The following is a 130,768-nucleotide window of genomic DNA, read 5'->3' as shown; positions in this document are numbered from 1 at the left end:
GGAAGCAGTGTACTCTATACTAAATCATCTTGTCAGATATTTAACTCCCAGAGTTCATACAAAATCCTCCTGAGAGAAAATACTTCTAACACTTACTGAAAATGTGACCACAGTTCCTGTCAATTAACATTTTTTAAAATTTTCATTGGAACAGAAATGGATTCTAGCAAGCTGGTGGACATCTATTCAAATGCACCACTAAAAACCCACTGTCAACTATTGTAAATGCCCATCACAGTGATGGAGGAGGAAGGAAAGGCAGTAGACTCCACTTGCTATTTAAAGCAAAGTAAGAAATGTACCAGAGGCTTATCACTTACCATATATGTCATTTTGCAGGATACCTCTTTAGGGTAGCCTCAATTTCAGGACCCTAAGGCAGACACATTTATTGCCTACAGTGGACACTTCCCTCTCTTGTGTTGGTGAAATCTGAATTTTGCTATGAGGCTCAGGTACATGTTGATTGATCTGGGTTGAACATGGCCATCCTTTATTAGGAATTGGCTAGGCATGACCAAAGAGAGCCTGTAGGGGAAGTTCACTGCAGAGCCTCTTGGAAAGGGTTTCCTCAACTCAGTCTCATAAAAGACCACAAAGGAAAGCTACTCCCGTCCCCAGACAGACCTTGTAGTGTCTGGATGCAATGGTGCTTGTTCTCTTTAAGCGATGCAGGGAAGAAGCAGCCCTGTGGGATGAAGTCCAGCCTGACAGTAGCACATTGAGCAGATAGAGATACCTGGTACCTAATAAAATTAAGGAGCCACTGCTGGGCCTTGCCCATTTTCTGGACTTCCAGGGATTTTGACACTCTGTGTCCAATGACTTAAGTCCATAGATTCGGGATTATTTAGATCTCAATTCATCTTACTCGGTAACAACTACTCTTACCAGAATTCCTTAATTATGATCCTGGGTGAGCTTCATAATAAAATGTGATGATGGCAGGAGAGTTATGCTGCATTCAAACCTAGATCTGCCATCACTCCAACCTCTTCACTTCCATATTCCCTTCTTTGTTCCTCTATTAAATAATAGTGATTTGTTTATTATAAATAAGTTATTTGTCCAATGCTTCCATTCTGTTATGATTCTTTGCTACTTTGAATCCATTCTCAATGGATTTAAAAGAAAGCTAGTAATAAAATTATTTTCAGAAAGAGATACAGGGAAAGACCCAAGCTAGGTCTATAAGAAATCACACAAGCTGTAGTGCATGTATTTATACTGCACCAAATCCCTAGGCTTTTAACCACATCAAACTGAAAAGGTCACTACTATTTAGATAGTCGGACACATTTTATTGGGAAAACACTGAATTTTTCCCCTTGTCTTAATGCTTCCACATTAGTAACACATGTGAGACTTTCTGTTTAGGAAAAAAAGACACTGATTTCTAAAAGTCACATTTTTTAACCAACTCAGCTTCTTATTCCCCATAATGCTTTCCATGGTAACTTGCATATAGTAGGTGAATAAACGTATGAATAAATAAATGAATGAAACCACAAGCTCTCTGACATAGAGCATTGACAGTGGAAATACAAAGCTTTCTAGCTGCATCATCCATTTTTAGGGGCTCAGTTCAGGCTTATATCCCAGCTTTGACAGTTAATAACAGATATCAGGGATGTTATTGACTGTCCTCAGCAAGCTCCCATTTCTCATCTACACAATTAGTATAACAGCACACACCTTTGCAGAGGTCACTGTGATTGAACGAGCTGATGTCCTGGGTGGGCATGTCCATCCCGGGGGGATCAGGTTCTTCATAGACAACAGGGATGGAAATCTTATCTCTTTTGGCTCATGGTCCGTCCCAACCTGTTCCTATCACTACCAAGAGAGACAGTTCCTTTCTGGCGAAGGAGCCAACACCAGTAGGAACCACCAACACTTGCTCCTGGAGAGCACACATTCTGGTTATGCTAGCCTGGTTCACAAGAGCAACATGGCAGCATCAAACTAATGAGATATGATAACCTGAGAATTCCCAAGTGAGCACCTATCTAATGTGACATTGAAATATTTCCACCTGAGAAGCCAATGTGAATAATTTAAAGATATTTAGAGACTGTCAATTTAATAACCTACAAATTATTAACATAATCCTTCAGTCAAGCCAGAAGATCAAACATCATCTACTTTCTGCTGATCTTTCTTCTCTATGAAATTATAAAACATGTTTTCCAGAGTGTCTACGTTAAAAGATTCCAGATGAGGCTTGTGGGTTGGGAGTGCATGGTGACTCTCAAAGTGGGGTCCCTGGACCCAAGTGTCACTTGGGAACTCGTTAGAAATGCAAATTATCAAGACTGACCTCAGATTATGAAATCAGACACTCTGGGGTTGTGCAGGGGATGCAGACATTTGTTTTTACAAACTCTCCAGGGACATCCTGATCCTCATTCATATTTAAGAACCTCTGAGTTGGTGGACAGGCTGTGACTCAAGGAGGGAATGTGGTCAGAAATAGCTGACCAGACAGTTCCTAAAAAAATAAAACCGTAAGCAAGACAGCTCCAAGCCAATCTATAAGCACTCAAACTCTCTGCCAGGTAAAAGGAGTAAAATTACCTTTCCCTCCACACAAACCTGCTGAGGAGAAATACTTCAGGATTCCCTAAGCATTTGGGTCAATTGATAATCAAACTAACACAGAGCTCATTGAATCCTCCCGACAAACTAGGATGTCAGAATTAGTAATATTTTCATCTTACAGAGGTAGCATCTTAAAATCACACACCGAGCACAGAATAGTGCTGGTGACTTAGTCATGTTCTGTGGCTATAATAGAATGTATCCAAGGCTAGGTCTTTTTAAAGAGGTCTACTTAACTCACAGTTTGGAAGACTGCAAGCCCAACATCACGTGACCCCATCTGTTCAATCTCTGGTGAGGGGCCCCCTGGCTATATCACCACATGGCAGAAAAGTAGAAAGAAAAACTATCTGCATGCAGAAGGGACTAAGAGCATGAGCTGGATTCGCTTAATTACAGTGCATGCCCACGAGAACTAAGCGGGGTCCCACGAGAACTTTCAAGGGTATGCCGCCAATGACCTAACCAGCTTCCGCTGGGCCCCGCCTCTTAAAAATTGCACCACCTCTCACATTGCCACACAGGAAACTAAGTTTCCAGCAGGTAAACTATATCTAAACCCATAGCAACTGGTTTCCAGACGTTGGAAGTTTGAGTCAGATCTCAGTTCTCTTAACCACAATACTCTACAACCTCCCAGATCCAGCAAATATGTATTAAGCACCTCTGTCTTACAAAGCAATGCCCAGATGAAGGGAGAAGGGGAGAACAGGAACAAGAGGTGCCACCCTTCCCAAGGGAGAACACCCTGACAGGAAGGTTGATAGTATCAGCAGCTTCAGTGCCCTTCTAGCAGTGTGAGCACAGTATGGTGCAGACAGAGGGAGGACAACTAACTGCAGCAGAGGACAGAGAGAACTTGTGGGGCACTGCAGTGAGGGGGAGGGAGGAAGGGAAGCCAGTGGGGGGAGAGAAGAGAGTATAAGTGATGGGGGGTGGTGATAGTCAATAGGCTCCATCTGGAGCCCATCTAGCAGAGGGAGCAGTACATGCATGGAGTGGAAAATGTGGTTGGAAAGTAGAAAGGCCCCATTCCAAAGGCTTGTGGACCTCGAATTCCTCGGCAGACAATTTGAATTTCTATTTATGGCCCACAATAAGTCATTTAAAAATCTTGATACTTGGAGCACCATGATTTGTTCCCTCTTCTCCTAGGAGAAGTCCTAGGAGAAGAAGGAAATTTAAAAGGGGCGGAGGGAAAGGACTGGAGAATGAGAAAAAAGTAAACTTAGGAAAACCTGTATTTAGGAGTTTAGCAAAAGAGAAGCTATAGAGATTTTTAAAAATAATAATAAGGACCATTTGTCTGAATTACTAGGCTTTCAAAACTGGGCTTGGTGGCCTGTAATCCTGGCACTTGGGAGCCTGGGGCAGGAGGATAGAGTTTGAGGCCAACCTGGGCTACATAGTGAGCCCTGTCTCAAAGAAAAAGAAAAAGAAAAAAGAAAAGCTTTCAAGGATAGCATATGGAGAAATGATGAATAAATGAATAAATGAAAACAAACAGCTGACATGACCAAGAGTTACACAAAGGTCAAGAGCATGAAAACTCAATGCAGAGTTTGGATTTGGAGGTGGAAAAAGCAGTGTGACTTGTCCCAGACCCCACCCACTTCTTGGACTAGGCTTGCATTGCTGAATTTTATATGCACTAATTACTAGTACTTACAAAATAGAGAAGTACGTTTTGAAAAACCAAACACATTCTCTTGACACTTCAAACCCAAGAAACTAATTCTCAGTGTGACAGTTCTTCCAGCCCTTTAGGACATCTTTGTAATAAAAAGGTGTTTGTCTTATAAAATAGTCTCATGCCACTATCCTAAAATTTACTGTTTTCAAGTTCAGAATATATAGCTTGATTAGAAAAGAGAGGACAGGTGCCCCTAGCACCCTAAATTGCCTTCATAGAGGCTTTTTTGGTTTTAAAAAAAATGAAGCCATCCAAAGTAGCTGAAGCAAGATCTTGGTAACCTATAGAAGAATAGCATCTTCCAGAGTCCAGCAGCAGGACAAACAGCTGGACCTTGGGAAGAAGAAGAGCCAGGAGCAGGAAAGTGAGGGCCCAGGACATTTTCTTCATTTCTGCAGGGTCATGTAGGGACCAGTCCTGGCTGTTTATTCAAGGTCTTCTTCCTTCTCACTCACTCAAAGCTGCTGTTTCTCCTTCAGTATAGACTCTTCTTAAGATGGCTCAGGGCTTGTTTATTTCCATTTCAAGTACCTAATAGAGAATGTCTAAGGTAGCTCAGGCTGCTCTAACAGAAAATCATAGGCTGAGAAATGCTGAAAGTCCAAGATCAAGGTGCCAGAAGATGAGGTGTCTGCTGGGGTCCATAGATGGCTATTACCTGGCTCACTGGCAATAGTCTTCTTTCTGTGTCCTCATGGCAGAAGGGAGAAGGGAGATGTCTGGGATCTTTTTGTTTGTTTGTAGTACTGGGGTTTGAATTCAGGGCATCTTGCTTGCTAGACAGTTGCTCTACTGCTTGGGCCATGTCTCTAGCCCTTTTCTCCCTGGTTATTTTGAGATAATGTCTCACCTTGTACCCAGGCTGGCCTGGATCACGATCCTCTTATTTTACACTTCCCAACCCAGCTGAGAAGACAGGTGTACTCCACCACCTCCAACTTTTCTCTGTTGAGATGGGGTCTTGTGAACTCGTTGCCTGGGCTGGCCTCAAACCATGATCCTCACAATCTCAGCCTCCCAAGTAGCTAGGATTATAGTGTAAGGCACCGGCTTGGGGGCTTTTTTTTTTTTTTAATTAGAACAGAATCATGAGGGTTCCACATTCATGATGTAATAATTCCCCTCACCTCCTAATAACATCTCCTTGGAGAGAAGGTTTCAACACATGAATTTTAGGGATGTAAACAGGCAGTCTATAGTAGCAACTAACTAGGATTCCTGTAACTCAGTCTCAAATTGGAGAGAGAAAATCTCTGAGTAACCCAGTTTGAATAAGACAATCAAGCAAGTATGCCCAGAAAGGGCTGGCTCAAGGGTTAACTCAGCAAATCTAGCTGCAGTGGGTTGGGCTCTGCTCAAGGCACAAGCTGAGAGATATGTCTATTGTTTATCAGAGGTGTGTTCCTTTAAAGCTGTGTGAATACCACATTTTAGTACATTGAATCCTATTTAAAATGCACTATAGTTAACTAACATTTGTACAGCAATGCAAAAGTTACAAAACAATTTTCATACATTGTTCTGATTAATGCCCATATTAACCTCTGTGAAGCAGGTGGGATAATCCCTGTTATGCAAATGAGAAAACTGAAGCTCTCAGAGGCTGGATGAATGAAGGACATATGGTGACATGTGTGTGACATGAGTGATTCTCTCCATCAACAGTAAGAAAGAGCATATGCACATAACTTTTACTATGTGCATTGTTATAATTGTTCCACTTTATTATTTATTGTAGTAATCTCTTACTGTGCCTAATTGATAAATCAAACTTCATTGTCAGCATGTAGGTAGAAGAAAAAATGTAGCAATTATAAGGCTTGGTACTATCCCCAGTTTTGGCATCCACTGGCTGTGTTGGGCTATACTTCCATGGATAAGGGAACTATTGTATGTATATTTAGCATATATATCTTAAATACACACACATATGACTGTTTATGTTCATATATACACAAATACATGCAACAAATGTGAAAGGAGAGAAAGCATGGAAGCCATTTAATCAAGTTCTTAGTGAATGTGTTTTTCCATATAAGTGAATTTTTCAGCCAACTGCAGCTTAAGTGCCAAAATATTTTTAGTTAAAATCATTTTGGATGGAAATATTTCTAAAGTGAGATAATCCCTATAAAGCATGGAGCACATATCCTGGCACACAGCACTCAATAAATACTAGTTATTTCTAGCATTTAGTAAAATGTGTTATGTAAGACCCTTCCTTAGGAATCACAGTAAAAAGAGTATAATTTAACTTGTCTTGATAGTTCGAGGTCATCATAAACATTAATTATTGAATGAAGCTCTGAGCACTGGGACATCTTGAGAGTGACCAGGGACTGTGGGGTTGTTTGTACGTGCATGAAACAGCTCTGAATGGGAGGCCAGTCTTGGGACTGGTAGTCAGCTTGGCTATTCCTCCCTTGCTGTCAAGCTGCTGCTCTCATGGCTGTCAACATACCTGCGTTGACCACCCCACAACTCTCTATAACTCCCTACCATTAATTGTCTATAAGCTGAGACACGGAGCACTTTGAATCTTAGAACCAATGCATTCAGCCTCCCTCAGCTCATTTCCTGTTCATCCAGAAGATCTTACAGTTTCCAGCTCTTAGTATGAGTGTATTAAAACAGTTCAGGAACACTCAGTGCCTGTTGCCATAGAGTCAGGGCCTCCAGCAATTTTGGGCTTTGGGTTGCATTTTGTTTATTTATTTCTGTTAGGATTCTAGGGAATAAAACATTGGCCAACTTTTAGGCAATCAAAACCTAGTCTTATTTGATTAGATTTGCAAAGCAAAGGAAAATGGTGGCAAAAATTAGAGAACTGTAGAGGCATATTATAATGATAGCATATTATAATGCTATATAACAGATGTAAGACTATTTACAATCAAATATGACTTAGGGACATTCTTCCTCTACATTGGGCCTGAACCTTCCCCATGAGAAGACAGACTGGGGCAGTGGAGGGAGAGGGGCACCTGATTGGGAAAAAACAAAAATGCTCAGGTGAAGAGGATTTAGAGCCACAAGTTGATCAACTGTGTGATCTGAAGCTGGTTGCAGCACCTCTCCAATGCAAATTCCTCTATTTGTATATCTGGGATTGCTTCATAGGATTGTCATAAGGAGTAAACAAAAGAATATCTGCATTAATATGCTAGAACACTTATTGTGTGACTAATCAATGAAATTCTCCAGATGAATCAGATCCTTCAACAGCTGAAGCCTGAGTGTGCAGTAGACAGTCCCTACAGCATTTCATCTCAGCCTCAGCACTCTAGTTGTACTTTCTCTTATACTTGGCAGCGCAGCCACATTTGCCACAAGTCAACTTCTGGAGGTGGTAGCCTCAGAGCCACAATGGTGATATAATGTGTGCATTTTGTTAGACTGTTTTCCAAAGGATGACATTTCCTTCTTCATCTCACTTCTACCACCGAGATCCTTTAATTTTTAAAAATTCAATTTGAATGCCATCTCCTGAGGAAAGGCTTCTGATCCTTCCAGATTGGTCCCTGGTCTCAAATGGCTCAAGATGACCTCCTCCCTCCATCATTCAAGTGTCTCATTCCTACTGATCAATTTCCCCTTGTGAAGGTTTTGTACTCTTTCCTGTTGAACCTGTCCGATAAGATGTGACATTCCTGCACAGGTTTTTTTACTCTGGGATCATCCACTGTGCTCACAATACACTAACTAACACACAACTGGAAGACAATACTGATGCCAGTCCCTGTGTCGTCTCTGATTGCTCATCAAAGTGCTACGTTGTTTGAACATGATTAAAGAGAACTAAGTGGCCTTCCTAACATCGTAAGATCCCAATAGTTTGTCTTTTTTCAAATGCAGCTCTCACTGTTTAGTTTAAAGTAAAATTATTTCTAGTTGAGCCAGCATTCAGAGCACATTTTGGTTGCCCATTCTGATCATTGTTGGAACCTTGGCTAAAGGAGAAAAAGCAGGATATTATGCAAACCTGCTTGACCAAGCATACTTTATAAGGTAGTTCTCCCACTTGAAGAGAAATATATAATACTGGTTTGCAATTAGACACTGATTAAAGCAGCTAGATAATGGACTGCCTTTTCCAAACAGCCACAGAGCCTTCTTTCCATCTTGAATTAGTTTTACATCTCTTCCTAGGAAAGGAAGAAGAATGTGCCAAAGATGGGCTAGTGACACTTTTTCTGCAAGTGTTTTAAGTTTTTGTTCTTAAGATTGTCTGGCACTATGTAGCTGTGTAATTAAAGTGTTTAATAATTGATTGCACTTCTTTATAATGAGCAGATTTATATTAGATCAAGGTGACTAAAAGACAAGAGGTCTGCACCTAAAATTGATAATAATGATTTTCAAAAGCAGACTTTGTGAATCATGCTTGTGTGCATCTGGCAGCTGCTTTTTCTTCACTGATGGGAAGTTAATTACTCAACACACCCCAGAGAAATCCCTCTTTTTAATGGCTAATGCAAACTTCACAAAATAACAATTGAAACAGTGATTTGCCTGTATAATGCACTTCCCTGACATCAGATGGTCTCTAAGTATTTATTGAACAGCCACAATGACAGATGGCACACTGATTAAGGACCAGAATTTATTACCAGCTCATCAAAACCTCACTCTACCGGAAAGACAATGTTATCAGACAGACAAATGATAGCTCGCACTTTTCATGATGCAAAAGAACACAAAAGGGAAAACTTTAAGGAAAAATGCAGCTGTTTTAATTTCCTCTGCTCCTCACAACCAGATACAGTCAGTTATTCAGTACACAGGTTTTTGTATGCCCCTCTTACAAAAAAAATCTTGGAATTAAACTCTTCATAAATTACTAGTCACAGAAGAGTGATCTTCTATATTTGTTTTAGCCTCTTGCCAGTGAAATCCTCTGGTCTGATGCTCTGAGGAATGCCAGCAAGATGGGCAGGGAAAAACTGTCCTGAGGTTTGCCGTAGCCTTGATAGTCCTTGGCTCCAACCTAGCTCCTTGCTAGTGGCTGTTTTTACAGGGAAAGCCTGTAAAAACAGCCACTAGCAAGAACTAGAGGCCAGCTAGAACTTTCTCATCCTCATAAGACACATTCACAGTGTTGGCCTTCTCTGGCCAGGGTCACTGGCTCTGTCACCATCATCTCCATTTATCCTCCCTGTGGGAGTCCTTGTGTGGTTTGTGGAACTCTCAGCTGTGCTGTAGGCTCCAGGCCCACCCACTCTTTTGGTCATCAGATGCCTCTCCATTGTCTTGAGTGAAACATTTTGCTTCACAACCAATATCCAGCCCCAGCTCTACTCTGTTTCCACGGTAATGAACTTACGGTATCAGTGGGAAATAGAGGCATAGCTGTGTCCCTGAGTGGACTCCTCAATATTGTCACTTCTCCAACAATTTTCCAAGAATTATACAGTCAGCCTATATCTCCAGGGTCCACATCCATGGATTCTACCAACCACAGATAGAAAATATTTGGAAGAAAAAAAGACATCTGTACTGAACATGTATAGACTTTGTTTTCCTTGTCATGATTTCCCAAATAACATAGTATAACAACTCTTTGCATAGCATTGACATCGATTTAGATATTGTAATCTAGAGTTAAAGTCTACAAAGCACTGTATGGTTCTATGCATTTTCTATAAGAGTGCTGAGTACCCATGGATTTTGGTATCTATTGGGATCCTAGAGCTGCCCCCATGATGCCAAAGGAGACTGTGTGCTGATTATTAACTCTTACCCATGCCAGTTGTCAAGGCCACAATAAGAAGATGCTGGTGGAAGATTTATGAACACCAGGCCCACTTGTCTGGTCCCTGTATGGTCAGATAGAGAGGGTCAAAAAGAATCAAAGAGCGTTCCACCTGGGCTCCTGACCTTAGGTCCTGGCTAGTCCTTTGCTCTGAGGGAAGCTGCCCAAAGGAAAAAATAAAGGCAGAAATTCAGAGGTGAAAAACTCATTCTTTGATCTCTCTGTTTTCCTCCAGTCCTTCCCGCAGACACCTGCTGGGAAGCCATATGCTGGTGGTACGGGAAGCACCGGCATCTAACTTGTATGCTTATTTTACAAACCTGACTACCTCCTTCCCCTCTGTGGTCAGTAACTCACCATTACTCAGAGGCACCAGAGTATTGTCAGAGGGCAACCACAGGCAGGAGGCAGATGCCCAGTTCTTCTCTATTTTCAAAGGCCAGGGTGTCTATGGTCTGATGAAGCAAGATTTCTACTCAAAGTAAGAAAACATTTGCTGCCACCTGCTGAGAACAAGATCCTGTGCTCAAAGCTTTCAGTAACTGCCCAGGACTGCAATTTGAATGTGTCCCTCAAACGTTCATATGTCGGACACTTAATCTGAAAATTCATAACTTAATGATATTTGGAGGTAAGACCTTTGGGAAGTAATTAGGATTAGATGATATCGTGAGGTGGCACCTCCATGATGATACTAGTGACTTCATGAGCAGAAGAGAAATATGTGTACTAGTACACTTGCTCTGCCTTGCTATGTGATGCCCTCTGACAGGATACCATGTAGCAAGGACCTCACCAGATGTTTTTAAACTTTCCAGCCTCCAGAACCATAACCAAACAAACTTCTCTTCTTTAGAGATTACCTAGTCTTGGGTATTTTGTTATAGCAGTAGAAAATGGGCTAAGATATTCAGTATCTTTTGTTTTGCTTTTTAGACAGCATTGAGAATAGAAATTTTTAGGGATATAAATGTAGATTTGATCAAATGTCCACTTGTAATTTTTAATTTATTAATTTAGCTACAACACATGTTACAAAATGTATACAATAACATACATTTAGAAATATTAATTTTCCACATTTCGTATTAACTCTTCATGTGATTATTTGATGTTTCCTTGTCATTTTGAGAGCCAGTTTTGAGCCTCTGATATGATTTTCTACAGTATACCACTTTCAGTTCTGAATTAAAGTGACATGTAATACTTTTCATATCAGTCTGTTATGCTGGCAATGGAAAAATGAGCTCAAATCACAATCATCCAACTCATAATTAATGAGAATAGTTGATTTTTGTCATTCATCGTATACAAGATCTTCCTCATTTGAATAATCCTTTCTTAATTGATCTTTAAAACATCTGTGTACAATAATTTTCAACAGTTGTAACTTCAGGCAATACCTTTATGGTAATTATTAAACCTTTGCCAAATGTCTTTCCACTTTTTATTAATGACCGATTTCTCAGGTGACCTTTATAAACATCCCAAACTGGCATTCTTGTAGGCCCTTTCTGGGTTAAATGTTGTTCAAATGATATAACTAGTGTCACATTCCATGTTATGACTCTTTGTAATGATGTTAACATACGGAGACTCTTCTAAAATGTACACTTCAGGGGAGGAAAAACCCTCTTGCCTCTTTTAGGGATATATAACATAGCAACTTGTTTAACCATTGCAATGACAATAAGATTATTAAGTTTATATAAATTAAATTTCATAACAGTATAGAACAAACCTAGTTAGGCATTTGATGGCTATCTTCATACCAAAGAATTGGAATAACATCCAATATTGCTGAGAATTTATAATGGATTAGGTACTTTTCTAAGTATGTTACATGTGTTGACTGATTTAACCCATAAAATAATCCTGTGTGACAAATATTATTACTGATTCCATTTAAAATAAGAGGGAACTGGAGAACTAGATCACTTGTCCTGACCTGAACCAAAAGAGACCAGACTCTATATCTCTTACTCACACTGACTAGACAATCCATGAGAATAAGTATTTTATTTCTCCTAAAATTCCTCTAAATTTCTGCCTTTAAAACCCAATCATGGACCTTTGTAGAGGATGAGAGCAGTGGCTTTGAAATGAGATGTGTTGGATGGGAGCATTTATTTTTATCTGCTGCCTGACATCTGCTTATCTATAAAATTGGGAGTACTTATACTATGCTCATAGAATTGAAGCAAGAATTAACTAAAGTCATGTGTAAATCACAGCTCAGTTCTAAAACCTAGCAGCTGAATAAATAATTCTAAAGAAAATCTTAACAAACCATCATGGCCTCCATCACTGTTAGGAGCACCAACAGCAGTCTTCAGCAAGCAGCACAGGATCAGACGATGGGGAAGCCTCCAGAACGGGAGAGACAGGAGACAAACGGGAGCCAGAGCCATTGGTTTTAGGAGTGGAAAGGGCCACCGCCTCCCTTGTGATATAATTAGGGTGTCTTCTTGATGAGTCCACCTTATAGCCCCAATTGGCTCTTTCTTTTGACTTATGGGGTCATTTTAGCCTATAGTGAAAGCTCTGCTTCTTATCTGCATTGATTTATACCCCCCAAAAACGTTCACTAACTGCCCACCATGACCAAAGCATGGGAAATAGAAAAATGAGAAAGATGAACCCTCAAGAAGCTCAGTCTATTAGGGGAGAGAGCATATGGACACAATGATTGCTAGCAATCTTCTCTGTATAAGCACCATAGAAACTAAGTGCTAAGAGGATTCAAAGAAGAAAGGGATGACTTCTAGCCAGAGGGTCAGGAACACTTCAGGAAGAAGTGGCAGTTGAGCTGGACATGGTGAATAAAGAGGGATTTCTCAGGATGAAGAAAAGACACAGAGAATTAAACACAAAGAATCAAGAGTCTATGCTGAGAAGAACTCCTGAGAACAGTGGTTTCATTTGATTGGAGTTAAGTTAAAGAGAGAAGTAGAAGGAGGAAAAACACATAAAGTGCCAAGGGGGGTCACTCTTGGCTACTTAGCTCTTAGATCCACATCTCATTATCACCCTGCTCTGTTCAGGAGCACAAAGGGGCCCCTCCCCATCTGGCTGCATCTCCCAGCTCCCAGGAGACCCAACAGGAGACAGAGGCAATAGGAAGAGAGAAGCTGGTTATGTCTACAGCTTCATCTCTACCTGTCCAAGCTCCAGAAGTAGCTGTCTCCTCCATGTATCCAGCTCCCAGCAGACAGGTTCATGCTGCTGTCAGCATTTGCCAGTGACCTTGACCCCGACCCCTGAATTCTGGTTAGCAATGACTCTCATCTTTGTTTCTCCAGACAAGGGGCTGCCATGACTTTCTGCTCTTATCAAACATTGGGTGTTCACCATTCCAGCCATCAGCAGCATAACAAATTCCCTGTATCATAGTTCCTGGTGTTCTCTGGATTTTAAGTATTTTTAATAGTTTCTGATTTTTATGGTTGGATGCTTTGGTAAACAATAAATAAATAAGATATAAAGTATATATGTATAAATTATAAGTAAATACCCTAAAACCTTTAAGAACAAGAGAACTATGGTATGGGCCTTAACTTGGAAACTAAGTCTGACAGTGTTGACCAAATGGTCAAATCCAAAACTCTCTTCATGTCCTTCTTAATTCCTATTAGGAGTTAGATCTGTTATTGCTTATTTTTAAGTATAGAATCTAGACTAACCAATCTCTTAGTGCTTTAAAGTCGTCCCATTATCTTCTGGATTCTGTATTTCATGGTGGATATGTTTACTTTCAATCTAATTTTTACTATTTTAAAGTTGCTGTGGTCTTTCCCTTTGATAGCTCTAGGAGTTTCTCTTTGAATTTGATGGCATATAATTTTGCTAGTAGGAGTAGGTTGGTATGTGCTTTGTTTGTTTGTTTATATACGAGACTCATAATTTATTTCCATTCCAAAGAATTATGAGACATACTTTCATTGACCATTGTTTCTACTCACTTCTCTCCTTTTGGAACTCTTTGATTCATGTGTTGGATCTTCTCATTCTTTATTCCATGTGTTTTATCTTCCATTTCTTATTTTCCATACATCTGTGCTATAATATTTATACTCCCAACTATAGCTCTCATCAACTCCAAAAGGAATTGTTTTTTCAATCAGAATATCTATATATTATTCCTAAAATCTATGTTGGGAAGAGAGGGTTGTCATGACAATGACATTACTTATAATGAGGTTCTGATCTTCCTTTCTGTGCTTTTTTAAACTCATATACCTTTTCAGACTTCCCAGCAGCAATGCTCTGTAATTCTTCTGGAGAGCTTCTCCTCTCTCCAGTCATGCATTTGGTGATTGCCCAATCTAGTATCTCACCCCAGGCTGCAGGCACTGGCCTGTGGTCCCAGCCAATCCAATCATGGCTCCCAACCCTGGTGGTCATAGTAACTGGATTATGGATACATCAATTATTCACTTGACCAAAGCTTGTTCAATTCTTCACTTTTCTAAGTGGAATGAGTGGCAAAATTTCCTTTCTTCTTGGGGAAGGGTTGGAAAACTTTTTCTTCAAGGAACCAGATAGTAAATACTTAGGCTTTGCAGGCCAGGGGGAGAAATTGAAGCTGTGATACAGGTGCATAAAAAAGAGAAAACACATAGCTATAAAACTTTATTGAAAATTCATAATGCAATAAGAGTCAAACTTTTTTTGTAGGACATGTTTGATAGTAAGAATAAGGATTTTTTGTGGGCTATTTTGCTTATTCTGTGGCCTAATCATCAAAATCAATTGCAAATGTTCATTTGTGAATGCTGATCTGTAATGATAGGGTATGTATTTCATCACTAAAATGTCTTTTGACACAGGCACTGAAAAATATGGACATAAATCCATAAACACATGATTTTACTGAGAAGATACAGAATTCCTACTCATTCTGCTCTTGATATGTGCTGTTTAACATGACATTACCTTTCAGATTAATCACTTCCAACCAAGGATTAGGTGGAAGTTCCTCAGCTACCCAGTTAAAAGCATTTTGAAATATGGAAATTGCCTTTTCAATTGTGTCCAGGTCTGATAAACACTTCCAGAACTGGAGTTTGAGTTAAAAAAAAAAAAGAAAAGGAAAACAACAACAAAAATGACATATTTGCTGCAAATAAAGGTATCTTTTCTTATTTTAAATGTGATGATACGTATATAAAACAGTTTGACATTACCATGATTTAAACATTAGTTATTAGATGGCTTTACTACAATTTAAGTTTTACATGTCAGTGTTGTTTTACCTTGTAATTTTAGAATGAATTCATCAAGAAACCTTATCAAGTCTGAAGGAGAAGTTAATTTCCAAAGCTATTTGATGTTTGATAATGGGCTTAAGTGCCGTTCTTTTTGTTCAGAAATATAATAGCTCTGAGCTCAAAAAACTGCAGTAAAACAACCACTGGTAAGCCACTGACTTAACGTGTAGTATGGGCAAGTCAGGATATCGTAGGGGTGAGTAGAAATTTTCTCTCTACCCTCTGAACATTCATTGGAATAAACTGACAGAGGCAGATTAAATGGGAAAAAAGGTACATAAATTTATTAGCATGCAAAAGGAGAAAATTCCCAGGATTGTGATTACCCATAGCCTAACATGATTCAGATGCTCATATACCCCATTTTATATAGGGGAGGAAAAGAATAGGAAATATCAGGGGAAGAGTAAGAATTTTTAGGGAAACTCAATGGGCTTGGAGAACATACAAAGGTTTAGGACAAAGTGCACTTGGCCTATAGAACAGACAATAGTTTGTAAACTAGTCTCTAGTGACCAAATCAAGGACACTGGTGTGTTGACAATGGTGTGTGGCAAATCTTTAGCAGCGTCACAGCTGAGGGCTCCAGGACACTAATCTGAGGAAAGCCCGCCAAAGTCTGAGGACAGTCTGTGTGATATTTCTCTTGGTGACTTACTGGAACTGGGATTTGAACTTAAGGCCTTGTTCTTGCTCTACCACTTGAGCCACACTTCTAGCCCATGGACTGTCCTCTCACACTTACTGCTAAATGAGAATTTGTATTTTTCCAGCATCTATTATTTGTGACAGTCTTTATCAAGTGATGTAGTACATTTTAAAATAGGTATTCCTTCTTTGCTCAAAAAAGCAGTTGTCAGCATGCCTTATAATTGCATTTTCTATATGATATTTCTGTTTCTGAAAACACAAAAAAACTGGGAGAAAATTTAGTTAACAAGCTCAGCTGGGAAGGATGTTATTGAATCAACTGATAATACCAATTGCTTGAGTTATCACTGCTCTCAATCCAGCAGTAACCTCAAAGGTTTGAAGGCATGCACTTTTTGCCAGGGCATATTTATAGTTGTAGGAGAATGATATTTGAGTAAAGCTCTGATAAAGCCAGTGCTAGCTACTGTAATGTTGCAGGCCAGTGGTGAAGGTCCTTGCCTTCACTAGCCAAAGAATTGGCCAGTAAGGCAGCAAACTGACTTCATGAGAAGACAAGGTCAGCACTCAAGTAAGATTTATTAGAGAAAGGAAAGGCTACAGCTAGAGCAGTGCAGCAGAGCCTGGAAATGGTGGCTCACTGTTGTTACATACAGGGTTTTTTTATTTGGTCCTTTTTGTTGGGGAGAGGAATTCAGGGGTGGAGTGGTCTTTTGACATATCAGTGTGAACACTCTGTTGGAGAGGAGAGTCAGGAGTCAGGAGTGGAGTGGTCTCAATATATCTCTGCAGGAACATATACTCAGTTTTGTGAAAGCCTCCTGCTTATCAGCCTTGTGGCATTTTGAGGCATCCCCAGGGGACCATAACTTGTGAAGCCACATGTCCCTTTACAAGATGCAGGGCTCACAGTGCTCTCATGGGGGATGGGGGCACTGGCTTATTTTGTCTTCTGATCCCCCGGACCCAACAGTAATAAGGACTAATGCTTATTGAGTATCCAGTAGGTAACAGAGCCTACACTGTTTTACATATGCTATCCCTAATTGTCATAGCAATCCTGAAAGGATGTGTTCCTGAACCTATTTTATAGAGGAAGGCTCCACGTGGCTAAGTAACACATTAGTTTTTGTGCTCAGAAATGGAATCTAGAGTCATTTGATATCATATATAAAGCATCAAATACCATTTTCTGTGTAACCCGCTCTGTGAGGCCAACCATTCTTTGGTGTGTGGGCGGGGGGGGGCAGTAATAGATAAATCTTTGTTATATAAGACATTGTTGTAAATGACTAAAGAAGCCTTACACATATTTTCTCATGCTAACGTGAATGTATAAATATCTCCTAATCCTAGCTACTGAAGAGGCAGAGATCAGGAGGAACATGGTTCAAAACCAGCCGGGCAAACTGTTCACAAGACCCTATCTTGAAAAAACCCATCACAAAAATAAAAGGGCTGATGGAATGGCTCAAGGTGTAGGCCCTGAGTTCAAGTCCCGGTACCATTAAAAAAAAATCTCTCTTCATGACAAAAGAAGACACAAAATTCTTGGAGTTGCAGGCTGTTACCAGTGTACTCAAGTTTCATACCTGCAACTCATTTAATTTTAAGACCAACATGCCTAAGTCACATGTCCTGTTTCCTTTTTCCAAAAAAAAGGATGTTTAATAAGATTAAAGGGAGAACTTCTCATAAAAGTGTTTACAAATAATCAATATAATCAGATATGCATACCTTTGCATTCTACAAAGCTTTATAAAAGTTATAAGACAATTTAATTGCAAGTAGGTTGCTGCATAGTTCCACACAGGCTCGTATTTCTCTACATTAGGTCCTTCTTTCACATCAGGAAACCCCAAAGTCAATGATCACTTCCAATAGACAAAATCATTCAGAGTTTTTTTTTGAGATTTTTGACTTTGGTGGATATTTTAGTGTTACTTTATTTTTTTTAAATATCCATTTAATACAGCAGGAGAGAAGCCTAAGTAAAGGTACATAATTACAGCTTTAGGGGAGCTCAGCCTCCATCTTTTTGTAGTGAGTATAAACAACAAAAATGACTTTTGTTTTTATTATTGTACTATATATATTTATATAAAAATATAAAGTGAAGTTTACTGTTTTATCATTTTTAAGTGTACACCTCAGAGGCATTAACTATATCCACAGTGTGGTATGATCTTCACCACCATCCATCACCAGAAGTTTTTCATCATTCCAAATTCTGTACCCTTTATTCACTAACTGTCCATTTCTTCTTCCCCTCTCCCCCGCCTCCATCATTCTACTTTCTGTTGCTATGAATTGATGTCTCCAGGTTTCTCATGCAACTAGAATCATACAGTGTTTGTCCTCTGGTATAACATCCTTCAGGCATCTGTGCTATAGTATGTGCCAGAATGTTTAAGCTCTATGTTTAGACCACATTTTGTTCATTCATTTGATTGTTGATGGACACCTGGGTAATTTTAGTTTTAGTTATTAATTCACCTGGAAACATCTCTTTGGAGATACCTCTTTCCTAGTGCAAATTTCCCTAAGCAAACAGCATTCTAGAGCAGCTATAGTGTGTGAAGGGAGAGAGGCCTTAAACTTTCTTGAGTTGCTATGTCCTCAATAAGACCCCAGTGGGTCTTGCTTCCCTCAATATTAAACTGGGCTCATCAGGCTTTAAAACAAATAAACTGATACCCACTTTTCCTGAATCTTCTCTCCTGTTCTCTTTTCCTGTTGTTTTATTTTGCTAAAACACTTTAGATCTGTCCCACTTACATTAACAACCTCCCATCTTGGCCTTCAGTTAGGCACATCACCTTGCAATGGAGGTTTGCCTTCACATGATCTCTGCTCTTACCTTGCATTGGCAATTTAAAAGCAATTGTCAGGCTGAATTTTGCTCATGAGTCCAAATGAACATTGTCTTTCAAAATCATCACCTTCTCAAGATGTCTGTTGGGACTGTTTTCCCATCTATTTTATGAGTTCCATTCTATCCATAGCAATTTCTTCCCTCCCTTTTGACTCAATTCAGTCATATCCCACCCTCCTTTGACTCTGTCCTTGACTGTGTGTTTTTGACAGTGAAATGTAAGTGGAGGACAAGAGGAAGCAGACTGTTTCATGTAGGTTTTTTTCAGGCATCAGCTGCTTGTCTGCTCAGAAGTGCCTTAGTAAGTGATAATTGGTTGTGCTCCAGAAAACTCAATCAGAGCAAATCTAATTGCTGTATCTCCATAGCCACCAATAAACACAGAGAAGTCATTGTCTTCCTGTCTTCTCTTTTACTGAGTGCTACATTCTACTCCCACTCCTGGCCACATATACACATACAGCTGTATAGGTGATGTATTGATCAAAGGCACAATATCATAGAAAACGTATTTATATATTTACTGTGATAATTTTATGATGGATAAAATAAAGTGTATTAATAAGGGAAGCCTTTTTTCTACCTCCTACCAAAATATCACATGGAGCCAGGCATTGGTGTCTCATGCCTGCAATCCAAGCTACTTGGGAGTCTGAGATCTGGAGAATCATAGTTCCAGGCTAGCCTAGGCAAAAAAAGTTTGGGAGACTCATCAGTGAAAAAAAAGCTGGGTGTGGTGGCTCTGTTATCCTAGCTATGTCAGGAAGCATAAATTAGGAGGGTCACAGTCGAGGCTGGCCTAGACCCTATCTCCAGAATAACCAGAGCAAAAAGGGCTGGAGGCATGGCTGGAGGCATGGCTGAAGAAGTAGCAAGTACGAAGCCCTGAGTTTAAACCCCAGTGTCACAAAAAAAAAAAAAAAAGAAGAAAGAAGAAAAGAAAAATGTCACATGAACTGGCAGAAGCTCTGCTTCTAAAGATCCCGTATGTGTGCATGCATTTGTGCCCATCCTAAAGTGACATAAGATCTGAAATGTATGGCTTACTAGTGGCAGATACTTAATTCACAATCAATTGATTAATTTAGAACAGCCTATCACACAGTGCTCTGAGCAAAGCCCTAGCCTGTTTTTAAGGAACTCATTATCACTGTACCCTAACCCAGCTCCTCATCACTTTAGTCCATCACACAGGACTGGCCTTAGACCAGATGAGGAAAGATGATTGGATATGGAGGCTTTTGCTCAAAATTATTTCTTGCAGTGGTGGTTTTTAGTACTTAAAAATTTTATAAAACTCCTGAATTGGAGAGAATTTGTAGATAGAATCATGAAAACCTGAAAGAGAGAGTCATAGTCCTCTGGTCTTGCCACCTGCTTTAGCCATGCAGGTGTCCCCAACATCACAACACTTTGTCATTGTCTGGGTGCTGGAGCCCTTCCTACTTGAGACCCAGGCAGACCCCATGTTTCTACATGATGGAAAAACTTCTGGATTAAGGAAGAAGGTTCAGGAGTCTGCAGAAGGGTGTGTAACTACAAAGGTTTGGTAAGCAAGCACACAAAGCAGAAAGTCTGCTTGGGTTTTATCCCTGATGCAATACTGCCCCCTTCTCCTATTGGTAGGAGTTAGGGTTCACAGTCTTCTCAATTAACCATAGATGAGGGCAAGGTTAACATTTAACATTTAACAAATTAAGCAAGCATAATGAGCTGCTGCTTTAAAGTGGATTTACCTGGGTTGCTATTCACTCTTTTCCTCAAATTTGGTTAACATTAGCTGACTTTCTCATTCAATGATATCCAGAAGGAGGAGGTTATTCTGTTGGCAAGATACTGGGGTCTGTTTAGTTAGGGCTGTTTCAATTAACCTTTAGAGTAGGCCCCAGACACAAGGAATTATATAACATCCAACAGTAGTTAGGATCCCTAACACAATAATTAATGAAGTGAGGACTGAGGTCATAACTCTTTTCCATTTCCTAAACCATTTTCCCATCCATCCTGTGAGCAGGTCATTAACCCCTGAATTCACAGCTTGTAAAGCCCTATTAATGGTTCCATCTGGGGCAGTGTTATTTGGAATAAAAGTACAACACTGTACCCCAGTCATGATACATATTCTGCCTTTTTCTGCTGCTAGTAACATCTAACTGCTTTGCAAGTCCCTTGCTGTCATCAAAGGACCCATCTGATGTCTCTCTTTTAGATCAGGCATTTGTTGACTGCCTTAGTAGGTGGAGTTATGAAATGCTAGGGTAAAAGGAACAACCAATTGCATGAGCATGCAAATTCCGTTCCACTTAGGAGGGTCACCAGTAACGTTCCTTCTCCACAATACCACCATACATGGCTTGGGATAGGCTTAATGCAGGGTGACTAGTTTCCACAGACATATGGCCTTGTATACATCCATACAGATGTCACAAAATGTTAGCCCTCCCCCCTCACCCCACCCAATTGTGAGAGATAAGAGGTGTAGTTGACACCAGAACTTGGGACTCTGATTTTTGCCTCTGGAAAGACTTGGACAAGTTTGATTCCCTCAGGCCATCTCATCTTGGAACACAGCAATCATGCATTGTACCCCTGAGCTGTCTGAGTTCTGTCCTAGTTAGAAAAGGGATCACTTGGGCAAGCTTAATGTTGTTTTAATGGAGTGTGCTAGATGTCTCTATAATTTTGTTCAGATGACTGCAGAACCTGGAAAAGCTGTTGCTGCTATTGATGCATAACATACTGCTATTATTGGTCTTTTTATATAAATATAAATATATATATATACATATATATATATAATTTGAATATAATTTTTGGAAACTTTAGCTGTGCTGTCAACTTTGGAAAAAAGTATCCCAGTTTACTGTGTTGAGTTGGCATTGTACAGAAATTAATAGCCATATTGGTCTAGAAACATTAAACTTAATTTTTTTTTCCATTTGTACAGGGGTAACGCACTGTATTAAATATGTAAGGTCTTATCTACGTGGGTTTGATTACAGAAACTAATAAAGTATTCTCTAAATAAAAAAAAAGTAACTCTTGTTTAATGTGCATACCAAATATTTTATTCATTCTACCCAAACATTAGTTTCTCCATATCCTGTCTCAACTTCTAGGGTTTGTCTTAAATCTGTAATTTTAACTACCTGACCCTTGGTCGGGTCATTAGCTGGATGTGAAGTTTGGCCAGAAGGCTTTTGCTCAGTTCCTGGGGATGGAATCCCTATGTCTTTATTTACTTCAGGGATTATGGATTATGTTAATTAGAAACTTTCCACTTTCCAGTGGGGTCCCTCCCTGGAGCATTTATCCCTATCCCATATACCCTACCTGTCCCATTGGCCTGAATCTGTGTTTTCAACTAAACCAAACCATGGCATTATTTGTTCTAAAATGATCTTGGTTATATTTCTGGCAGTTGCACTAGGAAGCAGAACAGCCTCCATCCAATTTGTTAGATGATCCACTATTACTAATACTTGAGTAGGCTTATTTTAGGCATTTCAGTGTAATTCACCTGTATGCTTTGGAATGTTCTAAATCCTGGAGGCCTTCTAACAGTTGTTTTCTAAGGGCTTGTTAACCTTTTACAAATAATACAGCTTCCACAGACCTGTTTAGCAACTATGTATATATATATATATATATATATATATATATATATATATATATATATATCCCTAAATATCCATAAGTTCTTAAGACAATGTCACACATGGATTGTGGTCCCCAGTGACTCCCCTTATGAAGAGAGTCATAATTTCTGTCATTATAGGCTTAGTAATCATTTCCCTCCCATCTGGTAGTTTCCATTTTCTTTCCCTATCTTTTATTGCTCCTAATTTGTTGAGTCGTTTTTCCTCCTCAACACTGAACCTTGGACTGGTTGGAAGAGGAGGCAAGACTAAAGTTAGGTTAACAATAATTACCTCCATGTGTAAGGCGGCTTCCTTAGCTGCCTCATCAGCCATTCAGGCCCCTCTAGCTTCTAGGTTCCCTGCTTTGGGTGTCCAGTTACATGTACAATTGCAATCTCTTCTGGCAACATTAAGTTATATAATGTTTGGACTATTAATACTCTATGGATGAGGTCCTTCTCTCTACTGTTAATTAGCCCTTTTCCACCCCAATTTTTCCAAATGTATGTACTACTCCAGAGGCATATTTGGAATCCACGTAGACGGTTCCTTTTTTATCTTTTAATAACTTTAAAGCCTGGTTGAGAGCATATAATTCACAGGTCTGGGCTGACCAAACAGGCAACCTTCCAACTTCTAGCACATATAATTGATTGCCCTCCACCACAGAATAACCATTATGTCATACTCCTTGTATCACTCTAGGTGACCTATCTATAAATAGCTTGACCTCTGTCTGGAATGGGGTCTCCTATAAATCTGACCTAACCTTGTCTTGATAGTCTATTATGTTAAGTCAATCATGTTCAAGTTGGGGCTGGTCTTGTCCTCCCATCAGGAAACCTGCAGGGTTAAGGCAATTATCTGTGGTAAGAATTAGATCATCTTTTTCTAATAAAATTTTCTAATAAAATTTTTATAATATTTTAAGATCCAGGAGTTGGTTAGCCATCAGCTTACCTTTTAATTTACGATATTTCCAACTTGATGGGGAGTTCTTACAATTAGAGCTCCCAGGAAGGTTAATTTTCTACTTTCCTCAACTAGAGTTGCAGTCGCAGTTACAGACTGGATGCATTCTGGCCATCCTTGAGATACAAGATTTAGTAGCTTTGATATGAAAATCACTGGCTGTCTCTGCCCTCTGTGTTCTTGAGTTAATACTCCTAAGACTGTTCTTGATCCACAGCAACAAATAAATCGAAGGGTTTTTCCAAGGAGGGAAGAGACAACACAGGAGAAGTGTGTTGTTTTAAAGTATCTAGTAGTTCTACTCCCTTTGGTTTCCAAAGGTGGGGGTCAGGTTCTCCCTCCCTCCAGGAATTGAGAATACAAATCCTTTGTTTTGGGGGCATATGAGACAATCCATAACCTACAATATAGTCCTAGAAATTTTCTAAGATCCCACTTGGTTTTTGGTAATGGCATGTTTATTATGCCAGATATCCTCTCTGAGTTAAGTCTTCTTTTTCCCTCACTGATTACATGTCCTAAGTATTTAACCTCCTTTTCCACAAATTGTAGTTTATTTTTGGATACTCTTAATCCTTGTTGTCCCAGAAAATTTAGGAGCTCAATAGTAACCTCAGTGACCTCATCTTTCTTAGTTCCTGATATTAGCAAATCATCCACATATTGGAGTAATTTAACCTGGGGTGGTACCTTGAACTTTTCTAGGATCTGTTCCAGGACTTGTCCCAGTAAGTTTGGTGACTTGGTAAATCCCTGTGGGAGCACTACACTGTTGCTTCCTACCTGTTTCTGGGTTCTCCCATTCAAAAGCAAGTAGCTCCTTGCTACTTTCAGCTAAGGGGCAGGTCCAAAAGACATGCTTTAAGTCTACTAATCTAAACCACCAGTGTTCATGAGGTATTTTGCTTAGTAGGATATGTGGGTTGGGGACAACTGGGTGCCTCCTCCAGACAATTTGGTTAATTACTCTTAAGTCTTATACTAGTCTTTAAGTTCCATCTGGTTTCTTAACAGGGAGGACAGGGGTATTGCAAAGGGATATGCAGGCTTCAAGCAGGCCATCCTGTCTATCTACACTGCTACAGCCACCTCCTATGCCAGGTGCTTCCTCTGCTACGGCCTCCACTGTGGTTGATGCTGCTGGATAACCTGCTTGCTGGCAGTGGGAGCCAGACCACCATTGACAGTCATACCCTACAGTCATGCTCCTTTCCTAATAAAGCTTAAAATGGTATTTTAAAGGCCTCTGTTCAATGCATGAGTCGGAATCTAATACATCCTTTCAAATCCAGCTTATGTGGCTCCTACTCTATAAAACTTTCTCCCACTCACTGTTCTCATTGGAAGAAGATGTGTGCTGGTGGGGAAAAAAAAGCCCTATTTGCAGCCACTGCCCATATCTATGGTATAAATACTTCCAAGGAAAGTTGCTAACAGTGAGTGCTGTGAGCCTGTCAGCTGGTCTTTGCAAGCCATCCACATGTTCACTGATACATGAATGGATAAAGAAAATGTAGTATATACATACAATGGAATACTATTTCAGTTTTTTTTTATTCTGCCAACATGGGACAAGATTAGGGACAATGTGATGAACCTGGAGGGCATTGTACTAAGAGAAATAAAGCTGGCACAGAAAGATAAACAGATTATGGTGGTTAGGGGTTAGGGGTGGGGTGGGTGATAGATGGGAATTGGGAAGATGCTGTCAAAGAACACAAAATTTCACTAAGACACTAGGAGTGTTTGAGAGATCCATTCCACCATGCCATAATGATAATTAACAACAATATACTATAAGCTTGAAATTTGTTCAGAGTAAGTCTGGCATGGTGTGCATGTCTGTAATCCTAGCACTTGGGAGGCAGAAGCAGGAAAGTTGTGAGTTCAAGGGCAGGCTGGCCTACATAGTGAGTTTGAAACAGTCTGGGCTACATGTGAGATCCTGTCTCAAAAGGTATCCCCCCCCAAAAAAAGAGAAAGAATGAAAATTCCTTAGAGTATATTTTAAAACATTTTCACCATTAAAAAGAGCATGTGAGGTAATGGATATGTTAATTAGCTTATTTTAGCCATTCTATAATCTATACATATATCAAAACACATAAACATATAGGATTTTTATTTATTAATTTAAAAATTAATTAATTTTTAAATGGCAGTTTTAAATTTCTCTTTCTTTTTTTTGTTTTTAAAGATAGCAGCAGAGGGGGTGGGGGCAGTGGGGAGAAATGAACCAATCCTTGTATGCACATATGAATAATAAAAGAAAAATGAAAGAAAAAAAATAAAAAAATAAATAAAGATAGCAGCAACAATAGCAGCCCTATCTCATAGGACTGTAACAAGAATTAAAGGAGATAATTCATGAAGCTCCCAGACTGTTTCAGTCTTGGCACATTGTTGAAGTTTAATGTGAGTTTTCTCCCCTCTTTAGACTTTTAACACTCTAGGAGAGGAGTCATATTATGATTCATTTTTAAATTAGCTTAAGTGTCAAGAACACTGCCTTGTAATTAGTATTGCTTAAAAACATTGTTAACAAATCCATTGGAAGAATGAAGGGCTTGAGAGCAAGGGCAAGGTGGGGGTGGGGACAAGAGCCTAGAAAGTGTTGGGGCATGGGTGGGCTGGGTAATGGAGAAGGTGCCAGGAAGCCCACAGCTTTCCAAAAGAGTCCACAGGGCCTCTTCAACATACTGGGTATACGCTTACTATTGCTAACTCCTCAACTGTGGCTGAGGGTGAGCAGAAATCAGGGTCTTGGAACACCAGCAGCCTTCTGGGTGGCAGTAATGACAGCAGTAGCTACTAATGGTATTTCCATAAATTTCATCCAAGGTGAGCAGGAGAATTTGGCAATAATGTCTGGCAACAGGAAGATCACTCAGCCAGGAAACCTGGCTTTAAGGAGTTTCACACAGAAATGATAACTACCCCACTGTCGTGAGCCTAATTCAATGGATACATACCTATCACATATTTATCAACAAAACCCCATTCAGCCCAAGCTTGAAAGTTGTCTAGCAGTTCCAGCCTGATTTTGCTGGCACATGTCAACAAATTTTTTTTCTCCTAGCTCTGCTCTTCATCTTTAATCTAAAACCCATGGGATCACAGACTGAGAGTCGCTCAGAGCTGGATCTGCTCTAGTTATTCCTTTTTAAAAAAAATCATAGATCTAGCCCAAAACCTAAATGTCAATGATGAGGAGAAGACTCATAGACACAGACAAAAATTGATTTGTTTCAAGAAAAAGGACTGCTTTGAGGCCTGGTCCATCTGGGAATCCAGGAATCTGCTTCCCATGTTAGGTGTTTTGTCACCAGGCAGCCTCCTTGCGCACCTCAGAAACAGAGGTGGGCTTCTTGCAAGTAGGCAGGTGGATAATAGCAGCGTGACACTGCCTTGGGGAACAGCTCCCTTTCTTTCCTCTACTCAATAGTTCTCAATGTGCTTATGGGAAGGTATGCTACAGGGGAAGGGTATATCAGAATCATAGAGTCACAGTATTTGTGCACAGAAGTTTGAATAATGGGACACATTACTGATTTGATTCATTGCTAGTTGGAGTATTTGTTTTTCTTGGAGATTTCTAATAAAACCAAAGGAGAGCATTCAATGGTTGAGTTTAGCAAGATGGCCCCAGGTTGAAAGGGGCCTGAGACTGCTCACAGTGGCTGATCAGTTTCAGACCTTTCAGTCCTTACATAGATCTGGGTGTACCTGCTTTTTCCCCTCTACAGTCCAGCTATCTGTGGATCCCAGGATGAGCTTCTGATACCAGTGGACCCTTTGGCACACCTTGCTTGTGGGGGGCATTCAATAAATAATTATCAAAGAAATAAACTCAGGTACCTCATATGCCATTAGTACAGCACCACAATTCACCCCGTAGCTGTGCCAAAATAGACACACTCAGCAGAAAGATTGGAATGAAACACGGATTTTTCTTTAGGCGGACAAAGCACGATTTCACCTCCTCCTTTCCTTTTCCTGGTTTATCCTAAATTTATGATTAGCATTACTTTTTGTTGTTGTTGTTATTGGGGCTTGAACTCAGAGCCTTCACCCTGAGCCACTCTACCAGCCCTTTTGTTATGGGTATTTTCGAGACAAAGTCTTGTGAACTGTTTGCCCAGCCTGGCTTCAAACCGCGAGGATCTGATCTGTGCCCCGAGTAGCTAGGCTCACGGGTGTGAATCACCGGCGCCCGGCTTAGAACTACTTATAATAATAAAACCCTTTATCTTTAAAAGAAAGAAATCCCAGTTGATCACAGCAAAGTGTTGCCTGTTTTGAGAGAGGCAGTGCTTGGGGGATTTATCATTTTTGCTACCGTTGCAGCAACCCAAGAAGCCAAAAGAACAGTCTCAAAACCCAGGTAACTTTTCTGAGGGAGACATTCAAAGAACTCCAAAGTCAGGCCAAATTTCGCATAAATAACAGTTCCGTTTCATGGCAACCCTGCAGTGCCACCCACTAGGTTGGGTTCAGGAACTCGGCGGCCGCAGTCTGCTCTCCTGGGTTGGAGGCGCACTTTTGTCCCAGCGAACCATGGCGCGGAAAAAAAAAAAAAAACACTGCGGCACGCGCATGCGCGCCCGCTCTCGCAGCTACTGGGTTGGAAAACACAGGCGCTGTGGCCACTGCGCCTGCGGATAGAGAAGTAGAAGGCGGGGCGAGGCGGGGGGCGGAGCCAGCGACAGGGGCGGAGCTACGCGTGCGCAGTGGTCCTACCAGCAGGAAGCCCGGCGCGCGGGGTGAGGGGCGGGGCTCTCCCCGGCATTGTGCTGCAGGCGGGCCCCGCGCGGCAGGGCCCTGGACCAGTGCGGCTCCTGGGCATGGTGAGCAAGGTTCTGCTGCGCCTCGTGTCTGCAGTCAACCGCAGGAGGATGAAGCTGCTGCTGGGCATCGCCCTGCTCGCCTACGTCGCCTGTGAGTGCGCGCCCGCGGTGGGCTGGAGAGCCCCATTCATTCTCCTCGTGGCGGCGGGGACAGGGTACTGTGAGCCCGGCGGCAGGTTTTGCGGGACCTGGGGCGGTCCTAGAGCTGGTGTCCCTCCCTGCCCCGGCGGTACCTGCAGTTCCTGCTTCCACTCCTTTCCACTCTTGCAACGAAGCCGCTGCCAACAGGGGCGCAGACTCGCTACTGCTTAGGCCCCGGCGCGGGTCCGGACCCAGTGGCGGTGCTCTGGGGCCTTTGCCGGGGTTGCTGTTATGCGGACCCCGCGCGACACAGACGCAGCTGTCCTCGGCGGTCCCTGTGGTCCTTCACCTCGTAGCATGGGACTCGGCGGCTACATTGCTGTCCACGTCGCCCCGGGTCCCAACTGGCGATTCCAGAGAGTGCCGCGCGGGGACACCCGGAGCCGCGCCGCCTTGTTGGTAAAGTAGGATAAAAATACTGTTGCCATTGGCAGAGTCCGCGTTCCGACTGTTTGCTCCGTAGGAAAATTACTCAGCACTTAACTCTGGGGGAACGAAAGTATTGCCAGTGCCCATTGCTGCGCTCGCATATCCAGGCGCACCGGCACCCCAGTTCCAGGTGTCCCCCCAGGAGCGGCCACGGTGACTGGGGCCTGGCCCAGCAGGGAGCACAGCACCGGGGACCAGGCGGGGCGTGCCCGCGGCTTTGTGTAGGTGCTCTCAGCCTCCTGCCTGGGAAGAGGACAGGAGAGCCACGGTGCAGGCAGGTAGGCAGGTGGGAGGCCCTCCCCTTGTTAGGGGGAGCAGAAGCTGCCCTTTTTAAAAAGATCTATTGGATGGGAATATAATTACTTCTATTAATACTTTGCTGAGTACCAAGATTGGACTAAAAATAGCTCCCGGCGTGAGCTTCTTAAATCCTGGCCACTCAGACAAACGGAACCGCCCACTAACTGGCTGAGTTACCTAGGTCTGATTCCCAGGTGAGTAAGTACTGAAAGTGACTTAAGCTGATAGGAAGGGAAGGCGAGCTTGAATAGGACCAGTACAGCCCAGCTGTTCCCGGAGGTGGAGCCAGGAAGCTCAAGCTGGACCCTTGGTTGTTTGGAGAAGTTTTGGGCCCAGGAGGGATGGGTGTTAGATGTGAGTATTTTGGCAAGGAAGTAAAAGCTGTCCTGAAGAGTGTGGTCAGTATTGAGAAAGAATGTGGAGACTCAAGAAAAAGACCCCTTACAGATGAATCATAATATTATTATAATAATTATAATATTTATTCTTGTCACAAGAAATTAATACCAAATTTGTTGAGGACTTAACTTCAGGTATGATTCTTGGTACTAATGACTCATTTAACTATTTCAGCAATCCTAGGAAATGGTTACTGTGATTATTATCATTTTCAGGGTGAAAAAATTACTAGCAAGAGAGATTAGGAAACATGGAGTGTTTTGTTTTTTTTTTTTCTTTTTCATATGTGCATACAAGGCTTGGGTCATTTCTCCCCCCTACCCCCACCCCCTCCCTTACTCCCCACTCTGCCCACTCCCTTTCCCCCCGACCCCCTCAATACCCAGCGGAAACTATTTTGCCCTTATTTCTAATTTTGTTGTAGAGAGAGTATAAGCAATAATAGGAAGGAACAAGGGTTTTTGCTGGTTGAGATAAGGATAGCTATACAGGGAGTTGACTTACATTAATTTTATGTGCGTGTGTGTTACATTCTAGGTTAATTCTTTTTGATCTAACCTTTTCTCTAGTTCCTGGTCCCCTGGAAACATGGAGTGTTAACACAGATAATAAACTATGGAGAGAAAAGAGTTGAGCCCTGAAACACCAGGGAGCTGGGGCTAGAAACCAGGTCATTGGGCAGGAGAGTCCCTGCTGAGTTGGGGGGAGGCTTCTGAAGTTAGTCATAGGGGTTTAGAATTAATAAGGTGGGGGATTTATGTAGTCATAGAAGGATTCTCACCATTTATCCATTTACCGGGAAGTCTTACCCAGCCCTTGCTGTTTGTTGCTGAATTGGGCACCAGGGAACACCATGGAATGCAAAAACATGCAATTCTTTCCCAGGATGGCTCAGGACAAACAAACAAACAAAAAAACCAGATTGCTTCCCATTTCAGATTTCTGATTCAGAAGGTCTTTTACATAGCCTGAAAAATTTGCATTTCGAATAGATTCTTCTGTGATGCTCTTGCTGTGGTTTGGGGACCCCATTTTGAGAATCACTGGCCAAGAAAGAGGTGGGCATGAATTGGATAATTATCCGAATGAAGGTAAAATTACAAATGTGAAGGAAAGGAATGCATGAGAACTGATGACAGGGACTCTTGAGTGAGAATAGTCAGGATGTTTCTTTCCCTGCGGAATCAAGTTGTGAGCTGAAAATAGAGGATATGTAGAAGTTAATTGAGGAGGCATAGGAGGGAATGCGTTCCAGAAGGAACAGCATGTGCGAGTCCTGCAGCAGCCAAGAGCATGGAGTATTCTAAGAACATAAAGAAAGGGTAGTGTCCTTGGAGTGTGGAATCATAGGACAGCCATGAAGCTGCTCAGGTGGACAGGCCAGAGCAGGGAGGTCTCCATCCAGATCAGGAAATGGGTGATTACTTTAGCCATGAGGATTTTAAGAGTGGTGGAGGCAGTGTTAATGAATGGCAATGAATGGTGGTGTGAGCTGCTTTGCAGGGCTTCTGATTGAAAGTGTCTGGGGATGCTGAAGATGTAGGCCATCAGCAGTGACATCCGTGATTTCTAATCTCTGCTTCTTTTTATTAACAATCTTGCCAGTCTGTGATGAATAAATCTCATCTCTGTTGAAAATAAACCTGTTGATGCTCCCAATTATCCTTGCCTTCACTGTCAGTCTGCCTTCTAGAAACCCTCTCTGTTCTAAAAGCAGAGCACAAGTTCCAGGACTTTTCTCACAGCATTTACTTCTCCCAGTCTTTGCTGCCTCCAGAGGCAGAGACCCCCTCCTTGCTGTCCATGAACATGCTGTATCTGTGAAATTCCCTGTCCTTACAGGGATGGAGTCTTCTATCATTCAGTCTGTGTAGCACTTAAGACAGTGCCTTAGCACTTGGAAAGAGCTCAGTAACTACTCAAGGGACCAAATTGAAGTTCATGCCAGCCTACTGGGTAGTTCTGAGGTGGAGATCCAGCTTGAGTTCCCTTACGTGCATATAGTTTGAGAAGTCAGATGAGCCCTCTGATGGCCCTGCTGCATGGGTTGTTAGGTGTAGCAGCCTCTCTACCACCTTTTCCCCCACACAGAAGCAAGCACTTTACTTGTAACTTGTTATTTTGATTATGTTGGTATTTATCGTTCTGCTGAATCACCGGCTTCTTGGTTTTTCAGTCATAAATATACCATATGTAGTGACTTTGTTCTTCTGAAGATGACTGCTTTCTTTCTTTCTCTTCTCAGTCATGCTCACTGCCCCCTGCCTATGTGGTGTAGTTTTGAGGTGGTTCAGTGTTTACATGCATGACTGATGTGAATGTGCCTCAGAGTGAACTTACACTGTATTGCTTTTTGTTCTTGAGCTAATAAGTGGCCGTTCTTTTTTGTTTTTGGTTTTTAACTTGCTTTGCTTTCCCAGTTGTCCGCATCTTTGCCCAGACTGTGTGTAATCATCAGGACATTCCTCTGCTGGCACACCTTTCAGCAGGTGTGCCAGGAAAGGTGTGCTTGTGGACCCTGTGTCTAGGGACCTGCCTCTAGGATCTGCCCACCGCAGGATCCTTATTTCTTTTTCTTATTTCAGTTCCTGCTTTAGATTAGGACAGGAGGTGAAATGTGAAGCTTTATCTGTAGTATTTTTTTTCCTTCATACTTAAAGAATTGAACATGTAGAATTCCAGGAAAAAAATCCCTTCAGGATTTTTAAGGTATTGTTCCATTCTTGGCTTCTAGTATTGTTGAGGAGTTTTGAGCCAGTTCTTGTCTTTCTGGAAGATGGCAGGCTCTTCTTTGTGTCCCTGGTAGTCACTGATCATCACCTATTTCTATCCCACTGGCCCTGCTCCTGCAGAGCTGTCCTCCTTCCATGCTTCGTGGCCTCTTGCAGTCTCTGTGTCCAGGGCCACGCCCACAGCCTGTCAGGAGCTGAGCAGGCCTGCTGCACTTTACCCCTGGTTCCTGCGTTCTGCTATGAATACAAGTTGGCCACTTCATTTTTCTTTCCCTCTAGCTTGGTAACTAGCCACGTTCAAGGTGATGGTTCTTGGTGTGCAGAGCACCCTCCCCTCTGCCCTTGGAAGAATGAATCTGTTCATCAGTTCTGGGAACCTTCTTAAATTTTTCCTCTGCTCCTATTTTCTCTCTCTCTGGAAATACACTTACTGTGATGTAGACTTGCCTGGACCAGTCCTTTCATTTCCTACTTTACAACATTTTAAAGTTTATCTCTATCTTCTAGAATCACCTCATCTTTGTAGTTTCATTCTTCTCATATTTTAAAAATTTTATTTTTGCTGTCATTTTTTCATTTGTAATAGTTTTTACCTGTTTTCTGAATTAAAAAAAAGTGATCTTCACTTCATTGTGGTCTTTTAATGATAGTCTTGCTGCTCACCTTTCTTTTTACTGAATATTCTCTTTCTTCCAGACTTCTGTCTCCTGTCTGAGGTCTCCTCAGATTGTGTGCTCATATTCAAGACTGGGGCCTGGGGCCAATGGAGAGTGCCAGCTGACTGTGTGCTGCACCATTTCCTCAGTCCTGTAGGTCTGTCCTTCTGAGCTGTAATGGCAAGAGTCTCTCTGGCCCTTGCTGGATAGGAGGCCTGGCTGCTTGCATCCTGTTGCTGGATGAGGAGAAGGCTGAACGTAATTGTCCCAGTTGGACCAGTCCTCCCCAATCTGGAGATAGAGCTGCTCTTGTCGCAGTGTGGGATGTGGACCTGGAAGTTGTCCTGCTTCCTTGACATGTTTGAAAGTTGAAGTCTGCCTCAGCTGCCTGCTTTTCCCATGCAGACATGCAGGCCAGCCCAAGTCTTCGCCCTTTCTAGGTGTAATCAGCTGTTTCCATTGCTGGCCTCTTCCTGTCTTCTCTCCATCCCTGCCTCTGTTGCTTTTCCATCTTCCAGCAGTGTTTTGTTGCTGATTCTCTTTCTTCCTTTTCCCTGTCCTTATACATTTATTCCTTAAACAACAACAACAACAAAAAACCCAAGAAATATCTGACATTTAGTGAGGTTTAGGAACAGCTAGAGCTGTGACATCCAATAATTATCTTTGGTGTATCCTGGGATTTTGTTGTGATGACATCTTGGTTGGGTGCTTTTTCTTCATGTCACTGTTTTTCTGCTGAGAAGTAAAGACATAAAACCTGAAGCCACATAAAGGGATGTTTTATGTGCATTAGCTTTGCACTTATGATCACAAACTTCAAACTTCTCTGAAGTTGGAACTTTTATTACTTTTGCCCTTAATGTAATCCACGAACCTGTGATTGGTGACCTCCCTTGCAAATCAGCTCAGGAAACATTTCTTGGCCACTTGTCATGGAAGATAGGCAGCATCTTTAGGCATAGCCTTGATGCCAGTGGACTCCAGGGAGAAAAGATAGCTAAAAACAAACTACATTAGTGGTGTGTCCAGACTTAGCTGAGTGTGAGAATCAGCCTGGGGTCATGCCTTGCAGGTTTCTAGGATCCTCCAGACTTACTCCATAGCAGTCTGGACATTGTAAGCCAAACGTAGAAATTGTTTTAAACCTCCCACATTTTATTTTGAAAATTTCCATGCAATTTTCCTCCTTTTCTTTTAAAGCAAAAATTTAGCAGGTTCCTGGATACCGCTGCCTAGATTCATCAGTTGCTTACAATTTGCCATGTTTCTCTCTCACTGATTTTATATGAACTTTTTATGTTGAAATATTTGAAAGTTGCAATCATAATACTTTCCTTTACATTTATATGTATAATATATATAAATACATATATATGTATAGGATAAAACATTCTTTTATATAGCCCTTACCATTATCATACCCTGAGAAGTCAACATAAGTAGTATCATCTAAGATACAGTCCATATTTAAATTTCCCCCAATTATAAGTGTCTTTTGCAACCATTCTATTTTTTTTTTTAATCTAGCACCTAGTCAAGATTTGCACGTTGCATTTAATTTGGTTGCTATGTCTGTATGTTTCTTGAGCTATTAAGGATATATGTTTTCTTATAATATTTAACTTTTTTTTAAATATGCATACCAGTTATCCTGTGAAACATCCAGATTCTGAATTTATCTGATTAACTTTTTTTTTTTATAAAGGTTAAGGTATGGCTAGAGTGATTGCCTAGCATGAATGAGGAACTGTGTTCTATCCCCAGCACCAAAATGGAAAACAGTTTTTAATAATGATGCTTGTTAATTGGCATCACACCAGGACACCTGTAATGGACACCATATCAGTGGTGTCTGGACTTACCTGAGCATGAGACTTAGCCTGGGTTCTGTGTTACTGTTCTTTCCTGTGTAATTGGAGTACTGTGATCAGGACTAACTTTGATGCCCCAAAAGGGGTAGCCTCCATCTTTCTTCATTTTCAAAGTGCATTTCCCACTACACAGCCTGTGGAGTGATTCTTGAGACTATTCCTTATTCTCCAGGCAGTGATTAGCATTCATTCACAATCCTTGCCTGGACCAGTTTTTATATTGGGGTTTAGTGGTACTTTTCTAGCTCTGTAAATCCTTTGCTTTTATTGGTTGTTGTTCCTCTGAGAAGAATTTTCCCTCCCTCTTTCTCTCTTTCTCTCTTTCTCTATTAGTTTCCTGAGTCTATTGTGATGAATTACCCCAAAGTAGGTGATTTTAAAACAGGAGAAATTTATTCTCAGAGTTTTCAGAGGCCTGATATCAGAAGGTTGGCCAGTCTGAGTTCCTTTGAGGTTCCTGGTGTCCTGCATTGTGTCGGCATCACTCCAGCCTCCACCTCTGTAGTCACAGGGCCTCCTTATCTCTGTCTGCTGAATCTGTCATGGGTGTTTCTTGGGAGAATATTTGTCACTGGATTTAGGTCCTACCTGGATAATTAATCCAGAATGATCTTTTTGTCTCAAGATCCTTAATTACTTCTGCAAATACCCATTTTCCAGGGAAGATCACATTCACAAGTTCTAAGTCCTGTTCTTCCCTGCCTGAAACCTGAAATGAACTGTTTCTCCAAGGAGCTCTGGTTCTGTACAGTGGAGAATATTGTTTAGAAACCAGGCTTTGAGCCCTAGTTGTACCCATTGCTGACCGGGTGTCATTGCTTCCAGCCCTGTCAGTGGCCATAGCTAGGAAGTACACATAGTCTTTCTAGTCATGGTTTTTGCTAATTTCCCCCAATTTAAATTTAACATGGTAGGTTTCTTCCTTACCTCCCCCCATTTTATATTATCATCTCCTTTTGCCTGCAGTCAAGATCTTATTGCCAACATCAGTGTATTTATCCTTTGTTCTATACAGCCATACAGATTCAATACAAATGATGGTTCAAATTATAACTTTTCAAGTATATAATGTTGCTAAAGCTGTTCAAATCCGGTAGAAACCAGACTTCAAATCTTGAACTTGGATCTTTCCCAGGCTAGCGATGTGCAGTGTGATCACTCCTGAGATACTGAGCAGCAACAAAGAGTGTAGTACCCAGTCAGCCCCCTGGTCACAGGGACACAACCCTAGTCTACAGCTTGCTGTGCCTCTGAGCCATAGTGCAGGGGGTTAGGTGAGTTGCATTTTCTGCTTATGATATTTCAACTTGCAGTGAGCCTATCACCATGCAGCCCCTCTGTGACTGGAGGAGCACCTGTAGTTCAGAGTTGCTACATTAATCTCACTACCAGCAAACCCAGGAAAATTTAGGATTTCTTTGTAATTCTTTTTGTCCTTAAACTGTATTGCATTAAGAATGTTTAGTTGGAGTATTGTGTTTGAAAGTCACATAACCCCAACATGATGGTGCACACCTGTAATCCCAGCACTTGAGAGACTGAGGCAGGAGATTGTGAGTTTGAGATCGAATTTTTTTTTAATGCCAGATTCAAGTTAGGTTCTTTTTTTTTTTTTTTCTTTTTGTTTAGGCTTAGGGTTTTCTGTTTTGTGTGTTGGGGGAGCTGTTGGGGGAAGTCTGGGGTTTGATCTCAGGGCCTTATGCTTGGAAAGCAGGTACTCTACCACTTGAGCCACACTTTCAGTCTAGTCCTCTTTTTCTTTTTAGATACATAAATCATTTACACAGTTCAAAAGCCAAAGCAGCAAAAGTTACACTCAGAAGTCTGTCACTGCCATTTCTATACTTCCTGCTTAGGTTCATTCTTTTTTTTAGCTTGGTTATCCAGTCTGAGATTCATTTTCCAAATGCAGGCACGAGTGTGTTTGTATGTGCTCATACTGTCTTTTACTCACAAGATAGTGTATTATATAGACTATTTTGCATTTCTTTTTTCTGCTCAGTAGTTCAGTATTTCCTGGATAGAACTGTGTATCAGGTTATAGAGTATACTTTTTTTAACAGCTGTGCAGTAATCCTGTGTGTGCTATAGTTTCTTTGATCAGTGTCCTTAGGAAGGGCATTTAAGTCATCCCAGTTATTTTGCCATCCCCAATACTACTGCACTGGCCTCTGCACAGGCTCCCACCAGCTGTGTATGAAAGCTGCTGGTTCCTCTTCCTAACCATGTATTGACCAATGTTTGCATTTTCACCAGTGAGAAAAATGGTACTTCTTGTAGCTTTCATTTGCATTTCTCTTATGAGTGAACTGAAGCATCATTTCAAATGTTTGAGAGCTATTAATGTCTTTTTCTATGAAGTGCTCATATTTTTGCCCATTTTTCTATTGAGTTTTTGGTATATATTCCCCCTCATATTTAAGAACTCTTTATATTTGGATGTTAACTGTCCTTTGTGATGTAAATTGCAACCAGTTTCTCAAGCCTGGTGTGAAAGAACACTAAAATACATTTGGTCTTTGTTCCTGGTTCCTGGCAAGAGCTCCTTCACACTTGGAGCTTCCCAAGTGACAAGAGTATCTTCTGTTACTCATAATGAGATGAGCCTTCTGATCCTGAGCTCGTGAGTTAGCCTGGGGCCCAGAAAGCCTTAGGATGGGGCTGGTCCTGAGAAAGATCCAGTGGGTTGGAAGTTTCAACTCCACTCACTTACCTCCAGGAAGGGGACAATGGTGCTGCACAGACTTTCAGCTTGGGTAAACTCTCTAATAGTAGGATTTGAGGAGGCTCCATGTTGGATTGTGAACCTGCTAGGAGGGTGACACCCTGAAGGCATGGAAGCCTACTGTCCTACCCTACCTTGTCCCATGCAGCACTTCCCTTTGGCTCTTCCCAAGTTCTATCCTTTATATAAACTAGTAATAGTAAGTAAAGTGTTTTCCTGAGTTCTGTGAACCATTCTAGCAAATTCTTGACCCTACAGAAGAGTTGTGGGAACTCCTGATTGCAGCTGGCTGACTGTGTACAGGACTTGCAGTGCGGCAGTCATGGGATGAGCTTGTCTGTGAGATCTACACTGACTCTAGTCAGTCGTTGGGGCTACAAGTGCATCTAATTGTTGTGCACCCAAGTTGGTGTCTAGAGTGTTAGAGAATGGGTTGTTGGTGTGGACTTAGGACGTGGGAATCTTCATTTTCAACAGTTTTCCTTTTTCTCCTTTTCTTTCTTGTGGTACATGCTAGGCAAGTGCTCTACCACTGAAGTAAACCTCCAACTCCATGTAGTTCTTAAGAAACTGGTCAAGGTAAAGTGCCAATTAACTTGTGGAAGAGAAACTTTGAAGAAAGAGGGCTGGCTGTCTTTGAGGTGGGAATGTTGAATGGGCCATTTAGTGGATGACTAGGGCTTGAAGAGTGGAATTGAAGGTGAAGGGGAGGCATAAGAGGAAGCTGACAGAGGCAGAGCACAAGAAACAGTGTCCATGGGGCCCACAAGACAAAACATGGAAGGCTGACCCTTTGTAAACTTGATTCAGTGGGATGAGTAAACGTTTTGTGAGAATTCATGCATCCTGGAAAAGGAGATTTTGATGACCATGCTCTTAAGTAACCATTAGGGCATGGAATCAGTTTTGCATTTGAGGGGCAACCTGTCTAGCCTGAATATTGTGCTTTGCTCTGGGCATCTCTCTGCTGGTGGATTTTAGCCTTGATATACAGAACTGGCCAATGCTATAGACTAACTGTGGTTCCCTGCAAATTCATTTAGAATCCTCATCCCAAGGTATAGGGGCCTTGGGAGGTGACTGAGTCCTAGGGTTGGAGCCATCTTGAATGGGGTCAATGCCGCAGGGAGCTGTGTTAACAGCTTCCACCATGTGAGGATGCAGCAAGAAGATGGCATCATATGCCAGCAAGTGGGCCTTCACCAGACACCAATTTGCTGGCCTTGTTCTTGGACTTGCCTGCCTCAGAACTGGGAGCTATAAAGTCTTGTTATTTTAAACCATGTAGTCTATGGTATGTTGTCGCAGCAGCCTGAGCAGATTCAGATAGACAGGAAGTGAGGAGGGGTCTGTTTGGGAGGTTGAGGGCTTTCACAAATAGGTGTGAATCGATGAGACCAGGTAGCAGATTCTCCATGTGCATCAAACCTATGTTCACATCGCCTTCACCTTGCTTTTCTTCCCATATGTGGTACAAATGGGATGGGTCTTAGGAATTACTAGAGGGGTAAATGTGGGGAGGAGAGAATCGAGATTGGCTCTTTCCTGGAAAGGGCAGTTTTACTTGTCCTGATTTGAGCTATCCTGTAACTTGGGGCAAGTCACCTACCTTCTGTTTCCTCTTATAAAATGGGACTTCTGTGTGCACTTATGCCTTGTAGGTAAGAATACTTTTTTTAAAGAAGATTATGTGGAATTGAAAAGGTATGTGTAGAGAGATGACGGCTTAATTGATGAGCCACATGGAAAACAAGGACTTTCCAAGGACAGGTGTTATAAATCCCCTTTGATATGAAGGGACTTCCCAGGCAGGAAGGGCAGTGACAGCTGCCAAGTGGGAGCTCCTCAGAAGAGTGAATTTCACTCTTTGTGAATTTAAATCTTTGTCAGATTTTTTTTGGACTTCCTGGTTAAGCTTTTTAGAGTTGCTCCAATGAAAATAAATAAGCAAACTAAAGCAACAACAGAAAACATTTGGATTTCTTCAAAGTAGTCTTTCAGAGGGAGTCCAAATGTGCTAGAAAATGCCAACAGTTTTGTCAGGGTGGTGAAATCTTAGAGTGTTCTTTGTAGTGTCTTTTCATAGTATTTCAGAAATCAAAGACAGCACACTGGTTCTAATTAATGTAAATACTGCAGGTGTCTGGCTTTCATTTATGTATGTGTTTTAAAGGCGTGAGCAGGCAGCTGGGTTGTATCAGTACTAGAAGACTGGAGGTATAGGACAGCTCAGCTGTAATCAAGTGAAAGAAGTAGATTAATCTGGTGCCCTTTGGGGAGCCACTGACAAGTAGTTCTTGTGGAAATGGTCATGAGCTGTGCATAAGGGGTCTTCAGAAATGGGGCTTTCAGCAAAACGTGCTTGTAGCCATGTCACGATCAATTCAGTAGATCAAGTCAGAACTATATGCACAGCATTTACACTGCATTAGTTACTGTAAGTCATGTAGAGATGATTTAGAGTAAAGTATGTGGGTAGGCTATACACAAATACTATGCCTTTTCATTTAAGAGACTTAGGGATTTTGTCATCTACTGGCGGCCCTGGACCAGTCCCCATAGATATCATGTGAGAACTGTTTGGTAGATTGGATTTGGAGATATTTCCCATCTTGTTGGTGAGTGGTAGAGTAGCTTTTTGTCTTTCTGTTTGGCCCTCTAGTGGGAGCCCTATCCCACTTCTTTGCCAACAGCCTGGTGGGGAGCCCTAGGATTGGCCTGCCTCTGGAGAAGGTGCTCTTCCTGTGCCCACCGATGGGGAGCCAAGGTAGGGGGCACTGAACACCCTCAGGAAGGAGAGAGCAAACACCAGTGATGGTGTAGGGCTTTGCTTTGCAGTCATTGGTACCCATTGAGCCCCAGTACCACCTGCTTTCCATTTAGAGAGATCATTTGTGATGATGCCAGTTATTTCATCTTGGAAGTACAAATGTGATACTGGAGACAGAAGACACTGGCCTGGGAAGACCCCACCTCTTAATGCTCCTGTAATGACAGTTGTTTTCACGAGTTTCAGAAGCACATTCCAACCATAGCAGTAGGATGTTATTAGGTAAGACTGGGAAGGTATGAGTCACTCATAAGTTTTTTATAGCTGGAATTCAGAACCCACCCGGGCTGTAGGAGTTGTGGTCTTGCAGGGTAGGGAAGAAGAACACCCAGGATCAAGGCTAGGACCACAGGGAGGTCTGACAAGTTTGTTCCTTCACCTAAGGCACACAGATCATACCAGTTACTAAACTCTGCTTTCAGTCCTGTGTGACCGCTTAGTATGTACACTGGCCTGGAAGGCTGCTGGTGGGGAGAAGTTTAGCCTGGTACCTGGCTGGTTTTGAGGTCTATCAGAGCATTCTAGAGCATTCTTAGGCTAAACAGGAGACAGATCTGGTTCTGTTTCGGTCCTGGTTGTTTAATAGCTTAACCAACAGTCTCAAAACTTAGTGGTAGAAAACAACTGCCATTGTATTTTATCCATGAACTTTCTCATTGAGAATTTGAAAGGGAGATGACTTTTCTGCGATTTGTAACATCTGGGACCTCAGTCAGGTTGAATCAACTGGCTGGAGGTTTTACCTATAGGTGACTTCCTCTCTGGCCCTTGAGGGATAGACTGGGCTGGCACTGGATGTTAGAGTGCCTGGCTGTCCAGCTGTGGTGGCCCAGGACTCCCAGATTGAGTGTCCCACCAGATGCTGCCATCTGTTCCCAGTGTCAGAAGTCACTCAGTGTAATCTCTGCTCTTTTCTGTCAAAACAGCAAAGCTTGCCAGATTCAAAGAGAACCTAAAGCCATCCACTCTCAAGAAAGGTGTATCAACAGTATTTTGGGCAGGTTTTATTTTTTAATTTAAATTTTATTTATTTTTTGTGATACTGGGCATTGAACTCAGGTGCTTGCAAGATGAGTGCTCTACCACGTGAGCCATTCCCCAGTCATTTTGCTTTTAGGTTGTTTTTCAGGTAGAGCTAATTTTGCCCAGTTAGCCTAGAATGGAAATATTCCTACCTCCACCTCCCAAGTAGTGTGGACCACAGGCGTGCACCACCATAGCTGGCCCCTGGGCAGTTTTAAAAGAGTCATGTTGGAGACCTCTTTGTGTAAAAACGCAGTGACACTGTAGAGCTTTGCAGAGAGCACTTGACAGACAGAATCATAGGTCAGGTGAGGTGTTTTGGTGAACTTAACATGCTCAGGAGAGCTTGAGGGTGGCAGTAAACCACTGTGCAGCATGGATGCAACAATCATCATTCTGGAAGTTTCTCTTCCAATCATACTTTAAATGTGCCCTCATTCTGATGACTCTTTGCTGTGTTGGCCCCTAATGGGTCCCCAGTTTTCCTCTCTGGCTGATACTGGTCTTCCAGGTTCCAGGCCTCAGTTTCTATTTCAGTTTGGCATCTTCATGAGGATCATTGTAGAATACCCTCAGCTGAGTTCATGCTTGTCGCAGACTGTGATCTCCTGAGATCATGAGACCTGTCATTTTGTCTCATGACCTCACTACCCTCCAACCTCTGTGTTGCTCCCTTGCTGCTCACCTTCTCCCTGGCCTGTCTGCCCCTCATCCTGTTTCTTTTTTTTTTCTTTTATTATTCATATGTGCATACAAGACTTGGGTCATTTCTCCCCCCTGCCCCCACACCCTCCCTCTCCCCCCCCCCACCCCCTCAATACCCAGCAGAAACTATTTTGCCCTTATTTCTAATTTTGTTGAAGAGAGAGTATAAGCAATAATAGGAAGGAACAAGGGTTTTTGCTGGTTGAGATAAGGATAGCTATAAAGGGCATTGACTCACATTGATTTCCTGTGCGTGTGTGTTACCTTCTAGGTTAATTCTTTTTGATCTCACCTTTTCTCTAGTTCCTGGTCCCCTTTTGCTATTGGCCTCAGTTGCTTTTAAGGTATCTGCTTTAGTTTCTCTGCGTTAAGGGCAACAAATGCTAGCTTATTTTTTAGGTGTCTTACCTATCCTCACCCCTCCCTTGTGTGCTGTCGCTTTTATCATGTGCTCAAAGTCCAATCCCATTGTTGTGTTTGCCCTTGATCTAATGTCCACATATGAGGGAGAACATACGATTTTTGGTCTTTTGGGCCAGGCTAACCTCACTCAGAATGATGTTCTCCATTTCCATCCATTTACCAGCAAATGATAACATTTCATTCTTCTTCATGGCTGCATAAAATTCCATTGTGTATAGATACCACATTTTCTTAATCCATTCGTCAGTGGTGGGGCATCTTGGCTGTTTCCATAACTTGGCTATTGTGAACCCAAAAGACTGTGACACAGGTTACTCCAGAGGCACCTGCACACCCATGTTTATTGCGGCACTATTCACAATAGCCAAGTTATAGAAACAGCCAAGATGCCCCAACACTGTTTCTTCCAGCTAGGCTCAGACACAGGCTGGAGCATCTTGCTGGCCTTTATCACACTCTGAACAGTTACCCTTTGCTTACTAACCAGAGTGCAGCTTTCTTGGAATATAACATAAAAGGAAAAAGATGTGTGTATATTTGGTTCATTGACAGAGTCTCTGAGGAACCTGAGTAAGAAAACAACTACCCTGGCCCATGTTGGCCTTATACTTTCTTGCTTCCCCTGGGCCTCTGTCAGCACTGTTCTTCTTTTCTCTTTCTCTGGGACCTACTTCTTCAAGTGCAGTAGTCATTCTCCTGTGCTGTCATAGTTCAGTGACTTGCCTCCTCTTTGCTCCCCAGGATGCTGCTGACTATATACCTCTCTGACAGGTATTTTATGCAGCTAGCTATTGGCTGTTGTCTTCTCAAGAACAGGAAATCCCTTGGCTGGAATGGCCCTAGCCCTCTGGTATCCTTAGAGCAGGAGTCAGCAAACTGTGGCCCATGGACCAAATTCAGCTGTCTTCTAATTTTTGTAGGACCCAGGGGCAAAGAAAGTTCCAACAATTTTTAAATGGTTAAGAAACAAAGTTAAGAGAATACTATTTCATGATAACTGGGAAGTATATGAAATTGGTATTTCTGTGTCTTCAAAGTCATAGAACATATCGTGCTCTTATGAGTTTCCTGTGTCTGTGCTTGCCCTATATTGCGCAGTTGAGTCGTTGCAGCAGAGGTCATGCCCACAAAGTTCAGATAAATATTTATAGAAATAGAAATTTCGATACATTTAGAGAAAAAGTTTCCCCACTTGAGGCACCAATTCTCAATGATTTGAGGGAGTTATTTGTTCATCATTCACTCATTCAGCAAATATTTAGTGAGCACGTATATGCAGCTATCTGTGCCCCTAGATAACAGCATTGTGCAAAAATAGAAAATCTTTGCTACTTTGGAGCTTGCATTTTATTGAGGGAGAAATAGACAATAAACTTGGGCTCATAGAGCAACCCAAATATGAAAATGTGAAATCCTAAATGCTCCAAAGTCAGAAACTTTTTTGACACTGACATGATGCTTAGTCATGCTGAACACATCATTTCTTCACTGTATTTATGGTGTACCATGTATTTTACTGTTAAGTACTGTGTGTGAATACGGGTAGGAAAATGATTATTGCTAGAAGCATGTGAATTCAGATTCAGGGATGGTGGTGATGTCAAACATCCACACTCTGCTCACCTGGGCAGCCGAGATAGTGACACCTTTGCTTTATGATGGTTTGTTGTACGAAAACTTTGTTTATGCACAAAATTATTAAAAATACTGTATAAAGTTTCCTTTAGGCTATGTGTAGAAGGTGTACGTGATAAAATGAATTTCGTTTTTGGACTTGGATCTCAACTCCAGGATATTTCATTATGTGTATACACATACTCCAAAATCCTAAACATGTATGGTCCCAAGTATTTCAGTTAAGGGATTCTCAGTCTGTGCAGGTATATTGGCTGGTGACAAGTGTGATAAACAGAAAAAAATTAGACTGAGTGAGGATGGCAAGAGTGGGAGTGAGGCTGCAAGTGGGGGTGTTCTGACAGGTAGATTGGCTTAGAAGATCTCCTTGAGAATGGAACTTTTGGGAGGAGACCTGTAAAAACTGAGGGAGGGAGGCAGTGAAGAGTCTGGTGTGAGAAGAGTAAGTGCAAAGTCTCTGGTGCAGGAGCAAACTTGGCAAGTTTGAGAAACTACTCTGTGCAGAGTTGCTTGAGCCTAAAGGGGCAACAAGTGAGGTAAGTAGTTTTATCAAACAAGAGCGTACTGTCCGACAAAGGGGGTCAGGAGCTAGAAGTTGAAGTCTACTTCTCTGATCTGTTGGTAGTGGGGAGAGGGGTGATGTTTATAGGAAGGTAAAGGACAGCAGTCACTTGCTATTTCTATGACAAGAAAGGGTGTGTGTTTCTCTTGTGTGGGAATGATGCTCTTCATGGGGAGCTTTGAGCTTGTGACATCATTGAGCAGACCACCCGCGTGTTTTTGCTTGTGTCCATTCTTGAAAAGCAGACTCTGGACCATAAGGATCATTTGAGAAAGGCCTGGAGGCTTTTCCTGGTAGACAGTTTAAAAACTTTGTCTTGTAAACATGTGTGTCCCAACCTCAGCCTGTTTCAGTGGTGTCAGGTCCCCAGATCACCAGGGCCTAGAGTTACCTGGGTCCTGGGAGAGAGACTCTCTGATTCTGCAGTTATGAAGTTCAGATTGGGTAGGGCCTGGAAAGCACTGACTTCAGTGATTGAGACTGAAGAATGGATCCCTACTCCAGTGATTGTTGGATCAATGCTTAAGGGTGCAGCTATCAGACCTCACACATTGCTTGGCTTCTAGCGAGCTCAATAAATAAACGTTCAAATTTTAGAGTCCTATATTTATGCTGAGGGGCTGTAGCTCTGTTCCTGCTGTTTGTAGGTATGCCTCTTCTCCCTCTGTGTTCGTCTGTCACCGAGGCCTGGGCTGGATCATCTGGTAAATTCTGTAGTTTCCAGCTGGTGGTGGGTGCTGCTTTCACTGCAGGAATGGGGTCTTGCCATTTACTTCTAGTTGTCCTAGGACTCATCATGCTAATAATGCCAACCAGCTCTGCCTTTGGGAGGCTGTTCCAGACCCTGCTTCTGGGGAGTCCTCCCATATGTCATGCTACATACTTGTCATAGTTGCCACTCTGCCCACCGGATGCTAAAGGAGTTGTGTGCAGGGTCTTCCTCCTGCATCCACAGGCACCATGTTTGTTGAATGCTGGTGATGAGGGAGGAAAGTTTAGGAACATCTGAAAAAAAAGGCAAAGTCTACATGGGATCCCTGTGTGATCTGCATTGCTTAAACACCACCCACTTGAGTTAGCATCTGGCATGCTGGTTTGCAGGATTCCTTGTACACGATGTATTTCTCACAGTGTTGCACAGGCGTGGGTCCATGTGAGGCGCGGAGAGCAGTTTCCTTAAGTCCTACTTCTTCCTATAACCTTGGATGTACAGAAGTACACATACTTTCAGACTGAAGGCAGCGTGATCAGAATGCCTAGTGAAAGCATGCTAAGGCATGTTGAAGCCATTTCAAGTGGGCAGGTGTGAAATGGAAATGGTTATTTGTCTGACTCAACATTGATGCATTGCTTCAGGAAGGACATTGAGGTAGCCGTCCCTGACCTGAGGTCCTGGAGAAGAGTCTGCCCATCCTGGGGCCTGGCAGTCAGGGACTCAGAATCCATGCCTATTGTAAAGCGAATGTACCTCTTAATGTTCCAAGCCTTCATGGCTTCTGGATTGGTGGTGTTTCCAGTATACTGTAGGAGCTACAGGAGCAAGGGCTCCATAGCTGTTGCAAACCTCAGAGCAACTGTGCTGCTCTGCAGGCTCTGTTCTGTCTCCATGTGTGTCAGTCAGTTCTTGGGCCTGCGCTGGATGCTGAGTTCCTTTCTGCTCTCCAGAGTGGAGCAGGTAGAGCTTTTGGTCATTTGAAAGGAGGCCAGATACGCATGATACAAAAGTGTGAAGATTAATTGGTTATAACCAAATAAAATAAAAAGTAATAAGCAGAAGATAAATATTTTGAGAAGAGGTATGAAATTCCTTGACATCCTTGATATTCCTTACATTTTAGTGCTTGGATGGCATGTGCCTGGTGTTGCAAATGTGAATGGAGAGATTCCCTGTAAGGCACCAATTAGAGTAAAACACGAAGTGGGCTCCAGTATCCCAGAGCAGAAAGGGAAGATGCTTTCTTGAGAATGCATTCTCAGGTGAGCTTCGCAGTACTTGAAAGTGGTGCACTCTGGCTCAGACACCCACCTGTAGATGAGCTAGAGGGTTAGGGAGGTACATGGGAGGCATGCTGTGGAGGTCTGTTAGGGAGGACTAGGAGGAGATGTTCAAGTGCAAGGGACAGTCTAATAGATCTGAGCCACAGAAATAGATCCAGATGTAATCCATTTATGTCTACTCTCATCCATTTATAAGGGAGGAGGTAAAAGCTGTGATTTGAACACCACCCCTTGGGGCTACCCAGAGAGGACTCAGGAAGGAGAAGGGGTCTAGGAGATAGGAGGCCTTAAATGCTCTGAAATAGACTAAGTGAAGATAAAAGGACTGAGAGATGTCTCTGAAACAGACATTTTAAACTGGCTCCAGCAAAGGTCGAAGGGAAAATAACTGAATTAACTAGTAACTATGGAAAGACTTGACAAGGTGCTACTCCCCCAAAGGCACACTGGGGAACAGATTGTTCTTTTGTACATGCTCCTTAGCAGAGAGAGATGGGCTGTTTTTAGTCAGTCTAAATGAGCAGCTAATCCTGAAGCCAGAGTGAGACCAGGCATTTATTTGAACTAGCACAGTGAAGAAAAGTGTCCATGGGTTGATGACAGGTGGCTCACTGGCAATTCCTGTGGGCTATGAGCTGATGACTCAACTCAGATGAGCACAGGTATCTCATAGGAGACTGAGAGCAGGATAACTGGGGCTTGGGATTTGCAAACCTTTCAAAATCTCTTCCCTTTTTGTTTAGAAGGAAGGACAAATAAACAGTGTCTCACATCAACATTTAAATCCAGGACTTTGGCAATTTCAGTCTTTTTCTTTCAAACATTTTTGTTGGTGTGTTTTTGAGACAAGACCTCACTGTGTAGCTTACTGTGGCCTGGGACCTGCCGTGTAGCACAGGCTGGACTCAAACTCACAGGCCTCCTGCCTCAGCCTCCGGAGTCCTGGGATTATACGTGTACACCCCCCATGCCTGGCTTTCACAGTCTTTTTTTTTTCAATGTGTTTCTTAGCAGACGTTATAGTGTACATGTGTATTTTCATCTGGTGTTGCCATAACTGCCTTCTCAGGTGTTGAGGCCTAGAAGTTGGTACCCCAAAGTGTGGGGATGCTGAATACTTTGAACTGAGGACATCGAAAACCTCAGAAACAGCCTTAGAACCAAGGTCTCTCTGTTGCCTGTCTTTTACCCCTCAACCTCCTCCAAAGCCAGTCATAAAAACCAGAACTCCTCTTCCCCAAGGCAGGTCATAGAAACTGGAGTCCTTTTTCCCAAAGCAAGCTGGAATGCCTAAGAATACTACTCTAAACTTCCCCCTCGTTTCTGTCTCAGAGATGGCCGTTAAGATATTCTCTCACCTACCTTGTCTGAGAGTAGATCCTAAGACCTCCATTCCTTGGAGGACAGAAGGCTACAGAGGGACCAGGAAGAATCTTGACAGATGGGCCTGGCTGGGTTCCCTCTTGGTCCGTTAGCTTAGACCTTTTTGTCCATTCACATTTCTGTGTGGCTGTCCTTGCTTCATCGAACTTATGCATAAAATAATTGTTTTGGGGGTCTTCATCTTGAAGACTCCCATGTCATGTAACACTACGATTAAGCTTTTTTTCTTAACCCAGCTCTGTTGTAGGGTTGTCAGCCGTGACCCTTGTGATGGGAAGGCGACGGAGCACCCTTCCCCTTGCACAGGTTACAGCATCACTTCATATATTCTTAATTGCTTTCAGATTTTGTCACATGGCTGTACCATAATTCTACAGCAACTCCCCATTTGTGAGGCATTTGGGTTATTCCTTTATGTGTGTGAGAGCGATTATAAATAAGGCCATGGTATTTTCGAGGGTGATGTCCCTATATCTATATTGATTTCCTGAGGATAATAATAATAATAAAGTCATGATTTACAGGTAGCATTCAAAGGTATAAGCATTCATTATGTTTTTAAATGACTCATGACTCTGGTATAGCTTTGTTTTAATTTCTCCCATTTCTTGCCTTTTTTTTTTTTTTAACCACTTTGGCTCAGCTCTTTATTGCTGCCCTTTCCATCAGTGGTGTCCTCCTGTTTGAAGAGCCATTTCTTTTATGGAGTCAACAACATTCCCCTAGTTTCTTTATATATATATGTATATATAAATTTTTTATTAGCATATATTCATTAAACGGGGGGGATTCTTAGTGACAATTCCAATTAGACTTAATATTGTACATTAATGACATTGCCCCACTGTCTCTCCCTCTCAGCCCACTACCCGCCCCACTTAAAGCAATTGCAGGGGTTTCCTAGTTCTGTTTCATGCGGGTATTTAAAGTCCATCAACCATATACCATCAGGCAGTGGAAGTTTCTTGTGGGAGATGATTTTGACACTGAATCCTTACTCAGTAAGCATTTATAACACCTCTGCTCTGTCCCTGAGAGTGGCAATGAGAAGATGCCTGGTTTTATTAGATACTAACCTCACAAAATCACCAGCCTAGAGTCAGGGGCATTTGTGTCTACTCTGTGCCCATCACCTGCTTGTAAGAGTGCTAGGTCTTATGAGAGGCAAAATAGGAATGTGGACAAAATATTAAGAACACTCAAAGCAAAGGTGTCTTTATGAAATAATCCTCTGCTCTGTAATTTTAAGTGATTTCTCATGGTCTAGTACTGCTTCCATATCCTTTACCTGAAATAATTGGGACTAGAAGTGTTTCAGATTTTGGATTTGGGGAATCATTTTTGGATTTTGGAATATTTGCCTGTACATAATGAGAGATCTTGAGAGGAGTCTAAACTCAAAATGTATTTACTTTTTAAACAGGTAGCCTGAAGGCAATGTTTATATACAATGTTTTAAAATAATTTTGTGCATGAAACTAAGTTTCATAGCATGGAATTTTCCATTTGTGATGTCCTGAGAAGGGGCAAAAGTTTCAGATTTGGGGTCTTGAAAGATATCCAATTTTTGGATCAGGGACGTTCAGCCTGTATTATGTTTTAAAGTCAGCTATGGGGAGATTTTAGTGTTGGGTCAGAGCTAATTACTGCTCCTTTGCTGAAAGCAGCTGTACTCCAGTGTGTACTCAGGCCAGGTTCCCCAGCCAGCCAGGGAAAACAGCAGGCAGGAAGAGTTCCAGAAGGGATGTGGGTAAGTGCCCAGAAAGGATGGGCTTCTAGTTGGGGGGGCCACAACTTCAGGCCTTTGTTAAGCTTTCATTAACATTTGAAGGGAGAGGTTGGACTGAACCCTTGGCTCTCTCAGGCTGGCTATGGTTTGATTTTTGTGACAGATAGTGTTGAAGAGTGACTGTTGAAGACAGTCAAAACACGGGCACAATTGAAGCCTACTACAGGACACATAGACTCAGTTTTCACTTTTTAGTATGGCTTTTCTATTGGAAATAGTGTGCATTTTGTTGTCTTCATGAAGGACAATTTAGATTTCTTAGTGAACTTTATAATATTGGTTAAAAATTAAAATTTTATCAGTTGGAATCCCTGAATGTTGTAGATCTATTGACCTTTTTCTTCTTTCTCTTACAGCTGTTTGGGGCAACTTCGTTAATATGAGGTAATAGGTTTTAATTACTTGAGTATTGTGTGGGTTTATAGACACATTTCAGTTGTTGCCTATGCACTGTTGGTGTTGTGAGCTAATTGACAAATATTTTTAATGAGACTTTTGCTGTTCACACATCTGGGCTATTTCTTTTTTCCTATGGATGTTCCTAAAGGATACAGCTGATTTTGACATTCACTCAGTAAAGCCCAAATGTAAACAGTTGTCACTCTTTGTTGCTGACCTTCCCCTCTTTGTGTAGATAAAAGAGGAGTGTCCCTAGCTTTCACACTACTAAATTGTAGAATGTGTCTCTGGGTGGCCTGAGCTAAAACCCTTGGGGCTTTTGCAAAGTCCTTTGAGAGGAAGCTGTCCTAGGGAGCCAGTCCATAGCTGGCCTTTTGGCACCTAGGAGCTGGCTACAGTTTGTGTTTCCATCAGAAATGCTTGGAACTAGTGCTTTAGATTTTGGATTTTTTTTTCAGATTTTCGAATATTTGCAAATGCAAAGTGAAATATTTTGGGGATGGGACCCAAGTCTAAACATTGAATTCATTTATGCTTCTTACAACATAGCCTGAAGGTAATTTTATAAGCATTTTTGGTGCACCTGTGTTTTGACAGTGTTCTTTCACAAGAGGTGAGGCGTGGAATTCTCATGTTGGTGCTCAAAGTATTTTGGATTGTGGGCTAGGCCTGCTCAGCCTGTACTGTATGTGGCAGTTGAGACTACCTCCCTGTCCTGCCTCAGCCTCCTGACTGCTGGGATTACATGTGTGAACCACTATGCCTTACAAATATGCATATATATATATATATATATACATATATATATATATATTTTTTTTTTTTTTTTTTTTTTTGGGCAGTACTGGGGTCTGAACTCGGGCCCTCATGCTTGCTAGGCAAGCGCTCTACCACTTGAGCCACTCTGCCAGCTGTGTTTCTTAATGGGCAGGAGGAATGCTTATAAAAGCAAAATCCTCATCTGAATTCTATTAAATTAAGAAATATCCCTTAAAATAAGCTAAAAGGTAATAAGCATTCATTGTAAAAGAAAATTTGGCCCTGTTTATGCAGTTTGTCATTTAAGGGAAAGTCTACCCCCTTTTGTTACTTTGTGGTGTTATGAAATGAAAGCGTGCCACTCACATTTGTGCTGTGAAGTTGGCAGTGGAGTTTTCATGCTGCTGCATGAGGCTGCTGAGCCCCACCAGGCTTTTCATGTGGAGTTGGTTTGAAAGGTGGATGGGGCAGTGTTGATCTGTTTTTTACCACCAGGCTTCCTGTCTCATGACAAAGGCTGCTATGTGTGGGTAGGTGGGATGCTCAGATCTCATTTAAAGGAGCTCTGTGTTTTTACTTGGAAAAATTCCATTTTGTGTTAAATCCCCAGGAAAGCTCAGCAGAGAATCATATACTCCCTATAGACATGCTTCCTGATTCTAATTTAAAATCCCATGTTGGGTGTAACACTGAAGTGAGATTATTTTGGTTTCATAGAAACAATCAGTTGGGTAAAATGGAGCATGTTTGTAGATGAAGTGAAGGAAATTTCCTCCCAGTTGTCCTACTTTGCTCTGGTGCACCCCCTGCTGGAAGTAATTGGCACTCAGGCCGGACAGTGAGGCAGGACAAGGAGATAGATGCAGATAGTCTGCAGCCTTTGGTTTGTGTTGTGGTAATTTGTTTAGAAACAAATCTTGACGTTACAAACCCTTTCAATTGATGCAGCTTTCTACTCAACAGGTCTATCCAGGAAAACGGTGAACTAAAAATTGAAAGCAAGATTGAAGAGGTTAGTGTCTTTTCCATATTCTGCTTCCTTTTGCCATGTATTTGTTACTTTCACTCCTTTTGCTGTGGCAGCTTGATGCTGTTCCATGATTTTGAAACCATCTTCAAAAAATCATTCCCTTCTTTAAGAGAAGACTTTCTATTTGTTTTCCTGTAAGCAGTTTCTCTCTGTCACCATTTTTCAATTTTTATAAAAGTGTAACATATTACCACAGATTCTACCTTAAAGGCAGAATGCATTTGGGACTTTTATAGCATTTTCCAGGTGACCCTTTCTTACAGAAAGGGAAATGATTACTTTAAGACATGGAAGCAAGCCCTAGCACCCACACTGAGCAGATGCTGAAAGGAAAATGACCTCCAGACAAATGCAAGAATTTGAGGAACAGAGCATCTGTGTGCAGACATCAGGAGTCACCGAATTGCCAAATGAGAGCTAGAAGCCTCTGGTTTTAAAATAATTGCCTGTAGATAGAGATTTAGGTAGACTGTTGTACTGTGGGCTATGAGGGGATAGGGCAAATGCTGGAGTCCTAGGGAAGCCCTTCTATTGTTTGTCTTCTCCCTGAGCCCATGGTGGGTGGTGACATACATGGATTGGGTGACTCACAACCTGCAGTTTTTATGTCCTGCAGCTGATAACATATATATAATTGCAGAACAAGATGTTGAGATTTTGTAGGCTACAGTTAGTGGCTCCTTTAATTCCTGAAGAGATGAGTAATATCTGTTCTTATGAACTTGAGACACATTTTACATTCTTCCTAGTAAGGTGGATGAATAAAAAGGTATTTTCTCAAACACTGAGGCATCTATGAAGTAAGAATTCCATCATGGAGTTTATCTGCTGGTGTCTAGCATTGGGTTCAACTGGTTTAATGTCAGAGTAGAACGGAATTTGTAAAAGAAATTAAAATGTTTTGCATTATGTCACTCTGACCTGAAATATCAGAATAGGGTGGAAATGGCAGAAGATTGGTTTTGCTTTAAAACTGATTTGGTTATTATTGTTCTAGATTGTTGAACCACTAAGAGAGAAAATCAGAGATTTGGAGAAAAGGTATGTCCACTTGTCCACTTTTTGTTTTGAATTTAGGAAATGCTTCTATCTTAGCTATATGACAGGAAAGATCATTATCAAATATTAGTTCCTCTGATTTGAATGTATGAATGAAAGATACGTACAAGCTTATGTAATATGAAAAATATAAGGCATTTGCAAGACAGAGCTTTTCCATTACAAGATAAGTTTTTACTTTCAAGTTTGCAGTATTTTCAATCTTTTTTGGTTTTTTTAAACTCCTTTTTGTCATTGACTATTCTCAATGAGATCTATAGATTCCCTCCGGGAAAAAAAATTATTTCTATTTATTTTAAATTTATTTTCCCAGAGATATTGCTGTAGTTTAACCACAGATCCTAAGTTTAAAATTCTTCTAAAATCAGTTTGATTCTGTAAACCACAATAATCTAAGTAAATGTGCATATAAGTATTTCCTCGCATTTGAATGTGATACACCAGTAGTCAGAAAATTGGAAAAAGAAGGATTTAGGTGTGTTAATGTCTTCCTTGTTCAAACCTTGCGAATTCCTTCAAATTCATTGCAGAGAAATTGAGACTAAGCCTTCTCTTCTTCATGCTTCTGCAAGGTGGTGGGTGTTTGGTGGTAAATATTGAATCTTCTCATAATTCCAGAGCTAGAGGGCCATCTGGAGGGCATAAAACAAAGTGCCATGTGTAAGCACTGAAAAACTGGGTGTGGAGCCAGTGGATAGTCAGTCATTTATTTGCCCTTGTCACCACAATACGGCAGCACATTTCCATGATATAGTTCAGGAAAAGTGGTCTGAGGAGAAGAATTGGGTAAGAGGAGAGGAGTTTCCATTTGAATCAGATTGTAGTAACATATCCTCCTCATCTCCTTGAACTGGGGTTCCCCTGCTGAGCATGGGGGTCTGTCATAGAAGTGTTCTTTCTCTATCACTTACACTGCTAAATCAATTGATTCTCTGGCACTGGAACACTTCCCAGTGAAAACTGTGTGTCGAGAGTGAAGTGACAGTTGAGTTCTTAAAAATTTTAAAAAGAAAAATGAAACATCCATTAAATTTCTGTATTTTTTTCTTTTCTTGGAATGACTTGGTGGTTTATGTCAGCATTCTGTGAGCCCTTTATAAAATCCAGACCAAAAAGGAAGAAGTGAAGAGTAGTTTTTCTTTGATTTTCATTAAATGACAGAAGGGAAATGGGGGTGGAGATTTATCAAACATGTTTATTCATTAACCATTTACACAACTCACCCTATTTCCCAAATCCATAGTTTATAATTCCTGGGTCCTTTATTGGAATTGTAATAAAATAATGAAGTACTATAATTAAAAAAATCCCTACCCCCCAAACCCAAACATGTTCATTTACTTTGTTCTTATTCTTGACTGAGCATTCATGCAAACTATTACTTTCAACTTTTATTAGATTGGAAGTTGTTGGTTATTTTCAATAGTAGAAGCAGAATGAAGTATGAGATGAATAATGGGTCCTTTCTTACAACCCCCTCATTAATACTTCATTGATTATTGTTCTTTCTGCTTTAAGTTTCCTTACTACGATTATGTGCAAAATTCTCCTGGTAACATTTTATTGGATGGGAGTAAGAAATCCTGCCTTTATGAAGACTGTATAATTTAAGAGACTTTACTTGAATGTTAAAAAAAAATTGTTCATGGAAAGAAATAACCCACCATAGTTTTGTAAGTTGGTCAAAAAGAAAAAGTGTACCCACTTTTGATCATTTTCTTTAGACGAGAATACTGATTTATGAAAAAATCAACTAGCTAACTTCCCCAAGGCAATGGCTTACAGATAAGAACTCTCAAACTTTGGGAATCATGTGATGCCGCTTGATACTTTTGAGATGTTGTGTGCCTCTTTGCTTATGCGCAAGTAAGAATTTAATCTTAAAGATTCACTAGTAATGCATTCTTTTCAAACCAGGACAGTTGCCCTAAACATGTGGGCAGAGGGTAAACATTTGCCTGTTTGGGTCTGCTTACTGATTTCTAAACTAGTTCTGTCTTTCAGGCTGGTGAGCAAATCAAGTGAACAGGAGCCCAAGTTAATGTTTCAGTTAGAAAGTCAAGTTCAGATGTGGTGAAAAAGGCTTTGTGCTGGGTATTGGCGCGGTTCTATCTGGTTTTGTTTTCCTGACTGTGGTGATAAGGATCAAACAGCCATTTTTGACACCGGCGCTATGAGAATGTCACTGGAAAAAATGTTTTCTTGATGTGCTTGTCACTTTGAGGAAGGTGGTCTGCAGGAAATAAGGACATTTTGAAGTTAAAATTCATGTGGCAAACCACAAGACAGTGCATTGCCCAGGCCTGAGCAAGTGGACCATATGTGGGCCTTTCCTTGGCACATCCTGTTTCTTAATATTTTGATTTTCCATGCCACTTTGTGTCCATGGGAGACTGAATTTAGGACCTCCCCATCATACTAAAATCCACAGATGCTCAAGTTCCTTCTGTAAAATGGTTTTGAATTTGTATAGAACCTGAATACATCTCCCTTATACTTTAAGTTATCTCTAGGTGACTTTAAATATCTAATTTAATGTAAATATTGTATAAGTCATTGCTATACTGTGTTGTTTAGGGAATGACAACAAAGCATGTTCAGTACTAATGCAATTTTTAAGAAACATTTTCAACCCACAGCTGGTTGAATTCACGGATGAGGAACCCACAGATACTCGGCCTATAGTGTGCCACCTGTGTAATTTCATCTTTGTATCTTCAAATGTTCTTTGAGTACATAGCAAGTAATGATGATAATTTAAATTCCAAGTAGGAGTACTACTTATGGGCTCTCCTACTAAATAGTAAGGTTAAAGTTTGGAATGACATGGAAATAACTGGGGGGTGGTAGAAGAAAATGTCCATTACTTCTTCAGATTTCATTCTGCCTCTGCTTGCCTGTTTGTCTCTCACACTCAGGAGTGCAGGTATTATGAGGCACTGCTGTATCCCTGAACTGAGCATGGAGTAGGTATCCAGTTAAGAGTTCTTGAATAAACAGATAAGCCACTACACTGGGATGATTTTCACTCCCTTTAGGCCTTAAAAGAAGCCTGTGCCTTTGTTGTCCACTGCCTCTCACTAGTTGCTCAGCTGAGGGCACTGACCAGCCACCTGCCCCCTGCATTGTACCCTTATTACTGCACACTGTCATCCGCAGCTACTAGAAGGCAAACAGTGTGAATGCAGAATGCGGAGGACCTGGCCGGCACTCCTTACAGTGCTGTGTGCCTGACTTCTCCAAGGGAACAATGAGGATATAGATAGTTTGAAAAAGCTTGATGACTTGAGCCTACGTGTGAAATCCAAAACTTGGTTGCTACATATTGAAGAAAAACAAAGCAGGGGTGGTGCAAGTTTGCAATCCCAGTCCTTGGGAGGCTGAGACGGGAGGATCACGAGTGCCAGTCCAGCCTGGGCTGTATAGCAAGACCCTGTCTCAAAACAAAACAAAACAAAACAAAACAAAAACACGCAACCCATTTTTCATTTTTTAAATTAAAGGTTTTAACACATTGTGTTGAAAGTACTTTTTAATCCATGCTACACACATTAACTTTGTGTGTCAGGTAACCATTTCTGCCTCAGTTTCTTTTTTTTGACATGTAAAAATGGTCCTTGTTTCTGGTATACTGTGTGATGTTTTGATACATGGATACATTGTGCAGTGTTGAAATCTGCTTCACTTTTATTTATTTAAGTACATTCTCTGTAAGAAAACTGCTATTTGCTTTCTGGCATGAATAACAAAGCAAGTTTCATTTCAAGCTTTCAGATAGGGACTATAGCTGGCCTCATGTACTCTCTGTTCCACATCAGATTGAACCACCCATGATTGAAAATATTCAGGGAAATAATTGCATCTGTACTAAACATGTATGAGCTTTTAAAAGTTGTCATTATTCCTTAAACAAGACAGTGTAGCCATTACTGACACAGCATTTTCATTGTGTTAAGTATTAACACAGTAAGTAATCCAGAGATGACTCAAAGCATACTGGAAGTTGTGCATAGGTTTTATGCAAATACTGCACCATTTTATGTAAGAGACTTGTGCATACTGATCTTTGTATCTTTGGGGGTCCTGGAACCCATCTCTGAAGGTACTGAGGAACAGCTGTATTCTAAGCTACTAACTTGGATGAATTCGTTTCTGTGGCCAGACCTGTGTGCTCACTCCTGGGATTCAGTAGTGCTTGCTTAGCATGCTTGTGGCCTTGGTTCAATCCCTAGCAGAAAGAGAGAGAGAGAGAGAGAGAGATTGATTCTTGTAGTGGGTGAAGGAAGGCGGCAGTCTGATGGAGCCAGTGTTCCCACTGTGGCTGGGAGGAGCACAGTGCTACACTGGGAACAAAAGAGGGTTTCATGGCTCCACGTGGTGGGTATGGAGCTTCAGGCTGTAGGTATAGATGTACCGAGCTCAGAGGAGCAGGTGTGTGGGCTGCAGCAGACCACCTGAGCTTTTGCTAGCCTCCACACATTGATTGAAGGAAGAGATGGAATTACTGAATGCGTTACTTGGCATCCCTCTGGCTCTCTCAAGTCCTCCAGCGTGGCCCTGCTCCCTGCAGCACTGAAGACATTTCTCATTTCCTTGCTGTAAGCAGCATATGCCAAATGCAGTCTGGGACTGGCATGGCCCTGTGGATGAGGAACCACTGTTACCTTGGACAGAAGAGGCAGCTCTGAGCTGCAAAGAGCAGTTGGGGGTCTTTCTTTGGGGCAACAGAGCAAACAAGGAAGGCCAGGATTGACAGATCCTCACTTTCCCATCTGCCCACCTCTGTTTTTATAGTCTGTAAGGGGAACTTGACCTTTTGAGAATATGGAAACACTTCACAGGGGAGTTCAGCATTGTAAAAGAAAGCCCTCCACTCTAATTTCAGCATGCTTACCTGCTTTCAGGAGATGAGAAAGAACCTGCTCCAAGGTCTGCTGTCTAGCAAGCTGTCATGTTCTCTTCAGTTCAGTGAACATTAGGACATGTGCTCCTCTGGGGACAGGTCTGTGAAGCCTGACCCAGCACCTCCAGTTGAAACAGTAGTTAATCTGCTGACCATACAGATAAAGGCACTTTTACTCCTGACTGCATCCTTTAGAATGTGTATTTCACATCTACATCTGTCTCCTCTCAGTGGATGTTTTCTAGCCAATTATGTTGCTGTGTTCCTGGAATATCAGTGAGGCTTGGAGATGGCATGGCATCTTTGGGGAGTAGACGGGGTCAAAGCCGTCCAAGGGAAACAAAGTACTGATGTCTAGTCACAGTGCCCAGGACACGGGTCAGAAAGGAGCTGTAGGAACAGATGCTTCCCCAAACAGGACCAGTGTTATTATATCTTCTTTTCTCAGTCTTGAGAGGCACTGTCTCCCACGTGGGGACTTTGACTTCACAAAGCTTCTGTCTCCCATCTGGGCTGTGATACAGCATCTCCACCAACTCTGCTTGTGTTTTTGAGATAATTATTTATTTATTTATTTATTTATTTTTGTGGTGCTGGGCATCAAGCCCTGGGTCTTATGCATGCTGGGCAAAGCACTCTACCACTGAGCCACACCCCAGCCATTTTATTTATTTTTTTACTTTGAGACAGGGCCTTGCTTTTGCCCAGGCTGACCAAGAACTTGCTGTAGTACAGGTGCATGCCCCCATGCCCAGCTCCTCATGCGTTTTCACCTGGCTTCATTGAGATAGTGGTGCCCTGCTTTTGGGTTTGCTGGTCGCCTGTAGCAACCTCTCAGCAGTAGAATCTCAAGTCCTGTTCTTACCCTGATTCTAGATAGGTGACCCATGTCTCACATCATCCAGTGGAGAAGAATAAAAGAGGCAGCCGTCAGGACTTGAGAATGTGGCATTGCTCTGATGGCAGGTGGAGAAAATACTCACCAGAGATATTTGACTTTTCTTTTTTGATCTTTTTTCATGTTATATAGCTTCACTCAGAAATACCCACCAGTAAAGTTCTTATCAGAGAAGGATCGCAAAAGAATTTTGGTAAGTTTGTATATCTGATTATTATTTGTAATATTAAGATACTTGCTTTTTTAATTGAGAGATGATCCATATACCATGAATGCAACCACCTCAAGTATTCAGAAGTTTATAGTGTTTGCAGAAGTTGCCACCGCATCACTTACTGATTGCACAGTGTTTGAACCACCCCAGAAAGGAACGTAATACCTGATACTAGTCATCGAGTATTTACCTCTGTATTTATCTTTTAAATATTTCATATGAAAGAATTGACACAGTATGTGGCCTTTTGTGTCCAATTTCTTTCACTGAGAATGTTTCCAAGGTTCATCATTCACTTTTATGGCTGAACAAGAGTCCATTTTATGGATGTATCACATTTTGTTTATCCATTTCTCAACTGATGGACATTTGGAATTGCTTCTACTTTGAGACTATGGGAAATAATGCTGTTATGAACATCTATTTTTGAGTGGATGTAGGTTTTCAGTTTTTTTTGTATATACTTAGGAATAAAATGTATCCATATTGAAAAGGTAGAAGTATCTGTAATTGCAGGTGACATGATACTGTGGTTAGCAAACCCAAAGGAATCTCCCAGTTAAAACTACTTCAGCTAACCAAAGGAGTTCAGCAAGGTTGCAAGCTACAGAAAAAGACATTCATATGGTAATCCTGTGTTTAGCTTTTTGAGGAAGTGTGAGACTTCCAGAACAGTAGTTTTTAACCTTTCTATTTTGTCAACTACCCTGGGGCTTCCTTGTCTAATAGTCTCCTTGTGAAACTGCAGAAAAATTTCACCAGTGAAAAGAACCTACTTATAATTGGTGTAGGAAACTGTCCGTTTTTCAAACTAGCATTTTTATTGCGGTATCATTCACATGCCATACTGTGAGATTTAGTATAATCTCAGAGTTGTGCAGCCATTACCACATCCAATTTTGGAACTCACCAAAGAGACCCTACCACTAATGATCACTACTCATTTTCCCCTAAAGCTTTTCATACCTCAAGCCTGAGGCAACCACTAATCCTTTGGTCTGTATAGATTTGCCAAGTCTGGATTTATCATACAGATGGAAAATGCTATGTTGTCTTTTTTGTGACTGGCTTCTTTTGTTTAGCATAATGTTTCAAGAACCACTCATGATGTTAAGCATCTCTTTATGGGCTTATTGGCGATTTTTGTGTCTTTGGAAAGATTTCTTTTCCGACACTTAGCCCATTTTTAAGTTGGGTGGTTTTCCTTTTTATCATTGACTCTGAGAGTTCTTTACTTATGTAGGTATAGGTGCTTTCTGAGTCCACTCGATTTGCAAATATTGTGTCCCATCTTGTGAGCTGTCCTTTGTTGTTTGGAGCACAGAAATGTTTTGTTGTTTCTACTAGGTATTGAACTCAGAGACTGTAGCATGCAAGTCAGGAATCTGACCCTTAGGACATGTTCCCAGTCCTTTAACTTTTAGCTTGTTTTCCAGATAGAATCTTGCACTTTTGTCCAGACTGGCCTTAAACCACAAACCTCTTGTCTCTGTCTCCTGAGCAGCTCAGTTACAGGTGTGCACTACTATGTCCAGCTTATTTGCTAGAGAAGATCTTGCTAACTTTTGCCTGGGTTGGCCTCAAATTTTGATCCTCCTCCGTGATCCCCCATCTCTGCCTCCTGAGTAGCTGAGATTACAGGCTTTTGCCTCCTCACAAAAGTTTTTAGAGTTGATGAAGTCTTTTTTTTTTTTTTTTACTTTGTTTGTACTTTGTTGTTATATTTAAAAAATCATTGCCTAATCTAAAATCCCAAAGATTTACCATGTCTTTTATTAAGAACTTTACAAATTTAGTTCTAAAATTTAGGTCTGAGACCTATTTTGAGTTAAATTTCCAAATATGATGTTCACTGTTTTGCATCTGGCTGCCCAGTTGTCCCACAGAGTCTCTTGGAAAGACTTGTAATCGCCCATTGAGTTGTCCCACATCGCTGTTGGAAATCATTTCCACACTGTCTCTTCCACTGACTTACGTGGCTGTCCTTTGCCAGTACCATGGCCTTCCAAAGTCTTGAAGTTGGGCACCGTGAGTCCTCCAAATTTTTCTTTTTTCAAGATATACTTTTGAATATTCTGGATTCCTTGCAATTCCTTATGAGTTTTGGAGATCAGCTTGTCAGTTTCTCCAAAGAAGCTACCTGAAATTTTGATAGAGACTTGAATTTGTAGATCAATCTCTAGAATACTGCATCTCAGCAATATTAATTGGTGTAGTCCTCCAACATGCAGTGTGTCTTAGGTCTTCTTTTATTGTTTTTGTTGCTATTACATATGGAATTGTTGTGTTGACTTTGAGATTATGTGTTGTGAGTATGAGAAATGCAGTGCTTTTTGTATTTTGCTGTGGCCTCCAGTCTATGGAGCTCCTTCATCAGTGTTACCAGCTCTAATTGAAGAATTCCTTCAGGTTTTCTAAATTTAAGATCCTGTTACCTGTGATTGTAGATATTTAACTTCTGCCTTTTCAGTATGGAGACCTTTTTATTTCATGTCCTTGCCTAATTGCCTTGGGCAGAACTTCTAGTACATTGATGAATAGCAGTAATAAGAGCAGACATCCTTGTGTAGTTTCTGATCTGAAAGTGGTCAGTTTTTTACTGTATGGTGTTAGTTGTGAGCTTTTCATAGAAGTCCTTTGTCAAATTGAAGAAGTTCCTTCTACTTCTAATTTGGTCAGTTTGCAACCAGTCTTGTATACTTGGAATAAAATCCCAATTGCTTGTTATGTATCTGTATTTAGAAGAGGTTTTAGTTTGGTCTGTGATTTTCTTTTTTATGATGTCTTTTTCTGATTTGGGTATTAAAGTTATCTGGACTAATAGGAAGATTGAAAAGTGTCTCATTTGGGGGAATGAATTTGTGAAGACTTGGTATTAATTCTTCTTTAAAATTTTTATTGAAGTTTACCACAAAAGCCACCTGGGCTGGTTATTGGTAGTTTTTTTTTTGTTTTTTTGTTTTAAATAATTATTTCAGTCTCTTGTAGGCCAGGTCACACTTTCTGTATCTTAGTCAGCATTGGTACTTAGTGTGCTTTCTAGAAATTTCTCCATTTCATCTAAGTTGTCTAATTTGTTGGCATATAGTTATTTAGATTTTTAATATAATTCCTTTTATTTCTGTAAGTTCAGTAATAATTCCCCCTTTTAGTAATTTGAATCTTTTCTCTCATTTCTGTTCAAATCTTTATTATCCCCTTCCTTCTGGTTTCACAGTTAGTTTGTTCTTCTTTTTTCAGCCTTAACATGGAAGTTTAGGTTATTGATTTAAGATCTTTCTCTTTAAAGAAAAAAAATAGGTATTTATAGCTATGTTTTCCTCTTATACTGCGTGAGCTGAATATCATAAGTTTTGATGCACTGTTTCTTCTTCATTATTCAACTCAAAATATTTTCTAATTTCCTTTGTGATTTCTTTCTTGATTCCTTGTTATTTCAGAATGCTTTAATTTCTATATAATTATGAGTGCCTCAAATTTCTTCTTGTTATGGATACCTAATTTCATCTTGTTGTAGTCAGAAAGTATAGTTTGTGTGATTCAGATACTTTCAAATTTATTAATGCTTGTTTTGCGGCTAGAATGTGGTCTGTCCTGAATAATATTTCATTTGCTCTTAAAATGTGGTTGTTGATCAGAGTGTTCTATAGATGTGCATTAGGTCGAACTGGTTTAAATGTTTTTCCAGTCTTTAGTTACCACTGTTAATCTTAGTTCTAGCCATTATAGAGAGTGGACTTTTGAAGTCTCCAGTCATTTCTGTTGAATAATTCTTTCAGCTTTCTTCATGTATTTTGGGTTGCTGTAATCTCTCACAGTTCTGAAACCAAGATGCTGGTTGGGCCATGCTTTTTCTGAAGGTTCTGAAGGAGAATCTGTCCCAGGCCTTTTTCCAGCTTCTGGTGTTGCTAGCAATATTTGGTCTTCCTTGGCTTGTATGAAGCATTACTCCAGTCTCTCACATTGGATTAAGGACCTACCCTTACCCACTGTGACCTTAACTTACCACATTTGCAACAACCATATTTTCAAATAAGGTCACATGTTGAGGCTCTTGGAAGAATGTGAATTTTGCAGAGCAGTAATAAACCTATATAACTGCTTTCAAAATCTTCTCTTCTTTGGTTTTTAACCTTTTCACTATGATGTGTTCATGTGCATCTATTTTTGTTTGTCTTTATTCCACTTACTCGTCATTGAGCTTGAATATTTAGATTAATATGTTCAGCAATGCTGAAGAGTTTTTAGTGATTATTTTTTTTTATTTTTTCTTTTCTCTCTCTCTTATACTCCCATCACATGCATGTTGGTGCACTTAGTGTTATTTCATATTTGTTTGAGACTCTGGTCAATTTCCTTTATTTTTTTTCTGCTATTCTTGGCATTACTCTCTCATTCTGTGTTGGTTTGCTGATTCTTTTTTTAGTTCCAATCAACTGTTGAATCTCTTTATTGAAATTTTCCTTTCAACTCTAGAAGTTCCATTTGTGTCTATTTTATATTCTCTCTTTATTCTTAAGTATGGTTTCCTTTAGTTTGCTTAGTGACTTAACTTTTAATTTGGCAACGTCTTCACCACTTTGTAAAAGCTTCTGCCTCTTGCTCCTCTGGGATTATAACTCGGCCACACACCCCTGGGATGATGGTGGTTCTAGCAGGCTCTTGCGGATGGTGTGTTTTCTTGGTTTCTCTGTTAAACTGTCTGCCTCGCTTGGTATCACACCCAGCTGGTAGGCTGTACTACTTGTTGACTAATTGCCCTGTTCTTTCTTTCTTTCTTTCTTTTTTCCTCAGCAGTACTAGGAGTTGCTAGGCAGGGTTTGCTGAGCCATGGTCCAAGTCCTTTTTACTTTAGTTATTTTTCAAATAGGGTCTTGCTTTTCTGTCTGAACCAACCTGGACCATGATCCTTCTGTTTATGCTTCCCATGCATCTAGGATGCCAGTCACACACTATCATGCCCAGCTTTTTATTAGTTGAGATGGGGGGTCTCACTAACTTTCCCTGGGCTGGCCTCAAACCCTGATCCTTTCAATCTCCCTCCTAAGTAGCTAGGATTACAGGCGTGAACCACTGGACCTGGCTGCAGTGGTAGATGTTGAGATCAGTGTTTGAAGTTTGTTCTGACTCCAGGGGACTCTTAAGTCTCTCTTTTTTCCTTGTTCTCTGTTAAACTAGTTAACCTAAGATTTAGCCTTTTTTTCTGAGTTATGACCTTCTTTTTACTGTTTACCAACTATATCTGCATTGTTTTTGAGAATATTCTTGTGCTTGAACTTCCCACTTTCTCAGTACAGTGAAGTCAGTTTCTTTGGGGAGAGCTGCAGCACACTCTGTTTTTATTGAGTGCCTCTGTTCCCAGGGAACAATCTCTGAGCCACTGCACTCTGGGAGCTGGAGGTGAGAGTAACACTGCTGCTGTACTTGCTGGGTGCAGGAGCAGTGGCCCCCATCTTCTTTCCTTGCCTCTCAGCATGAAACTTTCTCCTCTGAGTGAGCTGGAACAGGGGCGTCTCAGCCTTCCCTGACTGGGAAACACTGGTAATCTGCCCTTTCCAGTGAGATACCAGGCCTTTTGACTGGAAGCCTCATTTTCTTGGCTGCACTTATCCACTCTGAACTGAGGGGTGTTAGAGTTGGTGGAATGTGGAAGAGAGTCACACCTCAAATATCACAAACTATTCTCACTGAATTGTTTATTTTCTTGATTAAGTGTTACCTCTGGACAATATCTAGAGATTTTTAATTAAAAATTATTTTCACCAGTTATAACCATAACCATGTTTTGTTGGAAAGCAGCTATATTGAGCAACTCACACTGTAAACTCCACAGGAAGTGTTTTTTCTGTGACTGGACATATAAATGCTCAGTGTACTAGGTGGTTGTATTCTTTTACCCCTTATCTAGGTTGCAGGACTGTGCATCCCAGGCACCAAAATATGACTGTAATCAATATTAGACTCCCCATATAATCTCTCTTCTGGAAGTTAAAGAAAGTTTTGGCTTACATAAATTCACTCTGAGCAGTCTGTTAAGACTCTTGATACTTATGCTGTCCTTCTGGGATTATTCCTGTTGTATCAAAAGTATGTGTGCATTTGAACATGCATTTAGAAATAGATCACTGTCTTCAGTAGTAAAGCTCATTTTTCTACTCTGGCTGTTGCCATGTGTCAGATTGATTACAAAATCTGAAGGAAGGGCTACAGTTGTCTTAGTCTGTTTCATGCTGCTATAACAGAATACTATAGTCTAGGTGACTTGTAATGTAATAGAAATGTGTTGGTTCATGGTTCTGGAGACTGGGAAGTCCAAGATTAAGGTGCTGGCATCTGACAATGGCTTTCTTTTGGCATTACACTATGGCAGAAGGGCAAAGAGAGGGCAAGAGAGAAAGATGGAGGGATTCACTCTTCCTTTATAAGGAACCCATCCCCACAGTAGTGACAGTAATCCATTCATGAGGACACAGCCTTATTGGCCTACTCAGCTCTCATTGGGCCCTTCCTTCCAACACTATTACTAGGAATTAAGTTTCCAACACATGGGCACTGGGGACACATTCAAACCATAGAGGCACTTATGTGAACACTGTACTGTCTTGCCAGTTATTGTCATTTCCTGTGGGATGATTTTCCTGTGAATACCAAGTACTGCAGAATTTATTTCTTTTTACACATCACCACAACATATGGACCTAGTGTTTTTCATTCATCTGCTATCTCATAGCTGTCAGTGTCATTTGGTGTGCCAATCTGGTATATTATTGCTAAAACTTAGTCTTTTCAGTAATTATTGAAGACTTAGGACAAAGAAGAGATTTGTTTAGAAATACATTCTTCTTGCTAATTTGCTGAGCTGTATGAGTTCGAATGCTGACCTTGAGCTTAACCATTTTAGCTGCCTATGAGCAACCATAAGAGCAAGAAATGTGAGCACATTGAGTTGAGCATATACATTCAAAGCTGTGAAAGCCGTGTAAGTTGTATTCATTTCAGTGTAAGAAGTCTCACGTCTTTTCTCCCACCTTGTTCAGGTAAGAGCTCCTTGTTATCCAGAGAATGTGCTTGGGTTGGTGGATAGTGTTGCCAAGGAGGCCTTGTAAGTGCTGAGCTTCTATTGATTGGGTTTCCATTTGAAAAATTTGCCCAGCTGGCTGAAATTGATTAGGAAAAAATTTATAAATATCTAGCTAGTTACGTATACCCTTAAGTATTTTCAATAGGAAGGAGTTGCTTTTAAAAAAGAAAGCATTCCAGTGCATTTAAATTAAGGCTAAGGTGCTTCCAACAATTTGAGGTCATTGCTAGAACTACCAAAATGTTAGAGATGATGGAGTGTGGCTTTAATATATTGCCCTTCTAGCTCAGGCTGTCAGTTATTTTGGATGCAGAGATTATGTTAGGGTGCCACAGAAATCTTACTTTCAGAAACATTTGTATAGGGATATATAGAATTATATTCTTTAAAATTTTGTAATTTTTCTGATTTAAAAACTATGGAAATCTCAGAAAAATGTAACAGAAATGAAGTTAAAATGAAATCTTATCCCACAAGTTAAGCACTAGTGGTGTGTCACATTTGAAATTCAAATTTTTCCCAGGAAATCCCTTTTCAAAGTCATTGTGTAGATACACAGGTAGACTGTAGGTATAAAGCAAAGTACCTGAAAATGGGCACTGTATAAAGAAGAAAGGCTTAGTAAACTCATAGTTTTGGAGGCTGAAGTCCAAGATTGAACAGCCTCATTTGTTTGGCCTCCTGGTGGAGGACTTATTGCAGCAGTATGTGCAGGTGAGAGGGATCACATGGCAAGGCAGAAAGCCAAAGAGTTGGAAGAGGCAGGTTTGCTCTTTTATAATGACCCTCTCCAACTGGGATACTGTGAGAACTATGTTAATCCCTTCCAAAGGCAGAGTCTCCAGTGACCTCAGCAACAGCTCATAAGGGTTCCACCACCTTCCAGTACCACCACACTGGGACAAGCTTCCAGCACATGAATCCTTGGGGGACAAACCACATCCAAATCATAGCAGTTAGGAGTGCTGAGGATAAAACAGAAACTTGACAAATTGGCAGGTGGAGAAAAGAACACAAAACTAGGAAGAGTGTGGGTTTATTCTGTCATGACCACTGAGTGATCTGAGGATCTTAGTCAAAAACTCACCTTCTCAACCCCAAAGGGGCTTAGAAAATGATGCTCTGAAGTAGATTGACAGCAAATGAGCATCAGGACTTTGACTCTCAACCATTCATTTGGACCCATTTTACCAGTATTTCCATTAGAGCATATATGGTGTTTGACAAATGGTTCTTGGGATCTGCCTAACATTTCCCCAGGGTGGCTTTGCCCTCTCTCACCTGTGAGATTTTAGTTGAACAGGTTCATGGAGAATGAAATATTTCAAAACTATAGGTCTAGGTGTTTATGTACTTTTTGTTTTAGAGGAGTTGGTATTTTCTTACTGTTAATTCTGTCAACTTAACAGGTAGGTGAAATGAGCTAGAATTTTTTGAGACATTGTCTTGCTAAATAGCTATATTGTCCTAAACTTTCCTTGAACTCATAGCTCAGGCTGGCTTGGAACTTCTGATCCTCTTGCCTCAGCACCTCCCTCCTCCTCACCCCAGTACTGAGACCACAGAGGGAAGGAGAATTTTGATGAAAGGAAGCCAGACTGGAGACAGCAACAGGACAGGGTAGTAATGTGGCTCACACTACAAGTCTGTTGCCTAGGTTTGTTCTTTGTGCTCCTCCTTACATAGCCTGCTCCCTGCAGCAACCCCATTTAATTTGAATAAAATCTTTCTATTTTGCTTTTTTAGAACTTTCTTCAAACATAATTGACATGGCACACTGTGGTAGCTTGAGGTTTAGAAAACTTTCCCTGCTGATCTTCTGTCTGACCCCCTATGGCTGCCATATTTTGTTTTGGTGGATAGTCCACACCATACAGCTTTCCTCCTCAGAAGTTAAGCAGACACTGTGGCTTAACTTAGGGCATTCGTCTACACACAGCATTGATTGCTTATTTATTCTCACAAATTTGAAAGATACCACCTTTTCATGACATTTATAGTCCAGTTTAAATATATACTTTTTAGTAGTTTATGCAAACTCTGCATTTTGCTGATCACTTTTTAAAGGTAAAGTATTTCTAAAAGTTTGTAGCAATAATATTAGAACCATATACAATTGTCCTTTGGCATCACTGGAGGACTGGTTCCAACACTCCCACACATAACAAAATCTGAGGATGCTCAAGTGCCCTATATAAACTGGTGTAACATTTGCATAGAACCTATACACATCCTCCTATGTACTTTAAATCATCTCTATATTGTTTATCATACCTAGTACAATGTAAATGCTATGTAAGTAGTTGTATTGTTTAGGAAATAATGCTAAGGAAAGTGTATGTGTTTAATACAGACAAAACCATCTGTGTTTTCAATCCATGCTCAGTTGAGTTGGTAGATAAGAAACCAACATTCATAGGGCTCTCAATAAGGGATTTAAATAGCTCATCTGTTATAAAACAAGAAACTTTTAATAACATAAAATTCTGTCTATGAAGACATTTTGAAACCTGTAACTGTGATTTTTCTCTATTGTTCACTGAGTGGTAGTTTAACACTGTAGACTGTTTAGAAGTTTACAGGTGGTGTGGCTTCTTTGCTCTGGAATGAGTATAACGATGCTCCCTTAAAACATTTGCCCTCTTCTTCCCTCATCTACCTCCACATTTTAAGTTGTGGCTGCGTCACAAGACACATGCCCACATCACTGTTCTCATGTGCTGTTTCTGGGAGTGTTTTACACACACACTGTCCCAATACAGATCACTGGAGGTGCAGGGTTCGTGGGCTCCCATCTCACTGACAAACTCATGATGGATGGCCACGAGGTGACTGTGGTGGACAACTTCTTCACGGGCAGGAAGAGAAATGTGGAGCACTGGATTGGCCACGAGAACTTTGAGCTGATTAACCATGATGTGGTGGAGCCCCTCTACATAGAAGGTGAGAGAAAACCACATATCATTGTTTAGGGTGGGGATTGTCTCCACAGAGCACTGGTCTCTGAGGATTTACCTGACTTTGCCACCTTGAGTGTTGTGTTCTTTTTAGTTTTGAAGTGGTCTGACTATGTACACGGTACTGTCCTGGTTTCTGTAGTAACAGCGGTTATTACTGTGTGAATTCCTGTCTCCACTATTACATGGCTCTCCTAGTTTTGACTCTCTTCCAAGTGTTGAGATAGCTTTTGTGTGGTGCACATCTGTTATGGTCTGAATGTGTGTATAAATGCCCCTCGTCCTCACAAACTCCTATGTTGAAATCTTCAATACCATTCCCCAAGGTGATGGTATTAGGAGGTAGGGCCTTTGGGAAGTAATTAGATCATGTAGGTAGAACTGTTAAGAGTGGGATCAGAATAAGTGCCCCTAAAGAGGCCTGTAGAGTTCCCTGGCCCCTCCCACATATGAGGACACAACAAGAAGGTACTATTTACAAACCAGGAAGTAGATGCTTATCAGACACTGAATCTGCAGTACCATCACCTTGGAATTCCTGGCCTATAGAGCTGTGAAAAATAAATTTCTGCTGTTTATTAGCCACCAGTTATAGTTTTAGAAGACATCCCTAATGCCTAACAGATTTGTTGCTTGCTTGTGATTACTTTTAGCTTCCTATAGGAAGTTAGTTGATGAATTTTATTTCCTCAGTACAAGAGTCTAAACACAAATTATACCAAATACCACTATGTCTCCTTCAGTGTTTAATAGCGTCTTTTTCATTTCTGCGTTAGTAGCATTAAATATTAAACTGGTAGCAGAATTTTCTTTTCACTGGTATAATACAAAACTAGTGGTTCACTGTGCACTTGTTTGTTTGCTAAAAAGGTACGACATTCTAACATTAATTCACAAAAGAAATCCAAATTAGAAGCTGGGCATAGTGGTACATACCTGTAATTCCAGCACGCAGGAGGCTGAGGCAGGAGGATCATGAATTTGAGTCTAGCCTGGCAGCATACTGAGACCTTGTCTCAAAAACAACATCTTTTGCCCATTTTTAAAGTTTGTTTTTAGCATGGATTCTTCATTTTAGGAATGTTAGCCATTGGGCATAGATTTAACACCCCTCAAAATGTGGCTTCTATCTTTTCATTTCATTGAAATTTTATATTTTAATGTAGTCTCATCTATTCATTTCCTCTTGCTTTTTCTTCTGGGGTTTTGCATACTATAACCATCCCAAGATTAGATGAGAATTTGACCTAATCTAAAAATCTTGAAAATAGCCACGACATTTTTGTGTTGTTTGGTTGGTTATTTTTTGCCTCATTTTAAATTTTTGATTGTTGAGTTAGCTTGGGGTTCAGTTTAGCACTGGCCTGTAGTTTTTCTGAAGAATGAATCGTGTGGTGCACTTTCTGCCTAGACTTCGTTATGGAGTGGCTGTGGGTTATCTGAGGTGATGCGTGTGACAGGACTCTGCCAGGTGAGTTCTGAAGGGTCCTGCCCAGGTGCCCTCCCAGGGCTCAGCCAGAGGCTCAGCTAATTCCTGCTGTGAAGGGCTGCTGTGCGTGCAAAACGAATGGTGGTTGTGCTGGGTCTGGGTGGGTCCCTCTTAATCACATGAGCTTGTGGAAGTAGCATAATAAAGTAGAAGAATCAGGCAGAGTGATTCCATGGAAAAACTGCTTCAGGTAGTTCAGGCAGAAAGGAAGCCAGTGAGGCTCACAGTGGAGAGGGATGTAACCCATGGCTGCAGGCATTGAAGGACCATAAGCCAAGGAACACGGCATCCTTGAGATGCTGAGAGCATCCCAGCAACCAGCCTGCAGGAGGTGGGCCTTATTCTGCAACCTTGTGGAGCTGAATTTCTCAGCTCATCCTCTGAAGAAAGGGAACATAGCCCTCCTGACACCCTGACTTCAGCCCTATGAAACAGCGCTCCCGGCCAGCTGAGCTGCAGTGAGCCCAACCTCTGACCTGCAGACCTGGCAGATTATAGATACTCAGTTTTTAAGCTCCTGAATTTGTTAGGGCAGTAGTAGCAATGACCACAGGGGTTTAGCATAGTACCTGGCCTATATCAACTGTCCCCCAAATGATAACTCTTCTTTCTGTTGTTCCTTTTTGTTTTATACTTACATGTATTAAACATGTATTAGATTGAACATTATTTTTATTAATGTAATAGACATGTATTATAGTATGGAATTATTGATTATATAATTTCAATATGACTGAGAAGCCAAAGCTTAGTAAAATGCTGTTAGAAAGTGAATTATGTTCTTTAACTCTGAGCTTTGACATCGCATTTGCACTAGGCAATTTCCACTGCTTGTCTGTAACCTATTTATAGGACACACACACATACATACATGTCCATACACTGAGTAGACTCAGACAATAGATAACATTTTTCATCTGCTGCTCAGAATATGAAATTCCCTCAGTTGTCATTTATGTAGGGAGAGCATAGTTTAAAACCTGTGTGTAGGTTCCCAGCCTTACTGTTGGGTTCTTCTGTGTGCTTGATAATTCTCTTCCCTGTCCATTCCCACCCCCAAGTCTTTCCATCTCGTTACACTCTCTGCCTCACAATGCCTGCCTCATCCAACAGCAACAGAAAAGACATTCTTTTCTTCTCAAGTTCATTTGGAACATTCTTCAAGCCTGATTACTTTCTGGGCCATAAAACAGCTCAACAAGCTCAAAATAATAGAAGCCATATAAAGTGTACTCTCAGACCACAGTGAAATTAGAGTAGAAACCAAGATAGCTGGAAAACCATAAAATACTTATGAGATTAAACAACATATGTCTACATAGCATGTAGGCCATAGAAGAAATCTCTAGAGAGTAAAAATACTTTGAGCTAAATGAAAGAATTAAGCTTCTTGTTTATGTATTTGATAAAGAATCAGATGAAGAGAGTCTAAATTTTTTCTCTTTTCAAAAGAATACTCTTTCCTGATGATGGGAATGTATATGTGATAAAGGAAACTTGGAAAAGGACAAAAAAGCAAACAAAATTATTCTTAATCCTCTTGTCCAAAATAGTCTGTTGTTAATATCCACTTCATTTTTCTAAATGTGGGTTTTAATTTTTAAAAACATGTTTACTAGGCAATATAGTTAAATGGTTCTAACTTGTAAAAAACAATTAAAAAGATACACTTATCTTTCCAGTTCAAACTCTCCTTAGGGAACTGCTGTATTTGTTTTCATTTGCAGTGCCTGTCTGCGACAGGCAAATGAGATTTGCAATTTTCCCTCATAGAGAAAGCAGCCTATTCTGTATTGCCCTGCATCTGATTTTCTTGCATGTACTGTATCCTGGCCACCTTTCTATAACGTGTAGACAGCTACTTAGTTTTTTGGGACACCTGCTTTGTATTATCTTGGGTGGCTATACTAGTCTCTTTACAAAGTCGCATTTCTTTTCCCCCCTCAACATTATTTACTAGAAAGTTCCTATTGTATGACTGTAGTACCATTTCACCCTTCCTCAATATTGGGTGTTTAGATTGTTTGCAGTTTAGGGCAATCATAAGCCCACTTCAGAAAGCCACCCATGTATACTTTGTATACTTCTAGATCTCTCTCTGTAATCATAGAACATGGATTCAGGTTCCTGATACACACAGTCTTCACCTCCCTGAAAAGCTGGTCCAATGTGCTTTCCACTGTCTACATAAACAGGAATCTTGAGAACCTCATTTCTGCAGGAATCAGACAAAGGCAGCAATGCTGCTTCCTGGAGCTTAACAGTTCCTTGTTAAGAATTCAGGAAAATAAAAGGTGAAAATGGCCATGGCTGCACTGACTGAATGCTTATGGCATTGCAGGCTCCATTATAACCACTTTGTGATCAGCAAAGTCAAGTCCCTGAGTACCCATGAGGGACAGGCATTTATCATCCTCATTTTACTGATGAGGAAACTGAGGCATGGAGCCCTTTGTTTTACTTGCCTTTTACTCATCTGCTTAAATCTTGAGAGGCCATTAAGAGAGGAGGCCTCCAGGAGAGGGAAGATAGGAGAGGCCAGGCTTCCACCCTGGGACCCCTGTAAAAATGTGTAGGGTAAACAGTATTTGCCAAGGGGATTGGGTTTGTTTCTATAGATGTCTGAGACATGCTGCTCTGATAAGAATATTTTTGTTGAATTGTAATTTACAAATTTCTGTCTCTATTACATGGTAACTTTAGAGGCAGCCATTCTTAGGGGTCCTGTCTATTTAGTTTGGAGCACTGGGGGCTTCCTTTGGAGCTCCAGGCAATGGAGAGTGCCCTTGCCATGGTGTGTCACAGAGAAGGTAGGTCCAGGGCTGAACCAGACATGAGGCATGTCCAGCCTTTGCATTAAGTAAACATCATTTGATGAGAATCAAGGCAAAATCCCACTTCTCTTGGTGCTGAGAGAAATTTGAGACATTCTATTTCACATTGTAAATACTATGGCTGAGGACAAGGGTTAAGAGTTAATGTGTAAAGTGAGCTCTCAGTTGGGCAGTACAGTTGCCCTTCAGTGTCCAAATCCATAGGTGCTCAAGCAAGCCCCTTATGTACAATGGCATAGTATTTGTATAGAACCTACACATATCCTCCTTTAAACTTTAAATCCTATCTAGGTGACTTAGAAAACCTAATGCACAGTAAATACTGTATAAATAGTTCTTACACTGTCTTGTTTAGGGACTGGTGAGAAGAAAAAAGTCCATACATGCTCAGCACACAGACTTTTTGTTTTGGGAAAATTTTCAATCTATGGTTTGTTAAAGTTTTGGGCTAGAACCCATGGAGGACTGTTTCTGCCAGGCTTCTGGAGTGTGGAAGAGAATCCTGCCACAAGTGTCTTTACGATCAAATTTTGCAGGATGCTGAATAAATTGCACACATTCCCAGAAAGAACCAACACCATGTTCTGCCTTTACTGGCTCCGTAGTCTTCATTTTCCTGCTGAAAATCCTTCACTGGCTCTTACCAGTGCTGTAGAGCACTGCCTGGATCCTGGAGGAGCCTCCATGCTGTGTGGTACAGCAGGAAAAGCAATTGGTGTAAACTGGAGATTGTTCTTACGTGAGTTCCTCCCTGGTAGAAGATGTGACTGATTTCTCTAATGGTTTCTGAGCGGTTGAATTCTTTTTCTTTCCCAGTTGTGTGGCACAATGAGGTCCACCTGAAGAACCCATAGGATGCTTCTTTGCAGTGAAGCCTGCTGAATGGAGCCACTCCAAAATCCACAGCAGGTCTGAGCAAACCTCAGGGACCTCTTGCCTCTGCTTCGGGAATGTGCCACCTCTTGGCAGGAGGACTGTTGACAATTGAAGTTCTCTTAGGCTCTCTTTATGAGGCTCCTCTTTTCCTAGCTGAGATCACAGCTCACAGTCTTATAAATGTGAGAGTATGTGGCACCATCACTCAGCGGGCAGCATTCAGTGGCACCACGTGTTCAGCAAATAAGTAGTCTTCCCTTCTTTTCCCTGTTGGCGCCTCTCTTCACCCACAACCCGATGTGAATGTCATGCTCATTTTCAGTGTACTTTGAACTACGTGGTTGACATGTTCCAAGGGCTTTTCCCTGGGCTGTGAGTGTTAATAACTTTTGGCTTTATTTACATTCCAGAGCTGCTTGTTATTAATATCGCTTGTGGCATCTCACATTCCTGGCTGTTTATTCCTGCTTGAAGTTTTCCCTTTTCTGCCCTTCATAATTCTTTACCAGATTAATTAAGTCAACAGACGCCGTGTAGTGTCCTTTTTAGGATAGGAGCTGGAGTTACAGTTGTCAGCATTATAGGCAGAGCACACATTCTCACAGGGAGGAGGTGCGGAAAAGAACTTGATTTTCATACAGTTTGGGGGGGTCTTAGAGTTCTGCTTAAACAATGGTCACAGCATAGTTTGCAGGGTGTCCCATAGCTCTCTAGGAGCAGTGTAGGGCTAAACTGTCAAATGGTGGGAAAATAAGCTGGATTAAATAACCTTTGGGGATGGAAAAGCCCCAGCTCTGGCTCATCTCTTCCCTCAGCTATCTCAGCACTGTTCCCAGGGGCCAGGCCAAAGCACCGTGGAGGGATGGGATATTTGGTTTTTATTGAAGGGTTCCAAGCTCACTACAGACTCTGGAGCCTGACCCTGCAGCAATGCTGCCAGGTCACAGAGGGAGCTGCCCTCCCTGCAGTGACAGCTATGTGGAGATAGGAAGGAAGGAAAGGGCATGCTGTGCTCAGTGAGCTTATTGACTGTTGAAGGAGTCGTGCATGGGTCAGTTGACAAGGCAGCCTGAAGTCAGAAGCTGGGGGCTCAGGCAGCCAGCAGTCAAAGGCATTATTTCTGAGCAGAGGCAATGGCTGAGTTTCCCACACAAACTGGCATCTGAGTTGAGCCTTGAAGAAGAAAGCCTGGGCTTGAACAAGGGAAAGGAGGAAAGCGTGAGGGATTAGTGACTCCATTTGAGGTCAGGGAACTCACTCTCAAGGCTCTCTCTCCCCTCTTTGTCTTTAATGCAGTTTTCTGTCTTCCCTGGCTGATGTCACCATGGGAGTAAAAATGGTGTTGATTTATTCTGTCCAATCCCAGACCACTCACATTGGTGTACTCTGTCTTGAAGAATGTAGTGCGGGCCCATCTTCGAGAGCAGGTGTTCCAGCGACCCATGAGGTCTTGGTCCACCACAAGTGCTTGGTGTTCTGCTCCACTCTGAAGCCTGTGTAGACATGTTTAGTTTTGACTCTGATGCCATCCTGCTCTAGAGTGGCAATGGGTATACAGACAGGTTTTAGAAAGACATTCAGTGCTCTTCTCTGCAGTTGACCATCTGCCACTTTGACCTGCCGTCCTAGAGGCTTTTCACAAATAGGTTGAAACTGACCCCATGCGTGAGCTTTCTGTCAGTGTAGCAAACACCTGAGATACTCTACTCAAAAGGAGGAAAGGCTTATTTGGCTCACAGTTTTGGAGGTTTCAGTCCATGATCAGGTGGCCCTGTTGCTTTTGGCTTGTGTTAAGATAGTATATCATGGTGAGGAGAGCATGGTGGAGCTCAGCTACTTACCTCATGGCAGGGAAGGAGGAGAAAGAGGAAGAGGAAGGACTAAGCTCCCTCTGTCTCATTTGAGGAAACCTTTTCCAGTTACCTTTGATCTCCATAGTGAGAGATATTAAAGAATCCCTGTCCTCCCAATAGCATCAGAGACTGTGGACCAAGGCTATAACACATGGGCCTCTGGGGGACATTTAAGATCCAAACTACCACCCAGACTGGTGTTGATCTGCTCTGTAACCTGGATAAGACAGAATGGCCTAAGGATTAAGGGATTTTACTGGAATTAATTTTTTTTCCCCTTGACGGTACTGGGGTTTGAACTTAGGGCCTCACACTTACTAGGCAGGTACTCCATCACTTGAGCAATGTCCCCAGTCCTTTTTGCTTTAGGTATTTTTCTAATAGGGTCTCACTTTATGCATAGGCTGATCTGGACCACAGATCAGAGCTGAGATGGCAAGCACGTGCCACCACTCTCAGCTTTTGTTGACTGATATGGGATTGCTTGAACTTTTTGCTCAGTCTGGGAACTTCCCCATCTCTACCTCCAGAGTAGCTAGGATTCCAAGCATAAGCTACCATGCCTTGCAAGAATGGATTAAAAAAAATCTTGTAAACTTAGAGTTCACATAGTAGAATTCTTGCTCACTTTTTATTTTCAGAGTAACTTGTGGAGGCCAGAGTCATAATCATAAGACATTCCTGTTATTTGGACAGATTCTTTCAGTGAGTTTGCATGTTGACAGACAACCATTTTAAGAGGTTTTGTGTTTTCTTAGTTCTCTTGAAAAAAGATTATTCCTTCACTAAGCATTGGTTTTTTTTTAAATCAATTTCAGACTTGGCTTTTTAAAATATGTATAAAAAGTTTCAGAGAATTCTAGTCTGGAGCTCCCGCATCGGGATGTTGGGTACCGAAGTGCTGCCTTGCTGGGTGACTCTGCGTCTTAAACCTTTTCATGTCACTGTAACAGAATACCTCATGCAGGGTGATGTATAAAGAAAAGAGGTCTATTTGGCTCGTAGTTCTGAAGGTACAGGAGCATAGTACCACAGTGGTTTCTAGTGAGTGCCACATGGCAGGTGGCATCATTTGGTGGGAGCACATGCAAGAGTGAGTAAAGACAGGACAGACATCCCATGTGGAATAACAAGTAAGAGACTAGGGAATGGCTCTGCTTTCTGAAAGTACTTTCTTTCAAGTATTAGTCTAGTTCCATAAGAGTTAGAACCCCCACGAAACAGCATTAATTCCTTTTAAGGACAGTGTAATGACCTCTCTCTGGGCCACATCGTAAAAGTTCCACCCCCTCAACACTACCACAGAGGACCAAACTTCATGCACATGAACCCTTGGGAGACAAACCACGTCTGGATGACTACTCAGGTACAGAGCAGGGATTGACCTGCTATAGCTCAGCAGCCTCATCTTTAGCTCTAATTTTCCCAGGACTGGGAAAGGGAGGTAGCAGTGGGCCAGGGTTTGAGGATGGTGGGAAGCCACAAGGGTCAGGGTATAGGCTCCCTGCAGGCTCTTGCCCAGGAAGAAGCCTTGGAGGATTTGTTTGTTAGCAGTGCTTTCTGTCCCCTTGTTCTTCAGCTCTGCTGTGAACACTGGTGTTTTGTCTCTCCAGTAGCTAAAGAGGAATGACTTTTTCTGGAAGCTTGGCTTTCCTGCACATGTTTATCCCTTATTTCACGGGGAGAGGTAGATCCCATGGGTCTTTGCTTATGCAGGCGGTAGCTGACCTGCTCAAGGAAGGGAGTGAAGGGCTAAGGGTGGTGATGTTAAGGTGAGTGCCCATGCAGGAGGGGCGTTATGTGCAGTTGGTTTACCATCTGCAGTTTTGAAATCACCTTCCTCACCATCATCTCAGGGACTGGTTGTATGTATATGGGATGCATAAAAACAAAACGAAGGGCTGTTTTCTCTCACAGTTCTGTGTCTTTCATTTTATTGTCCAGTTTGCTTCACAAGCTATAAACATTTACTTTAGATATTCATGCTTAATTTTGTATCATAAAAATTCATTTTATTTGAATATGAATGCTTTGTCTGGGACAAATATCCCAAGAAATAATCAACTCCATCATCAGGTTACAGGTGAACAGACTCCAATTACTGGCCCACCAGATGTGTTGTTTCCAGATAATTAGATTTTTCTATTTTTGTTTGAAGTTCTTCTAATTATAAATGTAAATTAGTTTCTCTGAAGAGCAATATGTTAACAACTAGAATTTCAGTGAAAGATTACACTACCACTTTTGTAGTATAGTCCCTCAGAATTCAAAAGGTTTTGATGTTTTTCTTGGAGATAATATTTTTTCCTTTTTTGTTCTTTAGTTGACCAGATATACCATCTGGCATCTCCAGCCTCCCCTCCAAACTACATGTACAATCCCATCAAGACACTAAAAACCAACACGATTGGGACGTTAAACATGTTGGGTAAGTTGTCACTTTCTTATTTTGCCACTCTTTTTTTTTTTGCAGTGCTGGGGTTTGAACTCAGGGCCTACACCTTAAACCACTCCACCAGCCCTTTTTTGTGTTGGGTATTTTCAAGGTAGTGTCTCTAGAACTGTTTGCCCAGGCTGGCTTTGAATTGCAATTCTCCTGATCTCTGCCTCCTGAGGAGCTAGGATTAAGAGCATTTTGCCACTCTTGTTGGAATATTTTAAGCAATTCCAAACACAGGTACATTAGTCCCTGTTATCCATGGGGGTCTTAGAATATACCTCAAACCTCAGACCATACCAAGCCTTACAATTTAATACCTTTTCCATCTTAACAGTTACCATGCACTGTGGTTGTAACTTTTGCAGTTTGAGGTGCAACAGCAAAACTAGTACAAATTTCTTTTTCCTTCTTGACCGTGTCCCAGGTAGAAGATCAGTTCTTACTGTGGATCTTAGCAACCTCTGCTTTTTTTTCTTTAAGTCTGCAACCTTCACCTTTCCATTAAAGGAAGCACTTTATGACTTCTCTTTGGCTGGATTGCCAGCATCACTACTCTTGGGCTTTGGGGACATCATTAAATAAAATAAAGGTACTTGAACACTGGCACTGTGAAACTGTGACAGTCAGTCATCAGGATGGCTACTGAGTGACTAATGGGTGGGTGGTATATATACCAAGGATACTCTGAACAAAGAATTTATTCATATCGTAGGCAGGATGGAATGGGACAGCACAGGAGTTCATCATGCTGCTCAAGAGTACCGTGCAGTTGAAAATTTATGAACTGTATGTTTCTAGAGTTTTTCATTTAATATTTTCAGATTGAGGTTGACCACTGGTAATTGAAACTGTGGCTGAAGAGGGCTCCTGTAATGGATATTCTGTTAGTGTGTGATCTAGCTGTTTACACCCCTTCTTCATCTCCCTGTCTATCTTATTTGACAGGGGTGGTGTCTGCCTGTCCTGTATTGTAGTAATTGGTTTCCCTGCCTTCCTTTTGAGTGACACACATACTTCAAGGGACCACCCTGTTTCCATCTCTTCCCCTTCTGAATCTAGCTGATTAATGCCCTAGAGTATGGCATGCCTCAGACTGGAAGGAGGCACTGGTGGCTCTGGTCCTGAGATTGGGTTGTGTGGTCTCACATATGGGGGAGGTTCAGTAGTGTCCCTTGCAGCAGTGGTGGAGAAGCTGCTCAATGGGGCTTGTGGAAACTGAATTCCTGCTCTATACTAACCCTAGGATTCACATAAGTGAAAATGAAAGGTGAGGGTTGTTTATGTGATTTCATAAACGGCATGCCTTAGATTATAGCTATGGGTGATGTGCACTTACTATTGTTTAAAACTTGGGCATGCTTAAGTGTGGTACAGTTTTGTTTATTAACTAGGTGTTTTGATTATTTGTGAAGTGGAAGAACGAAACCACATTTTAAGATGTTAAGTGAAAAATGGATTTAATTACAGGAACATTTAAATAAGTTCTATAAATGCATTTGGAAAATCTAGCCCTAAATGTTAATGTAATCAAAGCATGAAGACAGATTGCTTTTTAAGTCTCTTAGAAAACGTTTGGGTGGATATATTGGACTGGGTTCTTGAGGAACAGAACCAGTAGGATATAATCACATGTGCAGAAATGCATTTATTGTGAAAAGTAAGTTTCCATGATTATGGCTGCTGAGAGATCCCAACATTTGCTGTCAGCAGGCTGGAGACCCAGGAAAGTCCGTGGTGTAATTCAGAGATCTGAGATCTGTAGAGCTTCAGGCAGAAGATGGAAGTCACAGCCCTAGCAGTCAGCCTTCCTCTACGTTCATTCTATTTAGGCCTTCAAAGGATTGGTTGGTGACCACGTACACTGGGGAGGACTATCTTCTTTACCTACTCTGCAGATCAGATACTAATGTCCTCCAGAAACATATCTAGAAATGTGCCCAACTAGGCCTCTGGGCATCCCTTAGCATACATAAATTATTACAAGAGTAAACTCCTGCATGGAGTTAGACAATCCATTCTTTTAATCTAGAAAGAGTGTTTCATTTGTTTCCTTGCTACCCTCTCTGCCTTAACCACCTGGCAGGAAGAGTGCCCTGCTTCTCCTTAGGGGTGAGGTATATTTTGGGGAAAAAATGAAAATGATTTGTGTACCCATTTTTGCCCCCACAGGCTCACACCCATCCCTATGTTCTCTTTTGGCACTAACATCCCTCCCCATGCTCTTTCTTGGATTTTTTATCCTCCTCATGCTCTCTCTCAGCCTCCTGTCCCTCCCTACACTCTCTCACCCCCACCCCTTGTCATCATACGAGAACCAGACACCATGGAAGAAAAGTCTGCCACACACATGGGGCTTATTCTTCCTTCTCAGAGAATGCAGTTGCTGGGCCTAACACTGTATTGTCCAGTGTAGGGAGTCTGAGTTACACTCGGGCTCTTCTGCCAGGGACCTTGGCCTCTTGTGGAGGATGCTGCAGAGGCATCAGCATCAGCGATGTGGAGTTGGCACTGGTGATGTATTAGTATCTTCTGTGGGGTGACATTTCAGTGGAAGAGGTGCCTGTGAGTCTGCTACATCTGGTACAACATCCCTTTAACATTGCTTCCTCCAGCATACTGTGGAGTTGGTGAAATTGATCTCAATCCTCACATTTGTGGCAACTCCCTTCTCTCATTCTACGTATGCAGCTTCAGAGCTCCTCACTTTCCTGCCCAGATCTTCAGACACATACCTCTGGTTCCCTCCCATCCTTAGCCTTCAGTCCACCTGGCTCCCCACCACTGCCTTCTAGCTGTGGATACAGGCCAGGTGTCTCCCTTGTGGCATGGCCTCTTGGGGCAGCAGGATGGACCCCTGCCTTATGCAGTGCTGCATGCTAAGCTGGGACCAGCACAGCCACTCTTCCAGTATAGCAGTGTGTGTGGCAATGGGAGATGGTCTGGAAGCATCAAGTTAAAGTGAAGATCATGGGCATATCAGGGCTGCCCATGATTCTGGGAGTTGGAAAAGAACGTCAAGGACTCTTCATGGATGTTGCAGGCTGTGGGGGAGGAGGGGTGGTACATGTAGGAATAGGGTTCAGAGAGGATAGAGTAGGCCAGCAGCCACTTTGGGGACGGTACTATCTCTGTTAAACCTGGAGGGCGGCAGAATGGTACACGCAGACTTACCCAGAAGGGGTGGCAGAAGATTCCAGGGCATGCTAATGAAGTGCAGGTGGGCCGTTTTGGAAGTTAAGGTGAGAAGAGCCTTGTCCTTTGCCTCAGAAAATAAGAGGCAAAGGAGTCTGTATGAATTCCTCACATCACACCTTAGCAAACCAACAGATTCTTCATCTGGCCGTGCTTACAACTCTTTACTGTCCAACCACACAGTGTCCTGAGGATCCCATTTGCATTTTTCTTAGTGCTTTTGTGTTTATTTTTGTCTAAAGCCAATGCAATGAGTGGATAATTTGATGGATAAATCAGACACCTTTAATAATAAAACATTGCAAAAAAGTGTGCCTATCTCTGTAAATCAACAGTTTCTCTGATCACATCTCTGCCTTTGCAGGGCTGGCAAAGCGTGTGGGTGCCCGTCTGCTCCTGGCTTCCACATCAGAGGTATATGGAGGTGAGTGCACAGGCCCCTCATGGGATATGCTCTGTTGACCCATCAGGCCATTTGAATCCAGTCCAGAATTCAGGATCACTTCCGATTATGAGAACTTCCCGACTCAGCTTCCAAGGTCACCTACCTTCTCTGGGTGGCATAACATGTCTTTTACTGCTTAGCCTTAGAGGACTGGATTATGGTACCTCGCAAAGAAGGATGTGTCATTTAGGGTTCCAGAAGTGGGTTTTTTTTTTCCATTCTGCTTAGGAAATACCTCAGAAATCACATTCACTAGGGAGTTTTTGCCTGTTTATCTGACACACATTTTTTTTTTTACTGGGAACAGTGCATAACCCTTTAGAGTGTGGGTGACAGGCATGTGCTGATTGCCTCACCTGTTATAGATTTCCAGAAGAACCTTAAGTGGGTAGTGCCAATAAATTCCAGAGTCCATTTTACCAACTTCAGCCTTCATTGTCTCTCCCAGACTACCCCACACCTGGGAACTAGTGGCTGGAGCAGGGAAGAGGGTTGTATTTTTAATCCATGTTGGTTCCTATTTGGCCCAAACTGCCCCGGTTGCAGGGTCTGGGAGAATTGTTTAGTTGATGCAAGAGCCAGTCCTTGGCATGGTGTATTTTCTTCCATTTCTCGTTATTATTCTGGACAAAGATAGGAAGTAAAAGGGTAAAATCAGAAGAGACACATTTTTTATAATAAGAACATCAAATTGAAGGGGGAGTAGCAACAGGGAAATTGTACATGCAATTGTCTTCTTTGTAACCCCATGAGAAGGTAGCATGTCACCTTTTTTGAAGTTCTGGGCAGTTGGCGACAGAGCAGGCATTTTCCCACCTGCGTCTGTCCAAACACGCAGTGATGTCTTTTCCCTTCTTCCTCACCCAACACATTTGTTATCTGCATATTTGATAACAGCTGGTCCTTCAGGGTTCTTAAATAATTTAGGGGTGTAATCTTGTGGTTTATGTATTGCTGTATGCTGGTGAATGCTAAATGAACACTTAGGTTTTCTGTAGCTTTTACTTAGTCCTTTAACCTCACAAAATATAGATAAGAAGTGAGATGATAGGAATTTTTTTGTTTTGTTTTTGAGCCTGGGCTATATGGCTTACCTTGAATGCACTATCCTACTTCCTCAGCCTCCTGTGATTATAACATACCCCACAACTCCTGGCTTGGAAATCATTTTTGACTAGACTTTTATAATGCGACATGGTTTCCCCACTATGTTTTCCAAAGTGGTTTTTTGAGGGAGCCTTTTTAGAAGCTTGGTGCCTGGGCATTTAAGCCCAGACAGTGCCAGTTGAGAGCTGAACTCTCTGTCTTCCTTCTCCGCCAGAAGATTATGACCTGTCTTGTAGATCTTGCTTGCCCAGCCTTTGTCAAAAGTCCCTAGAAAATGTCTAGTGTCAGGCATCTGGTTCATCTCTCTCAGGGAGTCTTTCCCCTAGACCTTTTCTCCCACTGTGCAATGAAAACTTCGCTTCTCCCTAAAGGATTCTAAGCCACAGCAGTGCAGGCCTCACTCCTAAGGCACAGCTGACTCAGGAGCAAGCTCAAGGGTTCCATGGATGTTTGCCTCCTGATGCCTGCTCAGGGCCCTTGCCCTGAGGAGTCTGGAGTCTGAACAGGTGCCAGATAAGTAACATAGTCCCTATATACTTTTGTGTGGATTTCTTGGCCAAGATTATACATTTTATACTATGGGTGTTAGTTGTACTTATACTTTGTATTATGTTTTTAGTATATAAAATAAGCTAGGTATTTATTCATATTCCAGAAATATCCTCAGTATTAAAAAAGAATTTGTTACTTGGTTCCTTTAAATTGTCTGAATTGTCTGTTTCTCTGATACATCTTAAAGTGTGGTTGATTTACACACCAGGAAGACAGGAATTGGGATTTACTGTTTGCCTGTGGACACTGCGTCCCTCTGCCTGCCCTTGCACAGGCCCTCAAATTGTCTTGTCACGGGCCTCAGACTTGTTCTGGTGAAAGCTATCCTATTCTACAGAGATGCTATGATTTTAAGTTTGTTCTATAAATACATGTTTTACTCTAATTATACATTTTATAAATATAAAACTGAGCTATGTGTCTCTTCACACATAGGTAGTTTGTGGAACAATCTAAAAATTAAGAATGATTTATGGAAGAGAGGGAAGGCAACATTAAGAGATTTCATTTTTTTTTCCTGAAAACTGATGTCACGCTTAATATCATTGATAAGAACACAGTGTCCCACTGGCACTTAAAATATGGAGCACAGAACACCGAGCTTCCCTCTGATAGTTCTCTCATTTGTAAATGTTTATCTGAGTCCAGAGTTCTGTTCTGCTTCATAAAGATACATTGTTCCTTGTGCATATGAACTGGGAATAAAGGAAAGATGACAAGTCTCATTTTCTCCCATCCATAGATCCTGAAGTCCACCCTCAGACCGAGGATTACTGGGGCCATGTGAATCCCATAGGACCCCGGGCCTGCTACGATGAAGGCAAACGTGTGGCAGAGACCATGTGCTATGCCTACATGAAGCAGGTACCCTTCCATGTTGGGGCTTCTGCTTTAGATACTGAGAGCTCTCTCACAGGCCCTCGCATCAGGCATGATGCACCACTACAAAGTAATTAAATACCGTGGTTAATTGTGCCCGGAGGTGGGTTTTAGACAAGCCTACTTGCCCACTCTTTACAAATTAATAGTGTCAATTACAAATCAACAGCTTTTTCCATGTATCTACATATTTTAAAAATGGTTTCCTGGAAATGAGTTCTTAGATTGCTACACTGTTGGATACTGTGAATCATCTAATTCTAGCTAGTAAGTGCTTCTGTTTTCCTGAAGCCTCCAAGTTGGTGGGATATTTTAAGTTGTCCTTTTGGTTATCTATTAAGTGTAAAAATGAATTTACTGTTGCTTTAATTTGGACCTCTTTAGGAACTTATTTCTTGCTTTCTTTATTACTGTTGCACTGGGTGCTTCTGCCGTGGGTATTTCGTGTCATCTGCATAACGTAGTAGAAGCTGTCCATGGACCAAGAGGCCATTACATGATCTGGAGGCATGACCTGCCTGTCACTTAGTCACTCAGTTGTTATCTCTTACTGGGCTTATGACCTCTCCCCTGCTTGCCTCTAGCTGTGTAACAGTGGTGAGTTGTGCAGAGAAGTCCCCTGGAGCACAGGTGAGGACACTGGACTACTCCATGCATTGCTCAGTGACTATGTCCTGCTCTTGAACCAGCACTCTTAGAGCCTGAGAGAAATGCCCTTTTATTGAAGAGGGACACACAGGGAAATAAACACTGGCTGTGGATTTGTTGCTGGGAGCAGCATTCAGGCTCTGGATGCCCAGCACCAGAGTCTCTCAGAGTCTCATTCCCTGCAGCAGTTTTGAAGTACATTCTGTTAACCCATTTTATAGATGTGGGGGGAGGAAGGGGTCCAAAACTTGTTTCCAGCTCTTTGGCCCAAATGTAGGGCTCTAGCCCATGGCTGGCTACTAGCTTTCCATGCCCCGCCCCTTGTTCTGTAAAGCTGTCCTGGCAGACTGTTGAAGAAAGGAAGCAGTGCTGAGAGACAGAAGGTGACACTGTTCCAAGTCCAAGGACACAGAGTTCAAGGGCAGTGTGCACAGTTGTGTGGCAGTGTCCAGAAGTATAATGCACACACAACTGCTCTAGAATTGTCAGTTACTCTTCAGCAGGGAGCTGCAGTGTGAGTAACATTGTCAGGTTTTAGTTCTAATTGTGCTGCCTTTTGAGGTTGTTTTAGGGAAAAATTTAACATTTCAGTTGTTGCAATTTATAATACCTGGAGACAAATGAAAAAAATCAAAGAATGAGCCAGGTGTAATAGTATGGCTTTGGCATATTGTTAATTCATTATTTCATAATTTAAATTTTAATTTTTTTATTCATAAGGACACATCCCCTTTTTGGTAATAATCACTTTTTCCCCAAGATCCTGTATGATGTACATATGTGTCTTATTCTAATATATAAAAATTGGGACTACAAATGACATAAATAGAAGTATGATTAATCTTTTTATTAAAATTTTTTCTCTTTTCCAAAGGATTGTCTTCTGAGATTCTCTTAATGAATGAAATACCCAATGTATGCAGAATAGCATTTGATTTCCCAGGAAAATCTATCACACAGCCCTTAGAGATAGAGTAATAAAATGGACGAGATCAAAGGGTAGCGCATCCTTCATGAATGACAAGTGTGAACTTGTCAGAGAGGAATTAAGTTTCTGTGATCTTATAGATGCAGTGGTTTTATAATGTGTGGCCTCACCCCAGCATCAGAATACTTTTTAAAAAATCAAGGAGTTGCTATCTATATTAAAAAGCAGCCAAAACTCCCTAAAGGGGTTGCAGTACCACATCAGCTCTGTGTCCTGGCCCTGTGACAAGCTCACAGGGTGCCTGCTCTCCACATTCTGCTCCGTACATAGGCATTAACAGAGTGGTGTTTGCACACTCTGTGTGTGTGAGCGTTAGCACAGCCTGCTGTGTAGAGAACATTGGGAAAGAGGGTCCAGTTACTGCTGCAGTAGTCCCCCCTTATCTGAGGGAGCTATATCCCAAGGCCCCCAGTGGATGTCTGAAACTGAGGTTAGCACTAAGCCCTGAATATAGTTTCTTGTGTCCTTGTGTACCTATGACAAAGTTTAACTTTGAAGTTGGACACAGTAAAAGATTTACAGTAGCACAATAGAACAATTATAACAATGTACTATAGGAAAAGTTATAAAGGTATCTCTCATGGTATCTCACTGTACTATATTCCCTCTTTTGCTGACCTTGGGTAACTGAAACCATGGATAAGGGGGACCACTGCCCTAAAGCAGGGCTATTGCAGAAGATTGCCAGGCAGTGGTAGGCACACAGCTATTGTCCCTTGGCCTTGTGTGGCCTTCTCCTTCTGCCTCCCCTAGAGTGAATGTGAACATGTCAGCACTTTTGAGAATCTGGCTGCAGACTACTGAGCTGTATTCTGCAAATGGCTTTGGCATTGTGCCTAGGCAAGGAACAAATCCATCAAGGTGCAAGTGTGAGAGGCAAAGGTGAAAGAAATGGTTCAATCTTCAGGGCTTTCTGGCCCTGTTACTGCAGGATGTGTATGGACTTCTCTCAAGGTACAAGGAAGACTAAGAAAGCATTACAGAGTAAAGGCTGCTGAGCCTCAAACTTAGGGGAGTTGTCCTTATCCTTGATGCTCAGAGTCCTAAGAAAGTGACTCACAGTTCACCACAAGGGACAGAGCTACAGAGCACAAAGTGGAATGCATTCATGGCTAAGAATTCGTCAACAGTTCATTTTCTCAATGTCACTTTGTGTATGCAGACTCCCTGTACCTTGGCATGATGGAAAGTCACCAGCGTAGTGGTCAGCAGGCTTGGCCATGCAGATAGGTGTTACGTGTGATCAGGAGTTCATGGAAGTGTTTGCCTATTGGCACACAAAGGGAGAGGTGGACTCTCCCTTAAATGAGACCCTGTTGACTGGAGGGCACTTCCTGGGTTTGCATCTTGGTTCTTCCTTTTCTAGGTATTGGCTTTGAGTCATACACTGGTCCTCTCTCCAAGTGTAAAGTGTGGAATAATTACACCTTTCTCATAGGTGTGGGTGGACACTAACCCAGGTTCCATCAAAAATGGCCATGGAGGTACCTCCTGGCTGTACATTCCCTCACTCCCTCTAAGTCCCACCATGAATAAGGGATGAATGTCAGGTGGATTATACATGTTGAACCAGGGTTGCTTCTGTGTTGAGGCAAAGGTCTGTTGACACTACCTAGAAAGAGATAAGTGATTATGCAAATTCAAGAAGACAGCAGTGTCCACAAGTAGAACAAATCTTAACTGGAGTGAGCCTTGGATTTATCTTTATTTCATTTAAGGAGTTTAGTTTTAAGTGTAGCTAATCTTGGTGTGAATCAGTGTTGAGAGCTTCAATTCGTGGAAACTGCTCATGAGGCCCCACATCCTAGGGAAAGAGATGAGGCTGGTGTGTGTAGAGATGGTTCTCTAGTGGCTCCAGCCACTGAAAGGGCTCATGTGGGTGCTTAGGAATGTGCAGCTCATCTTGTTTTAACTTGATGTCCTATATTGCCCAACCATTTCAGGTCCAAATAGAGAAATGACAAAAGCCAATCTGTTTATGGTTAATGTCTGCAGGGCTCAGCTCTTAATAAGATGGTATTCTGAAACATTGTTCCCGAGGAGGTGGAAGGTCTAGAGGATCAAAGCATTTGATTTGTTACAAACTTGGCAGAGCACACTGAGCTTTCCTGAATCACCATCTGAGGTTTTGCAGTCTCTTCTTAGAATAAAGCTGTGTTCATCCACATCTGATTCTCGTCTCATCAAATGAATGCAAGTGGATATGTTTCCATTGAGAGCAGTATTTCTCCTGTTCTTTCCCACCTTTGTAATACATTATTCCTCCATCCATAGGGGATGTGTTCCAAGACCCCCCAGTGGACACTTGGAACCACAATTAGCCTGCACTCTATCATTTAATGCCTTTCTCATCTTAACTAGGCACTTACCTTGTGCTGTGGCTGTAACTTGCAGTTGAGCAATTGGCAGCAATACTAGAACATTTCTGTTTTCCCTCTTCACAGTTTCACAAGTAGATTTGTTCTTACTGTGTCCTCAGCATTTGATTTTACTTTTTTGTCCTTAAGTGTAGAATTTTCACCTTTTTACTTAAAGGAAGTACTCTCTGGCTTCTCTTTGGCAGTAGAATAAGGATCATTGTGCACAACAAGTACTGCAGTACCCCTACGGTCACCCCGATAATGAAGCATTACTAAGTGACTAATAAGTGGATGGCATATACCATGTGGGTGCTCCAGTCAAAGGAATGGATCACGTCCCAGATAAGGGCATAGTGGATCGAGAGAGATTTCATTATGCTACTCAATTTAAAACTCAGGAATTGCTTATTTCTAAAATTTTTCATGTAGTGTTTTCATACTGCAGGTAACAGAAAGTGAAACCACAGATAAGGAGGTGATTACTTTATGCTCCTGTTACTTAGAGAAAGGGGTTGATTTATTCCTAGCCTTAGAATAAGACCCCCTTATCTCAGTCCTAAGAATCTCAGTGGCGCATCTGAAAGCATTATCATATATTTTGGGAGGAGCTAACACAGATTAAGCCTTCTGGTTTCTAGAAGTTAACTGTATGTGCCATACCTATGCTTCCCAACCCTTTTTGTATCACAACAAAAATGCAAACTGCTGTGATTGTCCAGCACCACAGGGAGATACAAGAGGTTTCTCTGGGCAGAGGTGGCAGCTGGGGGATTCCAGCCACTGCAGGGGCTCTTGTGGACCCTCTGGCCCTGCAGTATATCCCTCAAACTGTCAGAGTGGAGAAATTCTGTCTAAATGAGCCTCTTTAGCTAAGGGTCCTAAATATTCCCAGCCTGTGCAGATCTAACATGGTGAAATTAGAAATTAAAAGAATGGTTTACACTGGTAGACACAATAGCAACTGATATTTACTATTACTGCCACTGGACCTGTGCTTAGAACACAAAGGGACTGACTTCAGTCTTTAACATTCCTGAAGGTAAGCACTTGCTCCCCCAGTGCTACTGCAAACAACAGGGTGAGGAGCAGGCCTGGCAGGGGAGTGGTGAGGCTGGAAGGAGCTGGAACAGTGAGAAGCAAGAGTCCCAAGTGGTCACACCTCATCCTGCCTGCCCTCAGACTCCCAGCCATGCATGTCCATAGTGTAATGGATCGAACATTAAAAAGGTTCTGTGACAGTCCACTGACTGAGGACTTGTGATATTAACCTTGAACTTTTTCATCCATGTCAGAGCAGCCTGTGAAACTTACAGTTAAACAAAATCACTTGGGGTAAGACTTGGGGTTTAAGAAAATACATTTTCCTGATTACCATTTGAAAATATGCTTTGTCAGATTACAAAAGTAATATACATCTGTTGTAAAAATAGAGACATTAAATATCATTGAAGAAAGTGAACATAGAAATGAAAATGAACAGCAGGGGTGACTGTTAAACAGTGTTGATAGCTGTCTATCCAGACTGTTAGCCATCAGTCTACACTGAGCACTGGGTCCTATTTTGTTTTGCACTAGTACAAATTGGGGGTAGCACTTCAGGAATGTTTATATGGCCTTCTTTGCTCCAGATGAAGCACTTGATTTTTTTCCTTAACAACTATCAAATGTTTATCAACATTTGAATCTGTATTGAGTGATAAATATATATTTACAGAATATATACATTTACAGAATGTAGTTATATATATTCTAAATATATAATATAATAAATTTACAGAATATGTTATGTGAAAATGGTTACACAGAGTGTTGAGAGTGCGATCCCTTCTGGGAAAGTAGATACCTATTGGGAAAGAGTCTGCATACACAAATTCCCTTGTGCTCTCAACTCTCCTGCAGCTTTTCTTCTAGAACGTTCATGCCATGAGAGCTGGGACACCTTCAATGCTCTTTGCTCTAGCTCTGATGTTTCCCAGTTGGCTCGTGATGAGCACATTATAGGATCAGAACACAAGAACCATTTTCTTTTTGGAATGAAAAGCGGACTGTTTTCTCCCACGCCTTTGATGCAGGGCTCTGGATATGCAGATACAGACCTGCAGACTGAAGAGAGGCGCCTCACTTCCTCTTCTTTCTGTTCCAGGAAGGTGTGGAAGTGCGAGTGGCAAGAATCTTCAACACCTTTGGGCCGCGCATGCACATGAACGATGGGCGGGTAGTCAGCAACTTCATCCTGCAGGCCCTCCAGGGGGAGCCGCTCACGGTAGGTGCCACCCACTGTGCTCCCAGGGCTGCTTGTATCCCAAATCAGAAATCAGTCCACAGAGAAGGACAGGTAAATCTTGATTCAGGGAATAACATTTCCAAAGTTGTCATTTCATACTCATCTCCACCACTTTCATGAAGGGGAACGAAGGTATATGGCTAGAACCCGGCCAGGGATGGTCTTACAGTGTAACTCAAGCACCCACCTTGTCCACATTGCCCACACATGGGATGTGTACCTTTAGAACATTCTGGCATTTTCTTGGCATGCTGGCTATAGCTGGGGGTATGCCTGAACTCAGTGGTTCTTGGGTGTCTGGGAAGCTGCAGGTAGGGGTGAGAAGGAAGTGAGCCAAGTCTAGGTTGGTCTGGGTTGATATGGCACTTACTCAGCCAGGCTGATGAATGCTCAGTTCTCTCCTCCCAGTGGGAATGGGGCTTCATGATCTGGAGGTCATTTTTTCCAGTGTGCAATGAGGATACTGACGCCAACCACTTGGTGCCCATAAATACCCTGTGGGTAGCGCATTGCTCATTCCACACCTGTCTCCAACCTTCTCACCTGCCTGGGGAGGAGCACCCCTGGTCTGCGCCTAAGTTTGGCTGAGTTTTTTCATTTTGCCAGATCCTCCTGGCTCTCCTCTGTCTCCTGTTTCTCTCTCCTCTGGACTTTGCCATTATCTTCCTGGTGGGCTGCCTGAATGACTTTGCTCTTCCAGTGTATAGCCTTCTAGGTCCTTTACAGCATAGATTTTGGTGGGAATCTGGAGGAGACAAGCAAGCATTCTATTTTACTAAAAATTCTGCAGGATGGTTTGCTTGCTTACTGGTTATATTTCAGGGGGGAAAATGATAACTATTCAGATGCTTTTCAACTCAGTGAGGCTTGCATCCTGATAAACCATCCTAGATCCTGATGTCCTTGATTTAGAATGGGGTTATGTGCAGGTGAACCCATTGTAAAGTTGAGCCATGATCAGTCATGGGCTATCTGCATGTAGTTTGTATCCATCTACCAATTGACTTGCCAAGAGAGGTAGCACACTTTTCTCAGTTCTGTCATCTTTACATCTCTTATGGCTCACAACAGGTCTGTGGGCTCTAGGTGACTTATTACCCCCGTTTTCTAGGTCAGGAGATTAAGGTACAAAAGTGCCTAGGCTTCTGTGGCTAAATAGAGACAACTTGTTTTTGAAAGCTCCCTCTCAAGCTCTGTTTTCCATAGTATGTATCTCTCATACGTTAGGTACTCCATTCCTCCTGTGGAACAGAGGCTTATCCTGTACAAAGTGGGGTGACACCCCTCACCCCAGGGCAGGTGTACTGTGTGGGTGAGTTTTGCTGGGCACACTCCAGGGGACAGGTGAGGCCAAACCCCAGCTCTAGGTTCCTAATGTTCTAAGCCAGCTCTCCCCACCTCCCTTACTCCCTAAGTGGCAACTCTGTACCTCTAGACAGAGATGTGGTCACACGTGACCCTTCTTCCTGCACTACACATGGGCTCCACCAGCACATCCTGACAGCTTGACCCTGGCTCTATGCTGTCGCTGGCCATCCATAGGACTGCTCTCGTTCTCCCTGTTCTGTTCTCCAAACCTGGCCCCAGACCAGTCTTCTGAAGAGACAGCAAAAACCAAAATGGCTTCCATCCTATGGAGAGCATATCCATGGGCCTCTTCCCGACATGCCTCACCATCCCTGCTCCTCAGGCTCAGCCCACTGCCATCTTGCCTGTCCTGGGAATGTGTTCCTTCCAGGCAGTCTACCATTCAGTCTCTTTAGGGGAAACCTGGACTGCTATCTATATGCTGGCACCATTTTGGTTGTGAGTTACTACCTTATTACTGGTCACCAACTGAAAAATTAATTTTCTAGGTCCCCTCACCCATCCCTGCTAGTACAGTGTTAGCCCTTCAAAGCAAGGAACTTTGTTCCATTCACAACTGTGCCACAGGCCCAGCACTCAGGCGGCATGAGGTACATATTGTCTGAAGTAACAGTTGGGTTTGTAGTGGCTGCTTTCTGTTGTGATGAGTGAAAGTGGCTTATCGGCCTGTCTTGGAGGCCAGCAATTGCAGCTGTTACCACAAGGTGAGACTTCCTGTCATTCCATGTCCCCTCTTGCTGCTGCATTTGGGCTCAGTATTCACAGGTTCCACACTCACAGATTCAACCAATTTCAAGTTGAAAATATTGGAAAATAAGTTGGGGGAGAGCACCAGAATGTATACCTGTGAGGATGTCTTTCCTCCTTGTTCCCTAAACAGTACCGCATAACAATTGTTTACATGGCAGTGACGCTGTACTAGATAACCTAGAGATAGTTTAAAGCATACGGGAGGATGTGCATAGTGTATATGCAAGTTCTACACCATTTCACAGAGGGCACTTGGATATCCATGGATTTTGGAATTTCTGCAATGCTCTGGAACCAATTCCCACAGATACCAAGGGGTTTAAAGGGGCTCGTGGCCTGGGATCCCCTCTCTCCAGCTGTTGTGTTGAGTATTCCACCACTCAGGCAGTCCTGGTGCCTTTCATCCACTGCTCAGTAACTTGTCCCCACCCCATGAGATCAGAGCTACTTTGTAAACTGTTAACAGCTTCCAAGAAACAACTTCACTTATTGCCTCCTTGGCAGCACTGAGGGCCTCGTTTGGAAGGAGAGCCTGTCTCCTGGCCAGCCCCACGAATGCATGCATTGTTGGTAAATGGTAATAACTCATGTGATGTCGTCAGGCCCAGTGCCCTTCTGTGCCAGAGACAGGAGGGACAAGATCACTGGTGCCACTGGGAGTGCCATTAATCCAGAACATGCCAAGCTTTTATCTTTCCTCAATGCCTGGGTGAGTCTGAAGGAAGGAAGCTTTTCAGAGTGTGCCTTGTTTCCTTTTGTCACACACAATTCTACATCCCGTCAACAATTTGATGAAGTCCTAACTCCTTGCTTTTTTGTCTGATTGAGATAGCATCTCATGCCCTTGTTGGGTGGTTCCATGGAGAAGCCTGCCTTTGAGAGTGCCACATTATAGGAGGGAAGTAGGGAGATTTATCTGTCTTTCCTCTTTGCTGCTGTTCCAAGCCACTTCTGAGAGCTGAAAGACCTCTAGATGGAAGAGCCAGTCCTTTCCCTTCCCTTTTCCAAGCTGGGTCCATGGAATTGCTCACCTTCCAGCCAAGTCTGTTATCTGATGGCTCAGCAGGGGTCAGTTTTTGGATACGCCTGTGGATCTTACTCCCTGCCATATTGGATGCCTGCAGTGAGATCTCAGCAAGAGTGTTGCTTGGTTAAGTACGTTGTCATACATCAAAGTTAAAAATACAGTTTAAGTTGACTTGCATAGAAGTTGAGAAAATACAGTCCCTGTTTAGAAGGTCTGGAAAAGAGCTGAGTGTGGTCCAGTGGAGCTAGCTTACTGAGTTTATTTTTGAAAAGGCTGGCTTACAGCATACACATTCACAGTTGAGCTTCATTTTGTTTTCCCACCAATTTGTTCTAGTTTGCAGATGAGAAGACAGCTTATTGAGATGAATTTGCCCAGATCAGCTCAGAAGTGGCAGGATTGTGGTCTGAATCTAGGTCTCTTTATTTTTTTTTTCCTTGACAGTACTGAGGTTTGAACTCAGGGCCTTGAGCTTGCTAGGTAGTGCTCTACCAATTGAGTCACAGCCCTTTTTGCTTTAGTTACTTTTCAGATAGGGTCTTGCACTTTTTGTCCAGGCTGGCCTGGGACTGTGATCCTCCAACTTATGCCTACCAAGTAGCTTGGATTACAGATGTGCACCATGATGCCCATCTTGTTTGTTGAGATTATGTCTCACTTACTTTTTGCCTAGGCTGGCCTTACTGCAATCCTCCTGTGTTTGTTTTCAAGTAGCTGGGCCTGGCACCCAAGTCTCTGTCATTTTAAAAGGAAATTTTAGAGAAATCCTACTTTTAAGACCAATTCAAAGCTGGTGTGATGTTTACCATGACTGGCACTGTGGTGTCGTAAATGATCCTGACATGACTTCCTGGAGCAGAGCCATATGTTCTGTTTCAGAAACACACTTGGGAATGCTGGAAAGAAAGCCTTCATTTGAGGCCATTGTGATAAAAGTGGGGCCATGGCAGGTTTTGCAGGAAGAGAGAGCATGGGCAAGTAGGAACCAAGAGGCAAGGTGGGGAGCTGGGGAGCAGAAAATGAGTAGAAGACAGCTTGGGTCAGGGGTTCTGGTTGACCCACCCACAGGATTCTTGCTGAAGACAGGCTGGGGTGATCAAGTATCCCCTGGGTGGTCTGGAGGATGTAATATAATAGAGTAAGGTGGAGTTTTCCTGCTGAAACTGGATTTTATGAGAAATGCACAGATGGGCCTGGAAGAAGTTTTGGATCCTGACTCAAGGTTGATTTGGCAGAGAATCTTTGTTACATCTTAAACACACAGTGCACAGTGGTAGAGGACAGTGCCACACAGTCAGCAGAGAACTCCCTTAAACCTTCTGGCTTGGTGAGTCCTAAGTTACCATGCCACTTTGACCTGCACACAGCCCTGAGTCCCCAGGCCCCTCTTGCCTTGACTCAGGCCTCTCTTGCATCTTCCCTATCCTGTGAAATGCAGGCAGGTGCCAGATCCCAGACTCCTCTGTTAGGGGAACGTATAGGCTATGACTGGATAGGAGCTTCCTGCAATCCCCAAACTCTGCAGTGTTTGTGTCCTGTCCTTTCTGAATACCTACTCTCCACCAGGCACACAGATGAGGTATGACCTCTGCCCCTGCAGTGCATCAGTGAGGCAAGAGAGGTAGGTTTAGTCAACACTATTAAGAAGTTGAGGTCTGCTTCTAGGAGGCCCACTGTCCTCACTGTTCATTTGCTGAGATTTGCAGCCACAGTTTCTGTGTCCTGTTAGGACTCATCTCTTTTTCCCCAGTCTCTTCTCACCAGGGCCTTCCACCCTACAGGAGAATCTGAAAGATGGTATTATAGCCTGGAACCTGCACATGGGAATGCATATTGACATAAGGACAACAGCCTTTGCTTCTGTGTTCTAGGAAAACGCATGCTGTCCTTCCTTACGTGCTGCTTCCTCCTTTCCTGCACAAATGGGGTGGGAAGACCTCCTGAAAGTGGTATTGTGGGTGGCCACTGTGGCTGGTGTTGTCTTTACCGTCAGGGGTGGGATGGTGGGAATGGGCACTGGATCATTACAATCGGGTTGTTGCAAAAGCAGTCACTCTCATCACCTCAATAGGCATTGACCCTGACCTCGTTGTTCCCTGTGACTGTAGGGTTAGGGAATCTGTCTACAAGCCTCTGTTTCAAGATTCATTCTTACTAATGTTTAGACTTGGGGCTCACCCCCCAAGATAATCTCATTAATTATTCTCATGCAAATATTCCAAAATTGGAAAAAATCTGAAACTTGAAACACTTCTGGTCCCATGCATTTTGGAGAAGGGATGCTCAACCTGAATAAGTACATAATTTACCATGTTTTTGTCCAGCAAAAGTTCATCCTGCATTCTCCTCATGCCAGGCATTGTGCTGCATTGAAGTAGGGTACAGACAAAAGCCCGACCAAGGTGTTACAGTTAGGGGATTGACCTGTGGAGTAGACATTCTCTCGGGGATAAGCCAGAGGATGCTTTTCCCCAGAGGTGGCATCAGAGCTGGTCCCCAAAACATAAGTACACTCCACCGGATGAGGCGAGAGTCTCATGGCCAGCAGGGGGAGGAATGAACCAGGATGAGGAGATACAGATTCCCCTCTATCAAAACCTCAGTGTCATACAGTGCAGTGTTGGCTACTGCTGCTGCTATGGTTCTACACACTGCAGTGTGTGTGTGAAGGCCATGGGATCGTATGTGTTCCATTCTTCTTCTCCTGGTATTTCTTGTTCAATATAAAAAGCACGACACAAAGAGTGCCCTCTGTGATGATCCAGACACATTTCTGTAACAGTGGGATTTTTGTAAGCATTGATGTCCTCTGCTTGGAGCCATGGTTCTCTAGTGTGGTCCCAGGACCAGTAGCATCAGTATCACCTGTAAAGTTGTTGGATGGTGAGTTCCTGGGCTCTACCCCAGACTTTCTGGATCAGAAACCAACAATCTGTGTTTTAGTAAACCCTCCATTAAGCTTCTGGCATATAGCCTTGGATGTACATTGGGATTTTTTTAGGAGCTTAAAAAGTAATAAGCCTGGTCCCTCCGAGATCAAGTGAATCATACTCAGCAGATGGTTCTCAGACTTTGACAATTCTAGAAGGCTACAGGGGTTACAGCTGTGCAACCAGGACTGAGAGCACAGGCAGTCTTTTACTTCATCCCACCATCCTTGGTTTCCAGGACTCTCGTGTGCACGAGTGAAGAGGAGAGATTAATGACTCTTCCAAGCCTCCTCTCTCTGTCTCCCTTCCAGTCACGTGGGAGGCTCAGTTTGGCCTTGACCACACATTGGAATTACCTGGGAAGCTAGCTGTAGAATACTGGGACACACTTGCCTCATCCTGAGTCTGTTGACCTGTCTGGGCTGAACCCCAGTTGTTTTGATGGGCATCCAGGTGGACAGCTCCAGTTGAATGTTTACATTACTCTCCGTGTGTGGGTCAGTTGCCCATCTGGACTCTGGGATTGCAGTTGCCATACCTAATATGATGTGTGACACATCTTAAGACTCAGGTAGAAGCTGATTACTTTGGATGCTGTCTTTTGAGAAAAAACTCTAGACACACATATGCCTGCATTCTCACTGTTGGTCACAGTTGTGAGATGCTTTGAGCCACATCACTCCCCTTCATTTTGCAGTTTTGAGGTCAGTCCTTCAGAATTCCAAGGAGCCTCACTGGTGCGAATGTGGTTTTCTGGGGAGGTCTAACTGTTGGTTTCCTTCTAGGTGTATGGATCCGGGTCTCAGACGAGGGCGTTTCAGTACGTCAGGTAAGGCTCTGGGGCTTAGCACTGGTTTGGAGCAGGTAGAGTACAGAGTGACAGCTCACTGTCTGTCATGTGTGTTATTTCCACTATTTTGGATATATGAATTAAAAGTTAAATGTAATATTATGATGGAAACCTCTTGCTCTTCTCTGTTTAAAGTTAAAATTGCAATCCTGGTCACTTGAGTAACTGGAACTAATCTTTTACTGCCACCTAGTGTTGCACAGGTAAAACAGCCAATGCCAAGGGTGGCTTATGTGATTTCATGGTAGGCTAAGTTAAGAGATATTCTAATCACTCGTCAAACTTGGAGATTTGGAAATCTGACCCATTTATACACGGCTTTCTGCTGTGGATGACAGTCCTCATTAAGAGCATGAGATAAACTCGTGTCCTCACGTTGAACTTTGTGCTGAAACTAAATGCAGGTAGAAACACCTTTTTTCAAAACAGTTTTGCAGGGTGATTTTTACTGTTTTTTAGTAATTTTTATAAATTGAGTTTCTGTTGGTCAGCATAGTTGGGGACTGACTGTAGAATGCAGTATGGGTTCTGAGAGAAGAGTTACAACTATGTGCCTCTAATATACTCGAAGTACTATACATTGGTACGTGACATTATGAATTCTAATTCTGAATCATTGTAAGGCCCAGCTCTATATTTTGGTACCATGCAATTTTGTTCTTTAATGCAAATACCCTAAAATGACTGTCAGTCAGGAAATGCTCTTGCTAGTGTCTTGGAGCCACCTCAGGAACACTGTAGGGGTGAGATGTTTGCCATGGGATGCAGGTCTAGGCTGCCCCCAGCTCTACCTCAATCAGAGCAGCCAGGTGAGGGCTTGGTAGGAATCCTTTAGAAAAATGGACCTACTAGTAAAAAAAGTAAATTTACAAGTTAAAACAACTACTATAGATTTTTCTTGGACGTATCGAAAATTTCTTACATTTTTGGTCCAACAGAAACTGAAAAAAACATATACCACAGTCAGTGTTTTTCTCTCTACCCATCAGTATCTTGCAAGCAGGGCAGAAAGCCTGAACACGATGTATAACTTGTCCACGTGTTTCCCAAACAGGCAAACTTACTCGAAGAGTGGTTTCACGGGAAAATGGCAGCTATCCCTCCTCCGGGACTGTTCTATTTCAAAGCACCATGTGCTGGGAGAAATGTAACCATTGTGGCACATTTCTGTAGCAGGCCCTTATCAGTCAGACTTCTTTGTACCAAGTACCATCTTTCATAATGATATGTTTTCATCCCATCCTCCATCACTCACTTCCTGAGGGGGTGTTGATGTCCCCAAGTACACACACTCACCTCGAACTTCCTAATCAGTGGCCAGAAACTTCTGAGCTCCCACACCACATGAAGTATCACGGGATTTGATGCAATGAAAGGGAAGCAAGTTATAGCCCCTTCTTCTTAGTGGGTTTATTCCATACAAAATTCAGTGAGGTGGCTTCAGGCACTTTGAGGGTCTGGCAGGGTTGTGATTAACATATTTTAAGGATTCATTGGTGCTGTGTACAATCTCAGGCCAAGACAAGACATGGCCACAGTGCCAGGCCTGTGCTGATGTTCATGGCTCACATACCCAGTTGCTCTGCGCATCTCCCAGGCCCACAAACAGCTTGGGAAGAGGGCTTAAGGAGTTTCCCTAGAAATGGTGAAGAAAGCCCTCTTAGCATAGCTAGCCTCTGTCCATACTACTGCAATGTTCTCCCACTTCAGTGGTGTCCAAGAAAACCAGACTTCAGGGACTTTGCCATGCTGGGGATAGGGTTCCTGACATATACACTGTTCAGTTTTTCAAGACTTAACTGAGAACTGACTCATTCTGTTGTCTTAACAGGTTTTTTTTTTTTTTTTTTAGGAAATGAGAATCTTTTACTTCTCAGTTAAAACTTCACAGTGTCTGAATCCTTAAGCTACTGTACTAAATTAAAGTGTCCCAGGGCAGCATTGCAGACACCCAGAGGCCTGGGTGGTCATTGGCATCAGCATTTGACATGACTGTGTCCAAATTTTCATGGTCTGGTTATGTCTTCACTCACATAACAAAGGCATGCTATACTTATTTTAAAAAGTCACTTTGCCAAAATGACACTGTCAAAGAGCTTCAGGTAAAATGAGTGTGATCTATGCAGTTTTGACCTTAAAAGTTGCCAGTTTATTACATAAAAGATGTGCAGCCCTCACTCTCTGCTCTTCCAATGTGGATGACTGCTTGAGTCAGCACCTGCCAAGTTAATGTGACCCTACCCCCAGTTTCAGCATCAAGACTTACTGTGTGTGTTACCGAATGGCAGCTTTTAATGTCTCTTTACAAATTGCACAGATGGGTGCCTAAGAGCATGCACACGGTGCAGTGATTCCTGCCATAGTGATGAAGTGACTTTTTGCCAGTTTCCATCAAAAAGAAACCATCCAAAGGTCAACAGTGATTTGCATTTGCACTTGATCTGTGAGAGTAGAACATTAAGCATGTTCTTATAAAATATGTACTTGTTGAAAATGAAAAAGGAAAAATTTCCTGTTTACTAAATACCCCACCAAAAAAACCTTTTTTTCCAATTGAAAGCAAAATCAATCTGGGGTTTTCTTTTGGAAGCTGATCATGACCCATAGTGTCCTGCTCCTTGCTGGTAGTGATGAAGGAAGAGGAGGGAGAGGTTTCAAAGTAGGTATCATTTGGATCACAGGACAGAAGGCTTCTAATAAAATGTAGCTGTGAACAGTAGTCTTAGAGAAAGTACTTGTGTTTAGCAGTGAGGTGTCATTTTTACGAAGTAACTTTTTTTTAACAGAGTCACACTTTAAAGCTTCTGAAAATAAGAACCAAACTTTGGTAAGCGAAAATTTGCTTACTTATCTTCACTTTCATGGCCCAGTCAATCATGATCCATCTGAAACATCCAGATGCCCCTGACAGTGTCATGTGACGTGTTTGGGGGTGGGTTGAAGGCTGGGGAAAGGGGAGTACTGTTCCAGATGATTTCAGCACTCAGTATTGTTTGGCTTTGATCTGTGATTTGCCAGTATGGGGGCCTACATACTGGAGTCCATTCATTTCAGCAGAGCTTGTTTTATAAAATAGTCATGCTTTGGTGCAGGTCAACTGATGTGGGTTCACATTAAACACAGGCATTCTTTGGAGACTTCTGTGGATCCCATCTTCTTCAGGTGTATGCCTATTTTAACTTAATTTTTGGTTTTTAATTGTTACAGGATTTCAGAAATGCACAGAGAGGGCAAACTCAACTCCATCACCCAGATTCTATCCTGTTTAACCATCCCCACCTTACTCAACAAAAGCAAATCCCAGAAATCATGCACCATTTCATCCATAAATATGTTAGCATTATAAGCACATCTTAGTTTTCAGGATTTTATTTTGATATTCAGTCTTCCATTTGGGTTTGTTTTCTTCTGGGAGGACTCAGCACTAGCATGCCTCAGCAGGCAGCACCTGATCCGCACCCCCTTCTTTTCCAGTGACCTGGTGAATGGCCTGGTGGCTCTCATGAACAGCAATGTCAGCAGCCCTGTCAACCTGGTGAGTGCTGTTGTCTACACTCCCCTGGGGACAGCTCAGAGGGTCATTCTTTGGGAAACAAGGCTTTGCTTTGTTTGCCTTGAGCTTGTAGAAGGCATGTGTGTTTGTTACTTGCTAAATACAGAGCAAAAATAAAATAAAATAAGAGACACAAAGAAGTAAGAAGTCTGCCAGGCATGGTAAGCGACAAAATAAACACTAGACAAACTCTGTGCGTCTGAAGGGCCTCTGTCTGAAGATCACTGTGTAAGTGAGACCACATTCCTCCCTGCCTACAACCCCATCATCTCCCATTGGAAGGAAGATCCTGAGGTGGGTTTGCCCAGTGTCTCATCCAGCCCTAAGCACTTTTAAGAGTGGTGAACTTGCCTCTGCTCAGGGCAGGTCACTTTCCTTGGCCAGTTCCAGTCAGCAGGAAGTTCATTCATCCTTTATATTGGATGGAAATCTTGCTTTCTGCATTCATACTCAGTGACCTCCCTTGTCCATGTGGAGGCTATTCCAAGCTAATCTGATGCCTCTGTAGGGACCTCTCTCCAAGGATTTGCAGTGCTTGTGTCCCGCTGGGTCCTCTCACCTCTGTCCCTGATTCCTGAGAGGTTTTGTCCCATCTCCTGTACAACTCAAGGTGTTCAGTATAGACTGCCCAGCATTCACCATGCTACACTTCTGTCAACAGTAGCCAATTTAAGAGCCCTGTCACTTACCAGGGAGCCTCTAGCCCTGCCTGGCTTTAGTGAAACCTTGGGGTCATTTCAGGTCTTTCCTAAGCTGTACCTCCTGTAGTGTGCTGGGACAACCAGGGGTGACTGTATATGCCTAATTCTTAGAAGCCATGCCACTCAAAACCTGTCCTGTACTTGTCTTTGTAACCAGCCATCTCAGGCACCTTTGATGCCATTTGTTTCCCCTGAGTTGAGAGGGTGTTCTTATCACATAGGAAGTAGGCTGCAGCGTGCTTACACCCTCATGGTTGTAGGCTGGTTGCTAGCACCTGACCAATGCTTTTTTGATGCACTTTTGAAAAGCTATTCACTTAAAAACAGAACAGACTGTGCCTTATGTTATAAGTCTTCATTCATTCAGAGCCTGATACTACAGAGGGTTGAGCTGTTCCTACCCTGCGTTTTTGCCACAGGCTCTGAAGATGTCGGTGTGACTGCTGCTGCTGTTGTAACTTCATTTATAACCAGAATCCATTTCTTCCTTAGGGAAACCCAGAAGAACACACAATCCTAGAATTTGCTCAGTTAATTAAAAACCTCGTAGGTAAGTACAATAAACCACTTCTTGAATGAAATCATGGGTGTTTACCCTAATACATCAATAATACCCTGATTAGAAAATGAGTAATGACTAATGAATATCAGCTGGTTGAATTGGATCAAAGCAGAACTTTTTACTGGGAACACTTAGTGTTTTCTAATTCATTAATCCAGTAATAGAAGGGGACAGGGTTGGTTTGGTTTACAGTTTTAATTGCAAATCTCTGTGGAGAGAAAGAAAGAAAGGTTTGTGGTTGTGACTGGTGCTTGATTATGTTAGGTCATCCTACATAGGTGATGGTTGCTTGACTTCCAAACACTGGTCCTGTTGAGATTAGAATTTCAGAGTGAGAAACACCAGCTTGTGGGGTTCTGGGCAAGTCTGAAATTATTAGCTGCTGTGGCCAGGCTGACTGATGTAAGTCGTGTGACATTGGGATAGTGCCCCTGTCAAGGCAGGAGAAGTTCTGTGGTCTGGACCAGCACTTAGTTGGTGAGCTTTGGTCTCACTTTCAGGCTTACTGGATCTCTGGAAAACCTGGCTTTTGGAGAGTCTCTTTTCTGAGGTTGATCTAAGACACATAGCCTGGCCTGGAGGGTGGACCAGGCATGCACATGTTGCCGGCCACTCTGGAGTAACCACCAGACGCCACCTGACTGGACAGACTCCTCCAGGTTGACATTCCTGGCATTGGATTGTTGTTTTAACTATGGACAGCTGGGATTCTGTTCCAGGTGGCAGTGGAGACAGAAGTCTTCCTGACACATAAACTACAACATCAGGGGGCTCCAGCAGCCCTGTTTAGATGCAATCCCAGCTTTGCTTTCTGAACCTATCTGTTCCTCCTAAGTGAGTCAGGGTGCCATCTATGCCTTCTAAACCAGGGGCTTTACCCGGACACTTTTCAGAGATGTGGACTCTTGGTCCCACCCCTCCTGAGCCTCCTGGATCAGAATCTGCAGTTGGACAGGTTGCTCTGGTAACCCCATTTGCACTTTGGCATTGGAGAAGTCCTGATCTATGACATGAGTGGGATGCAGGACTCTGACCACATCACTGTGTATAGCACTGTATCACACCATCCCAGTCCACGGTGACTTAAGACAACAGCCATTTTATTTGCTCCTGATTCTGCCATTAGGGCCTGCCTCCACTGGGAATTTCTTCTGTGTGTCTAGCCACCAGTCACTGGTGTGGCTTTATTTCACTTAGGGTGGGTCCAGGCCACCTAGGATGCTGGCTTTTCTGTGCTCCCTGTGATCCCCCCAGCAGCATAGATGGACATTAGGTGTCAGCTCAAGGCTTGCTCTGGCTGGAGCATCAGTGGCTAGGTCTTTTGTTGAGAGTTTTCTCACAAGCTCTTGTTCTCCTGACCTAACTAGGGGTGACTGGAGATGCATAAAGGACAATCGATAGACAAACATGTATAAATTTGGGGTCAGGTGTGTTGGGCTCTTGGATGGAGACGCACAACAGCCTCATTACTTCTTTTCTCTATTCTCTTCGTCTACTTTGCTTCTCTATTCTTTAAGGCCTTCCTTCTAAAGTCTTTCTTTAAAACCTTGCTTTTTTTTTTTATTTTTTAAAGTCTCTTGCCTTAGACTCACACTGTCCCATGTTCCCTTTAATCTCTCTTAAAGTCTTGTCCCTCAGATTTGCACTGCCCTATGTTCCCTTTAAAGTCTCAGTGCTCAGACTTGCAAACAACAGCAGCCGCATCTAAAAACTGTATTAGCATACCTCTTAAAGTCTCAGTCCTTAGACTTGCACTGTCCCTTGTTCTCTTTAGCTTAGCTTTTCTAAAGCCTATGTATAACATTCTCGGTGCAGAAAGCTGCTCTGGCAGAGACACAGCAGCATTAGCGGCAGCCAGTCAAAAATCCCCATCAAAAAACCTTGTGTCCTCCTTCAGAGAGTCTTTTATATCCAGTGTAAACAAGGAGGTGGAGCAACAGTTCTTGGGGAGGGGCGTGACATTGTAACAAGAGAAACCTGTGTTCTACTTCTCTGAACATAAACAACTTAGGAAAAGCAGCTGTGCTATATTTTGTGCTCTTTTTCGGCTGGGGCCATGCCAAACTCAGCCCTCCGATCATTTGACACAGTTGTGCTTATGTCACGTTCTCATAGGCTTCTCATAATCCGTTCCCCACAGTTTTTGTGAGCTGTAGGCCAGGAGCTGGTTAGTTATTCCCTTTCACTCTGCTGGTTAAACAAGGTGAAGGAATTCTAGGGTCTGGACACCCTGGTCTGACCCATTTTTGGCATCTACCTCAGAGATGTCTCTGTCCCACAATCGTGGCATGTCTGTGTTTGTACCTAACATGATGGTCTGCCTTGGAGTGTCCAAGGAGAGTATTCCTTCCCTTCCTTCCCAGTTCTTGTGGGGCAAAAAGGAAGCCTGGGCACCTGCACGTGGTCAGTAGGCCAGTGCCATGGCAGGCACGCTCCCTGGATTTCTAAGGACTGTGCCTTATATGACTCAGTGGCTCTGCGGGAGCTGCTTTTACGTGGTCTGCATGCTTACCCATTACTCCGCTGATGGGATTTTATATATCCTAGTGGTTTGGAATTCTCTTACCATTTTTTTTTTAAAAACTCTTCAGGTAGCAGAAGTGAAATTCAGTTTCTCTCTGAAGCCCAGGATGACCCACAGAAAAGAAAACCAGACATCAGAAAAGCGAAGCTGATGCTGGCTTGGGAGCCTGTGGTAAGTACAGGAAGGTTTGCTGCCTTGTGGAGACTGCCTCCCAACTCCTGTGTCCCATGTCCTCAGAGGCACTGGAGATTGTCTGGAGGCCCACCGTGAAGTGGGCCCAGGCATCCAGGAAGATGTAGCATTTTCTTCAAACCATTGAATGGCTTCTCCTATATCTGGTTTCTCATCCTTTTACTGGGAAATTGGCTCAGGCCTGCTGTGGACCCTGTTCATGAAACCACATGCACAACTCAGTCCCCAAAAGCAAGGTTGAGGAGGGCGATGCTAGCATTCACTCAGGGCTGGCTGGTCAGGGTTACTGGGTAGACAAGGCAAGCCAGTTCACATCAGCCTCCTAACAAATAGAACCCCAGGTGGAAGTATGCAACACTGACGGGCAAGGAGAAAAGTGGGCCTCCATGCCTTCCTAGGGCCCTTATTTTAAGTCAGACCTTTCACCAGCCTGCAAGACACTGTGAGGTGTGGCTGCCTTCTTCCCCCTTGACTGTGAGCCCACCCTCCCTGCCGAGTCCCCAGCCCAAGCCTGCCTTTTCCTACCCTCGGGTGGTTAAGTGCTCCTCCCTCACCTTTCCCACAGGGCATGTGTGATTGCCGAATTCTCCTCCCTTGGGGCCCGCGTTCTGTAGACACTGCCTCCTTGAGAGAGTGCTCCCCAGGCTGAGCAGGAGCAAGCCCACCTCATTTCCCATCTGTTGGCCCTCTTAGCTAACCCCTGTGCACCCCACTGGAGCTTGGCTACCCTAGGGCAGTGGCAGGTCACCTCTTGCACAGCAGCAGTCTCGGCAGCTGTTACAGAGTTGAGAACACATTAAGTGGAGGAAAAATGTAGGTGTGGCCCAGCTGATATAGCTGTCTCACTGTCTTGTGCACAGAGGCAGAGACACACCCAGAGCTCAGTAAAATGTCATGAGAGCTGAGTAACTAGAATTCTGAGGAGACATGAGAGTTCATTCTGACTCTTATTCTGTTGTGTGATATCTGAGTCTCAGGGAGCTGCTGAAGGCCTAAGTGAATGACATAAAAATATGATTATGCTCAAACTTAAAATGTAGTAATCTCAGCTGTGCAAAATCAGTCTCAGCAGAGACCTGGTTTCTTTGTTTTTTGAAGGAATTTGCCATGGTCCTTTTGTTAGTATTAACCCTGTATTCTGAACAGGTTAATATTTTGAAACAAGTTAAAAGCATATTCATTACATAAAAACTATTATTTTTACCTTATGTAAAGTACAGATCCACAGTATGTCTGCTAAAGTCTAGTTGTACAGTGTTCTAACATTCTTAGAATATGAGACATCATTAGCATCTTTTCTTACTAGTAGTTTCAATTCAAAAGAAATTTCTGAGGGAGTCCAATGCAAAGAAACAGACATCTCCTACTTTTATTCGTGTGTGTGTCTGTGTGTGTACTTGTTGAGGTGTAATAGCCATTCTAACTGGGATGAGGTAATATCTTGTGTTTTTGATTTGTGTTTCTCTGATTATTGATGTTTTAAGCATTTTTTTCATGTACCTTTTGGCTATTTCTATGTCTTCCATTGAAAAATGTCTACTCGAGTCTGTTGCCTACTTTTTCATTGCATTGAAAAGTTTTACTTTTGAGTTGTTTGGAGTTCCTTATATATTCTTGCTATAAACCCCTTGGTCAGGTTTGTAGTCTGCAAATACTATCTTCAGTCTATAGGATATTGCTGCACTATGATTGTTTCCTTTACTCTGCAGAAGCTTTTGCTTTTTTTTAAGTTATTTTTATTTTGGGGGGCAACATTAAGGTTTGAACTCAGGGTCTCACGCTTGGTAGCCAAGTACTCTTACCGCTTGAGCCACTCTGTCAGCCCTTTTTTGTGATTTTTTTTTTTTCAAGATGGGGTCTCAGGAACTGTTTAGCTGGGCTGACTTTGAACTGCAATCCTCCTGATCTGTGCCTCCTGAGTAGCTAGGATTATAGGCATGAGCCACTGGTGCTCTGCTGCAGAAGCTTTTTAGTTTGATGAAATCCTATCTGTCTTATTTTTGCTTTTGTTTCCTGTGCTTTTGGGCTTTTGTCCACACTTGTGGGGGTAAAATGAGCAAATAGCAAAGTACCCACATTTAAAATGTACAGTTTAATAAGTTTTAATGTATTTTGACACCTGTGAAACCATTGCCATAAGTGAGACAGACAAATCCTTACCCCCAACAGTTTTCCAGTGGTCATTGGCAATACCTCCCTCCAGTTTTCTCTTTATACTTTTAATCAGGAACTGATTTGACTTCTGATTCCTATTTGCTGCAAGGTAGCTCTATGTTCATATTGCTTTACATGGTGTGATATCATGGGTCCCCTCCACCTCTTTTACCAGAGAGTGCAAGAACCATCTGCTGGAAAATAAATGCAAAGGGCCAATGTCACCAGAGAGGACCAGGCTGCAGGTCAGATGCAGATGGCCTTCTAAAAGCATCCTGTCTTTAGTCCTCATTGGATTTCTTCTGAAAGAATGGGGCCCACATGCAGTTTTTAAAAAGTGATCTTTGCAACTGATTCAAACTAGAGGAGACTTCATACCTTTAAGAGGTGTATTTGGGTCTTTGGGGGCTGAAGGTCATTTTACATTGGTGAATGTCACTTGTTAAATCACATAATGTGTTCTGAAAGCAGCTTTTAAGGACCTCTGGTTTCTCCAACATAGACCTCAATGTACTTCTGACCAGCGTGTGGCTTCGTGAGTGTCCTCAGAAAGAAGTCAACTAACCACAAGTTAGCACTACCGGGATGCTCTGCTGTTTCTTCAAATTAAGCCCTTCTGTTCACGTGACCTGTGTCTTTCTCACTTCTCTCCAACAGGTCCCATTGGAGGAAGGTCTGAACAAAGCAATTCACTACTTCCGGAAAGAGCTGGAGTACCAGGCAAACAATCAGTACATCCCCAAACCAAAGCCTGCCAGAATAAAAAAGGGCCGGACACGCCACAGCTGAGTCCCCACTCAGGACATGAGAACTCCCTGTTTTACACTTGATGAGATGTATTTTTGTTTTTTGTTTCTAAAGAAAGACTTAAACAGGTGTCATGAAGAACAAACTGGAATTTCATTCTGAAGCTTGCTTTAAAGACATGGATGTGCCTAAAAGTTCCCTCAAAAACTGCAGACTTTGCCTTGCACTTTTTGAATCTGTCTTTTTATGTGAAATAGCCTAGATGCACCTCTGCATATTTTCAAGTTTTTTATCTTGCTGTGAGAGCATATGTGTGACTGTCATTGACAGTTTTTATTTACTGGTTTCTTTGCGAAGCTGAAAAGGAACATTAAACGGAACAAAAAATGCCGATTTTATTTATAAAAGTGGATACTTATAAAATGAGATGTTATACTATGCATAAAGAATAAAAAAAACCTAGCAGTATTGTCAGGTTGGTGGTGCACCGGCATTTATTTTCGGACAGATAAAAGAATTCTCTTTTGAGAGCTTTATGTTTCTTTTGTAATTCAGAATTTTTTCAAGGACTAGTTTTTAGTTGCAGACTTGACTTTGAAATATTTCTGTTGACTACGGTGAACAAGGATATTTGAAATCACTACTGTGTTGTGCTGCATATTCGGGGGTGGGAAGGCAAATTAACATATTATTGGTTAACCATAATTAAATATGCTATTTTAATAAAATACTGAAACTCACCACTCATGGGCTTTCCATTTCAAATGTTGGCTTTCTGCTTTGCAGAAGACATTGTTAGATTTCTAAGAAAAATATTGGAGACTTTAGTTTATAAGAAAATTCTGAAAACATTCAGGTTCTTTTGCTACATAATTGGATGTGTAAATGTTAAAGGCACTTGTGTGCTACTTGTGCCAAATCTGTGCACAGTACAGGTTGTATGTCTCTTACCTGAAACAGTCAGGACCAGGTGTTTTTCAGATTTCAGAGTTGTGGATTTGGAAATATTTGCATGGAATCTTCAGGTGGAGCATCCTTAATACCAAAATTTGAAATCTGAAAATGCTCAGAAATATAAAACACTGAGGGTTGGCATTCAAAATTTTCACATTTCATGTTTTCATATTGGGGATGCTCAATCTGTATTAACTGATTTGTGAAGTTTTCAGATTTTCAGGGTTAAAATAATTTCTGTGTCCTGTGGTAACACAGGAGAAAAGTTCCATTTGTTCTTTGTAGAAAGATTTGCAAATGAGGCTCATTTGGTGAAAACTTTCATTTTCATTAAGAACTCTTTTTCCTCTGAGGTGGAAGAACAATGCAGAAAATTAAAGCAGCATATCTTCCAACCAGCAACAGCAAAAAAAACTGAACAGATGCCAAGGGGATAAAAGTGTAGACCAGGTGGCAAATACAAAGCAATGCATCAGAAGTGTCTGAAAATGGGAGACTGTGGGGTACCTGAGACTTGTCTGTGTGTCACATCATCTTGATTTGTTTAAATTGGGCATACATTTCTAATCCATCTCCTCTGATGTCTGGCCAGGAATGCTGTGGCTTTGTCATTCTAAACTCCCAGAGGATTCTGGACCTGAGGCCAGATTGTATATGGTGTAAGAGAGAAAGAGAGGAATCAAGGATGATTCCTTCATTCCTCCCTCCCTCTTTCCCTTCTCTCCCTCTCTCTCTCCTTCCCCTCATACTGCTAAGCACCTGTTCTACCACTGAGCCACACCTCTGGCCTCTTACTTTCCATTATTTTGGTCTGAACTAAGTGATACACCATTGCCAGAGCTGGGAAGCTTACTTGGGAACTACTAATGGTAGTTAGTGCAGGAATACAGAGTTCTGTAGAGCTAAGCTGGACATTGTATTTTGGGAGAACCCCAAGCTCCAGGGTCCAGAATTCTCTCATCCTGTTACTTTGATAATATCTATAACTCTTTCATGTGTTTCATTTTTCTGATTTTCTTCCCTGATTTTTGTAAAATATTTTCAGTGCAAGGGAAAGGAAGTAGAAGAGGAATTATGTGTAATTCCCCCTGAGGAAAAAGAGGTAATGCATCCAAGGAAGTAATGTGAACTTCACATTAAGCATGTGACTATCCTGGGCAGTGAGGAAAGTGGAGTTGAAGGGCCAAGAAAAGGATAAATAGGTGGACAGGTGATGGCTACTGTGATCCAAATGGTTGTGTCTCCCTGAAATTCACTTGTTCAAACCTAATCTCCATGCAGTAGTATTAAGACTCTAGGGTTTATGAGGTCAGGATGGGGGAGCCCTCATGAATGGAATGAGTGGTCTTATAAAACAGGCAGAAGGCTTGCCCCTTCTGCCATGTGGTATGGTGAGAAGGCACCATCTGTGAACCAGGAAGTAGGCTCTCACCAGACACCAAATCTTGTCAGCATCTTGATCTTGGGACTTTCTGGGGCTCAGAACTGTGAGTTATAAATTCTTACTGTTTATAAACTAATTGGCCTATAGTATTTTGTTATGGTTGACAGTGTTGCCTCTGCATTTTGAAGTGGCTCCTGATTAAGGCATCACTGCTGTTGCTTGCAGGATTGAGATTGGTATGACAGTTCTCTTGTTACTTCAGTGACAATCGTGGTAGGCTAAAGCAAAGTGCAAATTGCAGAGTCTGAAATGTACTGGATTCCAGTTGTGCCTTCTTGGATATTGAGCCCAGCTCACTAATTCCAGATGGAATTTCATGGCACCATGGCTACTGCTTGAGCCCTGAAGGTGTTTTGGCTCATGGCCATGATGCCATGCTGGTTAATGGTCCTCAGTCATGTGTGAACTTGACTTCATTCTTCTCTTACAGACTAAATCTAGTGAAATGTTACTCTGGTCACTGCTGTAAATTACAGTTTGGTCTCCTAAGACTGGGGAATGTGGAAAATCCTCAGTAATTTCCTGGACAAAGGAATTCAGTTTTAATGTTGCTGCTAAAGTGATGTGTGTACTTGGCCTCTCCTTGCTCAGGGGTGCTTACCTTTTATAGGGAACTGGAAAACTGCATTACCCTGAGAACTAGTACTGCAGTGTCTGGGTGTATGATGCTCTGCTTCAAAGGCAGCAGTGGGGGCTTGCCGCTCTAATCTCCAAAGTTAACCCACATGCTTTCTTGACTGTATCCTGTTTGTATCACAGCCACAGTTGGGGATAAGGGCTATTTTTATCTACAGCTATGTTAAGGGAAGGAAAAAAGTATAATTTTTTCTTAAGAAACTTGCTGTGGTTTGGATGTGGCCAGAGTGTGTCTGGATATAAGTGATGAAATTTAATCCCCATTGAGATATTAAGAGGGTGGGACCTTTGGGAGATGGTTAGGATTAGATAATATCGTCAGGTGGAGCCCCCATGATTGAGTCCTGCTGGTTTTATAAGAAGAGGACGAGACCAGAATACATGCGCATATAGGAGCTCCCTATCTCTTGCCATGTGATGCACCACCTCAGGACTCTGCCAGCAAAAAGCCATCATCAGATAGGCCCTTTGACAGTGAGCCAAAACAAACCTCATCTGTGGTATTGTATTGTTAGCAACATAAAATGGACTAATGAAGAAAATCTGTACTGTGGAGAGGGTCCCACTTTAGGTATGTGAAAGCAGCTTTGGAACTGGGTGGTGGGCAGAGTTGCAGTGGAGGATCAGGCTAGAAAAAGTCTAGAAAGCCATAAGTGTGGCATTAAAGTGATTTTGCTGAGGGCTTAGAAAACAAGGGGACTAGGGAAATAGTCTTAGTCACAAAAGAGAAATCTATTGGAAATTGGGGCAATGGCCATCCTTGTTATACTCTTGGAAAGAATTTAAATGTATCATGTCCTTGTCCTGAGAATTTATAGAAAGTCAAACTTCAAAGTGGTGCGCTGGTTGCTGCCTGAGGAGTCTTCTAAACAAAATATAGAAAGGCCACATGGGTGCCTTTTCTGCTTTCAGTTGGTCTGGAGCAGAGGAAAACTGGAAAAATTTAGAAAATTCACAACCCGGCCAGAGAAGGAGCAAAGTGAAAGCGTGTAAGGATGCTGTGGAGTAAGTGCTCTTTAAAGAGACCAATGTGGGTAAAAGGGAGCCAGTTGCTTTGCATTGGGACAGGGTATTGAGGGCAACTCAAATCTTTGAGGCCCCCTTCTCATTATATGCCCAGAGGTTTAAAAGGGCAAAATTGTTTCCTGGAGCCCTGGGGTGTTAACCACCATTTCAGCATTCTGACTGTGGTGTTCTGCAGCTGTTGCATTTGTGTTTCAAGCAAATCCAGTTACCACTCATGTCAGCATCAGACCTGCATGACAAGCACATGGTGCTGGTTCTCCCAGCATATAGAATGCAAGAATTATGGGGTCATAGCAGCTTCTACCAAGATTTCAAAGGAAGGCCTGAGCAGCCAACAGAAGTTTGCAGCAGAGCCAGAGTCCTTGCAGAGACAATCCAATAGGGCAGTGCCTAGTGGAGCTGTAGGAGTGGAGCCAGATGGAGACATTCCCAAATTTACAGCAGCCAGCAATACATCACACCTATGCAGGAAAGCTTCTAACAATAAGCTACCTGAGTCCTTGGAGGCCTGCCCCTTGCCACAGTGTGCAGAAGATGGCAAACTTGGAGCTTTAGGATTTAACACCTGACTTGCTGTGTTTCAGTCTTGCTTTGGGCCAATTAGTGCTTCTACTTCCCTATTCTTCCTTTGGAAGAAGAATGTTTATCCTATCCCTGTCCTGCCATTATATCTTGGAAATATGTAGCTTTTTAAATTTTTTTTTTTTATTCTTACAGACTGAACAGCTGAAAGAGTTTGTCTTGAGTCTCAGATGAGACTTTGGGTGCTAGGTTGGTATTCAAAGGAGTAATGACTTCAGGTTAAGATTTTAGGACTATTGAGAATGGAATGTAGACATTTTACAACAGAAGAAGGACATGGACCTTGGGGCAGATTGCTATGGTTTGGTTATAGTTTGTCCTGCAAGGGCTCATGTGTTGGAGGCTTGGTCCCCAGGGGGCAGTGTTGGGAGATGGTAGGGAACCTTTATGGGGTGGGGCCTGATTAGAGGTACTTAGGTCCACAAGGAAGTTGCCCTTGGGACCCCTGAGTTGCTGTCTGGTTTCCTATTTTGAGATGTGATCTCTTCCTCCTACATGTGCTCCTTCCATTGTGATGTCATGGGCTATTAGGCCCTCACCAGAGATAGAATGTGGGGCTGTCTGATCTTGGACTTTCAGCCTCCAAAACTTTGAGCTTAAATAGCCTCTTTATAAAGTTCACCTGCCTTATTCTATACTAACAGAAAACAGGCTAACGTGAGCCTCAATTTTTTTTAAATGTTGGTACTTGAGTTTCTGTATGTTACATATATTTCATTTGAAGTGAAACTAATGTGATACAGCATAGAGACCCAGGATGAAAGAGTCAAAATTGCTGGTTCTATACTTATTAACCTGGGGAGGTCAGACTTTAAGGAAACAAAGAAAAATACAAGGAAAAATGAAATAGACATACTTTTCCTATTCTTCAGCTAAGTATAATAAAGTTTTTTGAATATTCTATAAGAAACAAACACAAGACCCTGAAGGTGAATAGAAGAAGATAGGCTGTGCAGGGACCTCAGGACACAGTGGTGGTGGGGGCTGCATCCTGTTGCCCCAAAATTCAGTTGAAGTCTTAACTTACCCGCAGGACCTCACAGTGCAGAGATAAGGTCTTGAAAGTTGATTAAGTTAAGATGAAGTCTTTAGGTCCTAAAACAATGTGACGTGATGTCCTTATATGAAGGGGAAATTTAGACAACAGACAAGTGCACAGATGAAGGCCATGTAAGGGCCATCAGGACAGCCATCTGTAAGCCAAGGAGAGAGGCCACAGGAAACCAGTCCTGCCAACACGTTTGCTTTTCTTTTTCCTTCCTTCCCCTCCCCTCCCTTTCCCTCCTTCCCTTCCTTCCTAAACAGGAAATGAACAAGGTTATATAAGAACTCAAAAAACACCACCCACCAGTAGGATCTTGCTAGTATTTATAGGACACTCCAACAAAGAGCAGCAGAATGCTCACAGGACAGGTCCTGGGCCATAAAGCAAACCTCAGCACATTTTCAAAGCATATGATTGTGATAGGATCAAACTAGAAATCTGTAACAGAAAGATCTCCTAACATTTGAAAACTAAGCAACACACTTTTTCTAAATCCATGGGCAAAAGAGGGAGTCTCATGAATAATCATATAAAAACATATAAAAATGTTTGAAATAAGCTAAACTGGAGAGAAAAAATTTGTAGCACTGTCTCTATCAGTAGAAGAAAGAACCTTCAAATCAGTCATTTGAGTTCCCACCTCAAGAAACTAATAAAAGAAAGGTAAAGAAAGCCCACACAGGAGGAAGAAAATAACTAGCAGAAGTCAATATTGAAAACAAAAAATAGAGAAAAATCAAAAAAGCAGCTGGTTCTTTGAAAATGTCAATAAAATTCACAAACTTCTAGAGAAAACAGAAAACTCAGCTAACAGAAGTGAAACAAACATCAATTACACAACATCAAAAGAATAAAGGAACACTGCAAACAACTCATTTACATTAACTTGGCAAATTAGACAAAATGAAATAATTCTTGGAAAAGTATAATCTATCGAAACTCCTCCAAAATGAAATCCATCATTGGAAAAGTCAAAAGAAATTGAATATGTGATTTAAAACCTGGCAGAAAAGAAAGATCCACTGAAGAATTCTAGCAAATATTAAAGGATTCACACCAAAATTACACAATTTCTTACAGAAAATAGAGAAAACACGAATCATGCTATGAAGCCAGAATGACCCTAATATTAAAACCAAATACAGTATAGGAAAAAAGAGAACTACAGACCAGTAGCCTCCTTAATCTAGATGCTAAGGTTTTAACAAAATGTGAGCAAATTGAATACAGCACTATATAGTGATAAACCATAACTGTGGGTTTTTTCCAGGGATGCAAGGGTTAAAGAGTTAAAGAAAAAAGTCTCATGATCATATTAGATAATGCTGAAAAATCAAATCATGTTATATATCCCAGCTATATCATTGATGATACATTTGCACTGGAATAGTTTCAACATGACTCATTTTTCCATTTTCATACATGAGTACATAATATTTCCACTACATTCACCTTCCTACACCCTTTCCTTATATCCTCCCTCCCTCCCACCAACCCCCAGACAGGACCTGTTTTACCTTCCTGACCTCCATTTTTACAAAAAGACATTTTTGTTTGTTTAAGATAGCTATACAGGGAGTTTCCTTGTGACATTTTCATGTATATGTGTATTATAACTCGAACTGGTTCATGTCTTCTATTTTTCCCCTTTCTACCTTAATCCCCTTCTTATGGTGACTTAAACAGGTTTAAAAATTCTATATTTACTCTTGTATAGAAAGTACATATTCACCTTCTTAACCACCTTCTTTTACCCTGCCGCTCCCATTAGTGACTTCCCCTTAGCCTGACCTGTTTTTCATGATATTGCTTGTGTTTGTGTGTCTGTCCCCCACATATGAGAGAAAACATGCAGCCTTTGTCTTTTTGAGCCTGTTTTACTTCACTTAACATGATGGAAGACACAGCTCTTGATGCTTCCCTATTCTGTATAGGTGTACTTAACTGTACAGTAAACATAGCAGCCTAGTTGGAAGCAAGTTCCTTGACTTCCTGCAGCTTTCATTTACTTGTCTGTAGCCTGATATTTGGGGGGAGGGAGGGTAGGTTTCTTTTGTCGCTACCAATTCCTGCATCTAGTCTTGCCTGTTTGCATGATGTACATACACTATTTACTTTATCAGAGAGAAAACTCCAGTAAAATTTTCAGATGAATCTGATGCTAGATTTTTTCATAAATGCTTGGCAAGGCTGAGAAAGTGTGTCGCTGTGTGTGACCATCACTGTTCTTATCTCATGATCTTGGACTTTAAGAAGCTTTCAATCGTCAAGCACATGAATTTCTAGAAACAATTTTGACATGTTGACTCACCCTCTGGAAGCACACTGTGAAGCAGCCCATTCCATTATTAGAATTTTGAGCAAAACTCAGCTTCACTGAGCAGCCATTCATGATCCCAGTCATATCCTTGGGGCTCTACAAGACAACACAAAGACTTCTCTTGACAGTCCTTCAGATGTTTGAAAGTGAGCAGTCAGGCCCCTTCTTGTGAACCATTGGTACGGGGAGGTCTGAGTACCTCTGGGTTGTGAGTGTCCCAGGTTCTTGGCAAATTGAACAAAGATGTAGACAAAACTCACTGAATTAGTGAGTGAAGCACAGATTTATTGAAAGTAGAAGACACTCCAACAGATGGGAGTGGACCTGAGCAAAAAGCTCAAGGCCCTGCTTCTCTGTCAGGATTGTAATTTAAGGCAGAAGCTGGGGATGAGGGGCTGCTGAAAGGGGCATCCCTCTTAACGATTGACAGGAAGATGTTATATAACTTATTTTTGATTGCACGTGTCCCTACTCATATTGCATTCTATTATAATTACATGCATGAGATGCAGCCCATATTGTATGAAGCTTTAAGTAGATAGGTGTCTCAAAAGGGGGTTCCCCAGCCTCAGCACATGCACTAGCTCTGGAACTTTCCCTTCTGCACAAACATCTTTTATCATGATGTAGTGGCTAATGAGTTAACCACAAAAAGGGGGTTTCCAAGGATGTTCCCAACCATATGTCTCCAGAAGAGGGCATATCATAGTTGGGACTTGGGACATGTCCTAGGTAGGACTTTTATGACATTTTATCTGGTCAGTATCCACCCCTCTTGATCAAACTGCACTTCCCTAATCTCCAGCCTCACTTGGACTCTGTCCTTTCAGACTTGGCTTCCCCTGGACAGCCTAGTCCTCCACTCAGTCTTAGGTTGGAGAAGATGAAGGGAAGAGGAAGAGGACAGGGACAGCAATGGCTGGGCACATACTCTCCTCTTGCTTTCACTCTTTAGCTCTCAGTCAGTATCCTCTCTAAATGGGAGTTTTTGTCCTTTATTAGAGAATCAACTTTCTATGGAAGTGGCTGGTTTGCAAAACCCTAAAGAGTAAATCTGAACTATGATGGAAAATTGTTTCTCTTGATTTGTTAAGAGGCTCTGAGAACTGGGTGGTAGTATTTGAGGAGCACTTGACCCAGGGCCTCTGATCAAACTTAAACAAGCTTTGTCCCTGGCCAGGCTTGAAATCTCCCCTTTGTCAGGGTGACTTCCTGCTCAGATGACAAACAGCTACAAGGACAGTGGCCACTAAGAATTAACTTTGCTGCTTCCAGTGAGCATGGGTTCAGGAAACTCTAGGCCCAACAGGTCTACCTTCGAAGGAAGAGGTAAGAGTAGGACCCTGCCATAAAGAGCAAGAATGGGCTGACATAAGGGCACATAGCTTGGGAAGGAGAGCGAGAAATAAGGTAGTGTGGGAAAGACTCTCAAGTCTGAGTTATAATCCCTGTTCTGTTCCTAACTCACCTGGAATCCCAGGAGGTGTCCACCATTCAGTATCTCTGGCCACTGTTTTTCTACATAAAAATGAGACTATTTTCCCTTCCTATGTGTAGTCAGGATCTATCTAGCACATGTTAAAGAGCACTTACTCTACTAGGCTCTGAGGATTTAACAGTAAGCAAAGACAGGCTGGGGGTTACAGTCTAGAAAGGTGAGAGACATTGGTCAGACAACCACATATGAGTTTCTAAAGGAAGGTGCTCTATCCTAGCACTGCACCAAAGTTTATGAAAAGAACTTCTACACCACAGTGTAGAATTAAGTCTGGGAATGGACTAGGCACATTGGAAAAACTTCCAGAAGGAGGAGAGCATGTTGAGGGAGTGAAAGGCTCTGGTGACTGAAACCCAAAGGAAGGTAGACTAAGGCCACAGGAAACTGAAGAGGTAGGCAAGGGAAAGATTTCTTAGCACACAGCAAAAATCTTCATCTTTATCCTAAGAAATATTACAAATGTTCACTATGGATCTATTATTGGAATTAGACTGGAAATTTTGTGCTGCTACCACAGACAAGGTAAAGGACAGAGATTTTTTTTTTATAGTACTAGATCCTGGAAAGACCAAGATCAAGAGTCTGGCTTCTGGTGAGGACCTTATTGATGCATCATCCCATGCCAAAGGCAGAGGAGTTTCAAGAAAGCGTGAGAGAGCAATGAGGGTCAAACTTGCTTTTAAGACAAACTCCTACATCAACATCAATCTATTCATAAGACCAGAGCGCTCATGACCTAATGACCTCCTAACTCTGTTGTATTGGGAGTAAAGTTTCTGGAATATAAACCTTGGGGATACATTCAAACAGTATGTCTTTAAGGAATTTCATGAATTTGGAAGAGAAGAACATACTTTTATAACTCTTAACTCAAGTTTAGCCTTTCTTACAATTATAAACATAGTATTATCTCTTAACTGGGATTTTGCTGCTTTTAGAAATAAGATTCATCACATGATAGTTGGTATATGTGTCTCAAAATATTTACTTTTACTACTTTGAAATTACAAAGCAGCCAGGTGTGGTGATACACACCCGTAATCCCAACACTCAGGAGGCTTGGGCAAGAGGATCAAGAATTTGAGGCTAGCCTGAGCTACATAGTGAGATCTTGTCTCAAAAAACAACCCCCTACAAAAAGGTTTGGATTTTGGAACATCTTTTTTGATGCATCCCTTAGATGCTAAAGAAAAAGTAAGGAATCAGCAGACTCCCAAAGTGAAGGGAAAGCCAACCACTGCCTGAGTTGTCTGCAGAATCCTATAGAGCTGAGCATCTCTGAAAGATACGCAGGGGTGGAGGGAAAATCCAGGTCAGACCATCCTGCATAAACTGAGATCCCAAAAAGACTCCACCAATGAGACATCTACAATGGTAAAGGAACCAAGGGGCAGTAAGAATGCTTCCTGTCAAGTGGGGGTGCAGATGGTGGGGAGAGGAAAAGCACACACAAGAACAGGAAGTTCAAATGTCCTTGTGTGATTTGCATCCAGAAGTACAGACTCTAAAATGGCCTCAGTGTGACTGACCCTGTGTCTCCCCAGATTACTAGCCAAGGAAAATTCAAGTACCCTCTGAAGGAACTCAACTCTGACTTCACCTAGCTCTTACAAACAAGGGCCAAAGAAAATAAGTGGGTCAAGTATAGAAATTATATAATATCAAGGAGAGTAGTGAGCATGACTGAGCTATCATGAAAGACATCAGGAAGAAAGCCACAAACATCAGATATTGGAAATGATAAAAAAAAAAAAAGTGTCTCATACCCTTAAAGAAATAAAAGGAAAAACTTGAAAATCTGTGCAGGGAGCAAGAGACATAATCAAACATATTTGAAAAAGAAAGGAAAAATATTATTGAAATACATGTACTTGATAAGACATTCCAGAAAGAAATAGCATTCAAAGAAATAATAGGTGAAGAATTCCAAGATGGCGGCTAGAGGGAGGAAGTAGAAAGCGTGCCTCCTATAGTGAAATCTTGGAGAGACGCTGGAGACACACCTTGTAGGCAAAACCACCAAGCAGAGGCAAAACTTTGACCCCTCCACACCTCCAGCCTGCACAGAGAATCTCCACTTCGCGTTAAATGGAGAAACCAGGAGGGCCCCCGGGCTGCCAGTTGCCCATGCCCAGATGGCTTGGGAAGATGTGGACAAGGTGAGCTAAGTGGTAAGCAGTACTTCCACAGACAACCCTGGGCCAGATCAGCATAGCCCCGTGGACAGACCGATCCCCACCTAGGGAAAAAAGAGAAACTGAGTAATAAGCAAAAAGAACAATAAAGACATGTTGCAAAGAGGGTGGGGCGTACTGAGCACTGAAGACCGGGGGAGGGGAATCCTTCCCAGAACTGTAAATAAACAAGCCAGCCTGGCCAGAGAGGCTCGAGCAGGAGCGGGGGCGTGCACCCAGCAGCCAGGAGCGGGAAAGCTTGTGAGAGTGGTGGAGGGAGGAAAACTCCACAGGAGAGGGGGGAAGACCCACTTCCCACCAGAGCTGTAAACAAACACACAGGCCAGAGAAAGCAGGCACAGTGTCACCTCCCCCAGTGTGCTTGGAAAGGGGAAACCTTGTAGCAGTGGCTCATGCACAGGAGAACTCTGAGTAAACAAAGCTTGTGGGGCCAGATGTGTGTTAAGCTCACCCCTGAGATCTGCATAAATAATGCCGCCAGCAACAGCAGGCCAACAGCAGTGGGCAGGCAAGCCACAGCTGCAGATACCATTCACAGAACTGTCTCCAAACTTTTTTTTTCTCTCTCCCTACATTTGATGAGAAAACAACCGAACTACACCTGCATACTGAAAAACTTACTGAAACTGTATTGCATTTGAACTTGGGACACTTTGTGGGGTTTTTGTGTGTGTGTGTGTGCAGTTTTGTTCTACTTTATGCATCCCCTTTGATGAGACAACTACAGAACATCTGAGGCACCATCTCCAGGATTGGAGGCTGAGATGGACACCAAAATTATTAAGACTGAAACTTCATTGCATTTGAACTTGGAAGGTTTTTTTTTTTCTATTTTTCATTTTGTTTTATTTTATTTTATTTATATATATTTTTTTCTTTCATTTACTTATTTTTTATTTTTATTCTTATCTTTATTCTTTTTATTTTTTATTTTCAATCCTCTCTCTGTTTCTCTAATGCCTTTTCAGTTTACTGTTGATTAGTACACTATCTCTCCCTGTTTATATCTTTGAACCTGTTTTTGTTCGTTTCTTTGTTTTGTTTTTTCTCTTTCTACTTGATCATTTGTTTTTCCCTTTTCCTTTAACTTCTTTGCTTTCCATCTGCTCTCACCCTTCCATTCTAAATATCACTAGTGCTATTATTATAAGACAGAAAATACTTAATTGCACACAGTACAGGGACAATAACAACACCAAGGGCAATGACAGGAAGACAGAAAAAACAGGGAAAGCAGTTTCCCCATGGCAAAAAATTAGTACAGGAACCAGAGGGAAATGAAGAAAACAGATACTCAGATCCAGACTCCCACATAATAAAGATAAACTATGCCAAAGAACCCAATGAAGCCCACAAGAATAATTTAAAAGAAGACATACTACAGGTACTCAATGAGAATTTTATAGAGATGATACTGGATATAGTCAAATAAAATGTACAGGAGACACTCAAAAAATTCCAAGACAACAAAAATAGAGAATTTGAAAAAGCAAAAGAAGAAATAAAGGAAACCATAGAAGCACTGTATAAACACCAAAGTGAAACAGAAAACATGATTAATAAACAGATAAATGAACTCAGGAAAAAATTAGAAAACATTAAAGAGGAAACAACCCAGAATATGGAAAAACCTCAGAAAAAAGAACGAAACAGAATTGCAAAACAAAACTGAAGGCCAATTCAGCAGAATAGAACAAGCAGAAGACAGAATCTCAGAACTTGAAGATGAAATGGTAATTAAAGGTAAAACCGAAGAACTATTAGTTAAACAACTCAAGACCTGTGAAAAGAAAATGCAAGAACTCACCAACTCCATCAAAAGACCAAACTTGAGAATCATGGGCATCAAAGAAGGAGAAGAGGTGCAAGGAATGTGCAATATATTCAGCAAAATAAAAACAGAAAATTTCCCAAATGTACAGAAAGATATTCCCATACAAATGCAAGAGGCCTCCAGGACACCAAACAGACCAGATCAAAATAGAACTACCCCATGACATATCATCATTAAAACAACAAGTACAGAAACTAGGGAAAGAATATTGAAGGCTGTAAGAGAGAAAAAACAAATAACATACAAAGGTAGACCCATCAAAATCACAGCAGACTTCTCAACAGAAATATTAAAAGCAAGAAGAGCATGGGGTGAGATCTTCCGGGCATTGAATGAAAATAACTTCAACCCCAGGATACTCTACCCAGCAAATCTATCATTCAAAATAGATGGAGCAATAAAAGTCTTCCATAATAAGCAGAAATTAAAACAATATGTGACCATAAAGCCACGACTACAAAAGATCCTTCAAGGGATTCTATACACAGAAAGTGAAATCCAACTTAACCATGAAAAGACAGGCAGCACCAAACCACAGGAAAAGAAAAAGCAAGAAAGTAGAGAGTAACCTCAACTTAGGTACACACAATCAAACCTTCAAACAACTAAGACAACTAAATGACAGGAATCACCACATACCTATCAGTAATAACACTTGATGTTAATGGACTTAATTCACCCATGAAAAGGCACAGCTTGACAAAATGGATTAAAAAGGAAGATCCAACAATTTGTTGCTTACAGGAGACCCATCTCACCGACAGAAATAAGCATAGGCTTAGGATGAAAGGCTGGAAGAAGATTTATCAAGCCAGTGGCCCCCCAAAACAGGCAGGAGTAGCAATACTCATCTCTGACAAAGTAGTCTTCAAACCTACATTGATCAAATGAGATAAAGAAGGACATTCCATACTAATAAAAGGGGAAATAGACCAAAAGGAAATAATAATCATCAACCTGTATGCACCCAATGTCAATGCACCCAATTTCATCAAACATACCCTGAAAGACCTAAAAGCATATATTAATGCCAACACAGTGGTTGTGGGAGACTTTAACACCCCATTATCATTAACAGATAGGTCATCCAAACAAAAAATCAATAAATAAATCCAAGATCTAAAATATACAACAGATCAAATGGACCTACTTGCTGTCTACAGAACATTTCATCCAACTTCAACACAATATACGTTCTTCTCAGCAGCCCATGGAAACTTCTCCAAAATAGATCATATCCTAGGGCACAAAGCAAGCCTCAGCAAATATAAGAAAATAGAAATTATGCCATGCATACTATCTCATCACAATGCAGTAAAATTAGAACTCAACAACAAAGGTAAAGACAAAAAACATGCAAACAGCTGGAAACTGAATAACTCATTACTAAATGAACAATGGATCGTTGATGAAATAAAAGAGGAAATTAGAAAGTTCCTGGAAGTCAATGAAAATGAAAACATAACCTACTGGAACCTATGGGACACAGAAAAGGCAGTCCTGAGAGAAAAGTTTATAGCCATGAGTGCATATATTAAAAAGACTGAAAGATCCCAATCAATGACCTAATGATACATCTCAAACTCCTAGAAAAACAAGAACAAGAAAATCCCAAAACAAATAGAAGGAGAGAAATAATAAAAATAAGAGCTGAAAGCAACGAAATAGAAAACAAAAAAAACCATACAAAGAATTAATGAAACAAAAAGTTGGCTCTTTGAAAAAACAAACAAGATCGACAGACCCCTGGCAAACCTGACTTAAATGAGGAGAGAAAAAACCCAAATTAGTAGAATCAGGAATGCAAAAGGGGAGATAACAACAAACACCATGGAAGTCCAGGAAATCATCAGAGACTACTTTGAGAACCTATATTCAAATAAATTTGAAAATCTTAAAGAAATGGACAGATTTCTAGATTCATAGGATCATCCAAAACTGAACCAAGAGGAAATTAATCACCTGAATAGATCTATAACACAAAATGAAATTGAAGCAGCAATCAAGAGTCTCCCCCCAAAAAAAAAGTCCAGGACCTGATGGATTCTCTGCTGAATTCTATCAGACCTTTAAAGAAGAACTGACACCAACCCTCCTTAAACTGTTCCACGAAATAGAAAGGGAAGGAAAACTGCCTAACACATTTTATGAAGCCAGTATTACACTTATCCCAAAACCAGGCAAAAACACCTCCAAAAAAGGAGAACTATAGGCCAATCTCCTTAATGAACATTGATGCAAAAATCCTCAACAAAATAATGGCAAACCAAATTCAACAATACATCAAAATGATTATTCACCATGACCAAGTAGGCTTATCCCAGGAATGCAGGGGTGGTTCAACATACAAAAATCAATAAATGTAATAAACCACATTAACAGAAGCAAAGACAAAAACCACTTGATCATCTCAATAGGTGCAGAAAAAGCCTTTTATAAAATCCAACACCATTTCATGATAAAAGCTCTAAGAAAACTAGGAATAGAAGGAAAGCACCTTGAGTAAAGATTGCTGGTGGGTGCAGCAGAAAAGGGAAGGCTGCACAGGATGTACATGTGTGCTTTAGATATAGAGGCTGAGTATCATTCCTAATTAAAAACTCAGGTTTGTCACATGTATGGCAAACCTACAGCCAACATTATACTTAATGGAGAAAAACTGAAACCATTCCCTCTAAAATCAGGAACTGGACAAGGATGCCCACTATCTCCACTCCCATTCAACATAGTACTGGAATTCCTAGCCAGAGCAGTTAGGCAAGAAGAAGGAATAAAAGGAATACAAATAGGTAAAGAAACTGTCAAAATATCCCTATTTGCAGACGACATGATCCTATACCTTAAAGACCCAAAAAACACTACTCAGAAGCTTCTAGACATCATCAATAGCTACAGCAAGGTAGCAGGATATAAAATCAACATAAAAAATTCATTAGCATTTCTATACACTAATAATGAACATACTGAAAAAGAATGTATGAAAACAATTTCATTTACAATAGCCCCCCAAAAAATCAAATATCTACGTGTAAACCTAACAAAAGATGTGAATGACCTCTACAAGGAAAGCTATAAACTTCTGAGGAAAGAGATTGAGGAAGACTATAGAAAGTGGAAAGATCTCCCATGCTCACGGATTGGTAGAATCAACATAGTAAAAATGTCTATACTCCCAAAAGTAATCTACATGTTTAATGCAATTCCCATCAAAATTCCAATGACATTCATTAAAGAGATTGAAAAATCTACCGTGAAATTTATATGGAAACACAAGAGGCCATGAATAGCCAAGGCAAAACTCAGTCAAAAGAACAATGCAGGAGGTATCACAATACCTGACTTCAAACTATATTACAAAGCAATAACAATAAAAAGAGCATGGTACTGGCACAAAAACAGACATGAAGACCAGTGGAACAGAATAGAGGACCCAGATATGAAGCCACACAACTGTAACCAACTTGTCTTTGACAAAGGTGCTAAAAATAGGTGATGGAGAAATAGCAGCTTCTTCAACAAAAACTGCTGGGAAAACTGGTTAGCAGTCTTCAAAAAACTGAAACTAGATCCATGTATATCACCCTATACCAAGATTAACTCAAAATGGATCAAGGATCTTAATATCAGACCACAAACTCTAAAGTTGATATAGGAAAGAGTAGGAAATACTCTGGAATTAGTAGGTATAGGTAAGAACTTTCTCAACGGAACTTGAGCAGCACAGCAACTAAGAGTTAGCATAGATAAATGGGACCTCATAAAACTAAAAAGCTTCTGTTCATCAAAAGCAATGGCCTCTAAACTGAAGAGAACACCCACAAAGTGGGAGAAAATACTTGCCAGCTACACATCAGACAAAGAACTGATAACCAGAATATATAGGGAACTTAAAAAACTAAATTCTCCGAAAACTAATGAACCAATAAACAAATGGGCAAGTGAACTAAACAGAACTTTCTCAAAAGAAGAAATTCAAATGGCCAAAAAACACATGAAAAAATTCTCACCATCTCTAGCAATAAAGAAAATGCAAATTAAAACCACACTAAGATTCCACCTCACCCCTGTTAGAATAGCCATCATTAGCAACACCACCAACAGCAGGTGTTGGCGAGGATGCGGGGGAGAAAAGGAACCCTCTTACACTGTTGGTGGGAATGTAAACTAGTACAACCACTCTGGAAAAAAATTAGGCTACTTAAAAAGCTAAACATTGATTTACCATTTGATCCAGCAATACCACTCTTGGGGATATACCCAAAAGACTGTGACACAAGTTACTTCAGAGGCACCTGCACACCCATGTTTATTGCGGCACTATTCACAATAGCCAAGTTATGGAAACAGCCGAGATGCCCCACTACTGACGAATGGATTAAGAAAATGTGGTATCTATACACAATGGAATTTTATGCAGCCATGAAGAAGAATGAAATGTTATCATTCGCTGGTAAATGGATGGAATTGGAGAACATCATTCTGAGTGAAGTTAGCCTGGCCCAAAAGACCAAAAATCGTACGTTCTCCCTCATATGTGGACATTAGATCAAGGGCAAACACAACAAGGGGACTGAACTTTGATCACAAGATAAAAGCGAGAGCACACAAGGGAGGTATGAGGATAGGTAAGACACCTAAAAAATTAGCTAGCATTTGTTGCCCTTAACGCAGAGAAACTAAAGCAGATACCTTAAACAACTGAGGCCAATAGGAAAAGGGGACCAGGAACTAGAGAAAAGGTGAGATCAAAAAGAATTAACCTAGAAGGTAACACCCACGCACAGGAAATCAATGTGAGTCAATGCCCTGTATAGCTATCCTTATCTCAACCAGCAAAAACCCTTGTTCCTTCCTATTATTGCTTATACTCTCTCTTCAACAAAATTAGAGATAAGGGCAAAATAGTTTCTGCTGGGTATTGAGTGGGTGGGGTGGAGAGTGAGGGGGTGGAGTGGGTGGTAAGGGAGGGGGTGGAGGCAGGGGGGAGATATGACCCAAGCATTGTATGCACATATGAATAATAAAACAACAAAAAAAGAAATAATAGGTGAGAACTTTCCAAATTGTTGGAACACATTGATCCCCAGATTAAGAAGTGCAATGAAGCCCATATTAATATGCACAGGTGTAGATGTAGATACATAGACAAGAGCTTAGAGATGACAACTGGTATTGACAGTATCTCCTGCAGAGAAATGATAGTTAATTAGTATTGATATTCTTAACATCAACAATGGAACCCACAAACGCTTAAATATTATCTTGAAAGCACAGATGAAATAACTTGATAAGAATCCTATGGCAAGTAATGCAAAGGGAAAGTGTCATGCTAGAGAGTTATCATGAAATGAACCTCACTAAACAGATTCTGAAGGATATAATAAAAACGAAGGAAAATGACCACACAGGCATGGTTTGAATTGCAAGGAGAAAGAGCGAGCCAAGGTAAATATGTGACCATCTAAGGAAACCAGTGACTACATGTGACACAAAGACAATTGGTAGGAAAAGTACAGCAGGCTAGATTTAAAATGCCAAGTACAATGACGGATAAATTGGAGCCAGAATGCAAGGCCTGCGTTCTGTCCAGAAGACTGTGGTTAGTGATGACTTGTAGCTGTAGTTAAGTATGTATTAATATGTATTTATAGGGCAAACACTAGTAGAATATACCTTCAAAGGAAACAGAGGGGGAAAGAATCAATGAGCAGAGGAAAACAGAACAGTCCAAAGGAAGAAGAGAGTGAGAAAGAAACAAGTAACGTGGGACAACCCAAAAGTTCCAAGTGCGATGTTAGAAACAAGAGTTGAGTTCAATCCCCAGCATATATAAACAAACAAGTAATCACAAGTATAAGTGAACTAAATTTTCCAGTTAAGGCTTTAATTATATTGATTATATTATGTCCTTAAATTATAATTTAGAAATGAAACAAAATTCATGTGTGTATTCATTATAGAAGACATTACACAGAAAGATTAAAAGCCAAATCATAGAACAAGACCAGGAAAATATTAACAAATAGAGGCAAGTATCGTCATATAAATATGAAGGGAGAATTCAGGCAAAAAGCACTGCAGAAAATAAAGAAATTTGTGATGTAATGATAAACAATGCCATTCCCTTTGCCATTTTCATGTAGAAATTTCATTTATTTACTTTTGGTGGTACTAGGGTTTGAACTCAAGGCTTCACGCTTGCTTGCCAGGCATATGCTGTATCACTTGAGCCACTCTGCTAGCCCTAATGTACCAATTTTAAACGTGTGTATACTACATGGATTTATGCATGACCCCATAATAAACTAAGCCGGACCAACAGGATTAAAAGGAAACATTATCAAAACCACCACCAGAGTAGGAGATTTTAACGTACTTCTTAGTAATTATTAGATAAAACAAACCAAAAAAAATCTGCCCAAAAATAGAAAATGTAATGGGAAAACCATAGACCTTAAATTAATGGGTTTGACTGAATCTGACATCTGGGGAAGGCACACTCCTTTCAAGCACATGTGGAATAGTTCCTAGGGTGACACACCCCAAACATATAGCTGACTGCAATATACTTCAAAGGATCAGGGTCTGCCAGACACATTGCTTACCACAATGCGATTAAGCTGGGAAACAAAGCCAGTAAGAAAATTAGAAAAATCCATTCACTTGGAAATTTAATGACAGCTATAAATCAACTTATAGGTCAAAGGAGAAATATATCTGAAATGAAAAGATGTCAACATCTACTTTCCCTCACGATACCCCAGGGATATAAATACTTGGAGTGTTAAATACTTGCCTTTAAAAAAAGAAAAAGAAGTCTCACAATGTAGCTAAGATTTAATTAAATCAAAGAGCCACAGAGTAGAAGAAAGGCAATGAAAAGAACAGAAATTCATTAAATAGAGAAACACAGAAAAGATTAACAAAGTCAAACTACATGTGTGAAAGTACAGATTTTTAAATGCCACAAATGGAAAGAAGAAAACAATGTAACCTCAGATGCAGAGGACAACACAGAAGAGGATGTTTAAGAGCAGCTCTTGACACACTTTGGAACCTCAATGTCATGGATGTTTTCCTGGAAAGACAGAAGTTAGCCAAACAAACTTGAAGAGAAACACAAAACCTAAATAATCCTTTAATTGCAAAAAATGCAATTTATAGTCAAAATTTTTTCAGTAAAAACACATGAAAAAATGCTAATTATTCCTGGCCATAAAGGAAATGCAAATCAAAACCACACTAAGATTTCACCTCATATCTGTTAAAAATGTCAAGAACACTACCAACAAAAATGTTGGTGAGTATGCGGGAAAAAGGAACATTGATACACTGCTGGTGGGAATGTAAGCTAGTACAACCACGCTGGGAAACAATATGGAGGCCTCTTAACAAACTAAACATAGATCTACCATATGATCCAGCAATACCACTCCTAGGGATATACCCAAAGGAATGTGACTCAAGTTATTACAAAAACACCTGCACACCCATGTTTATTGCAGCACTATTCACAATAGCCAAGCTCTGGAAACAGCCAAGATGCCCCACTACCAACAAATGGATTAAGAAAATGTGGTGTTTATACATTAAGGAATTTTACTCAGCCACAAAGATGAATGAAATTTTGTCATTTTGCAAGTAAATGGATGGAACTGGAGAACATCATCTCAAGCGAAGTTAGTCAGGCTCAGAAGGCAAAAAATCGCATGTTCTCCCTCATGTGCAGATTATAGGCCTAAAACAAATGCAGAAATATTATTGGACATGGGTCACATGCTAAGGGGAGAACATGCATGGGAGGAATAGGGAAAGAGAAGGAAACCTAAAACTTGAATGTGGCTGATGTGCTCACTGTAGATGAGCGAATATAGTAATCTTAAACTGGCAGAGGCCACTATGGGAAGAGGACTAGGAAGTAGTGAAGAGATCTGGTAGAGATGAACCAATTTGGGTTGTAATACACACGTGCACGGAAACAGTACAAAGAATCTCCCTGTATAGCTATCCTTATCTCAAACTAGCAAAAATGCCATGTTTTTTCTTATTATCTTTTATGTTTTTTCAACAAAATTGGAGAACAAGAGGGCCAAACAGGTTCTGCCTGGAGGTCTGGGAGAGGTGGCCCATATAATGTATGCACATGTAAGTAAATGCAAAAACAAATAAAATTAAAAAAAAAAAAGAAATCACTGCATCCAAATAGCTTTATCTGAATGACATCAGACATTCAGGGAACAGTTTCATTTTTACCATTCATACTCAGACAATCTTAGAGAAAAAAAAAACCCTAATTAATTTTACATGGTCAGCGTAACCTTGATACCCAAACTAAGCAACACAACCAGACAGGCCAATGTTACTCGGAAGTGTGGATGAGTAATTCTAAACCAGTAACACTAAACCAGATCCATCCAGCACTGAGTAAATAAAAGATGATACCTCATGATCAAGTTAGGTTTATTCCAGCAATTTAATCAATGGATTAATTTACTTGATTAATGTTAGAATATTTACAAATAACAGCATATTAACAGGTTAAAAAGGAAAAGTTATATCAGTAAGGAAAACAGAATTCATGAACATATTGACATAAAAATGTCTTTGCATGTTCTTACAGAGAAATTTCCCTAAGTTATAAAAGGACATGGTGATGGTTAATTTTGGTTTGTGACCTGATTGGGTTGAGGGGTACTCAGAACACTGATCGAGCACACTTCTGA

General features: G+C 41.6%; 1 protein-coding gene across 7 annotated transcripts; it reads left to right on the top strand.

Annotated features, from left to right (window-relative positions):
* The first annotated feature begins 28,197 nt into the window (after window positions 1-28,197).
* On the top strand, window positions 28,198-109,251 carry Uxs1 (UDP-glucuronate decarboxylase 1). Of its 7 annotated transcripts, none has more exons than XM_020159069.2 (15): window positions 28,200-28,393; window positions 50,263-50,290; window positions 52,028-52,076; window positions 53,092-53,135; window positions 59,087-59,147; window positions 69,012-69,192; window positions 78,582-78,686; window positions 82,255-82,314; window positions 84,737-84,858; window positions 91,013-91,132; window positions 98,014-98,057; window positions 101,553-101,613; window positions 102,825-102,882; window positions 105,486-105,589; window positions 108,422-109,251. In XM_020159069.2, exons 1-15 carry the CDS (start codon window positions 28,300-28,302, stop codon window positions 108,551-108,553), a joined length of 1,263 nt encoding a protein of 420 aa, XP_020014658.1. In that variant the 5' UTR covers window positions 28,200-28,299; the 3' UTR covers window positions 108,554-109,251. The 7 variants fall into 7 exon arrangements, with proteins under 7 accessions (XP_073906578.1, XP_020014658.1, XP_020014660.1 ...); XM_020159071.2 differs by lacking the exon at window positions 28,200-28,393 and adding an exon at window positions 28,416-28,842; XM_074050477.1 differs by lacking the exon at window positions 78,582-78,686 and having other exon boundaries at window positions 28,198-28,393.
* Window positions 109,252-130,768: the final 21,517 nt, after the last annotated feature.

This window comes from Castor canadensis, chromosome 12, assembly GCF_047511655.1.
Source record: "Castor canadensis chromosome 12, mCasCan1.hap1v2, whole genome shotgun sequence".
Lineage (NCBI taxonomy): Eukaryota > Metazoa > Chordata > Mammalia > Rodentia > Castoridae > Castor > Castor canadensis.
This window is presented reverse-complemented; position numbering and strand designations above follow the sequence as displayed.

Coding starts and splice junctions, on each gene's coding strand:
- Uxs1 (XM_020159069.2), top strand. CDS start 28,300: ATGGTGAGCAAGGTTCTGCTGCGCCTCGTGTCTGCAGTCAACCGCAGG. Junction 53,136..59,086: donor ATCAGAGATTTGGAGAAAAG/GTATGTCCACTT, acceptor CATGTTATATAG/CTTCACTCAGAAATACCCAC. Junction 105,590..108,421: donor TGCTGGCTTGGGAGCCTGTG/GTAAGTACAGGA, acceptor TCTCTCCAACAG/GTCCCATTGGAGGAAGGTCT.